This window comes from Callorhinus ursinus, unplaced genomic scaffold (assembly GCF_003265705.2).
Source record: "Callorhinus ursinus isolate GAN/ISIS: 27379988/994484 unplaced genomic scaffold, GSC_fseal_2.0 scaffold1, whole genome shotgun sequence".
In the NCBI taxonomy this organism is placed as follows: Eukaryota; Metazoa; Chordata; class Mammalia; order Carnivora; family Otariidae; genus Callorhinus; species Callorhinus ursinus.
The window spans coordinates 77,370,314-77,514,492 of record NW_027397063.1 but is presented as its reverse complement, the minus strand read 5'-3'; the positions used below and the strand labels follow the sequence as shown (position 1 = coordinate 77,514,492).

The following is a 144,179-nucleotide window of genomic DNA, read 5'->3' as shown; positions in this document are numbered from 1 at the left end:
TTATGTTTTTAAGGTTTCAAGTTTTTAGTTAAATTCTAGTTATTTAACATACAGTGTAATATTAGCTGCAGGAGTAGAATTTAGTGAATCATCACTTACACATAACACCCAGTGCTCAACACAGCAAGTGCCTCCATCACCCATTTTAACTCATCCCCCACCCACCCCCCTCCATCAACCCTCAGTTTGTTCTCTATAGATAAGAGTCTCTTATGGGGGCACCTGGGTGGCTCAGTCAGTTAAGTGTCTGCCTTTGGCTCAGGTCATGATCCCAGGGTCCTGGGATCGAGCCCCATGTCGGGCTCCTTGCTCAGCGGGGGGGCTTCCTTCTCTCTCTCCCTCTGCTGCTCCCCTGGCTTGTTCTCTCTCTCTGTCAAACAAATAAATAAAATCTTTTAAAAAATTTTAAAAAAGAGTCTCTTATGATTTGCCTCCCTCTCTTTCTTTCCTTTCCTCTATATTCATCTGTTTGTTTCTTGAATTCCATGTATGAGTGAAATCATATGGTATCTGTCTTTCTCTGACTTATTTCACTTAGCATAATACACTCTAGCTCCATCCATGTCATTGCAAATGGCCAGATTTCACTCTTTTATGGCTGAGTGTGTACATATACCACCTTTTCTTTATCCATTCATCAGTCAATGGATATTTGGGCTCTTTCCATAATTTGGCTATTGTAAATAATGCTGCTATAAACATCAGGGTGCATATATCCCTTTGAATCAGTATTTTTGTATCCTTTGGGTAAATACCTAGTAGTGCAATTGCTGGGTTGTAGGTCAGTTCTATTTTTAACTTTTTGAGGAATCTCCATACTGTTTTCCATAGTGGCTGCACCAGTTTGCATCCCCACTAAGAGTGTAAAAGGGTCCCCTTTCTCCACATTCTCCCAAGCATCTGTTGTTTCCTGTGTTGTAAATTTTAGCCATTCTGACAGGTGTAAGGTGGTATCTCACTGTAGTTTTGATTTGTATTTCCCTGATGATGAGTGATGTTGGGCATTTTTTCATGTGTCTGTTAGCCATCTGTATGTCTTCTTTGGAAAAATGTCTATTTACGTCTTCTGCCCATTTCTTAACTGGATTACTTCTTTTTGGGGTGTTGAATGTGATAAGTTCTTTATGTGTTTTGGATACTAACCCTTAATCACACATGTCATTTGCAAATATCTTCTCCCATTCTGAAGGTTGCCTTTTGTTTTGTGGATTGTTTCCTTCACTGTGCAAAACTTTTTATTTTGATGATGTCCCAAGTTCATTTTTGCTTTTGTTTCCCTTGCCTCCAGAGACATGTCTAGTAAAAAGTTGCTACGGCTAAGGTCAAAGATGTTGCTGCCTGTGTTCTCCTCTAGGATTTTGATGGTTTCCTGTCTCACATTTAGGCCTTTCATCCATTTTGAATTTATTTTTGTGTATGGTATAAGAAAGTGGTCCAGTTTCATTCTTCTGCATGTGACTGTCCAGGTTTCCCAAGACCATTTGTTAAAGAGACTTTTTCCCACTGGATATTCTTTCCTACCTTGTTAAAGATTAGTAAACTACACAGTTGTGGGTCCATTTCTGGGTTTTCTATGTTTTCCTTTCTGTTCCATTGATCTGTGCGTCTATTTTTGTGCATGTACCATACTGTCTTGATCACTACAGCTTTGTAACATAGCCTGAAGCCGGGAATCATGATGCCTCCAGCTTTACTTTTCTTTTGCAAGATTGCTATTCGGAGTCTTTTGTGATTCCATACAAATTTTAGGATTGTTTGTTCTAGCTCTGTAAAAAATGCTGGTGGTATTTTGATAAGGATTGCATTAAATGTGTAGATTGCTTTGGGTAGTATAGACATTTTAACAATATTTGTTCTTCCAATCCATCAGCATGGAATGTTTTTCCATTTCTTTGTGTCATTTTCAATTTCTTTCCTAAGTGTTCTATAGTTTTCAGCATACAGATCTTTTATCTTTTTGGTTAGGTTTATTCCTAGGTATCTTATGGGTTTGGGTGCAATTGCAAATGGGATCGATTCCTCGATTTCTCTTTCTGCTGCTTCATTATTGGTGTATAGAAATGCAACAGATGTCTGTACATTAATTTTGTATCCTGTGACTTTGGTGAATTCATGTATTAGTTATAGCAATTTTTTGGTGGAGTCTTTCAGGTTTTCTACATAGAGTATCATGTTTGTGGATAGTGAAAGTTTGACTTCTTCCTTGCCAATTTGGATGCCTTTTATTTATTTCTGTTGTCTGATTGTTGAAGCTAGGACTTCCAGTACTATGTTAAATAATAGTGGTGAAGAGTGGACATCCCTTTTTTCTGACCATAGAGGAAAAGCTCTGTTTTTCCCCATTGAGGATGATATTAGCTTGGGTCTTTCGTATTTGGGTTACTGAGGTATGTTCCCTTTATCCCTACTTTGCTGAGGGTTTTTATCAAGAACGGATGCTGTACTTTGTCAAATGCTTTTTCTGCATCTATTGAGAGGATCATGTGGTTCTTATCCTTTATTTTATTAATGTGGTATATCACATTGCTTGATTTGTGAATATTGAGCCACACTTGCAGCCCAAGAATAAATCCCACTTAATTGTGGTGAATGATTCTTTTAATGTACTGTTGGATTTGATTTGCTAGTATTTTGTTGAGAATTTTTGCATCATGTTCATCAGGGATATTGGCCAATAATTCTTTTTAGTGAGGTCTTTATCTGGTTTTGGAATCAAGGTAATGCTGGCTTCGTAGAATGAGTTTGGAAGTTTTCCTTTCAGTTCTATTTTTTGGAACACCTTGAAAAGAATGGGTATTTTCTCTTCTTTAAATGTTTGGTAGAATTCCCCTGGGAAGCCGTCGGCCTGGACTTTTGTTTGTTGGGAGATTTTTGATTACTGATTCAGTTTCTTTGCTGGTTTTCGGTCTGTTCAAATTTTCCTCCTGTTTCAGTTTTGGTAGTTTATATATTTCTAGGAATTTATTCATTTCTTCCAGATTGCCCAATCTATTGGCATATAATTTTTCATAATATTCTCTTATAATTGTTCATATTTCTGTGGTGGTGTGATTTCTTCTCTATTATTCATGATTTTATTTATTTGGATCCCTTCTCTTCACTTTTTGATAAGTCTGGCTAGGGGTTTATAAATTTTATTAATTCAAAGAACCAGCTCCTGGTTTCATTCATTTGTTCTACTGGGGGGTGGTGTATCTATATCATTTATTTCTGCTCTAGTCTTTATTATTTCCCTTCTTCTGCTGACTTCAGGCTTCATTTGTTGTTTTTCCAGCTCCTTCAGGTGTAAGATTAGGTTGTGCATTTGAGACTTTTCTTTCCTTTTAAGAAGGCCTGTACTGCTATATACTTCCCTCTTATGCCCACTTTTGCTGCATCCCAAAGGTTTTGAACTGTCATGTTTTCATTTTCATTTGCTTCTATGTATTTGTTTTATTTATTCTTTAATTTCCTGGTTAACCCATTCATTCTTAATAGGATGTTCTTTACCCTCCATGTATTTGTGGTCTTTCCAAATCTTTTCTTGTTGTCAACTTCAAGTTTCATAGTGTTGTGGTCAGAAAATATGAATGGTGTGATCTCAATCTTTTTGTATTTGTTGAGGCCTGATTTGTGACTCAGTATGTGATCTGTTCTAGAGAATGTCCCATGTGTACTCAAAAAGAATGTGTACTCTGCTGCTTTAGGATGAAATATTCTGAATGTATCTGTTAAGTCCATCTGGTCCGGTGTGTCATTCAAAGCCATTGTTTCCTTGTCGATTTCCTGCTTAGATGATCTATTGATGTAAGTGGATTGTTAATGTCCCCTACTATCATTGTATTATTATCAATGAGTTTATGTTCATTATTAATTGTTTTATATATTTGGCTGCTCCCAAGTTGGGGGCATAAATATTTACAATTCTTAGATCTTCTTGTTGGATAGACCTCTTTACTATGATACAGTGCCCTTCTTCAACCCTTGTTACAATCCTTGGTTTAAAATCTAGTTTTGGGATGCCTGGGTGGCTCAGTTGGGTAAGAGTCTGCCTTTGGCTCAGGTCATGATCCCAGGGTCCTGGGATCGAGTCCCACATCCGGATTCCTTGCTCAGCGGGGAGCCTGCTTCTCCCTCTGCCTGCTGCTCCCCCTGCTTGTGCTCTCTCTCTCTCTGACAAATAAATAAAATCTTTAAAAAAAAATAAAATCTAGTTTGTCTGATAGAAGTATGGCTACTCCAGCTTTCCTTTGATGTCCATTAGCATGACAAATCTTTCTCTATCCTCTCACTTTCAATCTGCAGGTGTCTTTAGGTCTGAAATGAGTCTCTTGTAGGCAGCATATAGATAGGTCTTTTTTTTTTTTAATCCATTTGGATACCTTGTGTCTTTTGATTGGAGCATTATTCCATTTACATTCAGAGTGATAATTGATAGATATGAATTTAGTGTTAAAGTGTTACTTAAGTCACTGTTTCTGGAGATTTTCTCTGTTCCAGTCTAGTCTTTGCTGCTTTTGGTCTTTCTTTCCCACTCAAAGAGTCCCTTTAATATTTCTTGTAGTGTTGGTTTAGTGGTCACAAACTCCTTTAGTTTTTGTTTATTTGGGAAACTCTTTATTTCTCCTTCTATGCTGAATGACAGACAGCCTTGCAGGATAGAGTATTCTTGGTTGCAGATTTTTCCCACTCAGCATGTTGACTATATCATGCCACTACCTTCTGGCCTGCCAAGTTTCTGTGGGAAAATCCGCTGCTAACCTTAGTTGTCTTCCTTTGTTACTTAGGGATTTCTTCTCCCCTGCCAATTTTAGTATTTTTTCCTTAATTCTATATTTTGCAAATTTTACTACAATATATCTTGGTGTTGGCTTGCTTTTGTTCATTTTGATGGGAGTTCTCTGTGCCTCCTGGATTTGGAAGTCTGTTTCCTTCCCTAGATTAAGGATGTTTTTGACTATAATTTGCTCAAATAAACCTTCTGCCCCTCTCCCCTCTGTTCTTCTTCTGGGACCCCTATGATACAAATGTTATTATGCTTTATGGTGTCACTGAGTTCCCTAAGTCTACATTCATGATCCAGTATTTTTCTTTCCGTCTTCTTTTCAGCTCCATTATTTTCCATAATTTTATCTTCTATATCCCTTATTCATTCCTCCACTTCTTCCATCCTTGTGGTCATTACATTCAGTCAGTTTTGCATCTTGGTTATAGCATTTTTTATTTTGGCCTGATTACTTTTTAGGTCTTTTATCTCTGCAGTAAGGGACTCCCTGGTGTCTTCTATGCTTTTCTCAAGCTCAGCTAATATAGTTATGATTGTTAGTTTTAAGTTCTGGATTACACATATTACTTATATCTGTTTTTTGTTAGATCCTTGGCCATGACCTTTTCTTGTTCTTTTTTTTTTAAGATTTTATTGAGTTATTTGAGAGAGAGAGATAAACAGCATGAGAGGGGAAAGGGTCAGAGGGAGAAGCAGGCTCTCCGCTGAGCCAGAAGCCTGATGTGGGACTCGATCCCAGGACAACGGTATCATGACCTGAGGCAAAGGCAATCACTTAACCAACTAAGCCACCCAGGTGCCCCTCTTGTTCTTTCTTTTGGGATGAATTCCTCCACCTTAGCATTTTGTCTAGGTCTCTGTCTTCTGTGTATTAGGAAAGCCTGTTGTGTTTCTTGCTCCTGAGAGTAATGGCTTTATTAAGAAGAAGTCATATACTGTCCAGGGCCTGCCCCTTCAGGAAGTGTCTCTGGTATATGCTGTGTGCACTCTGCCTCTGTGTTTTGGCTGCTCTATCCCTCAGGTCAGTCGGCTGTGAGTTTCTCCTTGCCTGCAGTGGGGAGTGTTTGGACCTTGTCCACTGTGTGGTGAGTTTTAACTAGGTGTGCCCTGACCTGCTTGTCAAAAGAGGCCTGATCCTATTTCCACTAGAGTTGAAGCTTTGCAGCGCTCTATGATCAGTAGACTTGGAGCATGAGGGGAGCTTGTGCTGGTCTTCTGGGGGAAGGGGCCCGCTGCTGCTCTGGCTCTCAGGCACACTTGTGCTACTAAAAAAGAACCTGCAGAGCACAGAAGGGTGGGGCTCAGTGTAAGCAGCTCAGGCCCCTAATGTGAACACTGTACTCTAGCTGAAGTCTGTCTGTGCTGATGGGTGGGGGAGAAAAATGGCACCAGTCTTCTCCCTCCTCCCTAGAGAGGGGAATTCATGCCCACTCTCTGGGAAGCCCTCACAGAAGAGCAAACAATCACTCCTGATTTGTCCCAGGCATCCCTCACATCCCTGCCTTCACCCTGTGTCCAGGCCATCTGCCCACCTGGCAGTGCAGTGCCCCTGTGTTTTATCTCAGGCATGCCAGCTGAGTTTCAAAACTCCAAACATCAGGGGTGTGCTGTGGACCTGTCCTGGTCCTCTGATGGAGGGTCTCTCCACACTCTGGCTGGTGCTGGTTTGTCCCAGAAGAGCAGTTGCACCAACATGCAGGAGCTTATAGTCTAGAGTAAAGTGCCTAAGTCCAGGTTAGCTGTCCTCAGCAGGAGTCTCTGCCCCTATGCCTAAGGGGCAGGGGAGCACAATGGTGCCTGCCAGCTCTTTTGTCTCTGAGAAGGATTGCCACCTCTCCTCGATGCACTCCAAGGGGTAACCATCTCTCTCAGTGTGCCCCCGGGGATCCTCAGATTATGGCTGTCTGCTCCCAGGCCCCTGCCCTCCTTCTCCACAGGAGCACTGCACTGCCTGACAAGCTCAACACCAGCCATGGCATAGACTTCTAAAACTCCAGTCTTTGAGCTCCACTAGTTGTTAAAATTCACGATAATCAGCCCTTCTTGTTTTCCCAGTCCATGGCTTTGGGAAAGCACTTTCCTTGTGCGATCCCCTGTATACTCTCCCCCCACCCTGGCTTTCTCTCCTCTCTCCATGATCAGGGCTCCCTCCCTTCTGTAGCACCCTCAAACCTTTTCTACCCCAAATCATGTCTCCACACCTCCTACCTTCCACAATGTGGTCTCTTCTCTCCCTCTAGTTGTGCAATTTGTTCTGTTTAGTTCTCAGATTGATTTCTTGGATATTCAGAATGATCTGATATTTATCTAGGTGTGTTTGAGGGAGGAGGCAAGCACAGGGTCCTCCTACTATACTCTGCCATCTTAACTCGTCTCCTAAAAATTCTTAAACAAAGGGATTTTACATCTGCAAAAGGCAGAAAAATCAAGACCTGCACTCATTATGATGTTCCTCCTTAAATCTTTTTTCTTTTCTTAATGGCTTTAGTATGTTTCTTGTTCATGTCAGGTTGCTATGGATGCTGATAGTTCTCCACACAGAGAAGGGAGGGCTAGAGAAGCAAGAGCTGGAAATGAAATGCCTCCACCTAGAAGTCACACATGACACTTGTACAGGCATTTTCATGGCCCACACAAGTCATGTGACTCTACCTGACTTCAAACAGGACAGGGAGTATAATCCTCTGTATGCCTGAAAGCAGAGCACCAGAAATTGGATATTGTGCAACAGTAGTAATGCCTTCCACAAACCTAAACAACCAATTCGTTTTCTTCCTAGGAATAACAAATATACCTATTTACTGGGGAAATGCTTCCTTTTCATCATCTATTAATCTCAATCTCCCTTGACACGGCTCAGCCTTCAGATCTTTGCAGGTATATATGTCTAAGTCTAAATCTATCAAACAGATACAACACTTGACCTTCATTCAAAATAAAATCAGTACTCTAGAAAATAAAAAGTGTCATATATGTAGAAATTACTATTAATATTGTAATAAGGAAGTCTAGTTAGATTTTATTCATTCATTCGTTTATTCAGTTAAAGAAAAAATAAAGAATAGCGATTGAAAATTCAGCACTGAGTGAAAAAGTTTGATAGCCAAGCAGGGAACTTGATCCAGAATAGAGTCTAGGTAGACTCTCAGTGATAAGGGTCAAGGAAGGGAAAATGGAGTAAGTCTTTTAAAGCCAAAAGACTCTGTTCCATTTTAAGGAATCATTGTCTGAGTGGGCTGACTAGCTGGCGAGATCTAGATTTGCTGGCTTTGAAAGCACGGGGCTGGCTGCTTGGAGGACCTCTGCTGTCTGAGTAGTTCATAATTATGGAGTGCAGGTGTCTCTGTTGGGGATGTGAGGTCCCTGACTCAAGGCTATGGCATGCGGCTGCCTCATGTCTGAGTCAGTAGTATTTCACTCAGTCGGGTCTGCACTAGTGTTAGCAAGTTAGTGGCCAGGACAGAGTTTACCAATTCATTCAACAAGTTAAATACCTAGACTCTTTACCTGCCTCATCCTCCTTAGACCAAGCTAGGCCACCTGTCATGTGCTCCCATAACACTCTGTATTTACTTTATAAAAGTTTGGTCATTACATTCTAATGCTGTTTAATTGGCTATTTTTCCCACTCTATTATAAGGAGCAGCAAGGCAGGGCTATATCTATCTTGATCACACTGTATCCCCAGTACCCAGTATAGTGCTGGACCCAAGGTACATATGCAGTGAATATTTTATTTTTTTGTCCCCCCTCCCCATACACAGTGATTTTTTTTTTTTTTTGAGAGAGAGAGAGAGAGAGCAGGGGAGAGGGTCAGAGAGAGAGGGAGAAAGAGTCTCAAGCAGACTCCAGGCTGAGCCCCGAGCCCCATGCGGGGCCTGATCTCATGACCCTGAGATCTACAACCCGCACAGAAACCAAGAGTCCGCGCTGAAACCAAGAGTCAGTTGCTTAACCGGCTGCACCATCTAGGCACCCCTGCAGTGAATATTTTATTTAAAAAATTAATGAGAGTCTATACAAGACACTGCTGAGCAGGGACAAGACACTGCTAAGCAGGGAGATGGAGCAGACTGGAATATAATAAAACCACAATTCAAAGTCTGTAAAGAAACAATATAATAAACAGGGGTGAAGACAATTTTTGTGAGGAGGTGAAGCTTATGCAAACTGGGGGAATTAAATTGTTAAGAAAAAGAATACAGAAATACAAAATTTTATTTAAATACAAAATTATACAAAAATATCAAATTATAAATACCTCATCTTGGAAGAGGTTCATAAAATTGAGGGGACTTGAAACTTAAGCTTTGTTTCCTTCACAGTAAATGTATCTCTGGTGATAGGTGGACCAATGTCCTAAATACTGTGGAGTCTCTGAAGAGTGATCAGAGATCTCTGCTGGGGATAATCAAAGATTTCACAGAAGAGAGAAATTGTGAGCTTGATCTTACAGACAGAAGCAAGGTAAAGACATTGCAGGTGGAAAAAACACGCTGAAACACACAGGTGAGAAAGACCTAGAGCCTATCTGTGGAATAGTGAGAAGCACTACTGGCCAGTGTAGGTTTGGGTGGGGAAAGCCTTAGGATAGTGACTTTCAAAGTGTGATCCTGGGCCAACAACATCAGCATCACTCAGCTCCAGCTCAGATTTACCCATTTAGAAACTGGAGCTAGTGCACAGAAATCTATAGTTTGACAAGACCTGTTGGTGATTCTGATGCAGTTAAAGTTTGAAAACCAATGCCTTAAGAAGTTAATTGAGCATCAGATGAAGCTATCCTTACAAATTTAATTTCAGGCTATTATACAAGATGGAGAGAAATGAGAAAAAAAGGATTACGACCGAAAGAGAATGAGTTCTCTTCATCTCACACCCCAAAATAAATTACAGATAAGCTAAAAAGTTAAAGTGAAAAATGCAACCAGATATTGGGTAGAAGAAAAGATTAATTTCACAACAATTTAAAACATTTGTACCATTAATAAAATTGAAAAATAAACAACAAACTAGAAAGAAATATATGCGACATATATCTCAGGTAAAAAGCTAAAAATTTTTAACTTTCCTTTAAAAAGATAAAGAGCCCATAGAAAAGGGGACAAAAGACATAAACTGAAAATTCTCAAGAGAAATACAAGTGGCCAGTAAACACATGAGAAAATATTCAAGTTCACAAAAAACAAATACAAATGAAGATGGAATACTATGTTTTATTTACCAAATTAACAGAACATTTTTTTAAAGATAGAAACAACTTATTCATCCACTATTTAACTGTATGGTTGGTCATTTATAGTGGAATTCCAAGGTGCCATTAACATTAATAGCATAAGGTATATTCATGCTATATTAAATGCGGGGGGGAAAAGCTGCTACAGAATAACATAACACTAGCCAAACTTTTAAAACCAATTCTAAATGGATATAGATTTTTAAAAAATAATGTACAGCCCTTGAGCAAAATGTTACCATTGGTTAGCTCTAGGTTGTAGGATTATGATAACTTTTTCTTTTGCAATTCATACTTTGCTATTGTCTCCATTGTGTGATAAAGATGTATCCCTTTTCTAATCAGGAAAAAATTGAGCTATACTACAAGTGTGATAAAAAGTTGGAGAAAATGATGAAGATTTAATACCCCTTCGGTCAAAATTATATTAGAAGACAGCAAACTCTACAACGCGGTACTCTTTTGAGATTTCAGGGTTTCATCCCCGGAGCCACTATCCTCCGTTAAGAGAAAGGAAAGGAAAAGGGGGACGCAAAAATGAAACTGGAAAACTTACTCCAGCTAATCAAAGAACGTCAAGTAGCCTCTGATTTGTGATTATGCTAAAGGACATGTCAACATTGTGATGCTCTTCGTATTTACTTCTCTGGGTAAGGGAAAATAGTGTGGGTTTGTTTAAGTAATGTGCTGGGCTGGCGCGGGGGGGGGTTGTTTGCTCTCACTACATAATGTTTTGAAATAAAACTTCAGCCTAGAATGTAAAGATTTTGTTTGGCACAAGGCTACGCATGAGCAAAACAGTAACTTAAAATGGTCCCATACCACCCCCTTGTGGCTTCCACTGAGTCACATCGGGAAACAGCCCAACCAGCCGAGAGGACGGAACCATGCCTACCGTTTTCATCAATTCAACAAACACGTGTCCATTCTCTATTCGGTAGCAGGTGCTAACTATACTAGGATTAAAATATACCACTAAATCTCTTCGTACTTTATTCAGGGCATGCCAGCATTCGTAAACATTCACTTATTTGGGCTGAGTACATACACAGAAGTTGAGGTCATTAAAAACTGAGCATCGCAAACGGGTGTCTCTTTAAGCTTTATCTTCTGGCATAAAGGTGAAGGAATGGGAGTAAGGTCTGCGATTATTACTCTTCAGCGTTTGGTTGGTTGGGTAGCATGTGGTAATCAGAAAAAGCACAGTGGATGTGGATGAAAACACATGGACTGCAGCCCTAACTATCCAAGTGACCTTGAGCACGTGATAATCCACATGGGCCCCATTCATCTATTTAACAATTACTTGAACCCGGGTGCTGAGGTTACAAAAATTAGTATGACCTAGTCTTTTAGACCCTCGCTTTTCTAATTTGTAAATTGGGACTGACAACTTCAATTTACTATCAAAAATTAAACATATACTACCCTTGTACAGAGATGTACATTTTTGAAACGTGTTCACAGATTTATTTATGCTTGTTCAATTTAATCCTCTCCACATCTGCTCATAGGAGCTCTAAATCCTTACAGGAATTAAATAATCTAATCCAATACCCTGTAATTTTACATTCAGTCCACCGGGATTTCTTGAATCAAGGAATCCGGCTGAAGCTTAATACCGACTCGCGATCTTCAAGATTCTCACCCTCCTGTCCTGTGAACAGCATCGCAGCCCTGCGCAGTTCTTTGGTGGGGCCTCGGTAAAACCCTGACACGGCCGTCGCCCTTTACGTCCCCAGCAAGCAGCGGCCACTCTGGGGGTTGAAATGCCATTTGCCATGCCTAACTCGTGCAAGACGACTCTTGCACGCCCCCTGGAGGAGCCGGGTGGGAAAGGGGCCGGCTAGCAGCTGGCTGCGCTTCTCCCACTTCTCCGGAGGCGGGAGGAAGGGCCGGGAGCCCGCAGGGGCGGGGGAGGGGGGAAGTTCCCTCGGCGGCCATGCGGGGAGCAATTCTAGGGAGTAGAATCACCCGCTCGGCTCTGGAGAGGCCTTACCCAGCCCGGAAGAAGCCTGCGGCGGCACAGAGGTGCCGGCAGGAGGCGCGGGCCGCCGGGCCACCCCCGGGGCCAAAGGCCGGTGGTCCCTCCCAGGTCCGGTGTGCGGCGTGGTCGCGCCGCCGGATCCCCTGTCGCCCCTCACTCCCCCCGCCCCCGGCACTCTCACCTCGTCACCTCCCCGCCCAGTCGGCGGGTCCCTGAGGTGCGCGGCGCAGGCGCGGAGCGAGGCGGTGAGTGCGGCTGCCGAGCCTGGGCCTGGGGCCTGGCGGGCAGGGCGTGAGGCGCGCGGGAGGGAGAAGGGCCGGCCCCGGGGGAGCGCCCGGAGCGCGAGGGCCACAGCGGCGCCGCCCGCCGGCAGGGCCGCGCGGCCGCTCCGCCAGCACTCGGGCGCCTCGGCTGTCCCCGCCTCGGAGCTGTGCCTGGGCTGGCCGGGCGGGCCCCGGGGTCCGGGTGAGTGTGAGGGAGGAGCGGGCCGGTGGCGTGCGGACGCAGCGTCCCACGGGAGAGGGCAGGGAAGACCCGACGGCCTCCTTTAAAATGAAACCCTGCCTCTGTTTTATGGCGCGATAGCGGCCCCTCCCCCATCCCGGAGGCAGTTCCATCCCCTGCGGAGGACGTCTCGGGCCCCTGCTGCTGTTTTCCTTATGGCGCCTTTGGGGTCGGAGTTTGGGCGTCCCCGCAGGTCCCCTGGCCCTGTTGGGCCTGGCGCGGGCGTGGAGGCTGCTGGGTCCAGGGGTCTGCTGCGCGGCCCCTCTGACCGGCGTGTCCGGTGGCGGCTGGGCTCTCGACGCCCGTCGGTGCCAGGCCGGCCCCCGGCGGTGCGGAGCGGCTTTGGAACCCCCTGGCAGCGCATCCCTTGTTCGCCCGCGAGCCACCGCCGCAGAAGGCAGGCGTCCGTCCTGGCGCTCTCGTCTCCGGCCAGTGGCCTGGGCCCCTCCTTAGGGTGCTCATATGCCCCTTTTGGTTTTTCTTTTTCAGTACAACCTAGGGACGCGAGTAATATGAAGCAGTTTATCTCTTTGCAAAGAGGTAAAAATTTGTACTTGAGCAAAGACTGACACTCAAGTTGGACGTACCGTGGGTTCTAGTTCAAAAACTCTCCTGAAACATTTTTTTTGTGTTTCAATTCTTTTAAAGTCTGGAGAGTATTATACTTATTTGAAATGAGTGAAAAAGAACTTGCTTTTAAAACCTTATTGTAAAAATGGAGCTTTTGATTATACTTGCCTTATTTTTATACCAGTTAGACAATATTTATATTACATGAAAGGCCTTAGATGTTGATCTATTTGATATAGGTACTGATTGCCTGTTATATGGCATTTTGTACAGACATTCTTGTTGAAAAAAATGACAGGTGGAAAGATGCTGATATGTATTTTGTAAGTTGCTTTTTAAAAAAATTTAATGTTTCATGTGGCATGATGTCATTTTTGTAAATGTAAAATATATATGTATACCTTAGCATAGGAGAATGTCTAGATGTCTATATACCAAAATGTTAACAGCGGTTTTTCTGGGTGAATAGATTCAAGGTGATTTAATTAATTTAAATTAATTTCTAACCTTTTTTCTAATTTTCCTGCAGTGATATGTATTACGTTGGTAGTTTGTTAAGTGGGGAAGAGGGAGTGAATGATAAGGTGCATGTGATTCAGAATCGTCCCCATGAGAGGAAGACTAGTTAGCAATGTTCATATGACATCTTTGAGTAAAAAGCCAGACTTCATCAGGGCAGTTATGTATACAAAAAGCACATAAGAATATTTGCTGAAATGAAGGATGGTTGGCATTTCTGGTCTTGAGTAAGCATTTTAGCATCATGCTGAAAGGGTGTCTGATGAATGTTTGGATATTGTTCATCTCTAAGTAGGAGTCAGACCTTTCCTGAGCAAGGTGATCTATTCCTTTCACTGACAGTCTGAATCCAGGCCAGCTTGCAATGTTAATTTTAATGCCATGTACGGTTTCCTTTCCTTACTTTTTGATTCTTCAAGTTGGAAAGAATTTAAAGTATATTCTGAAATAGCAAGAGGCTGCTTTAATGTTTGGCTGATAGTTTCCATTGTTCTCCCTGATAGTTTTAGAACATTTAAAACATGAAGTGTAGTGCTCTGGGCTGTATAAGTTCTGGAAGTGTACAGAAGAGGTATTAGGAATAAGTCTTGAGATTTTAGCTTATTACATAATAAGAAATTTTTGATTTTTGAGTGCACTTGCTTGGGAAGGGTTCAAGGAATGCTATTTGTGTTAGGTAAGGCATTATATAGATACTATTTCTATAAATCTCATTGCTGTTGGTTTCTTTGGATGATTCCCTTCCGTTCCTCCCATTTGGTGACTAAGAACTGGAAGGTGTAACTTGCTGGTAATAGTGAATAGCAATGAAAATTACACAGAATTAGTTGTTCAAAACTCAAGAGTCAGAAGACACGATTTTTCAGCTCTGGTTCTGCCACTTAGTTGAGTTGACTTTCACTGATTGCTTCCTCATCAGTAAAATTGGAGTGAGTTTGGTGGTATCCCCTCTATGTACCTCACAGGACTGTTGTGAAATAAAATAAGAGGAATATGCTCAATAAACTAAAAAGCACTATCTTACTACTGGATAATCACATCACCTGTAGTGCTAATTTATATGTCCAGAACTTAGTGAAGCAGCAAAGACAGTGTGCGCACCTCAGGTGCCTTACCATTAGAAACAAGATGATCTCAGTAATGATACCAAGTTCTACCTGCTATGTATATCACTTTGACAAAAAAGAAAAGTAGCATAGAAAGCTCGTGGAGAAAATGTCCGTTTCTTTTTCTGACTTGCCCACTTCTGCAATGAAAGGACACTAACCTGGGACGCCTGGGTGGCTCAGTTGGTTAAGCGACTGCCTTCAGCCCGGGTCATGATCTCAGGGTCCTGGGATCAATTCCCAGATCGGTCTCCTTGCTCAGCAGGGAGCTTGCTTCTCCCTCTCTCTCCCTCTGCTTGTGCTCTCTCTGTCAAATAAATAAAAAATCTTTATTAAAAAAAAAAAAGAACACTAACCTGAAATGAAAGAGGTGATTCTGATTCTGACACTAATCTGTTACTTCAATTGGGGTGATCACTTTATCTCCCTATTTGTTTCCAAAGCATGTGCTTTAAAATTAGATCTTTATTCAAATTCCAACTCTACCACTTCTTAAGAATTGCCTTGACTTAATTTTACTATGCCTCAGTTTCCTCATCAATAACAAGGGGTAAATAATCATTTTGAGAGAGTGTTGTATATTTTTCATCTTACAGGATTAAATAAGATAAAGCATGTGTACAGCCTGGCACATGATTGGTGTTCAATAAATGGTCGTTGTCCTTTATATTGTTAAATAATCTATAAGGACTTAAACAGTTTGAAGTCTGATTTGGTTTGCTTTCATTGTATTTGTTTTCATTATGGCTGAATAAGATTTATATTCCTGTTTCGGTGTTAAAATATACCTGTAGCTTTAGAAGGTAAATTCATTTCAAAGAAATGACACATGCATATACATATTTATATGTGTATGTATGTATATGTGTATATTATATGTATATTATGTATATATGCATATATAAATGTGTATACATATAAATATACATATATACATAAAATGTAAATTATATACATATAACATACACATAAATGTGTTATTATACATATATAAAGAAATGACATATATATGTATTTTTGTATGTATATATATTTATCGGTTTTTAGTATTTAATACAGTGTATTCAAAGGATTATTTATACTTGAATTAATTCCATATAACTTTGCAGTTAATTAAAGATCTGGTGCCATTGTATTCTTGAGTCTCAGAAGTGAACTACATTTTTGCTTATATGACTTCTGTTGTGTTTTTTCCTACAGGCATTTTTTTACCATCTGTGAAAACTTCCCTGTAATTCATTTCTCCTCACTACAGTATTAAGAATTATACCAAGTAAGTGGAATGTGGTAAAACCAATTAGTCAATTTTATAAGTTGATGGGAATTTAATCATTTAATGATTAAACAAAAGTTGCTACCTGTTTTGTTCTAAATAGAATGTTGAATGTGATCTTGTAAGTAAGAAAAGGATTTTTTCTTGAAAATTATATTCTGAGCTTCTATGTGATGAGTATATTTTTTGGAAGTCAGGATCAATATAGAGTTGTGTAAATATTTTTTTAAGGGAATATATCCACCTTTAGCTTGAAAACTGTACCAAAATATTCCCAGTTGTAAGAAATGTACCTGTCTTAGGGCACCTGGGTGGCTCAGTCAGTTAAGCGGCTGCCTTCCACTCAGGTCATGATCCCAGGGTCCTGGGATCAAGTCCTGCATCGGGCTCCATGCTCAGCAGGGAGCCTGCTTCTCCCTCTCCCTCTGCTTGCCTGTCTGCCTACTTGTGCTCTCTCTCTGTCAAATAAATAAATACAGTCTTTAAAAAAAAAGAAAAAGAAATGTACCTGTCTTATTATTAATATGGTACCATAACAATTTTTTTAATAAAAAGTAATTTAAGAGTATGGTTTATTGTAATTATACCATTCTCAAAATTACATCAACATGTGAAATGGACTTCTCAACATCACCAAGAAAAAAAAAACAGTTATTGGTGTCCTGCCTTTAAATTTGATCAGAAAAATAAATCCAAATATAAATGGAAGCATTGTTTTTTGGGTTTTTTTGTTGTTTTTTTAAAAGATTTTTTTTATTTATTCATTTGAGAGAGAGAGAGAGAGAGCATGAGCAGGGGGAGGTGCAGAGGGAGAGGAAGCAGGCTCTCAGCTGAGCAGGGAGCCGGATGCGGGACTCGATCCCACGACCCTGGGATCATGACCTGAGCTGAAGGCAACCGCTTAACTGACTGAGCCACCCAGGCGCCCCAAATGGAAGCATTGTTTAACACTTCTCTTACAAAGTAGATTTTCAAGTGGCGCACACATTTCTTATTACCAGTAAGTTCTTTGGTTAGAAGGAATTTTTATAAAATATTGATAATCTTTATTTGTGATATTTTTGTTAAATTTTTCCATTTTTAGATTGAAAAGATATGAATGAATATCCTAAAAAAAGAAAAAGGAAGACATTACACCCTTCTCGTTACTCAGGTCAGTGGATTATTTTAAAGTTGGGCCCTGGATTAAGTCCCATGCAATTGTATTCTTATCCATTTTCTCATAAATGATCAGATAACAGTTAAATATCTGGGTCAATTTTTAGGTAAGAGAAAACTTTAAGTTCTCTGAATATTTTCCTCATTGTCTACCATGTGCTAGGCACACATCAGAAGTTTACGGACATTATTTAATACTTACAACTTAAAGGTTGAAAGATATTTAAAATTAGATATCCAAGGTTGCATGCTTATACAGCATAATTGAGATTTGCTTGTCTGATTCTCAAGCTTGTCCTTAAGGCACAACATTAACCTTGGTGGAAGATATTTGGATCATTGGGAAAAAATTTTTTATCCTATACATTATTTTCAGAAATGTAAACTTTATTTTGATTGTGTTATTTTAGGTCCTTTGGTTGAGGTTGGCTCTGCTATCCTGGCAATAAGAGAGGTCTTAAGAGGACTCATGTGGAATTTAAGAAACAAAACAGAGGAGCATAGGGGACAGGAGGGAAAAATAAAACAAGATGAAATCAGAGGAAGACAAACCATAAGAGACTCTTAATCATAGGAAACAAACAGGGTTGCTGGAGGGGAGGGAGGGTGGGAGACGGGTGACTGGGTGATGGACATTAAGGAGGGCACATGATATAATGAGCGCTGGGTGTTATATAAGACTGAAGAATCCCTGAACTCTACCTCTGAAACTAATAATATATTATTTGTTAATTAATTGAATTTAAGTTAAAACAATAATAAAGTATATATTGGTGCAAAAAAAAAGAGGTCTGTGTGGCCACCTGTAACTAATCTCACATATCTATATTTGAGACAGTCTCTGGCATAGCTGCTAGCCCACCCAAGCTACACATTCTTCATATCTGAGGAAATTAAGCCTGATTTACTGCCCCTATCCCCTCCCAGACAAGACTTGAAATGACTATTCAGAAGCCCTAATTGGTTCTCAGACCATTTCCCCTATGCCTTGTGCTTTCTCTTCACTACATGGCAGATCTTCTTGGTAGTTAATGCCTTGTGCTTTCTCTTCACTACATGGCAGATCTTCTTGGTAGTTAATTCATTGTTTTTTGTATTAATAGATTTATCACATATTTATAATTTGTGGAATTCTGACAGTAAGGCAGATCTATCTTTGTGCACTTCAAGTGTTGTATTGTAAATCATGTAATTTGTGGTTCTTTCAAAGCTCAGTGTATTAGATATGAAATATAGAAGTTTTCAGAATTGAAGGAAATATTAATACTTTTTTACAAATATGATTATATATGTTGGATAAAGGGATGGCTGTTATTAAATGTATGTATGCTTACTTGAAATTTTTAAAATTTTGCTCTTATGTTCAGATTCCTCTGGAATAAGCAGAATTGCAGATGGATTCAATGGAATTTTTTCTGATCATTGTTATAGTGTTTGTTCTATGAGACAACCAGACTTAAAATATTTTGACAACAAAGGTATATATCGTATTTTCCAAAATATCCTTTAAGTTGTTTTTGATGTATTTTTATTTCTTACTTGAAAATGTGAGTGAAAGTTATGACTTCTAAATGGGCAAGTATTCGATTTGTTTAAATGTAAGGAAATAAGGTTTTTTGTAAGAAAGCAAGTATGAATTTTTAATTTTTAACATTATTTCAGACCTATAAATAAAAAGCACACTCTCCTAAGTCCATTTTAGGTGGCAAGGAATTGGTAGAAAATCAGGACTGACCCAGAGTTGGGAGCATTTATGATGAAAGGTTAAGATAGTGTTAAACACAGTTCTTCCACTCAGCTGTAGTCTAGAGGGCTAACGGAAGGAAGAAACAGAGGGTGAAGGATTTGGTGTTTTTCAGTCTTGCATCTTTTATTGAGTCTTTTCGAGAGCATTGGGTAAATGATAAAAATTTGCATTTGCTCTCTTTCTTTGCAACCATCAAAACTGCCAATTTCCCTGAGCTCCTATCAGAGGCACAGAAACATAATTTTTTTTAAAAAGCATAAGGAGTTGGAGACATTTTTATGAACTCATGTTTTGCTTAATAGAGACACAGATGGTTACATACAGAGATATTTATAGATATGTCTGTGTATATGTAGCAGTGTACAAACGTTTTTACTCTGTTAGCTGAGAGGGCCTAAAAGAAATGACGCCCCAGTAGAAGTCAGCCCAGATTTTGGTTTCTAAAACCATTCTCCAACAAAAAGAACTAGCACTTGGAGAAATGGCTCATTCTAGTTCTGAGGCGGGAAATACGTAAGATGAGCCTGGAGCATTTTGTAGTGCCAGAAAATAAGGAAATACTCAACACACGCTCACAATACAGGTACTTCAAAGGAACACAGGAGCCGACTAAAAAAGCTCCCAGTAGCCAAAGCTAAAACAATTTGAGGAAAAAAAAAGAATTATAACCCAAAATAGAAAATATTCCTGAGTCCATACTGATGTGATTGAATGAATAAATAAATTAGAAAGAAACTGTATAGAAGAATTCCATATTATTTATGTGGAGGCTCCTCCCTCAAGGAGGTGGAACATAACTTTCCACTCCTTAAATGAGGACTACATACAGGGACTTTGTTGCAAAGCATAAAGTATGGAAAGTAAAAGCGTGACTTTACAACAGAGAAACCTGATTAATACTACTTCAACCAGGTGATCACAGTCAACATCTACAGTAATAAATCGTGTTCATACTATGTACCCTTGATGTGATGTGCCTCTCTAGTCTACCTCTAATAACCCACAATCCCAGTCTAATCATGGGGTGTCCTACAAAATACCTGACCTCTACTCCTCAAAACTGTCATGGTCATCAAAAACGAAGTCTGAGAAACTGCCACAGCTAACAGTATCCTAGAGAGAGATGACAGCTAAATGTGATGTGGAATCTTAGGATCTTGAAACAGAAAAAGGACATTAGGTAAAAACTAAGGAAATCTGCTTAAGTATGGACTTTAGTTAATACCATCTTACCGGTATTGGTGATTAATTGGAACAAATGTATCATATTAAGAGCATGGAGATACTGACATGTAATGTAATGTAAGAGAATGGAGAAACTGAGAAACTGAATGCAGGATATAGGAATTCTTTGTACTGTCTTCTCAAATTTTTTCTGAGAACTTCTAAAAAATAAAGTCTGAAACAACAGTGACATGATGTTGAAGCCCAGTTTTTTCTGCTGACCTGTATTTTAGTTTCCCCATGCTAACTTTAAAACATTGGGTCTGGGCTGAGGGAATAAAGTTTATTCAAACTTCATTAAACTGAAAATTCCTAAGTAACTTTAAAAAGTATATTCTGTCTAGTCCAAATGGGGCACAGATGCAAAAGCAGTTGCTTGTTTGGACAGGTTTTTTTTGGTGTCTGTTGGATAACATCTCTTTTCCTGGCTAAATCTAAGTCCTTTAGCTCCTGTTGGAATTCAAAATTATATTTAAAATGTTTAGTGCTTTGTTTAATAATAATTAATATTTAATGCTTTGATATAAATAATAAGTATTTTTCCAAATCTCTTTTTACAGATGATGATTCTGATACAGAGACATCAAATGACTTGCCAAAATTTACAGATGGAATCAAGGCCAGAAATAGAAATCAGAACTACCTGGTTCCCAGTCCTGTACTTAGAATTCTAGACCATACTGCCTTTTCTACAGGTTAGAGAAACCAGATGATAGCATTTGCTTATTTTATATAGATTAATGAAAAAATTAGGGATAAAATAAATTTTTTGCCAATTATTCAGTAAGTCTTATTTAGTGATAATAGATGTATTATATTTTTCAGAAAAATCTGCTGATATTGAAATTTGTGATGAAGAATGTGACTCACCTGAGTCAGTCAACCAACAAACTCAAGAGGAGAGTCCTATAGAAGTTCACACTGCTGAAGATGTTCCAATTGCTGCAGAAGTGCATGCAATTTCTGAAGATTATGATATAGAGACAGAAAACAATTCCTCAGAAAGTCTCCAAGACCAAACTGATGAGGAGCCACCAGCTAAACTTTGCAAAATTCTTGACAAGAGCCAAGCTTTGAATGTGACTGCCCAACAGAAGTGGCCTTTACTGAGAGCCAATAGCAGTGGCCTCTATAAGTGTGAACTTTGTGAGTTCAACAGCAAATATTTTTCTGATTTAAAGCAGCATATGATCCTGAAGCATAAGCGTACTGATTCAAATGTGTGTCGAGTATGCAAGGAAAGTTTCTCTACCAACATGCTTTTGATCGAACATGCCAAACTGCATGAAGAGGATCCCTACATTTGTAAATATTGTGATTATAAAACAGTGATTTTTGAGAACCTCAGTCAGCACATTGCAGACACCCATTTTAGTGACCACCTCTATTGGTGTGAGCAGTGCGATGTACAGTTCTCCTCAAGCAGTGAACTCTACCTACATTTCCAGGAGCACAGCTGTGATGAACAGTACTTGTGTCAGTTTTGTGAACATGAAACAAATGATCCAGAAGACTTGCATAGCCATGTGGTAAATGAACATGCATGTAAATTAATTGAGTTAAGTGATAAGTATAACAATGGAGAACATGGACAGTACAGCCTCTTAAGCAAAATTACCTTTGACAAATGTAAAAACTTCTTTGTATGTCAAGTATGTGGTTTCCGGAGTAGACTTCATACAAATGTTAACAGGCATGTTGCTATTGAACATACTAAAATTTTTCCTCACGTTTGTGATGACTGTGGGAAAGGCTTTTCAAGTATGCTAGAATATTGCAAACATTTAAATTCACATTTATCTGAAGGGATCTATTTATGTCAATACTGTGAATATTCAACAGGACAAATTGAAGATCTTAAAATTCATCTAGATTTCAAGCATTCAGCTGACTTACCTCATAAATGTAGTGACTGCTTGATGAGGTTTGGAAATGAGAGAGAATTAATAAGTCATCTTCCAGTCCATGAGACAACTTGATTATTTTCTTTAACTGCCGTAATGTTAATGTAAAATAATAAATTTGACTTTTTTGGAGATGTGAAAATGGATGATTTTAAACATAACTTATGAGAATTGCTTTTAACAAGTAAGATTTTTTTAATTGTCCAATTTTCTTGGCATTGCTACATTTTTCAGTAAATAATGGTATCCTAAATGTGGTATTTTCAGTGCATGGTCGTTTTAACCACTCTTGGTATCTGTCGTCTTGTTTCTTACATAAGCTCTGATTTCATGAATTGATGAGAAACAGATGTACTAAAGAAACTAGACCACAGTTTTCCTTCCGTAACTATGGGTGCTATTAAATTTTTTAAACTCAAGACGAACTCAGTTTTTCAGGTATGAAGTCATTAAAGTACTGCATTATCAGAACTTAAATGCAATGTACCATACAATTAAGTCCACTGATAGTCCCATTAATAAGACCCCAAACCCTCCCAGATAATCCCCATCAGGAATTATCCCCAAGACTCAGTGGACTCTTCATCTGTGTAATTCTTTTAACAACACTAGGAGGCAAGTGTTACAGTAGGAAGGGAAGATACAGTTTTGTTGGCAGTCTTTTTTTTTTTAATTCTCATTCAATTTTAGCCCCTATCTCTGAGTTAAATGATTTAAGATGGGAGTGAGGAGGAACTGGTAAGGGATTAGACAATAAAACCAGTTGTAACATTTCATAGCTCAACCTTTTCATAATTCATTTTCAGTTATGCGACAGCAAAGTAAGCCCAAGATGCTGATGTCAAATCATTTATTGACTGCGAAAACCCACTGAGGTATTAATCTAGAATTAGGAAGATGTGGAAGATAAGGGGTTCTGGCTTTCTTGTTGGCTTATAGATGGCCGTTTTCATTCACATGGTGTTCTGTTTGTATGCAAGTCTATTTCTCAAACTTCCCTTTTTTATAAGGTCACCAGTCATACCAGATTAGGGTTAACCCTGATGACCTTATTTTAACCTAGTAAAGATCCTGTCCCCAGACACGGTCATATTTTGAGGTACTGGGGCTCAGGACTTGAACATTTGAATTGGGAGATGGGAGACAGGGACATAACTACAATTCAATAGCAGCTTCTTAAATAGCAGTATCACAAAGATATGATTTGGTCTATCAATGAACTCCAATAAACACTGTTGCTAACAAACGGCAGTGTTCAGGAATATTGCTATAGTTGAAGAGATCAATTTATGATCTATGGTTTTCCCACTACAAGAACCATGGAAATTTATCTTGAGAATGGTGGCAGCAACAAGTTTTTTCAAAGCCAATCATTTTTAACTCTACTATTGTCAGATATGCATAATTGTATTCCTAGAAATTCATCAGGGCTACCTGATAGAAATGTTTCTGAGAAAACTTAATATCAGAGTGGTTTAAACTGGACTAGAATCTTAGAAACCATCTGGTCTAAACCCTCTAGTTCTCTTAAGTTTCTTATAGAAATAGGCCAACGTCACAAAACCAGTTGTAGCAGACAGGAGTGGGATCCAAGTTATTTGGCTTCCAGTCTAATAATGTTTCCGTTACACCATGTTGCATTAAAATACAAGCTTTGTCCTTGGGGTGTTTTTCGTGACTACTTAACCTAGCTGTTCTGCTACCTTCTTGGTAATTCTGTTTTTATGCCTTTTTTATATACATACACCTTCAAGAATTTTATTTTTAGGAAACAAACTAATGCCTTGGTAGGTTTTTTTCAATTTTGTATTTTATTGCTTTACATTTGATCACATTAGTAATCAAATTAATTTTAAGGAAAACTCAAGAGATATTAATCCAAGTTTTAGAACCATATAATTTTGTGCTTTTTGATGAATCTGCATCTTGAGGCCACAACCCGCTGACAGTTTGTCCAATAAAACCTTTTTGCTTTGACTCAGCTTTCAAATAAGTCAATGACCATGATTGGCTTGGGTAGCTGGTTTATATTTTTAGCTTATTAAAGAACTTCTTCAGAAAAACAACCCTAACTAAAAAGATTTTTCTAACTACTTCTGGGTTTTTCCCCCTCAAAAACATTTCCCCCACAAACATTTCCACTGAACTCTTGTGATTTGAAGCACAGTTCAAGTCTGAGAATACATAACTGATAGTGATGTTTATTAGCACCACCGTAGAATTCTTGGCAGTAGTATTGGGTCATGTTTTTTTCTTGCTTTTTTAATCTTCACCTTGCAATGAGTTATTACTTATGAAATTCCAAATTCCCCTGTACTCCAATATTTGAAAACGACTGTGCACTACTCAAAAACCTCTCTTCCTGCTTGTAAATTTGCCAGTTTTACCATTTTAAATCACCTCTCTTAGATTTCCTGAATGTGTGTCATCACACACTAACCAGTTTCTCCATTTCACAGGGTCCACAGCCTGTTGTTAGGTGATTGCTGAGTTGTTAGCAGGTGTAGTATATGTAGGGCTTTTGTTTTGTTTTTTTTTTCAATAGACTAACACTATTCCTAATTTTTAAATCTGACTTGGAAAGCATTGTATTACTTAATTTCTGACACTTTACCATTAACCTTACTTTTGTTTGTTTTGTCAGTATTACTACCTTTTGCAAGACGTTTAATATGTTTCCCAAACGACTATGATTCATTTTTAATGGAATTTTAATGCCTAAAAAGCACTATGACTTACACAAATTTGAAATAGCTAATAAAAATCAAATGGCCACAATCCTCTTGGGAAGCAGATTAGTTTGCCAAAAAATCAATACTCGTTAAGAATTTAAGTGAAAACAAATAGTTACACCAAACATCCCAATGGAGAAGCCAATTTGGTTGGTCAGGTTTACCCTATAATTAACACAGTCTCATTCCTATAAATTAAGATGAAATTTGGGGATATATATATTAGTTTGCCTGTAACTTTCAGTTCTGATGACTGAAGATAGAGTACAAGAATTTTTGTTCAAGGCATTTAGGTTATGGAATTACATATACTCCTAATATTGGTTTAGCTTTCCATAAATTAATCTTTTAAGACAACATTCAAATCTAAGAGAAAGAAATGTGTACATTTATGTTGTAAAATACAAATTCACAAAGCTAAAAGTTGTCATGTAATTTACATATTTATATGAAGTTATATGTTCAATTTGTAAGTTTAAAAACTAAAAATTTTAAGACTGCATTGTTTGAAGCCTACTTCATACTAGCCATTGAAAGTAATTTTCTGGATAAAGACTTCCTGTATTAAAGCATCAGTCATCACAACTTCCTTAAGTTCATTCTCCTTAGTAATCTTGGTGTTAAACTGGTAACTACCCAAACCCAAAATAAATCTCATTTGTGAAAAGTAATTTTTTCATTCTAAAAAGAAACAATTTTGGAGGGCAGCTGCCTCAGGCAGTAGAGCATGAGACTCTTGATCTCAGGGTTGTGAGTTCAAGCCTCATGTTGGGTGTAGGGATTACTTAAAATCCTTTAAAAAAATGAAAATAAAAAAATAATTTTCTCACATTGCTACATAGGAATATTATCTACTAGTAGTATTCCCACATTTAAGAAGGATGATTATTTAGACAGTTTTTTAAAGGAATTTTTGTTATCAAAACCTTTAAAAGTGTGTTATTTTTGGTCTTAAAAGGCAAGTGAATATAACCTGAATAGTCTTTTTCTTGCTAAAAATATTGAGCTAAATGACTTATGCCCTGAGAAATTTAATGAAAAGTATGTTTTGAATGAAAACTCAAAGTTTTCTAGTTTTTAACCCTACCCGGGTAGTGTCCACTACCAAAAAACATTATAGTTGCCTTTCTTTTTAGAATAACCTGAGGGAGTGCCTGGGCGGTTCAGTTGGTTAAGCGACTGCCTTCGGCTCAGGTCATGATCCTGGCCAGAGTCCTGGAATCGAGTCCCGCATCAGGCTCCCTGCTGAGCAAGGAGTCTGCTTCTCCCTCTGACCCTCCCCCCCTCTCATGTACTCTCTCTATCTCATTCTCTCTCTCAAATAAATAAATAAAATATTTAAAAAAATAGAATAACCTGAGAGCAGGAATTGGAATCATACCCATCAAATGTAATTTCTGGTGGGTAATTTTTTTTCTTTATTTAATCCTCTGTGTAAAGGCCATTCACCATTCTGTTCTGAATTTGAATTGACTGAAGTTTGAGAATATTAGATTCTCTTTTCCTGCCTACCCTGTTCATTTTATTTAGGGTTACCTCTTCTTTTAATGGCATTATTCATATTTCTAAAACATATTCCTCAAACAAGGTCTGTGGTTGATTACCTTCATCTTTGCAACTCTTCCGTAACCTCTTTTGAGTCCCCAGAAAGTTTCATAAGATTAGTTTTCCCAATTAGCAGGGTGAGAGTAAATTTGTTTTCTTTAATTCTTCTATACTCCAAACTGTTAAAATAACTTACTTCGCTCACACCATATACCACATCACTGGTTTCTGTAACCTGTAAATATTTTACATATTCCTATCTAACAGCAGTTGGCCGTGCTGAATTTATGAATTACACTGTATCTATCTTGGATTTTAAGAAGGAGAATATCATGGCACAGATCTTAATAAATACTTCTTTATGGCCACAAGATTATGGTTATGTTCCTTATGGCACTGATTCAGTGTTCTTTACTGAATAATTAAAATACTGAGGTATAGGAACTAACCTAGAATGACGAAATGTTTGTCTGGGAGGGACCTCAGAGGTCATCTAATCCAGACTCATAAAGTGTACAACATATAAAAATAATTGTATGTGGTACAAGTTTTATTTTCGTGGTTATAAATTATATGTTAATCACATCAAATCTGATTCATGAGTATTTTTACTTAGGACAAAACTCATTTTTTTAAGAAAAAATTGATTTGAAGAAAAATATGAAGTAAATAATGATACATAGACATGGAAGAAGTTGGGTAGGTGATACATGAAAGATTAAAATTGGAGAATACAAAATTCTGATCTAAGCTTGTTTATAGCTTAGAAAAATGGTTGATATCATTAGTCAAATGCTTTTTTTTTTAAGATTTTATTTATTTTAGAGACGGAGAGTGTGAGGCAGGAGGAGGACCAGAGGCAGAGAAGAGGGAGATAATCTCCAGAAGACTCCATGTTGAGTGCAGAGCCTGAGGCAGGGCTCAAACCCATGACCCTGAGACCGTGACCTGAGCTAAAACCAAGAGTCAGACGCTTAACTGACCGAGCCACCCAGATGCCCCAGTCAAATGCTTTTTAAGCTAGAATAAATGGAACTTCTAATTTCCCCATCACTCTTCAAAAAATTTTCTTTAGATTTCTTTAGATTCTAAAGTTAAGATGTGCCCTATTTTTTTTCACAGAATGTTATACTAGACACCTGAAGAGAGAAAATGACAGATTAGAGAGTACTGGACCAAAACATGAGTGATTTTTAATCCATTTGCTAACTCTAAATCATATGACTATAACCATGAACAGTGGACATAATGTTACTAAATTTTTCTCAAATAGTCCATGGAGTCTCTTCAATTCCTTAAAAACTTCTATTTCACTACTCTTCAATTTAACAAATAACTATGGAATATCTATTATCAAGCCATGTGCTCAGTGATATGAGGATAAAATACTATGGTTCTTTTCCTCAAAGAGATTTACCATATAATGCAGGAAACTCATTTCTCACATTTCTGAAGTCAATTCAGTTACATATCAAACTGAGTGACTTTTGCATTTCTAAGTATTTGTTTTATGTACAAGGCTACCAGAACATTCTTGTATGTGTTGAGGTGTTTTGGGTTTGTTTTGGTTTTCTTTGGGGGTGTGTGGGTGGGTTGAGTTACATATACACATAGTATACTCGTGATTAAATACTTCCAAAATATTATCCAGAATGGCTAAAGTTTATATTCCCACTAGCAAATCGTATTTCCCTACATCCTCACCAAAAATTAGTATCATACCACTTTGTAATTTTCTGTAAATCTGGGGGTCATAAAGTAGTACATTATTGTTTCAATTTGCATTATCAGATTACTAACAAGATTGAAAATATATTAATATACTTATGGGATATTTTGGTTTCTTATTTTATGAACTGCCTCTCCTGGTTGACTTTCGAAAGTTCTTAATTTTAAATATCAGGGACGCCTGGGTAGCTCAGTGGGTTAAGCGTCTGCCTTCGGCTCAGGTCATGATCCCAGGGTCCTGGGATCAAGTCCCACATAGGGCTCCTTGCTGAGCAAAGAGCCTGTTTCTCCCCCTGCCTGCCTCTGTCTCTCTCTCTCTCCGATAAATAAATAAAAATCTTAAAATAAAATAAAAATAAAAAATAAAACTGTGAATATATGTTATATGTAGTGTTTAAAAAAAATAAAAAAATAAATTTTAAATATCAGTCCTTTGTTTCCTATATACACTGCAAAAAAAAAAAAAATCCCAGATTATTATCTATTACTAATGTCTTTTGTTGAACAGAAATCTTTGTTTTTTTTAAGATTTTATTTATTTATTTATTTGACAGAGAGAGGGAGACACAGAGGGAGAGGGAACACAAGCAGGGGGAGTGGAAGAGGGAGAAGCAGGCTTCCCGCCAAGCAGAGAGCCCAATGCGGGGCTTGATCCCAGGACCCTGGGATCATGACCTGAGGGGAAGGCAGACGCTTAACGACTGAACCACCCAGGCGCCCCAAACAGAAATCTTTAACGTAGATAGATCCATTACATTTTCCCTTTACAAGTTGCTTTCTGCATCTTGTTTACAGAATCCTCTTTAACCCCAATGTCATAAAGTTATTTTCCTACATTTTCTCCTAATAGTTTTCTGGTTATACCTTGCATGTCCAGGTCTGAGTTTCTTTGTGTGTTGATATGATCAAGTTGTTTTGTTGTTGTTGTTGTTGTTGTTGTTTTATTCAAATGAGCCAATTTCCCTAATACTATTTGTTAATTAATGCATCTTCCCTCAGTGTCCATACCAGTTTTATCATAGATCAACTGCCCATGGGCATAACTGGCGTATAGGTCTGTGTCTGTACTCATTATATTCCTCTGTTCTAGCAACAGCACTCCAGGCTTCAATAGTTACAGTATGCTTAAAATATTAGGGCTTTGCCATGTGTATTAATAGAGGGTAGTGTGAATTTATTCCCTCTACTCTTTGGGAGAACTGTACAAGTTGTTGGTGGACTTTTTCTTCTTCCATGTAAATTTAGGATTAGTTCCAATTCCATCTGAAATTTTGTTGTAATTGCATTAAAATTTTAAATCATTTTAGAGGGAATTAACATCTTTACAACATTAAAATCTTTCCTTTTGTAAATATCATATATTTCTCCATTTACTCAAGTCTCTTTTCAATGTTCTTTTAAATTTTTTCATGAAGGTCATATGTAGTTTTTGTTAAGTCAATGCCTAGATTCTTTACAGTTTGGATTTCTTTAACATGCTTATTTTCTAATGGGTTATTACAGGTACATAAGAAGGCTTCTGGTTTTATTTTTTTTAAGATTTTATTTATTTATTTGAGAGAGAGAGAATGAGAGATAGCACGAGAGGGAAGAGGGTCAGAGGGAGAAGCAGACTCCCTGCTGAGCAGGGAGCCCGATGTGGGACTCGATCCCGGGACTCCAGGATCATGACCTGAGCCAAAGGCAGTCGCTTAACCAACTGAGCCACCCAGGCGCCCAAGTCTTCTGGTTTTAAACACTGATTTGGGGGCGCCTAGGTGGCTCAGTCGTTAGGCGTCTGCTTTCGGCTCAGGTCATGATCCTGGGGTCCTGGAATTGAGCCCCGCATCAGGCTCCCTGCTCAGGAGGAAGCCTGCTTCTCCCTCACCCGCTCCCCCTGCTTGTGTTCCCCTCTCTCGCTGTGTCTCTCTCTGTCAAATAAATAAATAAAATTTTTAATATATGTATATATAAACATTGATTTTGTATATAGACACCTTTTCAGGTTCTAGTCTTCTTAGTTCTAATAGCCATCTTTGCTCAATTTTTAATGTAAATAATCATATAATCTGCTCTGAATGACATAAACTTAAGGAATTAAATGTCCTTAATAGTTTTTTTCTTATCACAGAATTTGGTTGTAATTTCCACTATTATTAGTAATAAGCACCATTATTAATGAGCAGAACTAACAATAGCAGGCATTCCTTTTTTTGCTTCTAGTCTTAGATATAAGACTCCTAAAGTTTCCCTAGTAAGTTTACTTACTGTAGGTTTTGGTAGGTAGTCTTTATTAGGTTTCTTAGTTTTCTAAGAACTTTTATTTTAAATAGGTATTAAACTTAAGCAATGACTTTTTCTGCACCTATTAAGATAAATATATGGGATTTCTCTTTAGTCTACTAATATAATAAATTACACTGGTTGATTTTCAGATGTTGAATTATCTTTGTATTTCCAGGAAGACCCTGTTTGGACAAAAACTTTTTTCGAATACAATGTTGGATTCAGTCAGCTAATATTTCATAGAGAATGTTTAGCTCTACATTCATAAATGTAATTTTTCTTACTTGTACCTCCTATCCAGTGTGGTATCAAGGTTATTCTACTCTAGTGAGTTGGGTGTTTCCTCTCTTGTTCTGTTCTCAGCAAAAACCTGTATGAGATAAGATTAATCGCTTTTTTTTTTTAAGATTTTATTTATTTGACAGAGAGAGCACAAGCAGAGGGAGAGAGAGGGAGAAGCAGGCTCCCTGCCGAGCAAGGAGCCCGATGTGGGACTCGATCCCAGGACCCTGGGATCATGACCCGGGCCGAAGGCAGCCACCCAACCAACTGAGCCACTCAGGCGTCCCAAAATTAACCGCTTTTTAAAGGATTTGGTAAAAAGTCACCTCTAAAATCATCTAGGCCCCGCTTTTAAATTGGCAATTGCCATTTCAGTTTTTTGAGTGATTATTAACTTATTCAATTTTTCTTAAGATAATTTTGGTATTTGATGGCTTCCCAGAAATTTTACACTTAAGTTTTCAAATTTATTGGCTTTACGGTATATATCTAGAGTTATTTTCCCCTTGATTTGTATCTTCCTTGTTTTTGACATTCTTGAACAGATTTGGCAGTGGTATGTCAAATTTATAAGTTTTTTGAACAATTACATTTCAGTTTTTGTTAATCTGGATTTGTTTTAGTCTTTATACTTTAATTATTTTCTTCTTTACGTTTACTCGGCTGGTTTTTGCCTATGAAGTCTGTTCCATTAAAAGAAAAAAATGGAGGGCGCCTGGGTGGCTCAGTCGTTAAGCATCTGCCTTAAGCTCAGGTCATGATCCCAGGGTCCTGGGATCGAGTCCCATGTCGAGTCCCACGTCGAGTCCCACGTCGGGCTCCCTGCTCGGTGGGAAGCCTGCTTCTCCCTCTCCCACTCCCCCTGCTTGTGTTCCTGCTCTCGCTGTCTCTCTCTGTTAAATAAATAAATAAAATCTTTAAAAATAAATAAATAAATAAAAGAAAAAATGGATTAAATTATGTATTACTTATATTAAAACGTGTTATGTGATTTGTAACTCATTTTTACTTTAAAATACAATAATTATATAAACATGTAATTATTACTTACAGAACTAACAAAGGGACACCGTCATGATTTTAAAAATTCAAACAATATGAATAAAGCAAAAGTTCCTTTTGAGATTCCCTATGCTCAAAACTGATTTGAATAGTTAAGGGTGTCACATAGCTTTTAAGTGGCATAGTTTAGATTTGAACTGAGGTCTTCAGATTTTGAGTTCCACACTTTTACATTAAAAGATTTCTTCTTCAATCTGTGTATTTGTTGAATGAACATATGAATAGATCTTAAAGGTGAATGCTTTCAACCTCCACATGCTGGTTGATGTTTGAAATTCGTCCTTAAAATTTCATTCCTCTTTGGGCGCCTGGGTGGCTCAGATGGTTAAGCATCTGCCTTCGGCTCAGGTCATGATCCCAGGGTCCTGGGATCGAGTCCCGCATCGGGCTCCCTGCTCCTTGGGAGCCTGCTTCTCCCTCTGCCTCTCTCTCTCTCTCTCTCTCTCTCTGTCTCTCATGAATAAATAAATAAAATCTTTAAAAAAAAATTTCATTCCTCTTTGTTTAATGCCTTAACAACATTGTAAATTATAGTGCTTATCAGTCAGAATTGTTAGTAGACATGTATATATTTTATTAAAAATTAAAAATAACAACTATGTTTATATTTTTCTCATTATAGGAATACATGCTTAATATAGAAAATGTGAAAAGAGAACTACAAAGGAAAAAAATCACATGTAATATCATCATCCAGAAATAAAATATATGTGTTGCACGATTTACAAAAATATTTTTATATACTGGTGAATATATCTGTGTCAAGTATTTTTCTAAAACAAACTTTAATGACTACATCATATTCCATACTGTCCACATACCATAATTTATTCAACCCATCTCCTTTGGGGGAACACTTGGATTGTTTACAATTTTTCATGGTTTTAGATAATATTTTACTAAATATTTATTTGTATTTTTAAATATATTTATAATATTTGGTTATATATTTATAGCTAGGTGTCTGTCCACTTGTTTATTTTCCTAGAATTGCTGCGTCAAAAGGTCTTCACATTATAAATTTTGAATAATAGTCCATAACAATGTGATAGTTTAATACTCAGTTATTCAATCAAATACTAATCTATGTGTTTCTGGGAAAGTATTAGTGATTAATATTTACAAGCAGTTGACTTTATGTAAAGAAAATTATTTTGGGATGATGTGGGTAGGCTTGATCCAACCAGTTAAAAGGCTTTAAGACGAGGGTGCCTGGGTGGCTCAGTTGGTTAAGCGACTGCCTTCGGCTCAGGTCATGATCCTGGGGTCCCGGGATCGAGTCCCGCATCAGGCTGCTTTAAGACGAGAATAGAGGTTTTCCTAAAAAGGAATGGTGCCTATGGACTGCAGTATCAGGTCCTACCCAAGGATTTCCATTCTGCCCCTTTAAGAGCCACTGAATTTGCCTCTTAATAAAAAAAAAAGAAAGGAAGGAAGAAGAATTTCCATTCTGCCCTTATTGACAGCTTGCCCTAGAAATTTTGGATTTGCCTAGCCAGCCCTCACCATCACAGAAGACAATTCTTTGTGATAAATTTCTTGCCCTCTGAATCCTGACCGATACACACTGTAACCCTCCCACCGGCATAGTAAGGGACTGCCCGTGGTCATTTACATTGTAATGCTAAGTTTTCTTACATAAACAGATCTTTATCTATCGTAGATCTTTTTTTAAAAATAAGATTTTATTTATTTATTTGAGAGAGGGAGTGAGTGAAAGACCACATGAGCAGGGGGGAGGGGTAGAGGGAGAAGCAGACTCCCTGCTGAGCAGGGAGCCCAACAAAGGGCTGGATCCCAGGACCCTGGGATCATGAACTGAACTGAAGGCAGACACTTAACCAACTGAGCCACCCAGGCGCCCTGAAATAGATCTTTATTGGAAAACAAATTCTGATAGAAGTACAATATCAGGATTCCTAGCTGAATGATTAGCATACTGCTCGTGTGTGTTTGTTTATGGTGTGGAGAGAGGTTGGTGAAACAAGATAAGGGATTAAAAAAGCTTAGAACACTGAAGTCAAATGATTTAAGTTTATTTCTCAATTATGCCTAGGGCTTTAGTATATTACTGATATTAAAAGCCATTTTTATTTTTTTTTTAAGATTTTATTTATTCATTTGAGAGAGAGAATGAGAGAGACAGAGAGCGCACATGAGAGGAGGGAGGGTTAGAGGGAGAAGCAGACTCCCTGCTGAGCAGGGAGCCCGATGCGGGACTCAATCCCAGGACTCCAGGATCATGACCTGAGCCGAAGGCAGTCGCTCAACCAACTGAGCCACCCAGGCGCCCCTTAAAAGCCATTTTTAAATTAAATGCCTCTAATTCCAGCCAATGGGCTGGCCCTTTAATAAACGTTGTGTGGACTCTTGGTAGAATCAAGTACCTACAGGGCAACCAAAGTGACCTTTTAAAATGTAAATCATATCAGTCCCCAAGTTTAAAACAGCTAGCCATTGCACTTACAATAAAATCCAAACTTTTTTTTAAAAGATTTTTTATTTATTTATTTGACAGAGAGATAGAAGCACTAGTAGGCAGAAAGGCACGCAGAGGGAGAAGCAGGCAGAGGGAGAAGCAGGCTCCCTGCTGAGCTGGGAGCCCAATGGGGACTCGATCCCAGGACGCTGGGATCATGACCTGAGCCGAAGGCAGACGCTTAACGACTGAGCCACCCAGGCACCCAAAATCCAAACTTCTGATCTTGGCCTATATGATTCTACGGCTACCTACCTCTCTAAACTTCCCACATTTTTTTCTCCCTCCCTGCATCCTAGATACATTGGCCTTTTCTTTTTCACCCACTTATACCACTCTCCTTCCTATGGGCATTTGGACTTCCTATTCCCACTGTTTGGGGGCACTCTTCCTCTAATATTCCAAGGATTGGCTTCCTGGGAAAAATCAAGGAAATATTATCTCCCCAGAAAGGATCACCCTATGTGGCTCAGTTTTTCTAATTTTTCTTCCGATAGTCTATACCATTGTCATTTTTTTTTTTTTTGGAGTAGGAAGCATATCTGAAATGATCTCATTTATTTCATTTTTTAATTGAACTTCACTTATTCCAATAGAACATTAATATTTTTTTACCCAGTTCTAACTACATACCCAGCAATGTTATTAGCACTTTACATGCTATCGACCCAGTTAATTTTCACAAGCTACAAGGTAGGTATTATTAGTACTCCAGTTTTATAGATGAAGTGCCTGAGGCTCAGAAAGATGAAGTGACTTCACTTGCAAAACTGCATCTCACTTACTAGCTCTGGAAAGAAACCTCCAGACCAACTGTTAAGCCAGGTATAGACCAGGAGCAGCCCCTCTCCAAGGATGTTAGAAATGCACACTCTCAGGCCTCATCTCTGACCCAATAAATTAGAATGTGCAGTTTAACAAGATCACAGGTGATTAAGTATAAAATTTGAAAAACACTCAACAATATATCAATTTCCTGTCTCACCTCTAAAGTAATTACACACACACACTACTGGAGCGGGACACACACACACACGCGCGCGCGCACACACACACACACTCTACTGGAGCGGGTCTATTGGCGCTGCTGCGGCAAGCAGAACTCCCTTTTGTGTGGCAGCCCTAACCCCACCTCATCCCAGTTCAACCCACCTCATTTTTAGATCTCCCCCACTAAAGTGGAAGCTAGCTATGCCTAAACTAGGCAGAGCTTTGGAGACTTTGATGGGAGAAGAGACGGGAAGCCGACACTCGGGGACCGTTCGGGTAGCATTCCCCAGCCTCAACAAGCCCAGCCTTCTGCCCTTAAGAAAAATGGCTGTCGGCGTAGCTCCACTTCCGGCCACGGAGCCAAACAAAATCGGGGCCGAGAAGAAACCGGAAGTGGCCGCCCTTTTGGCACTCCTCCCACCTCCTCTCTTTTTCCCAGCCTCTCCCGGGAGGATGAGGAGGCCTGGGGGCTGAGGCTGGTCTGCGGTTGCCGGGTGACAAGTTGGAGCCGGGACAGTGTGAGTGCTCGCTGCCTCGGCCGCCGGCCCGTTCACTTCGCTCAGGGTGACCTTCGTGCGGCCAGGGACAGGGGGCGGGGAGTCGTGCGCCGGAGCTCTGTGACGAGGCGCCGCCGCCGGTCTGCGGGAAAGGAGCTAGCGAGCGGATTTGCGAGCGGGGCCCTCGGCCGGGTCGAGCCCGCGGAGCCCGCGAGGCCGGAGCCTGGAGCCCGGGGCCTGGGGAGCCGGGGCTGGCGCTCGCGGGTCGGTGGTGAGGTCCGGTCCCTAGCTCTGCGGGCGGGGCTCCGGCGCCGGGTGTGGAAGGCCTTTCCCCAAGGTAGGTGTTCACACCCGGTTGACCCGGGTCGTTGCCCTCACCCCGCTTTTCCCACGCAGCTCCTTCACTAAGTCATTTCCTGACCCTCTGGAAGGCTCGGCCTTTTTTTGTGGCCACTCTGCTCCATTCCACACGCATACATACCAGGAGTAGACTGGCGCGTAATCGTTTTTGTTTGGTGTCTTTTTCATGAGAAGTGGCCAGAAAAGAAAATTTGTTATAACTTCCATTCTTTGAAGTTCTTGGTACTTTGGCTGGAACGTTAATGCTCGCCTTAATCCTTGCCTGCTTATTTGTTGTGATGAGAACAAATTTTTTTTTAAACGTCGGAATTACATTATCATATTGGAATTTTGTTTCCTCACTCTGGTTATCCACCTCCACCCCCTAGAGCTCCAGGTTGAGAAACTTGTTTGCGAACTTGCTTTATCTCACTAACCCTGTCCATAAGAGTCACGTGCAGTCAGTTTTCCACAATTAGTTTCATCTTCACCAAAGGGAAATAAGGTAGAAATTGCAACCAAGATTTTGGCCAATAGAGTTAGTTGTTTTAATGGACTGTCACTGAAAAGTAGTCTTTAATTGCTTGTCTAAAACATTTCTAAAAAATTATCCAGAAGTATTTTAACAGTTTATTTCACTGGGGAGTTAATGTGGTAGGGTGGTGTCATTAATCTGCATGTCTCTATCATATAGTTTAACTTGTAATTTTCTTTTTTCTTTTTAAAGATTGATTTATTTTAGAGCGAGACACAGGGAGAGAGTGGGGGAGGGGAAAAAGGCCGGGAGAGAATCTTAAGCAGAAAGCAAACCCCCCCCCCCCCCCCAGCATGGAGGTTGATGTGGGGCTGGATCTCAGGACCCTGAGATCACAACCTGAGTGGAAACCAAGAGTTGGATGCCCACCCAGGCACCCCTAATTTGTACTTTTCTAACTTTAATTTTCTTCCCCCAGTAACATAATGGCAGAAACTGCTTCTCCACTGAAGCACTTTGTGCTGGCCAAGAGGGCAATTACTGCAATCTTTGACCAGTTACTGGAGTTTGTTACTGAAGGATCCCATTTTGTTGAAGGTTAGTTTCTCTAAGTTTTTAAAATAATATGGTTGAAAGTATATGCAGGTACTTTATCCTTTTACCCTTAGTTACTGAACACCTATACGAGGCATTGCTCTGTATTCTTGGAGAGATGCCCTAACAAATAAAACCCTTTTCTGCCCTCCAAAGGAAGAAGATTAAGTGGTATTGATAACCTAAGATATAAGTGGTTGTATGTATGATACCACTAAGCCCTTTATTATATTAACAATGCATTTAATCCTCATATCAACGCTGGGACAGATTTTAATTGCAATTATTATATTTTATTATTTTTTAAAGATTTTATTTATTTGTCAGAGAGAGAGAGGGCACAAACAGGGGGAACGGCAGGCAGAGGGAGAAGCAGGCTCCCCGCTGAGCAGGGAGCCCAATGTGGGACTCTGTCCCAGGACCCTGGGATCATGACCTGAGCCACGGGCAGACGTTTAACCGACTGAGCCACCCAGGCGCCCCTAATTGCAATTTTAAGAGATGAAGAAACCGAGGCACAGAAAATTTAAGCAACTTGCCCGAGATCACCTCGCTAGTAAATGCCCATACTAAAAATCAGGCAGCCCACATTTAAGCCATATACTTATCTCTTCCCCAAGTCGGCTGTCAGCCTAGATCTCAGACATATCTTCTCAGATGAGGCTGGAATGTGGTGGGGGAAAAGGTCAAAGAAGTTTTCTTAAAGTGAGTGTAACTGTTCAAACAAGGTTGGTGAGGAATGTCTTACTGGGGAATAGTGCTTTGGAGGCAACTGTTGAAATCTTTTCTGGTTCTTAAGATTACTTTTTTTTTTTTTTTTTTGACAAGGGTACAATGAAAAGCGAGGGATTCTATATACTTCACTGACATTGGGGAAACATTTGGTAGGTTGGTAGAGTCAAACTTTTTGAGGATAGCCCCTGTAATTTTTAGTCGTTTTGATATTTTGGGGGCGGGATTCTTAGGACCTGTTGCAACAAGGCATTCACCTTTTATCAGATACTCAGATACTGTGGCATTTTTACTTTTCAAAATGGCCATGTTAATATAGAGCAAAGCCAAAATAGGCAAAATGTGTGCAGATCTTAGGTATTCCCTTGTATAATTAACCCAGTATTCATTTTTGTCACTTTTTCTAACACCATTTCAATTTTGTAGCAACATACAGGAATCCAGAACTTGATCAAATAGCTACTGAGGATGATCTGATAGAAATACAGGGTTATAGAAACAAGCTTTCCATCATTGGTGAGGTGCTGTCCCGGAGACATATGAAAGTGGCATTTTTTGGCAGGTAATCCTTTATTGTTTCTCTCAAGGGTGGTTTCCCGAAATCAGCTTTTCTAAGTCATATCTCCAACTTTGTTTCTGATATTTCAGCAAGTGATATTCCTCCCCCTTTGCCCCACAAAGAGTTTCTCCCTTTGCTAAATGCTAAAGCTATTAGCATGAGAAAGCATTTGTTCATTTTAGCTCTTGGTATAAAATGAAACTTTCTAAAGGTCAGTCGTATTTTTACTTTTTAAGGATGCCAATGTCTAAGAATTAGCTTCTTAGCCAGTCCAAAGAATAGAAATACAGATAAATGATATGCATAACTTTTTTTTTTTTAAGATTTTATTTATTTGACAGACAGAGACACAGCAAGAGAGGGAACACAAGCAGGGGGAGTGGGTGAGGGAGAAGCAGGCCTCCTGCCGAGCAGGGAGCCCGATGCGGGACTCGATCCCAGGACCCTGGGACCATGACCCGAGCTGAAGGCAGACGCCTAACGACTGAGCCACCCAGGCGCCCCATGATATGCATAACTTTTGACTTTCTAAAGTTTCTCTTAATTATCAAGTGTGCCTTCCAAAGGGATTCTCAGCTTCACGATTCCCAGAGGGAGAATAGGAAACGCCATTTGTTAACATAACTATCTGGAGTGAGAGCCATCTCTGACACAGCTCATGTTCATTTAAGAATCATTTGTTAAGGGCGCCTGGGTGGCTCAGTCGTTAAACGTCTGCCTTCGGCTCGGGTCATGATCCCAGGGTCCTGGGATCGTGTCCCGCAACAGGCTCCCTGCTCAGCAGGAAGCCTGCTTCTCCCTCTCCCACTCCCCCTGCTTGTGTTCCTGCTCTCTCTGTGTCTCTCTGTCAAATAAATAAATAAAATCTTTAAAAAAAAAAAGAATCATTTGTTAACTTCCTGTGTACTGTGCACTCTGTTAAGCACTAGGGATGCAAAGACAGATGAGTAGGCCCATATAATGTGCTGAGTATCAGCAGAAACATTTACTCACTAACTTCTAAGCCCATCTTAGGGCTTTTTTAGCACTTGTGATTTCCTATGCTTAGAATTCCCTTTGCCTTGTTTTATCTATGTCTGGTTCTTTCTCACTCTTCTGATCTCATCGTAAATGTTATAACCTCAGAAACCTTCCCTGACCGTTCTAAAGTATTCCTTCTCATTTATTCTCTTCTAAAGTGCCCTGTTTATGCCCTTTAAACCTTTTCCACAAAGCTGTGCTGGATTTTTGTGTGTGTTTTTTTGTGTTTGTTTGTTTTTGTCTGCTTCTGCTTGACCTTACTCTCAGGGCCTTACAGAGTGTAGTATGAGGTACTACATAAATAGGCCCTAACTCAGATTAGGGTGGGGTGGGAATGGGAAGGAAGAGGCCTCCTGGTGAGGTGATGACTTGTCTATTTGAGAAGGAGAAACAGGTAATAGCTTTGGATGTGAAAAAGATCCAGCCCACATTTAAGGAGATGGGGACTTTAGACCACAGCTTGTGATGGGAAGAATTTGGGGTTGTGATTTCAGATTGTCACAAGAAGCAAGAAAGATAAAGGCAAGGATAGCTATATGGGAAAGGTGGGATTTGTGTTCTTCTATTTTTCTGATATGTACATTCCTAATATCTGTGTAGATCAGGTTGGCAACTTTTTTGTAAAAAATGCAATCTGATGAAATTTCTACAAAGTTTGAATTCTAAAAAGGTTGGCCTTAGACCCAATGAAAGAATAAAGATTTTACTGTTATGTTTTATTTTCATGATTTTATATATTCTTCAGGACAAGCAGTGGGAAGAGCTCTGTTATCAATGCAATGTTGTGGGATAAAGTCCTCCCTAGTGGGATTGGCCATACAACCAATTGCTTCCTGAGTGTTGAAGGAACTGATGGAGATAAAGCCTATCTTATGACAGAGGGATCAGATGAAAAAAAGAGTGTGAAGGTATAATATTTGACTATTAGCAACAAAATGTACCTGAAATAATGTCCTTGTTCTTTAAAAAAAAAAAAAAGATGTCTACATTGCTGGAGATAGAAGAACCATTAATGTTTCTATTTGTAGCTTTAAAGCCATCACTAATATTTTGAATTCTCTAAAATTTTTTTGCCTCAGAGCTAAATCATTAGAAGAATATATCTTACAGCATACCTTGTTAGAAGAATAAAACTTGTCCTTAAAATAAATTAGTTAAGAGTTTATTATATTTTATTTTATTTTATTTTTTTTTAAAGATTTTATTTATTTGAGAGAGAGAGAATGAGAGACAGAGAGCATGAGAGCAAAGAGGGTCAGAGGGAGAAGCAGACTCCCTGCTGAGCAGGGAGCCCGATGCGGGACTCGATCCAGGGACTCCAGGATCATGACCTGAGCTGAAGGCAGTCGCTTAACCAACTGAGCCACCCAGGCACCCAGAGTTTATTATATTTTAAAATAATGTTCCCAGTGAAAACAACATTATTGAAGTGTATTGTTGCTGTTTAATCTCAAATCTAATTTCATCTTTTGAAAGAAAACTTTGTTTAAAAATTGGGCTCTGGAATGTTTTTGATGCATATCTGTGCCTTTCGAAACTTTTATCTTTGGTGCGTTTATGAGCACATTCATGAATAAATGTATAATAGTTTTATCAGATAAGGGCCAATGGCAGTTCCCTACCCTTCATAAATTTCTTAAGGAACCCAGTGCCACTAGGTTCCTTTAGCCAAAAGAAGGGAAAAAAGTGTTTCTCAGTATCATCACTTTCTCTTGTCTTCCCTCCCCCCCACTTTCTCTTAAGATCTCTCCCACAAATGCGGTAGTTTAATGTTTAAAATCCATGCCATACTAGTGTTTGCAAAACTGAGTTGAATTCACTGGTCTAATTAATTGTTCTGTGAGTTTGCTGTTTGATTTAGCTCAGGTAACTCAATCTGTGTAATACCCTCCAGATTAGCTACGAGGAATAAAGGAGGCGATGTTTAAGAAAATATTTTCAAACTTTTAACCCATACAAATGAAGGAATCACTTATTTCTTATCAGGATTTTTACCAAATCAGAATTCAAACTGGCTTTATATCCTTAAAGTAAAATGTATATATTTTCAAGTAATCGTCTCCTTTTTCTTGGTCTTTGCTCTCTACTTCCAATCCACTTCCTTCATGCTCTCTTGCTCCTCTCCCCTACTCCAAAATTTAAATTTGTTTACCTCAAGTGTGGCCTGCTTTAAGGTACAGACTTTGAGTCTTGTGCTGTAGTAGTTTACTTAGTAAAAGAAATGCAGTATTAACAGCTAATAAGCTTACTAAGTACCAGACAGTATTCTGAGTACCTGCAGTAACTCAAACTTCACCACAACTCTGTTAGGTGCTTTTATTATCTTAATTTTATAGACCAGGCATCAAGATTTTAGTACAAGTTTATAATTCTATCAAAAAATTTATGAAAGCAAGCAAAAATAAAACCTAGCTAACATTGTCACTATGGAGATTCACCTCAACCCTGATCAGGACTATTGTGCCAATTTGAAAATAGATGTTTCCCTTTAAAAATGGATACCCCTACAGTTCATTTGTATGTGTGCTGGTGTCCTTTCTTTGAATATTAACTTTATATTAAGCCCTTTGTATCTATTGTATATTTAACACATACATGAACGGTATTAAAGTAACACATTAATAAATTAGCATATGTCAGAAATCATCTTGAGAAATAGAAATATTTTAGTGAATTCAGATGGAAAGAGAAGGCATAGTCATTGATGTCAAGCAGGCTTATGTGAGTAAATAACTGCCTGCTGAGAAAAATCCTTTATTAAAAGAATATGTCTTGAGAGCTTCTCTTGTATTGTTTTAGTCTTATTACTCTGGTGTTTTTAAACCTATCTTAATAATGTTTCTTCTATTTTCACCCCTTACTACTGAGCAGTACATTTTAGAAGAGACAGAAAATACAAATGGGCAAAAAGAAACTCCAGAAGTCACATGCTTTCTAAAGCCAGTGGAAACTTCCCTGTGGTATAGAGTTAAACATGTGTTTGTATTTTGTAAACAAAATGGTTTCATCTGTGCTATTTTGACTTGCCTTTTTTCTCTTAATATATTGTAAATTTGTTTTCGTACATATAATATCAATTTCAGGTGTTACATAGGATTCCATTGCCAGAATTCACCTATTGGGCATTTAGAGTGTTACCAGCTCTGCTTATTTTTGCAGAGTGGATGAGTAGACTTTTAAGGATATCTCCCCCATCCCCTTGGTAATTCTAAAACTCAGTTTCTCAAGATTGCTGAGATGGTTTTATTTCAGATTAAAGTTCTGTTTTTGTATATGTTTTGCAAAAATAAATATACCAAATCATAGTGTTTTTAATTTTTGCTGAGTTTTATTACAAGCAGAGTTTTGTTTTTTCTTTCCCTTCCACTTCAGACAGTTAATCAGCTGGCCCATGCCCTTCATATGGACAAAGACTTGAAAGCTGGCTGTCTTGTACATGTATTTTGGCCAAAGGCAAAATGTGCTCTCTTGAGAGATGACCTGGTTTTAGTGGACAGGTAAAATTACATATGAACTGCATTTTCTCCTTGTAAAAGTTTATTTAATAGAATAGTATTGCTTGCACTGTGAATTGTGTAAGACTGATGAATCACAGACCTGTATCCCTGAAACAAATAATACATTATATGTTAATAAAAAAATTAAAAAAAATAGCATTGCTGGCTTTAGCATATAATACATAAAAATTTAAATGTTGTTGCTTTATTCTCATTTGTTAGATTGTTAAGGAGCAGATAAGGTGTTGGTTTATGTTTTTTACTGGTTACATAAAGTGCCAGTTTCTTAGTCTAATTCTATTAGAAGAAATTTCAAGGATAGCCACTTTTTTTCCCTAGATTGTAGTTGGCTAAGTAGCTGGGCCTTAGAGATTATCTAATTCTAGATAACTAGGTAGGTAACTCTGATTAGGTAAATTTTTTTAACTAGTAATACTTTTTTTTTTAAGAATTGAGAGAACAAACCCATGCAGTGGGGGGGCGGTGGCAGAGAGAGAGCATCTCAAGCACACTTGGCACTGAGTTTGGAGTCTGATACATGGCTTGGTCTCCCCACCCTGAGATCACAACCTGAGTTGAAACCAAGAGTCCAACGCTTAACTGACTGAGCCATCCAGGCACCCTACTAATAAATTTATGCTTGAGACCCGTTTCCCAAAATAACTTACTAGAGAGTTTACATAGCTTTTCATTGTTCAAGAATTAATTGAATACTTCTGGAATTTTGTTTTGACTCTTCTGATGAGTCTTCATTTATTATGTGTTCTTTGACTACATTGGTGCTAAGTAAAATGATAATGCACATCTGCTAAGCAATGTCCTTAACTAAAAAAGGTAGTTAAATGATTTTTCAAAATTTTGGTATGCTCTTTTGTTTTCTTCGGTTAAAATTTCAGTGTTGTATGGAAACCATCTTGGTTTTGGTGATGGGCTTTTAATTTTGCTTTATTTCATGGCCAGACTATGTCCATGACCCCAGCCTCTCATCTTGCCACATTGTCACATGGTACATCAAGCCAGTGTGTAGATAGTTGCACTATAATTTTTATAGTATAGATAGTATATTAAACTTAGGTCTTAGCAGAGGGTGTTTTATTTATGCTAATGAGCACGTAAATATTTTCTGAGCTGTACTGGACACAGCTGCTTGCACCTTTGATTTTGGTTACATATTAGTCTCTTTGTTTTTTGGTTTTGTTTTATTAGTACTTTTCATCCGTCCAAAGAATAAGGATTTAAAAGATTAAAATATTGACCATGTTACTTACTTTGTCAAAAATCACAAGGTTATTTATTTTATTTTATTTTTTTTAAGATTTTTATTTAGTTATTTGACAGAGAAAGATACAGCAAGAGAGGGAACACAAGCAGGGGGAGTGGGAAGAGAAGCAGGCTTCCTGCCGAGCAGGGAGCCTGATGCGGGGCTCGATCCCAGGACCCTGGGATTATGACCTGAGCCAAAGGCAGACGCTTAATGACTGAGCCACCAGACGCCCCTATTTGTTTTTATTTTAAAGATTTTATTTATTAGAGCACAAGCCGGGGTGCGGGAGGGCCGGAGGGAGAGGGAAAAGCAGGCTTCCCACTGAGCAGGGATCTGATGACATGGTGCTTCATCCCAGGACCCTGGGATCATGACCTGAGCTGAAGGTAGACCTTAACTGACTGAGCCACACAGGCGCCCAAGTTTATTTCTTTTTAGTAAATAAACTTTTTTTTTTTTTTTTAAGCATTTGTTACGTTGTCAATTGGATAGGCTCTGGGATTTGTCAGCAGAATAAATATTGAAGTTTATAAAACAGACTCAGCTTGCCACAAGTGCTCTCTTATAGGTGAAAAAGTAAATCTCTTAGGCTTTGTGCTGAAAACTGGTAGAAATCTTGTCCTTTAGACTTCAATTTATAAAAGTTTAAAAAAATGTCTTTCTATAATCAAATTTTCTTTTTAAAAAATATTATAAAATACAGTATTATCTTGCTCCCATTAGTCCAGGTACAGATGTCACTACAGAGCTGGATAGCTGGATTGATAAGTTCTGCTTAGATGCTGATGTCTTCGTTTTGGTTGCAAACTCTGAATCAACACTAATGAACACGGTAGGATTTAATCACATTACTATGTTTGAGTGGTAGGAAATGAGATAGTGTCTATTCTGAAAAGTAAGGGAAATCCAAATCATGGATCAGAAAGAATCAAGGGTGAAAAAAGGAGTTTGTATTTCCATGGGACCAGAAAAGCTGATGCTGGTTTTCTTGAGTGTTCCCATTGGGAATCTAGGGTTTGATGGCTCTAGCTTCTAGTGAATCTTTAAGTTCAAGGTGTGATACGTGTGTGGTGTTGACATTGATTGTGGTTATTTGCCAGTTTCGGAAGGAATGGGCACCAGAATTGTTAGGGTGATGATTTAAGTCTTTTGAATAAAGTTTAATACTCCCACCTCACACCCTCATCCCAGTCCTCACATCGGGCAGGCAAGGCTTTTCATACTTCTAGTCACCCTTTCCCAGCTTTACATGTATACACTTCAGGTTCCAGCTTACCTGTGTACGTTCTACGCCGCTGTCAAACCTCATAGAAAAGATTATTTATCCAGGATGTCTAGAGCCAGACTCATCCCAGATAAACTCCAGAGTTTATAGATATCTAATGTCCAAAACTGTGGTATGATTTTTTAAAACTGTTATTCCTCAAAAGCATATTAGTGGCCAAACACCATTATAGCCTAGATGTTACCAGCAAAGACCTCTGTTTTGCCACTGTTACTTGTTTTTGTATAACCTGATCTATATCACGTGGACCAGGCTGCTGTGACAACATGGACGGTTGTTTATAATCCAGTGATATGAGAAACTGATAAATGTTTAAAATCTTTGTTAGAACAGCCTCATTATTTGGATATTGATAAACAAGTTTTGATGTACATTCTGACTTCTTTGTCTTTGTTTATGCTATTCTTTGCCCATATTTCTTCCCCCACTCCCAGCTTATTTTTCAGAAAGCCATTATCAGTACTTTTAAGCACATCTTTATCACCATTCCCTTCTTTATGGAATTTTTCCTAATTCCAATTAGATATGGTGTCTCTTTCCTTTGAATAAGCATAGCATGTGTTTATAGCATTTAAGGCACATAACCTTTCTTTCTCTATTGCTTATTATGTACATAGGTCTTACATTGTTATTAATTTACTTAGTCTAAATCTTTGGAAAGATTTGAGGTAGCTTTTTGAAAATATGGACTATAATATCCAGCAATATCTGTTGTGTTCTGCACAATAGTAGAGACATAAATATTTGTTAAATTGAATTCAGAAAAGACTCATGGCAGGAGCAGGAAAATCTTCACTTTTGCCTTCTTATAATTTAATTTTCTCATCTTTGAGAAGTGTAATCTTCAGTGCTTTGGGATCCTTTATCAATCACTGTTGTCTAAATGGTTCAGACTTTTAGATTAGAGCTTCAACTATAAATGTAAATATAAAATAGCTGTTAAAAGTGAACATACTCTGGGGTATTTGATGTTTTTTAGGAAAAACAGTTTTTTCACAAAGTAAATGAGCGACTTTCCAAGCCTAATATTTTCATTTTGAATAATCGTTGGGATGCCTCTGCATCAGAGCCAGAATATATGGAAGACGTAAGTTATTTTTTCTTTTAAGTTGTGAAATATAGTCATGTACATTGTTATCTGAGAAAACAGTATACCTTATAGAAGAGAACATTCTAAGTAGCTGTTCTATTACTTGAGAAAAGGCTTATGTGATAGAGACCAGAATATTAAGCTACTTTGGAGGAAAATTGTTATAGAAGTACTATATAATCATTTTAGATATTGAAACTCTGTTTTGTTAATAGTTTTTTATTGAAGTATAACATAACAGAAAAGTGTGCAGATCCTAAGTGTCCAGCTCAGTGAATTTTACAAATTGAACACACCTGTGTCAGGATCCAGCTCAAGAAGCAGAACATTCCCAGCACCCTCTTCCAATCTCTGTCCTCCCTCACAAGAATAAGCACTTACCATGACTTCTAACACCTTTGATTAATTGTTTTGGTTGTTCAACTTTATGTAGTGGAATCATACAGTATCTACTTCTGTGTCACGTTTCTTTTACTCAGCATTACATTTGTGATATGCATCCATACTCTTGTGCAGAGTTGAAGTGCATTGTCATTACTGTATAATATTTCAGCCTTTGAATAACTACATTTGATTTATTCTGCTAGTGATGGGCATTTGGTAAATTTCCTATATTTAGCTGTTAGGAGTAGTGCTGCTGTACATATTCTTACATATGTCTCTTTGATGCACATAGTATATGTTTCTGTTGGGTATATCCAGTGGTTCTCAACCTGAGGGGTTGGGCAGTTTTGATCTCCAGGGAATATTTGGCCATGTCTGAAGATATTTTTGATAGTCACAGCTCTTGGAGTATGCTACTGACATCTGTTGGGTAGAAGCTAAGAGCTGTTAAAAGTCTCAGAACAGCCCTCCCAACCAGAGATTTATCTGACTCAAAATGTCAGTACTGCAGAGATCAGTAATCTGTGAGTATATATCTAGGAGTAGGATTGCTGGATTATAGGTAGAGAATATACTGTTTCAGTAAACACAGCCCAAGAGTTTTCTAAAGTGCTTGTACCAGTTTATACACCCAAGCAGATTAAGAGTTCCAAGTGATTTATATATCCTCACCAACACTTGGATTTTGGTTGTTTTAAATTTTAGTCATGCTGGTGGTTTTAGAAACTTTTTTTTTTTAAGATTTTATTTATTTGTCAGAGAGAGAGGGAGAGCGAGAGCAAATACAAGCAGAGGGAGTGACAGGCAGAGGGAGAAGCGGGCTCCTGCCGAGCAGGGAGCCCGATGTGGGACTTGATCCCAAGGATTCTGGGAACATGATCTGAGCCGAAGGCAGAAGCTTAACCATCTGAGCCACCCAGGCGTCCCTAGCAATTTCTTTTTAAAAAGAATAGAGTAGGGCACCTGGGTGCCTCAGTCGGTTAAGCGTATGCCTTCGGCTTAGGTCATGATCCCAGGGTCCTGGGATCGAGCCCCGCATTGGGCTCCATGCTCCGTGGGAAGCCTGCTTCTCCCTCTCCCATTCCCCCTGCTTGTATTCCCTCTCTCGCTGTCTCTCTCTCTCTCTCTCTGTCAAATAAATAAATAAATCTTTTAAAAAAAAATTGAGAAGAATAATCTGGAATTTGGTCTGTGATCTATAAAAAATATTTAATTTGCCTGATAATTTCTTTTTCTGATTTTGATCATAGTTTGTGTTTCTTTACAAAAAAAAATCAAAATTTACACTGTCCTATCACTGTTTACATGTTATTTGCATTCATTCTTCCCCCCATCCCCAAAATTGGAATTTTGTTTAATATGAAGTTTTATATCCTGAAGTCTTAAGATAGAGATCTGTTATTGTAGCCACAATCCTAGAGGCTAGTACTAAACCCTAACTAGTTTCACCCTTAGTCCTATTTTTTTTTAATTTTTATATTTTTAAAGTTTGAAGTAATCTCTACACCCTACATGGGGCTCAAACTCACAACCCCAAGATTGAGTCATATACTGTACTGACTGAGCCAGCCAGGTGCCCCTCTTAGTTCTGATTTTAATACCTAACTGTTAATCTTAAATATAACATTGCAACCCTAATCCCTAGCTAATGCATTCTCCCCAACTTTAATTCTCAGTGCTTTAAGAAAAATAGACTATTTATGTTCTGATTTCACAATAAAAATAGCTTCATTGTAGCAAATTAATTGTAGCACTTATTTTTTGATATCAAAGATATTAATAGCTTCATTGTAAGAAAATTTGGAAAATAAGCATAAGAAATAAAAATGCCACCTGGTTTGTGGTTGTTGCCTGCATGCCACCTGTTAATTTTCACAGATACATATACACATTTTTTTTTTGTAGTATAGTCATGTATGTCAATAACACAGAAATAAGAACCTTTTCCAAAGGCAGTAAGTACTAATATTTGTCTACAATATGTTGGAAAATGGCTGCAGAGTATGTGGTGGCCCATCAGAATTTTAAATGGTCAAAGAAGGATCATTACTTTAAGAGAAAGTATTCTATTTATTAGAATTTTTGGATTTGTTAAGTAATATGGGAGCTATTACTTATTATAATATCACTATAAATGGAGTTTAGTATAGGCCGATGGCTGTCAGTTACATTTGTTTAATTACTAGAATTATTTCAGTACCCTGTTTTCTCTAGGTACGCAGACAGCACATGGAAAGATGTCTACATTTCTTGGTGGAGGAGCTTAAAGTTGTGGATCCTTTAGAGGCACAGAATCGTATTTTCTTTGTTTCTGCAAAGGAAGTTCTTAGTGCTAGAAAGCACAAAGCACAGGGGATGCCAGAAGGTGGTATGTATTATTATAGATTGTCTTTTGAAATACAAGTATAGTTATAGAAATAACATGCTGGAAATCTTACCTTGCTGTATTCTAGGTTTTAAACTCTTCATGTAAATATTATAGGTGGGGCACTTGCTGAAGGATTCCAGGCAAGATTACAGGAGTTTCAGAATTTTGAACAAATCTTCGAGGTAGGAATTTTGTGAATGTATTCACTAATATAAAACCCTAACACTGGTTGGAGAATGATCATAATCTTCTGTTTTCACTATTTATCTTTTTCAAATAACCTTTGCTTGCTGTTATTTAGTATAGTTACTGCTACAGCAAGTGAAGCAAGTTTGAAGAAAGGAAGTCCCTGCAAAATGGATGATCCGTAAGAATTGAGAATTAAAGATTGTAATTTCTTATTTTTTCTTATGTAGTTGTATTTAAATGGGAAACTTTTTCTGATATTGCATGTGTTGTGCAATGAGTGAAATTCTCTTTATTCAGTAATTTGAGGCAATATTAAATGTAATTGCTGTTGGAATGGGTAATGGAGCAAAGTGAAGATTATCTTTTTTTGTACCATACTGTTGATAGATAAAGAATATAGTTAATGTCATTTGACAGAAGTTTATTACATTTTAAACTGTGTTGTCACCTGTTTATTCTCCACATTTTAGGTCAGATGTCCTAAATGAAAGAATACAAAAATAATTATGATATAGGGTATCCTATAGTTTAGGAATCTGGTAGGAACTACTGGCGCACATGAATAGCTAATGTATTTGCAGCATTGGGAAGGAAGGACACTTCCTTGTATTTTGGTGTAGGCATTTTATTCAGAGACATTAAAACATCCTACATTTGAGTGAAGAGTTCTTTAGATGTTAATTTCCAAACTCTTATTTAGCCCTATTTAATCTAGCTCTGCTTAGATTTATATCCCCTTTTCACCCATGAATGAACACGAAAACTTCAGAACTTAAAAAAACTTCTTTCTGTAATTATTCTTCCTTTAAGTCGTAACAGCTTTAATAGTAAGGACATGAATGTTGAATGTACTTGGCAGAATTTTTTGAATTAAATATTTGCTATCTCCCATCTTTAATTTGGTGAGTTGGAGATAGACTATTATGTAGATGAAAAACAAAGTATTTAAAGAAGGAAAGCCCACTAGTGGCTATCTTGGTAAGATCTCTCTAAAGTCAGAGGCCCCTGGGATATTAGCATATGTTGTCCCAAGCTAAACCATAGATTACATGACGTCCCAGTCACTCAGAGATCATTGTTTATATTCTTTCCTTTTTGCTTTCACAAGATTCAGTGCTCTCCTTACTCTTTTTCAATTATTTCATCCATGGGGAAAATATTGGGGAGAGGATGTATTGTTCTGTCTCCCTTTGTCTTATTTATTGACCTTTTCTTTCTTTCCTTCTTTCTTTGTGTGTTAGATATTTGCCATTGATTTCTCCTACCAAATCATATTGTTTTCTTAATGCATTTATAACCTCTTTCATATTGGTTCCTGCTACCCAGACAGAATATCTCCTTGAAGAAGTGGGAATGAGAAGAGCAAAGCTGTGCTGTAGAGCACTGGTTCCTAAACCTTGACTGATCATAAGAATCACATGAGGTGCTTTAGAGAACTGCAGACTCCTGAATTATCCCAGAGACCGATCGAGTGGGGCTGGGATGGACCTAGGAATCCGCATATATTCAAAGCTCCCCAAGTGATGGCAATAATCAGGCAGACCTAGGAATTACCGTTTTTTAATGTTTTTAGAAGAAACTTGGCAGTTTTTTATTGTAATAATTCATTTGGGAATCTAAAAATTATGTATGGAAAAAACTATGTGCAAGAGCTTTTACATAAAGTGGAGAATGTCGACCTTAGAGTTTGAAATATTTGTTCAGTTAAAAGTATGATAGATTTAATATGAGAATCAGCTAGAAATTATTCGAACTTACCTAAAGAAATAATCAGATGGGCAAAAAGTCTTGTCTTGGTGGCCAAAGCATTTTTTGATGATTACATTGACAACTCTTCAACTTTTTTTCCAGAGTAAAATGTGTTACTTCTTAAATCAATTTTGGTAATTTAAGATTTCATATAAATTGGGATATTTTAAGAATTTATAATTAAGTAGGATAAAATTGTTCATTTTTAAAAACTTCTGTATTCTTTCTCATTTCTATATAGACATACGTACATATTTGTGAACACGTGTATATATGCTAACCTTAATTGGATTTGCCAGTGATTTAATTACTCTGCTTTATCCTCCAAAGACCTAGTCCCAGCCTTTGGTTTATTTTTCCATTCATAAATAGCATTTTTTGGTTTTTATTCATTAAATTCTATGTTAATCTTTAAACATAGTTTCTTCTGCCTTTTTTATACCTCTTTTTAAGTGGAATTGTCTTGGCTCCATAGCTCAGGGGTTAGAGCACTGGTCTTGTAAGTGGAATTGTCTTTTGCTTTTTATTCTTTAGGAAAGAATTTAAGTCTGTGAATTTGTGATGTAACTTTGGACATATACTGTAGGTTTCGGTATCCAGTTTAGTTTTCATTATCTTTAATAGTTTTTAATTGTAGTTGTTGACATTTTCTATTCAATACAGGAGTTGTTAAGAATCCGATGTTTTTGGGGCACCTGGGTGGCTCAGCTGGCTAAGCGGCTGCCTTTGGCTCAGGTCATGATCCCAGAGTGCTGGGATCGAGCCCCGCGTCGGGCTCCCTGCTCAGCAAGAACCTGCTTCTCCCTCTCCCTCTGCCTGCCTCTCTGCCTACTTGTGCTCTCTCTCTCTCTCTCTGTCTCTCTGTCAAATAAATAAAAAAATCTTAAAAAGTAAAAAAAGTAAAAAAAATCAGATGTTTTGATTCTTTTCATCCAACTTTTGGTTATTTATTTCTTGGTTTCTTTGCATTGTGATCACAGAATGTGTCCTTATATACATTTTCTCTTTGTTTTTAGAATTCACTTTTTTTTTTGGAGTCTTAGAAAATAATTTTTGTGAAAAGAAAGTACCAAGTTTATCATTTTTAGCGGTCTGATCTTTGCCATAGACTTTTTGGGTTTCATTTGGTTCTTATGAGCAAAACACTACAGGAACATTTGGAGTACCAAGTTTAAATAATGCTTGAAAATTAAATCTGTTAAAATCAATCAAGAAAATCAGTATTAATTCTGTCAATATGTTTCTTACTGTTTTAAACCTGTGTTTGAACAAGTGTGTATTCTAAAGATAATTTAGAAATCTAAATATCTTTGCTCAAATATTTGGCCATTAACTGTTCTTAATTTGATTATAAGATGGAAAACAGGTACAAAATAATTCTACTCTAAAATGTCAGTGAATTTGTTGTAAAGGACATTCTGGACAACTGGTGAAATTTGAAAATGGACTGTGTGTTAGGTTAATAGTACTGCCCCAGTGAATGCAGTAATTGTTTCTTGGTTGTATAGGAAAATGATCCCATTCCTAGGGACACGTTAATATATTTAGTAGTAAAGTTGTGGTGGCTGCAAAGAACTATCAAATTGTTCAGCAGGAAAAAATATCTATAAAAATATATGTGTATCTCTCTATATAGATATATCTGTATGGAGAGGGAAAAGGAAAGGAAAACAAATTAGAAAGGTATATCGTATATTAGTATTTTTTCTTGCACTGCCCTCTCAATTTAAAATCTTTAAAAATACTAAGTTGAGAGTGATGAATAGCATGTTATTGGATGTTTGGGGTCTGTTAAGAGGATTTGACAATGTCATTTTATGTCTTAATTATACATAAATATTAATATCTACAAATCTATAATTAACAGCTGGCTTCTTTAGATATTATTAGAAAGTTAGAAAACTGTCTTCACTGAGATGTGATTATTGTTTTGGCTCTAAATCCTTAGTAAGTTTTAAGATAGTCTATAGGATAATTGGACAAGATGGCATTTAAAATGGTTTGGTGTAGTTTTTTAACCTTCTCCTTGGAAAATTAGAGTTCCTGATAAAGTAAGTCTGGAAACTGCTGCTCACTATGTATGTTCTCTGTGGGGATTCATAAGCATATTAGTGTAGTGAGGGTTCTGAGAAAAAATTCAATTTAAAAAAACCTGTATTTAAATTAACATTTCCCACAACTCAGAATAGAGTATTTCTTTTGCAGGTTGACTTGGTATTTTTGTGATCAGTGGGAACATCAGTGTGGGATACTTCCTAAGTAGAAGAAGATTGCTTATTCTCTTTATATTTATTCATGACATGATTGTATATTTTTAAATAAGGAATGACTTTTATATTGCCTAATAACTTTTGAAAATATTTTCTTTCTGGTCTAGCTCTAATACTGTGCTGTTATCTATAAATTTTGGGTCTTCATTGCTGATACCTAGATCTGCTTCATCGAGGAACATAGAATTTCTTTTAACCTTTTTTTCTTTTAAATTTTCATGGTTTTATTATCATTTTTATGGAGGTTAATTTGTCAGTTTATGAGATATAGTTAAAGAGAATCAAAGCTTTTGTTTTGGTTGTTAAAAATAAGCAGCTTATACTTTTAGGGCCCCTGGGTGGCTCAGTTGGTAAAGCGACTGCCTTTGGCTCAGGTCATGATCCTGGAGTCCCGGGATTGAGTCCCACATCGGGCTCCCTGCTCAGCGGGGAGTCTGCTTCTGCCTCTGACCCTCTTCCCTCTCGTGCTCTCTATCTTTCATTCTCTCTCTCAAATAAATAAATAAAATCTTTAAAAAAAAAGATGATTTAAATAAGCAGCTTATACTTTTAACTGTTTAATATTGTGTAGTTATCGGTTGTTTTTCTGTAGGCACAAATAGAACGGGGAATACAGTAACTTCCTACAACTAATCTCTTCAGGATTAGTGATGTTGAGTGATGTATAAATAAGTTTAACCATGAACAAAGTTAGGCTATACAGTGAAAGAAAGTAATGGGCTGGAGTTAAGGCTTTATAAATTGTTAAATAAATGAATTACCCTCATGTGTCCTATAGCTAAGGAAGTGAATCTCTTTTATTTTTCATACCTCAAAGTACTGAAGAGGATAGCTAAAATGTCAAAAGAAATTTTAAAAGTTTTTTCTGTCTTAGTGAATTGAATAGGTAATCATTTTAGAGATGTGAAGGCTCTAGGTTATAAATAGTATATTGAATGAATGTAACATACTAATGATTTTCAGTATAACAAATACTATAGTATTAAGTGAATACTTTAAAGCTTGAAAGCCATTTATTGTGGCAAAGGATAGTTACCACAATTTATACTGGTTACAGTAAAAAAGAGGTTCAAGAAGATAAATTCATGGAAATCATGGAGAGTTGGGGTATATCCCTAATTTTTAAAAATTCATCACGGGGCGCCTGGGTGGCTCAGATGGTTAAGCATCTGCCTTCGGCTCAGGTCATGATCCCGGGGTCCTGAGATCGAGCCCCACATCGGGCTCCTGGCTCAGTGGGGAGCCTGCTGCTTCTCCTGCCTCTGCCTCTCTCCCTGCTCATACTCTCTCTCTGTATCCCTGTGTCTCAAATGAATAAATAAAATCTTTAAAAAAAAATAATAAAAATTAATCACAGTGAATAGATGTGGCTTCCTACCAAACACCTATTGTAGTTATTGCTGCTTTGACCCAGACAAGTATTTCTTGATCGAAGACCAGATGGCCCTCTTTTAGATGTTATGTCAGTGCAGAATTTAACTTTCTATGAAGTAAGAATGAAAGGACAGTTTTAACGTAATAATTTTGTGAGCTTTCAATGATGAATTCACAGTAAATATTTTAAATAACAAGTAGTATGCACATGTATTGAAATTGAAACAAATTTTATAGTATAAATGTATCCATTACTATATGTGATGCATTCTAATATATTCTATTTAAAAAAAAAACAGGGGCGCCTGGGTGGCTCAGTTGGTTAAGCGACTGCCTTCGGCTCAGGTCATGATCCTGGAGTCCCGGGATCGAGTCCCGCATCGGACTCCCTGCTCAGCAGGGAGTCTGCTTCTCCCTCTGACCCTCTGACCCTCTTCCCTCTTCCCTCTCGTGCTCTCTATCTCTCACTCTCTCTCTCAAATAAATAAAAAAAGAAAAATCTTAAAAAAAAAACAAAACTGGTTGTGAAACCTGATTTGTATAGCTGTGAATGGTTTATGAGCTATAATTAGCTTGAAGGTGAAACAAATGAGATAGGGCATCATTCGAACTGTATGCACACACTATAGATAGCAAGGACGATCACAGGATTATCTTTGAAATAGCTGTAGATATTTTTCTAAACAAAATATCCTATGGGTTGCTAAAGAGTATTTTTCAAGTTGTTCAGATATTAATGACTTTATGTGAATCCTGTCAACTAATTTCTTAAATTGTGGAATTCTAATTCATAAGTCAATTAAGAACTTTATTAGGTATTGTAAGCATGAGAAAAATCAAGACAGACTAAGAGTAGATTAAAGGCAATCCCGATAAAATTGGTAATTTTAATGGAGAAAGCTTTAACATTGACAATAGTACCCTGCTTATTCATTCATTTATTTTTAAAAATATAGTCAAAAAACCATTGCACATTACTGTGTAAAATTACACAAAGATATGAACTTGCTGTTAATGTCCTTTTTACTTTTGATTTCTTGTAGGTTTTTTAACCTTTGTTATTTTAAGTTCTGTTTATCGTGCATTTATTTTCTGCTCTTATTTATGTTTTGGTTATCATTACAAACAGCAAGTTTTTGTGTTTAAATTCCTGAAAATCTTGGGATGGAATTACAGTAATGTGTTATGGCTTGGGCCCTCGCAGGAGTGTATCTCGCAGTCAGCAGTGAAAACAAAGTTTGAACAGCACACTATCAGAGCTAAACAGATACTAGATACTGTGAAAAACATAATGGATTCAGTAAACGTGGCAGCAGCAGAGAAAAGGTATGAATTCATTTTATTGCAAAATAAAAATGTCAGTTCGTGTCAGTATAAATTCCTTAGACTAAGGTCTTAAATTGTTATATTTTAAATACGCACTAAAGTCAACAACCTGCTTGCATGTTTTTAAATGAATATTTGAAATTATAAATATTCTGCAACCTTAAATACATCATTTACATTTCCCGGAACTCAGTATTCTCATGAGCTATGATTTTAACATGCTTCATAGTTTTAAAATATCTTTAAAGCAGTGGAAGGACTTTCTCTTCAAGTGGAATTTTTTGAAGAAGTCCATAAAGGAGGTGGCCCTCTTTTTTGTTACATTCAACCTATGACCCATTTTTCATATATTTATACATTGATACCTTGAAATCTCTTTTGCCAGTTGTGGGTTTTTATCAACTGGTAAGCAAACAAGGTGATACTACCTGCCAGCCAGAAAGTCAATTTGGTAAAGCACTACCCTATATGTCATTGTACTGCGCTGTTACTCCATTTATTACCTTACAAAGATGAAAGTAAATACATGAAATTGCTAACATTGAATAAAAGGATAGTCTCACAAACTTGGTGCACATAAAGTTGTGGATATTATTAGATGTGACACACGTAATGATGTTAAGCCTTAATTGAACTATTAGTGGGCTTAAGCCAATCAAGGGAAAGATACAAAGCATCAGAGATTGAGGACATTAAATTGGGAATTTTAAATGCATTTGCTCTTACAGGGAACAAATACATCTAAATCTATTGCCTAATTTTGACACTTTTGCTGGAATGCATCACGTATAAAATTAGAGAATTTGTAATATGTAAAACAGGAGTGAGAACTCAATCTGATCTCAGGCCCTGTGCACTGTTTCTGTATGAGATTGTGTTGTCATTTATACCTCTTCCAGCTCAGTTGCTTTATCATAGTAGTCAAAGTATTTGGTCCACTGGTTGACCTTAATATTACTGATTTGAAAAATACAGGACATTGAACTAAACATAGCACAAAGAAGATGTGACTTGATGGTTTGTATAATCATGTCTTGGGAACTCTCTTAGCTAAAGATAATTTAAAAGAATCTCAGGTCTTTGTTTTCCTGTATCCTGTAGTGGTTGACAAATTTTCTGTAAAAGCTAGATGGTAAATACTTTAGGTTTTGTGGGTTGTACTTTCTCTTTTGCAACTACTCTGTTTTAGGGCAAAGACAGCCAGCCATACAGATGATAGGCGTATGAATGGTCATGGAAACTGTAACAAAAAATAACAGCTGGCTGGATTTGGCTTTCAGGATGCCATTTGCTGACCCCTGTTTATTAAATGAAGTCAGTATTTTATTGTGACTGTTCGTATCTGTGTTTGGAGAATCCTTATTCTTTGTGGGATTCAGATGCCACATGCGCAGAGAGACAAAGTAGTTTATATAGTCATCTAGGACATATTTTATAAATGAAATATTATTTGAATCCTTTTAGATGTTGAAATACAAGATTCATTTTCCCCCTGCGTATCATGCTAATAGCTGGTTCATTACATAAGTGAATGCCCTAGCTTAATTGCTTTGGGACTTTAATGTATCCTGAGAATTAATTACTCTGCATACTACAATAGGGTTTATTCAATGGAAGAGAGGGAAGATCAAATTGATAGACTGGACTTTATCCGAAACCAGATGAACCTTTTAACACTGGATGTTAAGAAAAAAATCAGGGCTGTTACAGAAGAGGTGGCAAACAAGGTGGGTTGGTGACTTTATGATTAAAATCTCTGGGAATGGAGAGACTGGCTCAGTAGAGCATGCCACTCTTGATCTTGGGGTTGTGAGTTCGAGCCCTATATTGGGTGTAGGATTACTTAAAAATAAAATCTTTAAATAAATTAAATTTCTGGAAATGAAAATATTTTTGATAATCCTAAAAATGTTATCCCTGTTACCCTAAAGGCACATTTTGTTAAGTTTTTTCAATTTGGTTGAGTAGGTGATAATCATGTTTAATTTTTTTAACTTCATATTTTTAGGTTTCTTGTGCAATGACAGATGAAATTTGTCGACTGTCTGTTTTGGTTGATGAATTTTGTTCTGAGTTTCATCCTACTCCAAGTGTATTGAAAGTATATAAAAATGTAAGTTAAATTGTTGTTAAAGAGAGTGACTCAGTTTTTCTCACCTTATTCTACATTTTTATTTAGTGGATTAGCCATTTTAGTGTCTTCATGGCAATCAATACATGATTGAACTCTTATATCTCCTGTGCACTCTTGTAATAAATGTAAACTATCTTGTATATAAAGTACACAACAACGTTATCCTCTTAGAATAAGATCATTTACCATAATTTTTAAGCTTTTGTAAAATTTGTACATGTTCTAGAGAAAAAAATAATGGGCCCATGTACCATGTTAACAGGAGTTAAATAAGCACATTGAAGATGGTATGGGAAGAAATTTGGCTGATCGGTGCACCAATGAAGTCAATGCTTCAATGCTTCAGTCCCAGCAGGAGATTATTGGTAATGTTTATGTCTACAAGTTCATGTGTGGTGGTTTTATTTATTTCATTGGGAAAGGATTTATTTTCCTTTAGGTGTTTTATAAAATGTATAACATTATTTACTGTTGTTTCTTAAATATAATTTTGTTTTGTTTAGAAAATTTGAAGCCATTACTTCCAACTGGTATACAAAATAAACTTCATACACTGATTCCTTGCAAGAAATTTGATCTCAGCTATGACCTAAATTGCCACAAGTTATGTTCAGATTTTCAAGAGGATATTGTATTTCGTTTTTCCCTGGGCTGGTCTTCCCTTGTGCATCGTTTCTTGGGCCCAGTGAATGCTCAGAGGGTGCTACTAGGATTATCAGAACCCATCTTCCAGGTATCTTTTTTTTTTTTTTGAGTAAGCTTTTTATTTTGTTATTGCTCCTACTACACAATTATGTATCTTTGATTCTACCAGTTGAGATTCTTTTTTATTTTGCTTATGTGATTTCTCTAATAGACCTAGTTGTGTCCAATTTGTATATTTATGAGCTAATATCTATCACATAGAACCATTTCTGAATTAGGTATACAATACAAAGGGAAAGGCAGTTCCAGCGTTTTCATTCAGTACTGTTGGAGGTTGTTGTACATTCATTTTGAAATGGTTTTTATTCCTTAAAAGTTTTTGTTTTCAAATAGAATTGAAGTTTTGACTTCAACTAAATTAGAATAAATGCAAACATTTAGAAAAAACTTGAATTTATCAATTCAGTACTTTTTCAGAAAATCTATGGAGTTGTAAAAACATCACCACAATCCAGTTTTAGAACCTGTCACCCCAGGGCACCTGGGTGGCTCAGTCGTTAAGCGTCTGCCTTCGGCTCAGGTCATGATCCCAGGGTCCTCGGATCTAGTCCCACATCGGGCTCCCTGCTTGGTGGGAAGTCTGCTTCTCCCACTCCCCCTACTTGCATTCCCTCTCTCGCTGTCTCTCTCTCTCTGTCGAAAAAGAAAAATAAAATCTTAAAAAAAAAAAGAACCTATCACCCCAAAATGGTACCCTTGTGCCCATTTGCAGGTAATCATCATTCCCACCTCCAGTCCTATTGCTGCTAGTCCGCTTCCTGTAACTATCATATTTTGCCCTTTCTGGACATTTCCTATAAATGGAATAATAAAAAATATGGCCATCTGTGACTGGGGCATCTTTCATTTAGCATAGTATTTTCAAGGTTCATCACCATGGTACATGAATGTTGTAGCATATATCAGTACTCCATTTTTTATAGGTGAATAATATTCCATTATAGATATCACACATTTTATTCAGTTGATGGACCCTTGAGTTGTTTGTACTTTTTGAATAATGCTGCTATGAACACTCATGTCCTGTTTTTATGTGGACATCTGTTTTCATTTCTCTTGAGTATATATCTAGGAATGAAATTGCTGGGCCATGCGGTAACTCCATGTTTAACTTTCTGAGGAACTGCCAAACTTTTCCAAAGCAGCTATACCATTTTACATTCTCACCAGCAGTATATTAAGGTTCTGTTTCTCAACATTCTCATCAAGACTTGTTATTGTCTTTTTTATTTAGTGGATGTGAAGGGATATCTCATATAGTTTCAGTTTGTGTTTCCCTAACGACTAATGATTTTGAACATCTTTTCATGTGCTTGTATTGGCCATTCTTATATCTTGTGAAATGTCTATTCGGGATCATTTGCCCATTTTTAATTGTATTATTTGGCTTCTTATTGTAAGAGTTCTTTATATATTCTCTAGATACAAGTCCTTTGTCAGATACATGATTTCCAGGTCTGTTTTTCTAGTCTGTGGCTTATCTTTTAATTTTTACATAGTGTATTTTGAAGTGTAGAAGATTTTAATTTCTAAGTAATTTAAAAAAATACATTTTTTTAAGGTTATGTCTTTGGTGTGAGAATTTTAAAATACAGCTTTAATTCCTCTTGAGAGTTGAGGGCCTACTGTTATAGGTAGAATCATATAGTATGAAAATTCATAATATCATTGGTTCAGTATTGATCATAGAAAATAATTTTCAGACCATTTTTATTTTCTTCATATATTTATGGTAAACTTATTATTGGAGTCATTCTCTTTATAGATTTACTACTGTAATTATACAAGAAATACAATAAAACTTTGTAAATGTAACTATTCCATTTGTAGTTGTTTAGTTGTAATAATCCTTTTTTCCTCAACCTTATCAGCTCCCCAGATCTTTAGCCTCTACTCCCACTGCTCCAACCAATCCAGCAACGCCAGACAGTGCATCACAGGAAGAACTCATGGTTACCTTAATAACAGGATTGGCTTCTCTCACATCTAGAACTTCTATGGGCATCATCGTTGTTGGAGGAGTGGTAAGAAGTCCATTTTAGTATAATTAAAATTGGAATTTTTGCAAAGCTGTCTGCTAGATCACAAAAAGAAAGGTATATTTACTTTTATTTCCAGGATACTCAATAAAATGACATGAAAAGTTGTTGGTTAAAATTAGTGAGTAAAGATGAGTTTCACAGGTCTAATCTTAAGTTTTTAAAAATACAAATTTATTTATTTTAAAATTGAAATATAACAACATAACATTGTATTCTAGGCATATAAGATAATGACTTGATATACATATATTGCAGAGTGATTACCACAGTATACATTTTTTTTTCAATTTTTTTATTGTTATGTTAATCACCATATAATACATCATTAGTTTTTGATGCAGTGTTCCATGATTCATTGTTTGTTCATAACACCCAGTGCTCCATGCAGAACGTGCCCTCCTCAATACCCATCACCAGGATAACCCATCCCCCTCCCCCCCTCCCCTCTAGAACCCTCAGTTTGTTTTTCAGAGTCCATCATCTCTCATGGTTCGTCTCCCCCTCTGACATACTCCCCTTTTCTTCCTCTCCTGTTATCTTCTTCTTTTCCTTTTTTCTTAAAATATGTTGCGTTATTTGTTTCAGAAGTACAGATCACCACAGTATACATTTTTAACAAATACTTTCTCCTCTACTTTTTTGTTTTTATTATGCACTACATTAATACACTGCATAACCTTCTAGAAGGGGTAGATGAGTATGACTGTTATTTTTCATCAATCAGGAAAATGCTTCCTTAATCGATATTCTCCAAACCCTTTGACACATAGTAACGATTAACTCCAGAGACCCACCTATCTCTTTGCATCAAACTCCACTGATACGGGTAATAGGCAACCCTTTTTTCTTTGCCCCCGTTACTGAACCTGTGGATGTGCGCTGTGCCTGTGCCGGGGATGACCAAGCACACGGCCATGACGCCAATCCCGGGCAGGATCTCGAACCACATCACAGCACGGTTGCCAGAGCCCAACAAATATTTCTTTAGGGAAAAAAAATACCACCAACTATCTAGTCCTTAAAACAATTGCTTCCTGTTTTCACTTCACAGCACATAAAGATACGATATTTGTACTTTGGAGTAACAAGAATGATTCAGATCCCTTATGAATACCAAAGGGATCTGCCTTAAAGTAGTAAAGATTATTTTTTAGTAGTTCTTTTTAACTGTTAAAGTTTTTTTTTCACATCATTAACAACATAGGCCTTAACTTGTTTTAGTTTTTAAAATCTCTGACCTAAAAAAAATACACATCCCTTTTTGAGATACATTATATCAACTTAGCAAATGTCTGGTACCTTGTAAAAGTTCTTGCCTGATAGTTATGTACTGCTCCTTTTTCATCTTGATTGATTTCCACTTCAGATTTTCTCACAGAGAAGGAAATACATTTTTTTAAAATATGGATTTGAATCAAAGATCTGTAGGGAGCTGAAGAGTTTGTTAAAATGCCTTAACGTACAATCTCCCTAGTGGTGATAGTCTTTCTCTAAGTAACCTGTGAATTTATCCTACAGATTTGGAAAACTGTAGGGTGGAAACTCATATCTGTTTCATTAAGTATGTATGGAGCTTTGTATCTTTACGAGAGGCTGACGTGGACCACGCGTGCCAAGGAGAGAGCCTTTAAAGAGCAGTTTGTGAACTATGCAACTGAAAAACTGCAGATGATTGTTAGCTTCACCAGTGCAAACTGTAGCCATCAAGTACAACAGTAAGTTGAAAGATGTGTCTTTGTTTTTTGTTTTTAAGGATTACTGATGTATGACGTGTAAACAAGAATGCATAAACAAGAGTATAGCTCAAAAGAATTATCACAGTGTGAACACATTTTGTAATCACCATCAAGGTGAAAAAACAGAATGATATCAAACAAGTGGGCTCAAAAATGTGTGATGGTAAATGTAATTTATTTTTACTGTCACAGCCCAGATTTACAAGTTTAAATTTTGTTGTTGTTGTTTGAGAGAGAAAGCTTGCGAGCAGGAGCCAGGGGTGGGGCAGAGGAAGAGGGAGAAGCAGACTCCCCACTGAGCAGGGAGCCCGACACGGGGCTCAATCCACGGGGCTCAATCCCGGGACCCTGGGATCATGACCTGAGCCACCCAGGTGCCCCACCGGATTTACAAGTTAAAAGGCATAATTCTTTTAGAACTCAAGAGAATTTTATAATATACTGGGGTCTGTTAGTTTCTTTTATATATCTTAAAATTTGTTTCATTGATTTGATAAGAATATATAGAACTCCAGTTAAGTCAATGCATAATACTCTGTATTTGGATGCTACTGAGAGCTGAATTAAAATGTTTTCTGAGCTGAAGATGATTGTGATTTAATGGAAGAAATACCATGTACATAGTTACAATAAAAGTTGAAAAGGGTTAAGTAATGTAAGTGGTAAGTAAGCCTCATAATATGAGGCTCTAGAATTTTATTTTTTTATTTTTTTTAAAGATTTTATTTATTTATTTGACAGAGAGAGAGACACAGCAAGAGAGGGAAGACAAGCAGGGGGAGTGGGAGAGGGAGAAGCAGGCTTCCCGCAGAGCAGGGAGCCCCATGCGGGGCTCGATCCCAGGACCCTGGGATCATGACCTGAGCTGAAGGCAGACGCTTAACAACTGAGCCACCCAGGTGCCCTGAGGCTCTAGAATTTTAAATCATAAAGGATAGTGGGTTAAAAAAGATTTCCCACAAGGAAGAGTAGCCTAATGAGTTTTAAATGTGTGGAATGGGAAGATGTAGGCAGAGGAAACACCCCAAACCAAAATAAAGTAGTGGGGAGAGAAATGTGTTCGGAAGCATGAGAAAATTTCAGTGTGGTAGATGTGTATATGAGGGGGTACATTTGAAAATAAGGCTAATACTAGGACAGGAGCTTGGATATTTGGGAATCCTGGGAGTGATGTCTTTGACATTTAGCTCTACAACAAATAACTGCAGTGGTGTGGTGTATTGAATGGTTTAGGCTAAGGAGACAAGAATTGCAGGGAGATTAAACTTTCAGACACAAGATCAAAGCCTGTACTAACATAGTTAGAGCTACAGAGAATGGAAACAATGAGGGCACAGGTTGGAGGATATTTGCCAAATATTTATTGAGCTCCTGTCTTACACAGTAGGTTTTATTTATATTAAGGAAGATCTTTTCTCTAGCGGAGGTACCTAGACCTCCAAAAGAAATTAGCTGAGGTTACATATGTAAAAACAAAGTTAATGAAGCTTTTCATTCACTTGATCATTTGTTAATTGCCTAGCGTGTGCTAAACTATGCTAGAGGTGGTTGTAGGAAAATAGATAACTAGATCTCTTTCTTAGAAGTCTTTACATCCACATGGAGGCAGCCATGAATAATTACTCAGTATTAAAATAATACTAGCTAAATGTTGATTTAATGAAATATGAAAATAATGAAAGATACTTAATTTGTCTAGTATTGATATATGGTGGAATGGGTTGAGAATGGAGAGGAAAAAAGACCATGGGAAATATGAATATACACAGGAGAATAGTTGCAGAGAAAAATAAGTCAGTTAATCATATTCCAGAGGTACACACATACTAGGCATGCTCCCAGTTGCAAAAATAACATGTTTGCTAAGGCTACCATATTAACTGGCACACAAATTAAATATAACACTTTGGTTGTAGAAACATGGTTCAGTATTGCTATGATTTAAAGTATTTTTTTGTCTAAGTCACATAAGCTCATGAAATTTTCTTGCCTGTTCTCAGTAATTGTTATTTCTATAGACAAGGGACGAGTGAGGCTTATTGTGCTTCTGAAGAAATACACCCATCTCATGCGTTTTTATAGCTTATTTATACTCACAACCATATATTAGAGGTTGATACTGCCTGTTGAGCATTTGTCTTGAGGCCAGATGAAATTAAGCCTCATAACATTCTTTTTTTTTTTTTAAGTTTCCAGTTTTCTTTTTTTTTTTTTTTAAAGATTTTATTTATTTATTTGAGAGAGAGAATGAGATAGAGATGGAGAGCACATGACAGGGGGGAGGGTCAGAGAGAGAAGCAGACTCCCTGCGGAGCAGGGAGCCCGATGCGGGACTCACTCCCGGGACTCCAGGATCATGACCTGAGCCGAAGGCAGTCGCTTAACCAACTGAGCCACCCAGGCGCCCCAAGCCTCATAACATTCTTAACAGTGTTCTTTGATATCTTATGTTTTAGGTATATTGTAAACTTGCAGTCTTTCTATATAAGCTTTAAATTAAAGCTTTATTCATTTTACTTACTTATTTTTTAAGATTTATTTATTTATTTGGTGGAGAGATAGAGAGAACAAGTAGGCAGAGAGGCAGGCAGAGGGAGAGGGAGAAGCAGGCTCCCCGCCGAGCAGGAAGCCCGATGTGGGGCTCGACCCCAGGACCCTGGGACCATGACCTGAGCCGAAGGCAGCCGTTTAACGACTGAGCCACCCAGGCGCCCCAAAAGCTTCATTCATTTTAAAAGACATTCATGACTGCTGAAAAAATCATTTTTTATTTTAAGGGAAATGGCAACCACTTTTGCTCGCCTATGCCAACAAGTTGATATTACACAAAGACATCTGGAAGAAGAAATTGCTAGATTATCCAAAGAAATAGATCAGCTGGAGAAAATACAAAACAATTCAAAGTTCTTAAGGTATTTGAACCTTTTTTCCCAATAATATGAATATTTATTGGTCTAATTACCTGAATAATGTAAAATTACTAGTGAATTTGTATTAAAACTTTCTACATTGGCTTAAATTATTTTCCATATTCCATATGTTTTCCATTTTCAGTGAAACCTAATTTCAACAAGAAAAAGCAAATCTAAAAAGATTAAAAGGAATTTTTTAGATCTTTATCTAAAACTTGAAGCCATACTAGTCCCTGTTCAGAGCAGAAGTTTTGTAATTAAAAGTGCAAGGGTTTTTTTGATTTGTTTTAAGATTTATTTTAGAGAGTGGGTGCGTGCTTGCACATTTGTACCACCTGTGTGAGTTGTGGGGCAGGGCGGAGAGAAAGAATCTTCAAGCAGACTCTCTGCTGAGCCAGGAGCCTGATGCGAGGCTGAGTCCCAGGACCCATGAGCTCATGACCTGAGCCAAAACCAAGAGCTGGACACTCAACTGACCGAACCACCCAGGCGCCCCCAAAATGCGAGTTTTTAGTCCTCTGTATTCAAGACCCTTAACTTCCATTTTCATTGGGGTACTGTTGGGTGTGCTTAAATTTGAAGCAACAAAAGTAAACAAGATATCCTAATATGTGCAGTTCTTATCATGGATTCTGTGGGGTCTGATTAAAGTGTGCCTTCGGGGACCTGAGCAGGAGTGTCACCATGAGGTGACTACTTCTTGGTAGTTCCTAACTTTCAGCTTTTATCCATTAGCTGGCTCACCAAGTATCAGTAAGCATCAGTTAATTCCTGCTGCCGTTTACCAGGGCGTGTGCTACATACAGTTGGCGCATGTAAGAGCAGCTTGCAGTGTCTCCAAATTGAGCTAAATTTTGGGACATACATCTAAAACACGTGCAGTCGAGTCTATCCACGGTGTCTTAATCTGATCCGCAATGAAATTGTCATCGCTCAATTTCATAATCTCTGGAAAAGACAACTGCCTGTCACTTAGACCCCAACCTCCTTATACATACAAACACACCCAAGTGAATTTCATTATTCCGTTTCGCCTGTTTTAAGCTAGATCATCTCAAGTACAGTCTTTCAAATTTAGTATAATTTTTTTTTTACTTAGGTAAGTTTTTTTTAGTAGTATTTCATCTTGTTACAGTAAAATGTAAATGATACTATTGGCACTTACTGTAGCTTTTTGATTTTGACAGGACTGACTTGGGTAAGTATGAATAGTTTTGATCTGCTAATCCTTTTCCTAACAGGAAAGTTTAAAATAACAAATACCATAATGTTTAGAATCTCCATTGTTACTAGATTAGGCTTAGCGATTCAGATAAAACTTACCTCATGCTTCAGGAGAGTTGCCTGAAGAAACATACAGTGGAGTCCATCTGTACATTAACTCATATGACCTTGACCATATGCTCCCAGCAATAGTGCAAGACCAAGAGAAAAGAGAGCAGCTCATTCAAGTATGTCCGTGCCCTGGCATAGTATGAGAATGGGAGACACAATCTGTGTTCCTCTGTCAATGTTAGTTCCTATTTTCCTCTTGTTAGGGTATTTGGCTGCATCAGGTATGATTCTAGTATTAAAAAAACTTTTGGTATACCATGGTCCTTTGACATCTGACAGCTACTTTATGTATACAGAAAATCAGTTATTCTAGACTATGTGCTTAACTTAAAGGGAATTCAAGGACAGTTATGACTGTGACTTAGAATATAATTCCCATGTAAGGTAACAGGACTCCGTTATCTCTTACGCTTTTCATTCTTAAGTTTTTGGTTTTTACCTCAGTGTACCTTTTTAAAGTTCTGGACATTGGATTCTGTGTTTACAGCAAAGCTATAGTAGCATATATACATACTCTTAAAAGGTTGATAATAGTTTAATCTGAGTTCAGATAAATGTAGCAGCACCTGACTAGTGGTTTTTTTAAGATTGGATGGAATGCATTTTTTTCTCATTGGCTTTTATGATAATTAGATTGGTGTTTTATTCATTTTTTTAAATTAGAAATAAAGCTCTTCAACTTGAAAATGAGCTGGAGAATTTTACTAAGCAGTTTCTACATTCAAGCAAAGAAGAAGAATCTTAACAGATTGCTTTGGTGATCATCATAGGAGAAAATGGAACTTGGAAGACTGGGACAGTTGTTTATGGAATGACCTTAAATATGAATTATACTAACTGTACCTAAATTGCAAATCCTTGTGTAGATTCTGGTAATGATCTATCTCAGGGTGTTTGCATTTCTGAAGAGTGTTATGATGTTTTAGTTTTAATTTTGGGTACAGAAAAGGCTAAATTGTGTTAAAAATAATGAATTAGTTAAAAGCAACAACCAACTATGTGACCCCTGAGGGGTGGGGCCTTGTTCTTAATTAGGGCTCTCTTTGTTTTTGATTCTGAAAAACTCTGCTTCCTGGCATCCAGGAGTTAGAGAATGCTTTCATCTTTTCTCAAAACTAATTTTTGATGCCTACCTTAATGGGAATAGTCATTTGTTTTTTGTTGTTTTATAAACTGTATTGCTCTATCAAGGAGGAGTGTGTGGAATGTTCTTGAGTATATCGTTTATGCAAGTTACAATCACTTTTGCCGTCCTGGCAGGTATGTAAACCACTAATATTACTGTTTTTACTCCCTCTTTTTTCCCATTAAAACTGATGTAAAATAGTATACAGGTTTATGATAAAGTCTCTCATAAAAGTATCTGGGTCTGAATAGTTTCTAAAGAAACATTTTCCGCTTCAACTAGGATTATGGCAAGGAAACCATTCTATCTCAGTTTTAGGAATACTTTGATAAAAATAGCCAAAGATACGGGAGCTCTGAATTTTCAGTGGTTATGGTCATGTACAAATGTTACTCTTCAGAAGGTATTCGCCAAGGATACTGCTGGACTGTCCCCCTGGGGGGCCTTTATTTTTATTGTATGAATTTGCCAGGGCACTGTTGATACTATTTTAATTTTTAACAATGAAATGTTCATGAGTTCAAGTACTGTGTCTGTTTCTGTGTAAAAATTAATAGAAACTTATTTGGAAACATAAAAAATGGCATTCTAGGGCTTTGCTACGCAAAATGTAGTCTGAGGATCAAAGCAGCAGCATCTAGATTCTTGTTAGATGCATGACGACAGTGCATTTGGCCAGGAATGGTTTCTGCTTCTCCACAGAGCAATAAGATGTTAGGCTCTTTTATATCCATAATACTCAGTATTTCCTTTCTTGTGCCTTTAAGGCTCCTGGATGCTCCTCAGTCTTTTCATAGCAGGTGCAGCACTATTTTCCAGGATATTTTAAGGAGAAAATTACATTACTTATGTCACAGAAGCCTTTCAAAAATATATTTTTATGTAGATCAGATACTAGGATGCAGTATTAAAATCCAAATACTAGTTTATAGCTTTTGTTGCTGCTTTATAACCAAAAAATAGTACAAGCTACCAACAAATGGAATTAGGTAGCAACTGCCACGTGAAAAACTGATGTCTAAAACTGGGTACAGTGAATTTAGGTTACAAGTTTAAGACCTTAATCTTTATGTGAAAGTACTTGAACTTTTTGAAATAGCATAGTGGTTTGGTATCACCTCCTTAGTAGTACAGTGGCTGTCAAAGTTTGGTCCCTGGATTAACTGTACATCACTTGTGAACTTCTGAGAAGTGCATACTGCAGGGTCTCCCCCTGACCTACTGAATCCAGTAGTGTTGCAGCCTGTGTTAACAAGCTGTCCAGGTGATCCACTGAGGCACACTCAAGTTTGAGAACTACTGGAGTAGTGGTTCTGGTATAGTGAAGCTACAGTAAGCAGTTTGAATGCAGTTCCACCTGATCAAGTTTGAAAATGCATGAATGTTGGAAATGTGACACTAAAATAATGAAACCCACCCTTTATGCCTGGAGATCTTTGCACCTCTGACTAAGCCCATGAATTATACAGGAATTATGTAATTCACAGCTGTAGTTCCAAGTTGTTGCAAATACTTGATGGTTTACCGTATATGTTTGCAGGATTATTTATAACTTTGTATAACCGTAAACTTTATACAGAACTACATTTTTATAAGTATGCACGTGAAAATAAAACTTGTTTGCCTGATAGTTGATAAATGTAGCGTTTATAGTGGCAGTGAGTTTTAATCTTCATGTTTGCAGTAGGCATGTACAGTGTCTTGGGTAGACTGGCTCATGCACCTGGCCAAGTAAGGAAGTTCCCTCATTCATTCTCCAAGGATGTGGTACTGAAAGCAGTAACTAACTCTGTAGCCTTTTAACAGTAGGTAGCATTCATAGTGGTAAGGAGTGTAGGTTAAGGAAAGGAAAAAGGCTTGGAGTTTACTTCTGAGGCTTAATTTTTAGTGTTGATTAAGATTTTATTTATTCATTTCGGGGGGGAGGAAGTAGAAGGAGAGGAAGCAGCAGGCTCCTCACTGAGCAGGGAGTCTGAGCAATGCGGGACTCAATCCCAGAACCCTGGGATCATGATCTGAGCTGAAAGCAGATGCTTAACCAACTGAGCCATCCAGGCGCCCATTTTTAGTGTGATTTTTAAAATTAAAACACACTACATGAAATCTGGTTAAAAGCACTTTATTGATTACAATATCAATTCACAGCAACATTTCACAGAGCTACTGTACAAATAAAGGAATGAATCACTGTGCAAGAAAGATCCAATACTATTAAATCATGGTACAAGTCCATAGTTTGGCTTAAAGCTTTTATGAGCTTTAATCTACGTTCACCTTGCCCATAGTCCTACTACTGACATCAAAGTCAATTGGCTACAAGTTTGTAGAAACCACTGTAGGTGAAGAAAAACATTTTAATCAGCTTTAAAAACCCACTTCTGTGTGGATGGCTTTGGATAAGAATATGCGAATCCAAGTGTTCAGATGCTTTGAAAACAATAGAGCACCATTGTGTAAAAGACAAAAGGCTTGAAATATCTACCAAGTATCACTGAAGTTCAATTAAAAAATAAATACTATATGATGTAAGATTTTGTCGGGAACACTTAACACCAGCTGAAACACATAACCAGGTTTTTCATGATGCTGCATTATAACTATTTTATAGGATCAGTAATTGGATTTAAGAAAAAAGACTTAGGAAATTTTATCAACATGCAAACAAATCTGCTAAATACAAGGTGTACCATCAATCTGTGACTAATAAACTTTTAAAAGATGCACTCCTAGCTTAGACATTCAACTACAAACCATTTTAATGAGTACCTATTGTAACCAGTTTTTAGATATACCACAGAATTTAAGGCAACTCAAAATGAGCAGGAGGAAAAATGAGTAAATACAAAACATAATACACCTAAACTTAATCTAATTTAAAACCTTTTTTTTTTCATTGTGCTACTCTTTCTCACAAGAAAGGTGGTCTAACCTTGAGGGTGTTTTAAAAAATTCTAAAAGTGTAAAATTTTGCTTTCCACAATGGCAAAAGGGAAATTTGAAGCTGAACTTAGTACTTGATTTAAAAGCAAAAATTTTTAAGCATGACTTATACCCTAAAGATTCTAGAGAGAATATTGTGAAAATGATAGACCCATTTAGAAGAAGGCCCATTTAGAAGATTGTTTAATCAGTTTCTTTAAGTTTAAACATCAACAGGTAAGCCACAAGTATTCACTTGCCTTGTAATTTAAAATGTGAAACATTCAACAGTAACCAAAGCATAAATTTCCCTGAATGTTTTCACTTTTAAAAAGGTTAGAATTATTAAGTCTAAAACCTCAATACTGTTGGAAAAGGTCAGTTATAGTGTTGGCACAGTATATTTTAGCAATAAAAATTTCATTGTCACCTGGAGAAGGCAAGATCCATTTCTCTTTAAAATTGCTTAACACGTTCCAGAAGCACCTACATCCATATGTCTAGGATACCAGTTTACTATCATCATGCAGTATCAGAGTTCAGCTGAGTCTACATTAAAATAAGGAGAATGGCCTATTAGACTCTTAAATTGAAATACTAAACCCAAATTTTTGCCTCTGTGAAGATGAACTCAGTGTGGTGCATGGGACCATGGGATCCCAACTAGAAAAATCTGAGCGAGGGAGGGACCTTGGATATTCAGTTTAAACCTCTAATACAGCTGCCAAAAATGAGGCCTGCCTGCCCATCAAGGTGGAGAGGTCTTTGCTATCAGCTTTTGGGACGTCTGCTGATTCACAGGGCAATCACTATCACTCGTTTTGGAAAAGAATACGTTCTCTTAAACTATTCTTGCCAGATCTGAAAAAGCCACTCTTTAGGAAATGATTAATGAATCTATAAACATGCTGAGGCATATTATGTTTAATGTTTCTTATAAGGTAAAAGAAAACACGCACCAGATAAATGCAACAATCCTGATGCGAATTCTTTAAAACTGTATAGTAGTACTATATTACTCTTCATGGTTACAAGTCTTAGGCACAACACTTAAGACTATCAGCTGAACTCAAACTGCAAGTAAATAAATATATTTAGCAATTGGAACCTATATTACTAGAGAGCAAAGGTTTAGATAGTAAGTAAATGTGGTAATGAGGTCACCATTTGGTCATATGTATATAGCCACAACAGTGGTTGGGTCTTAGTTGCCTAGTACACATTTAACTATGGGAACTGCTTTTAAGCTTATCTACAAAGACTAACTCATTCTATCAACATGCTTAAGACCACGGATTTCTTGTAGTCTGTGCCTCTCTGAAAAAATTATCTTGTTATTAGAATAACTTTCAAAGAGGAAGAGAAACTCTCATATATACATTATGTGGCTATTTTGCACATGGCAGAAGTGCTTTCTTGAACAGGGTTTTGGAATGAATTGCTGAACTACATGGCAAACCCACACCTTCTTGGGAAATGATTATGTTCCTTTAAAATATTCTTGTCTTACCTCAAAGAGCTATTCTTTATGAAATGACAGTCCACAAACATTAACTGCAAAAAAAGTTCATAGAAATCTTGTGTGTGTTTATAAATACACATTCATGCCTGCCATCTACAATAGTTTATTTTTGGTCCTATATCTTAATCTTTACCCATTTTCTTTTTATTATCAGCTATCTTAAAACTGATACAGACTTCAGTATAGTTGATGCACTTACTTAGCACATTCACAATATAAAAATGAAAATTCACAAGTAAAATTTGGGGAGTATTTAGATTAGAATTACATGTGATCATTAAGTTGAGACCTATCTCAATAGTAATGGACATGGTTCACTAAATTACAAAAATAATGCACTTCTATATATGAGAATAGTCCATGACTTCACCATCAAGCAAGACTAAATCTACTGTCAATTATTTAGCTTTAGTTATAGGGGAAAAGTATCTTTGTTTAAATTGGGGGGGGCATTCTAGTAATAGACACATTATGTCATTGACAAACAGGAATTGCTTAGTACTTTCCTCTGACTCCTTTAAAGACTGCTCTTGGAATTTTTCTTTTGGCTGTAAAGTGGAGTCACTTGGATCTAAGCATTCTTTTTGGCGAAATCACTTAGAAACCATTATTTTGTGCCAAGAGAAGAATTACAGAAGAGCAAAAAGTCTGAATATTTCCTTTTTTAAATTTAAGTCACAGATAATATAAAATCTGAATTAATATAAACTATTTGAACATAAATTCATAAAGCTACCTTGCTACACAATTATAACTAATCAAGTCTAGTGACTGGTTAGATACTAACACTTTTTTTTTCAACAACATAATGCCATCACATATTTCCCATCTACATGTATATCAACGGAGAACACGGGAAAATTCTTCAGATGCAAGGACAATCCAAACGTTAATCTGAAATAATGAGTGTGCCCTACAAACTAAGTTCTAGAATATGAAATCACTAGGAAAGCCCAACTATTTAGAGGGCTACTCAAAGTGTCATTTGATCAGAACCAGATTTTTTAAATGTCAAGAACCGTTTTTATGTAATTACTGCTATTAATATGAGTTTACGTATGTCTAAAATTGCAGAATGAAATCTCGATTCCCTGGCCTTCAGATTATCTCCCCCTCCAAGGACTGAAAATGAGCACTTACTTAAATTCATAGGATGGCAAAGGATGCACCAGAAACCACTGATATTCAACAGGGACTGCCCTCAGAGGTACCTAGTGAGCATTCTTAAATTAAGCAACCAGGAGCTCTTTGAGATTAAAAAGGAAGGTCAGAAATCAAGGAGACCTTCTTCAAACATAAGTACACATACATATGGGATCACTTCCATCTATTACTGTGCCTACTTCCTCCATTACAAAACTCAAAAATGTGGTATTATGTATAAAGTTAAAAATGTAGGTCTTAAAAAATGCAAACACAATCAAACATGATGAACGGCTATAATGTGTACATTCTGTCCTACACAAAATAATTTGAGTACAAGCAAAAATTCATCAAGGTTAAATTAGCTCAACTCAAGTTAATGCACTGGTCCTTTTGATCTCAGCAAGCACCCTTGCCTTTTTTTTTCCCCCACTTGTTTTGTAGTTTACTGAAATCTTTTTGTATATAATAATCTCAATAGAAAAATCTTCACTTGCAAATATAAGGTAGAATTTTCTTCTCACAGCGATAGGCTGTAGCACTGATTTCTCCAGATCGCAATGGAGAACAGAAAACCTGTACGCACTATTAATTCCAGATTCTGAGAAAACTGTCCCAGGAGCCTGTTGCTACAGCCATGCCATCATCTGTTACACCTAAACAGCTGACACGGTTATCATGACCAGCAAGAACACCTGAAAAACAAAAATTCAGTAAAAAGTTAACAACAGGCAACCTTCAGAATTAAACAAGTATATGCATAAAAGATCTAGAAGGGTATTTAAAACCTAAACAGGGAGCCTGGGCGCCAGGGGTAAGCTAGATATGTGAGCAAAATACAGTTCTTTGCATTACATGAATTTTTGACACGTACATCGGCCTTATGCTTATCACTTTTGAAATATTTTATAGTCATGCTTGGTTATATCTAGGGAAAGAGATGTATACTTTATTCTGCATCTCTAATTAAAGTTCATGATCTGACAGACGTTGCCACTGCTGTTTTCAAAACGAAATTTCAAATGCAGTTCAGTGAAGCAGTCTTTCACCACAGTAACAGTAAGGATGTTAAGAATGAAGTTGCCTGACATCACCACTTCCAAAAATACCAAATTAGTTTATGTACTTTGTTCTGTTAAACAGCTAACACTGCAATGTTTTGATTATAACTTTGGTTATAACCAACTCATCTAGTTTTAGTTTTGTATGTTAAATTTAAATTCATTTGATATTCAGATCACCACACGGGGTAAAATGAATATTCCCAAATAACTGCAAGGAAAATGAGAAATGTGAGATCGATAAGAAAAACTGGAATATATCAAATTCAAGAATTTTTTTCTTTAATAAACTGTGTTTGAGTTTGCAGTATCTCTAGATAATGAAGCAAAATCATTTTCACCCAACTTCAGGAACATAATCTTGTCTCAATATTCTCTGTAGTACATCCGGCACAGCAATGTTTGGCAATGGGCAAATGTACAATTACAGGTTGAAATAACAAAAAATGAGCACTGTGACTAAATTCATAGTCACATTGGAAAGGAAAATGAATTAGCAACTCACAAGTCGCCATTCAATTTTACTGTGAACGTATCCAGTTGAGCCAACTTGAAAACAAGCAGCTGTACGCAAAGCAAAACTAACTCAAGCATATGCTAAGTTATGGAAAACACACACATTCTAATTGTGTTACGGATACTAATTGATTCAATCCAGGCAAAACACCTAATATCTCTTTAAATAAAAGTCCTAATTGTGTAAACACTGACTGACATTCTCAATAAAATCCACTCTACATGGGAAACATTAGAAGATAGGAAGGATGTGGCTGTGGTGGGAGGAGAGATGTTAAAGCTGAACCCTTGGGGGCGCCTGGGTGGCTCAGTTGGTTAAGCGACTGCCTTCGGCTCAGGTCATGATCCTGGAGTCCCGGGAGCGAGTCCCGCATCAGGCTCCCTGCTCAGCGGGGAGTCTGCTTCTCCCTCTGACCCTCCCCCCTCTCATGTGCTCTCTCTCTCTCTCTTTCTCGCTCTCCCAAATAAATCAATCTTTAAAAAAAAAAAAAGCTGAACCCTCAACAGAGAACACCAAGAAGTTAAAAAAAAAATCAATGACTCATTTGAATTGTTGTTTTAAAACTTCCAGACATGTCTTTTGAGGGTCCAGCTTTAACACCACTCTCCCACTGCTCCCCAGTGTGGATACTAATAAACCACGTTGGGAGTGCGCATGCGTGCACACGCACACAAATCAAGTAATAACAAGAGAGGCATGTTACTTAAAGATCTGGAAGTAAATACTTAGGAGCTACCTTTGGGAACAGGATATAGGGGCTGTGGCCAGAGGACTGCTGTTTTGGTAACAAGCCATGTAGCTGTGTGATTCCATATGCATAATATTGATTCTAAAAAATACTTAAAAATCACTCTGTGGAAGCTGTTATTCTTGACAGTCTCCAGGGTGACCTGCTACACTCGCTAGTCTTCTGGCAGCTATGGGGGACAGCTCAGGGCTGAGGGGAAAGGGGGCTGTGTCCTGTCCCAGACAGGATCCACTCCGAAGGAAGAGGATTCACAGCCGTTACAGTGCTTCCTGTCAGGTCAGAAGAAACTCCACGCTGAATTAGACTCACTATTCATCTTTAGAGCAAAACTTACCAAACAAGAAGATATTCTAGAACCGGATGTCACTGCTCTTTACAAGATGGGAACATCACTATGGACCACGGATGAGAACTGCCAGCGTGCCCTTCCCCGCGGCTGTGAGGCGTCCAGGGAAGCTGCCCGTGTTTCCTGACAAAATCCAAACCTACCGTGACTTCTTTACCAACCTGCACGATCTCCTTTTAGCGTGTCCCACACATTACAGTTGAAGTCATCATAACCAGCTAACAGGAGGCGCCCGCTTTTTGAGAAAGCCACGGAAGTGATCCCACAGATGATGTTGTCGTGCGAGTACAGCAGTAACTCCTGGTCTGCGCGGAGGTCGAAGAGCCGGCAGGTGGCGTCATCAGAGCCCGTGGCAAAGGCATAGCCACTTGGGAAAAACTAAAAGCAAAGGAACACACATTTATTCCACAGAAGTCTACAAAATCCACGTGAGACAGTGTGATAAGACTCTGGGTGAGACAGACCTAGATTTGAACTCCAACCTGGCTTCTTCCCAGGTGAGAAACGTTGAGCCCCGAAAATTCTTCAACACTTTGGGCCTGAGTTTCAGAGTGTTGGTGAGGATGGAATGATCTAACATGCAAGGTCCATGGTTCAGCACAGAGCAAGTACTCACTAATCCTGGCTCTCTTCCTCCATTCAGCTTATTAAAAGATTCGAATCAAACATTACTGTTTACAGAATTTATATATGTGTTGTTTTAAACATGCCAAAATCCCATCATGAGAAATAAATAGGAAAGATTTGACAGAAGAGAATACAAATCATCCCAGTTAGGCTAGGTATAAAGTCAAGCTAGGAGTAAACTATGCATTATTAGTTTGTGAATCCCCTTTTCTCAGAACCTAGCACTACTCAACATTTTTTTTTTTTAAACACAGACTTTTTTTTTTTCATGTATCTTTTGGTCATCTGTATTACTTTTCTGAACTGATTCTTCACGACCTTTGCTTATTTTCTACTATGCTGTTAGTACTTGATTTGTAGGAATAACATGAATACAAACTTTATTTTTTTACAGATTTTAGTTTATAGTTTTTTATTTATTTTTCTTAAAGATTGTTTATTCATTTATTTGACAGAGAGCGGGAGACACAGTGAGAGAGGGAACACAAGCAGGGGGAGTGGGAGAGGGAGAAGCAGGCTTCCCGCCGAGCAGGGAGCCCGATGCGGGGCTCGATCCCAGGGCTGGGATCATGACCTGAGCCGAAGGCAGACGCTTAACGACTGAGCCACCCAGGCGCCCCTATAGTTTTCTTTTTTAAAACTATAAAGCAATATTTCATTTTTATGTAATCAAATTTATCTTTCCATTTGAGATTTCTTCCATTGTTTTTATGAGTAAAGTCCTTTCTGAACAGGCTTATTAGCTGATGTTCAATTACATCTTTTTCTATTTTTTTTTAAGATTTTATTTATTTGAGAGAGAGAGCATGAGCGCAAACACGAGTTGAGGGGAGGGGCTGAGGGAGAAGCAGACCCCCTGCTGAGCAGGGAGCCCGATGGGACTCAGATGGGACTCAATCCCCGGACTCCAGGATCATGACCTGAGCAAAAGGCAGACACTCAACCGACTGAGACACCCAGGTACCCCTCTTTTTCCAATTTTTTTTAAAGTAATTTCATTTTTTCACATCTTTTTATCTATCCAGGATTTATTTGATATACAGCATTCACTATAAGGATCTAACTTAATTTTCCTAATAGTCAAGTCATTGTCCCAGCTGTTGATTAAATAATCATTTTACTGATTTTGTTACATCTTTTATTCACTGAAGTAATATACACAAAAATTTTAAAGTTTTGTCTATCCTTTCTTGTACCTGTACCACACTTTGTAAAAATCCTGATAGTAAATTTTTCTATCTGGCATGGCAAAATACTCATGGTACTCTGATTCAAATCAGTCTGTTTTCTCCTCCCCCCACCCACTTCAATTTCACAGACATTTGATCAAGTTTCTTTTCTCCATATCCCTGACTCATCTCCAAAAAAAAAAAAAAAATCCACTTGGGTTTTTTTTGAGGGAGAGGGAGAGAATCCCGGCAGACTCTCCCTGGACGTAGGGCTCCATCTCATGACCCTGAGATCATAACCTGAGCTGAAACCAAGAGTTGGACACAACGGACTGCACCACCCAGCCACCGCCCCCCCATGTGCGTTTTATTTCAAATTTGTATTAAGCCTAAAAATTAGTTTGAGGGATAAATGATTAGCTTATAATATGCAGTCTTCTCATTCAGGAAGACAGTATTTTTTAAAAGATTTTATTTATTTTTTAATTTAGAGAAAACGAGTGCAAGAGTTGGTGCGGGGAGGGAGGGAATCTTAAGCAGGCTCTGAGGTGGGGTTCCATCTCATGACCCAAGCTGAAATCAAGAGCTGACGCTTACCTAAGCCACCCAGGCACCCCAGGATTATTTTTAAGTCATCTCCATACCCAACAAAGGGCTTGAACTCACAAGCCCGAGATCAAGAGTCACATGCTCCACTGACTGAGCCAGCCAGGTGCCCCAGGAATATTGATTAAAAAAAAAAAAAAAAGGAATGTTTCCACAAAATAAAGATTCTACACATTTCTTGCTAAATGTATGCCTCTTTCCTAATTTCTGTTGCTATTCCAGTAGGATTTTCTTCCTTTCTGTTTTCTACCTGGTTATTATTGGGGTTTGTATATAAGACAGTTACTGACTTTAAAAAAACAGTTTCTGTCGCCCAGAAAATACACCAAACTCTCTGTGATATCTAGATAGCCAGACTCTATCACCTGCAAATAATGATATTTTTTCTACTTTCTAATTCAGCTTTTATTTCAGTTTTGGGTCCAACTATACCAGCTGGAAGTTTCCGAACAATTGAAACAATGGTGATGGTATTATTGTACTGTTACTTAATACAGTGAGAATGCCTCCAGGGTTTTCACTGTTAAGAAGCCCCCCCACACACTCAGGATGATGGTGGAGGACGGCAGTGCTAACAGGGTAACAGGTTCTCAGAAATCCAAGTACTTTTTATTTTAATGATTTTAGGATGGTTCAAGCCTGGTCCCAGTGGAGATGGTTTTCCCACATCAAAAACAAGGAACTGCTTTTCCTTTTCAAATTCCCAAAAGGCTAAGGAACCTCTAGCCATCATTTCCTCTATCTACCAAGGATCCAATCATTAGTCCTCCCAGGCCACAGTGAAGTTTAGAAAGAAGGCCCTCTAGCAAGCGAAAAAGCTTCACCAGACCCTTACTGCTGCTCCCTAGAGGCTATGATTTTGACCACTTTCTTCCACTATAACAGCCAGCAAGATACTCTACATTGTTCCTTTGCAGGAAGTCCAACAACACCATTTACATACATTTAACAGCAGGTTAAACCTGTTCTCTACCATGGACAGATGAAAAACTATACTCAGTAAAGGCCAGCTAGTGCAGAACACCCAATCACAAAGCTCACCCCTTTTGGTTCAGTGTATGGGGCACAGCTTGCCAACAGTCTATGTTCAAGACAGGATGACCAGACATCCCGTTTTGTACAGGACCGTCCCCATTTAGCCTTTCTCCTGGGCAAAATTGGTAACAGCATTCTTTTACACTCAAAATTACACATTTCCTAGTTTGGATGATACATGATCACTTTACCAATACAATGAACTAGTTTTAATTTCCTGGGCGCTTAGGATGGCCCTAAGAGCTAGAGGGACTACTTTATAAAGTCTGCCAGATGCATTTAAAGAAAAGTGTGTGTGATGTTGGCTGTTCATTTATGTTGGGTTTGTTTGTTTTTTAAGATTTTATTTATTTGACAGAGAGAGAGAGACAGAGAGAGAGAGAGAGCAGGAACACAAGCAGGGGGAGTGGGAAAGGGAGAAGCAGGCTTCCTGCCGAGCAGGGAGCCTATGCGGGGCTCGATCCCAGGACCCTGGGATCATGACCTGAGCCGAAGGCAGATGCTTAACAACTGAGCCACCCAGGCACCCCTGTTTGTTTTTAATGATAGAGAAGAGCTTTCTAGTACTGAGTTTTTTGTTTTTTTTAAAAATGGGTGTTTGCTTTCTATCAGATACCTTTTGGTATCCAAAATACTGACAAAATGATTTGGTAAATTTTATCAATAGATTTCCTAATATTAAGTCATTCTTACATTCTTAGAATTTTTACTTGATAATTTTTTTTTTACCTTGACACATTGTTGGATTTGATTTGCTATATTTTTCCTAAGATGCTTTTATCTAGTTTTAAGGGAGACCCTTTTCTCGTGTTGTGATATAAGGGTTATGCTAGTTTGACACAATGAACTGGGAAACTTTTAGTCTTTTTCTGTGTTCAGGAACAGTTTTAATAGTGCTGAAACTCTGTTCCTTCAAAGTATGGATTATTTGCCAATAAACTACATGGGTCTGAACATTTTAATAAAAAGTAGTTTTAAACGATCAAGTTTTCATTTATTGAGTCAATTTTGGAAAACTGACTTAGAATTACCATAAGTTATATATTTTATGATTTTTAAAATCTTTAAAAAATAAAATAAAATATTTTATATGTAATATAACCTTTACTATTCTTAATTTTATGTATCTGCAATATTTATCCTTAAGTTTACCAGAGATTTAGGGAGTCAAATCTTAAAGAGTATTTGAATTTTTTAATTTTCTAATAGTTTTCTAGAAATTATAAAATTTTCTAAATATTTGTTCATTCAACAAGTATTCACTAAGCACCTACTGTATCATGCACAGTTCTAAATGCTGGTCTGGTGATAAATGGAAGTCAACAAAACTGACAAAAATCTTTGTCTCCATGGAGCTTACATTCTTGTGAAGCAGACCATAAACATGAAAAGCAAATAAAAAATAAGCATGTTAGATCATGGTAATATTAAGGAGGGGAAAAAAAAAAAGGCCAGGAAAAGAGCAAGGGCGCATGGGCAAAAGCTTAGAGTGTCCAGGGAAGACACTACTGAGAAGTAGTATTTACTGAAGAATCCTCCCCGACCCCCACCCTGCAGGAGGTGAAGTGATGGGATTCTGTTGGGAAGATCAGAGACATAGGGGTAGAAAATGTGCCAGGGGCGGGGGGCAGCGGTGGCAAGGAGCCCAGTGTGACTGAGGCAGAGGGACGACTGGGCAGTTCAGACAGAGAGGAAAGCAGTGTAGGTCATGGGTGACCACAGGTCCACAATCCCTAAGAGGCTGATATGAACCCCTCAGGATGGCTGTTTTTCAGAACTTAAAGAGTTTTTCGGATTTTAGAAGAGGAATATGCTGTGTATTAAGAACAACTCCACTGGGCCCGAAGTAGCATGCTGTAATGAACACAACAGTGTGTCCAGTGACAGATACAGTCATCCTAAGTGGGGTAAGTAAAGACTATAAACTGCTCCTTGTTGCTCTGGTCAGGTTCTGCCACACAGTAAGTCTGCACTAAACCGAGCAGAGGAAACGTTTTTCACAACTCTGGACATCAGACTTGCTGCTCAAGGCTGGACGGACCACAGCGAAGGGGCAGAGGGTAGATGGTGGAAGACCTGCTGGTTCAGGTAGAGGTTCTCAGTTCAATCTGCATTTTTTCCTTTTCTCCTTAACCAGCTCCTTTCCCTCCCTCTCCTAGTGTGAACTGTTTTTCCGAAGTCCTGAGCTATTCACTTCAGATTATTTCTTTAGTGGCCTACTATGCGATTGGGTCTTATGTTTAAGAACATCTGCCCAGTGTAGGGTGCAAGGTTTACTCAGTCAACATTATTAAACTACATTATTCAAATCCTTCATCCTTTTTCTTGTCTATCTAGGATATCAGGATCCCAAGGTTGTATATGAAAGTCTCCTACACAATGGTGTTTTGGATTCATTTCTCCTTGCATTTCTAATGGCTTTGGCTTTCTGCGCATTTCAATGTGACAGCTTCACCACGGACCATTTCTTGTTAAGATAAAACGTCTCGTCTTATAGTTTGTATTTCAATTTTACTTTGTATAAAAGAAATATAGTAATATTACTACAGATTTATTTTAGTTTATCATTTGCCCACTCTTTCATTTTTACCGTGAGCTTTCCTGGGCCATTTTGTTTTAGATGTAGCTCTTGAAACAACATAGAGTTTGACTTACAATGTACCTTTTAATAGTGGCAACCATTTATGTGTATTGCCTTGAGTTATTATATGTGGTCTTCATTTCTTATCCTAGGTTATATTTACTGGAATTTTTCTCCCATATCATAAAATAAGGCCTCTGATACTTAAAATTCCTGGGTCACAGTATTTCTCCCTCAACACTCAGCAGATATTGTTCAAAAGCCTTCCAGCCCTGTCTATTATGGAAAAGTGTGAGGCTAGCCTTTTTTTTTTTCCATCTTTCGTATCCAGGTAATCTACTTTTTCATTTTGAATATTTCTAGAATTTTTCTGTCCTTATGTTTTGGTATCTTAATTTTGTCCTTATGTTTTGATATCTTAAGTCTATGTTGGTCTTTTTAAATGACTTTCAAATACTGGGCAAGCCCCTTTAAATAGTTAACTTTTTAAAAATGAGCTGAAGAAAGAATTATACTTCTGCTTTCAGCCCAAATGGAGTTAACAGTGATTACATTTACCCCCATGCTGAAAAAAATAAATAAATAAAATTGACAAAATATATGAAACCTGGTTCTAAAGACACTGGCTATCAGTCAACAAAGGAGAGTGGTCCCTGAGAGAGAGGACACACATGAGGTAAGCCCCGTAACTGCCCCAACTTCCTGCCTGGAGAAAGTTTACAGGTCATGGTGCTGGGAAGGGGATCCCAAATGGAGCCCACTGGTGTCCCAGAGTTGAGGAGACAGAGCTGGAAGTCCAGGGAGTCCAAGGCAGCTAGAGTTCACAGGCCAGAAACCAGAGAGGAAAACCTCTCTTCTCCTGACAGAAAGCCAGGAGATGCTAAGGGGCCCCTCAAGTATTCAGCTGAGTACTGATCACAGGTATGTGAGGAAACTACTGAAGCAGAGGAGACACCCATAAAGATAACAGGAAACAAGCCAATGCTCACCCAGGCCCAGGAATAATGTCTGTCCCTCCTAGAAAGAGGGAAAACCTCACAATTCACTGGGAAGAGAAATCATAAAGTTTTCCCCTCACTGGTGGGACAAACTTAAGCATACACAAAGTGTTGCTCTGGTCCCACCTAACAAAACTGAAATGTAAGACCCGAAAGGATCAAATTATTTCCAAATAACTATTCCCTAGGACAAAGCTAAATAGTATTTATATAAATACAAAATTATCCAGCACCCAACAAGGTAAAATTTACAATGTCTGGCATCACATCTAATGAAAATCAAACATGCAAAAGTGAGAAAATATGACCCGTAATTAGGAGGGAAAAAAAAACCATTCCGCTGACACAAACCCCAAAAATATCAGATGACAGAATTAACAGACAAGGACAAAAGCAATGTCTGAGATTAAAAAGGACACTGTATGGGTTTAATGGCAAATGAGACATTGCAGAAGAAGTGTACTGAGCTGGAAGACACAGCAACAGCAACTATCCAGAGTGAAATACAGCAAGGAACAAGACTGCAAAATAAAATGAACACAGTATGAGTGAACTGCGGGAACACTTCAGGTGTCTTAATATATGTGTATTTGGAGTCCCCAGAGGAGAAGAGACAGAAATATATTTTAATGATAATGGCTGAAAAGTTTCCAAATTTGATGAATAATCCACAGATCCAGACACAAGAAATATGAAGAAAATTATATAAAGACATATCATAATCAAGTTGCTTAAAAACAAAGAGAAAGGGCACCTGGGTGTCTCAGTCAGTTCAGCCATTAACTCTTGGTTTCAGCTCAGGTCATGGTCTTGGGGTTGTGGGATCAAGGCCTGCATCAGGCTCTGCGCCCAGTGCAGAGTCTCCTTGAGATTCTCTCTCCCCCCTCTCCCTGTGCCCCTTTACCATGCCCCAGCTCAACTTGTTCTCTCTCTGAAATAAATGGATAAAATCTTTAAGGAAAAAAAAATGTATATATTAAAAGCAGCCAGAGAAAAACAAAGGACACACTGTGTAGAGACCAAATATAAGCATGATAGCACATCTCACATCAGTACCAACATAAACCAAAAGACAGTGGAATAACATCTTCAGACTATCAACAGAAGGGGGAAAAAAAAAGTGAAAATATTTTTCAAAAATGAAAGCAAAATAAAAAATATTTTATTATTTTATTTTTTTAAAGATTTTATTTATTTATTTGAGAGACAGAGAGAATGAGAAAGAAAGCACATGAGACAGGGGGAGGGTCAGAGGGAGAAGCAGACTCCCTGGTGAGCAGGGAGCCCGATGCGGGACTCGATCCCGGGACTCCAGGATCATGACCTGAGCCAAAGGCAGTCGCTTAACCAACTGAGCCACTCAGGCGCCCAAAAATATTTTAGATATACAAAAGCTGACTGACTTAACAGATTTACACTGTAAGAAACATTAAAGGAAGCCTTTCAAGAAGAAAAACAGATGAAAACCTGAATCCATAAACAAAAGAATGAGGAGCACAGAAAATGGTAACTATGTTAATAAATGTAAAGACTGTTAAATCTCCCTAAAGGAGCATCAGCTCTTGAAAGCGACAATAATATCAATGTACTGCTGGGTTTAAGACCTATAAAAGTAAAATCTATGACAACAACTGCACAAAGGCTGGGAGCGAAGAAGTGGGAGAACCCAGGTAAAAGGTGCTTATCTATGTGTAAAAGTGGTATAAGAGCACTTAAGGGTAGACTGCCATCAATAGAAATGTATACCACAGATTTTCTCAGCAACTACAACCAAAACCACAAAAACCAAAAACCAACAAAAATATTGCTAAAAAGCCAAGAAAGGAAATTTAGAAATTCAAAAATTTTTAAAAACTCAAAAGAAGAGAGAAAAAGAACAAAGAATAGACAGGACAAAAGGCAAAGAGCAAGATGGCGGATTTAAACCTAATCATGTCAATACAAGAATCACATAAAATGTAAATGGTCTAAACAATAAAAGGCAGAAATAGGATTTTTTTTTTTTTAAAGATTTGAGCACGTGAGAAAGCATGAGCAGGGGAGGGGAACGGGCAGAGGGAGAGGGAGAAGCAGATTCCCCACTGAGCAGGGAGCCCGACGCAGGACTCGATCCCGGGACCCTGGGATCATGACCTGAGCCGAAGGCAGACGCTTACCGACTGAGCCACCCACGAGCCCCAAAATAGGACTCTTTAGACCCAACTATTGCCCTATAAGAAAATCACTTTGAATATAAAAATACAAATAGCAAGTAAAAGCAAGGCAAAAGATACGCCCATGCTAAGACTAATCAAGAGAAAGCTGGGGTAGTTCTATTAATATCAGACAAAAATTTCAGAGTAAATAATATTACCAGGGATAAAGGACATTTCATAATGATAAAGAAATCAACTGACCAGAAGAACACAATAATCCTAAAGGTTTATGCTTTGAAATACTCACTGAAGCAAAAACTAATAAAATGCAAAGAAAAATGGACAAATACATGATTAGAGATTTCAATAGCCCTCTCTCAATAATAAATAGAAAGAACTGACAAGTATCAGTAAGGACACATAAGACCTGAATAATACTATTAACCAACTTGAGATAATTATTATCTGTGGAACTCTCCACCCAGTAACGGAATAGAGATTCTTTTCAAGTGCAGAACAATGACCAGGTCAGACTGTATTCTAGACCATAAAACAAATCTCAAGAAGTTTAGAATCCTATAAATCATGCAAAGTGTTTTCTTGGACCATAATGCAATTAAAAACTAACAAAAATAAAGATACCTAGAAATCTCAAATATTTGAAAACTATGTAACATACTTCTAAAAAACTCATGGGTCAAAGAGGTCAAAATTATAAAGAATTTTTAACTAAGTGAAAATGAAAACACAGCACATCCAAATCTGTGGAATGCACCAAAAGCAATGTTTAGAAATTTACCACTTTAAGCTTCAATATTAAGAAAGAAAAAAAAGTTTCAAATCAATGGTATCAACTTCTACATTACACACCTAGAAAAAGAAAATGAAACCCAACTACACAGCAAAGAAATAATCAGAAAAATTAATAAAGCAGAAAAATAGAGCAAACTGTTCAAACCAAAAGATGGTTCTTTGAGAAGATAAAGAAAACAGATAAACCTCTACCAAATGTATTCATTTGCTAGGGCAGCTGCGTAACAAAGCGCCACAACCTGGGTGGCTTCACAGCAGAAATTTAAGGTCTCACAGTCCGTGTCTAAGGGCCGTAGACAGCAGTCTTTTCCCTGTCAGTCTTCACACTGTTTACCTTCTCTGCTTGTTGGTCTGGAGCTTTCCCCTTTTTCTAAGGATACCGCTTATCTCAGATTAAATGACCTCCAATCCGGTATGACTCAGCTAATCATATCTGCAACAACCCTATTTTTCAAATAAGGTCACATCCTGAGGTAGTGGGGGTTAGGACTCAATGGATAAATGGATAACCTCAACAGGCCTATATCCAAATAAGACATTAAATTTGTAGTTAAATCTCTTCTCACAAAGAAAATTCTCCTAGGGAACTTTCACAGGGAAATTAAACCAAACATTTAAAGAAGAAATAAGACCAATTCTACACAATCTGTCCCAGACAACTGAAGTGGAGGGAATGGTCCCCAACTCTGCCTACAAGGCCAGCATTAGTCTCATACCAAACCAGAAAAAACATTTGAAGAAAGGAAAAATAGAACTTTTATGAATATGGCTGTAAAACTTTATAAAAACTTTTATAAATCAAATGCATTAATATATTAAAAAAGTTATGCATGATGACCAAGTGTGGTTTGTCCCAGAATTACAGGGTTGGGTTAATATTTGGGGGGTGGGGGTGAATCAGCGTGAATTCACCATTTAACAGACTGAAAAAACAAAAACCACATGATCATCTCAACAGATAAAGACAAAGCATTTACTAAACTCCATTCATCCCTGACAAAATCTAAGCAAATTAGGAAAAGAGAATACCATCAACCTGATAGAGGTGACAGGATGAGAGATGGAGAAGACTAGGTTTACCTGCTCTAAAATTCTATTTTTCTAACCAGGTTGGCCTACTAATAGAGGGTGGGGGTAACAAAGCATTTACTTTCTCAGATGTTCAACAAAATTATAAAAAATGGCTTTCAATATTTCCCCAAATACATCTTCTTACAAAATTAGGAGTGTCTTATACACATAAGCATTTGTATTCACAGTACTTCTGGAAATCCTAGTCATTTCCACACAGTTTAGCATTTGACCTACACACAGGACAATAATAACCACATATGACTACTTCATTTTCATATACAAGAATACTTACCTGGCTTAATCTATTTGTGGTTACCTCACTGGAGTTTTTGTTGTTAAAATCATGTTATAGATTTCAACAGTTTATAGGCACAATGCATTTCTTTAGAAATGCTATTTACTTACACTGACAGCATTAATATCTGACACATGTCCAGTGAAAGACTGTCTGCACATTCCATCTCGAATATCCCACAATTTTGAAGAGGCATCACAAGCACCAGAAACAAAAGTCCTCATGTCAGGACTCAGAGAAAGACTCATCACATCTCCAGAATGCCCAGTGAATGTGGTGGTCTGCTGGGCAGTTTCGATGTCCCACAAAGCGCTATGATTAAACATAAATTAAAATAATGACTCTTAGATCTTTCCTTATGTTAGTTCCCGCTACCACCCTCAACCCCCAAATCAGTGTTCTCCTGGGCCACACTTACCAAGTTGTGTCTCCTGAGCTTGTAACAATTTGGCTGTCATCTAAAAACCGACAGCAGGACAAGTAGCCTGCAGCAGAGAGAGCAATACATCTCAGGTTATCGCTGACGGAGTGACTCAGTTACCATGTGAAGTAGTAACACATTCTTTTTAAAACCCAATACGTGGGCAACAAATGTTTGTTAGTATAATCTATAGTTCTACTTTTAGTTACCTCAAGTTCCATGCTGTCTGCAACTCAATTTTATCAACAAACTCTCAAGTATTTACTATGTCGATGGCGCGCCTTGTTGGACACTCTGAAAATGACAAACTTAGGACACAGTCCCTTCTGCCTACTATGATTACCAAAGACAGAGAAATTCCTTTACACAAATCTCTATCATCTATGGAAGACTAAGTTAGGTACACTGGGAAATCCTTTAATATTACTGTGAGAAATTACGACAACCTCAGTGAAGGCTTCATGGAAAAGGGTCACCTGAATGAGAATTCACCAGTGTTTCCAAATATGGAATTGGCAGGAAAATGATATTAGAGATTTTTGTAAAAAGCATCATCAAATAGTACTACCAAGAATTCAGAGAGGCAGAAGCCTGATGAATGGCAATAAATTCCTTATTAATACTGCAAACCAAATGCTATAGTATGGTGTACACTCTATGGTGTGCATACTGGCAAATCAAGCAATGCACTACCACATCCATGAAGTATTTTTCACTGTGTATCTAATACACACTTTCAATTACATAACTAAGTACAGATGCCAAAATCCCTTAACTGTTATATGGTTGCAGAGAAAAGAGAAAATTCTATTTGCTCCCCCCCACTGTAGGCTCCCAACACAGGGCTTGAACTCACGACCCTGAGATCATGACCTGAGCCGAAATCAAGAGTCACTTAACTGACTGACCACCCAAGTGCCCCTGTATTTGCTTTTTCTTTTCTTTTACTGTTTGAATATTTTACAATCAATCTGTCATTTTTATAAAATTGACTGTTTTTGAAAGAAAAATAAAGTTACAGTCATCATTTGTAGAACTATAAACTCGGTCCTTTGCTGATTCATACTCCTTTCTCCTCTCACTTGATTAACACTCCATCTTCAGCAGCTGACCACAGTTTGTCACTAGTTCTCGTTGTTCGGCTCCCTTAGGAATCCTCATATTTGGTAGGAAAGGACACTATTTAGTGGAGCTCACCTGTGTGACCCGGTAACTCTCGGCTCACTCTCACGTTCCCCTCTCTGGTTTTTAAGTTATATATAGAGCAGATGTTGTCCAGCCCTCCACACGCGACATAATTACCAGAGGGAGCGTAGGCACAGGTCATCACCCAGGAAGACCTCAAAGGAATAGCATGCATCTGTACAACAAATGTAACACACAAAAGCTATTACTAAGATTACAAAAACAGTCCATTTTTGAAACCGATGTACAATGAAGCAAATATTACTAAAAATTAAATGCATCTAACTAAAAATAAGCCAAATTAAAAATGCAATGGTTTAAGAGAACAATGAAAAATAAAATACTAATACAGAAAAAGTAATAGGCATGTTAGCATTTATCACCAATTCATTCGGATTTAAGTGTTCTTTTTCAGAAATTATTTTAAGAGGATGTAGAATGTTTCAATGCTAATATACCCATTCAAAATATGAAGTGCAAAATGTTAAAGAACTGAATAAAATTCTTTGTTTTCACAGTAACAGTCAAAAGAGGAATTTCCTCCAATATAACACTGAACAATGCAAGTATCAGAGCCAATTAAAATGGTTCTTCCATAAAAATTAAAAAAATAAATGGTTCTCCCATAAGGGCGCCTGGGTGTCTCAGTCGGTTAAGCATCTGCCTTTGGCTCAGGTCATGATCCCAGGGTCCTGGGCTCGAGCCCCACATGGGGCTCCCTGCTCAGCGGGGAGTCTGCTTCTCCCTCTCCCCTCTGCCTCTCCCCCTGGCTTGTGCACTCTCTCTCTCTCTCTCAAATAAATAAATCTTAAAAGAGAGAGAGATGGCACTGTGTCCTAATAGTAGGATATATACTCTGCACCCAAATTTAAAAAATGTCAATTGTTTGCACTGATCTGCCCACACCACTCTGGTGCCTTATTACCCAATACCAATCATTTCAAGAAGGCGGCAAAATTTAAGGTATACGGGAATAAGCAAGGCTAAACGGTGATTACTATTATGCTCTCACTTAAACCTAAAATATTTTAAAAACTATTTTTGTTCTAGGAAAATATAGTTGAAAGACATGCTGGGTGGGCCAATTAATATAGAAAAACTGTTATAAATCTGTCTTAGTTAGCTTTAAAATCTCAACCAGGCTGAAGTTATTATTTACTTCACAAAACAGGACTTTTAAATCTTTAATAAAAATAGTGATAGAAGTACACACAGAATCTAAAAGGTATTTCATGTGTGTAAGTTTTCTTGAAGCTTTTCTGCTACCACTCAACCCCTTTACATCAAGGATTCCTTCCAGTGGACACATTAGGAGGACCCACTGGGTTCCGCCAAGAGATGGGAAAAAGTTGTAATTTGCCTCCAAGCTACTGCATCTTCTGAGCAATCCAGAAACACAAATCAATGGCTAGAGTGGACCCAAGGAAAGCCTCACACTAGCATTCTGGCTTACCCACAACTAGAAATAAAAATCTCAGGGTCGCTGCCCATTAGGAAATGGGTAAGTTAAAAAAAAAAAAAAAATCATTTATAGGGGCACCTGGCTGGCTCAGTCAGAAGAGCGTTGTGACTCCTGATCTCAAGGTCGTGAGTTTGAGCCCCATGTTGAATCTAGAGATTACTTAAATAAATAAAGCTTTAAAAAAAATAAATCATCCATATGTAAAACTGATGTACATCCTTTTCTAATATTAAAATACAAAGTAGGAGAATCAAGTAAAATACACTGAATGATAGTCTTACCACTGTCCTTGGGAACATAAAAGGGCTTAATATTAAAAGCAAACACTAACCCCAAAGAGAGGATCTAGATTAAAATAAATGGAATAAATTTATCTTTGAAGGAAATTAAAGTTTGAAGTAATTGAATAAAGGAAAGAACTGTTGGACACCAGAACAAATAAAAGGTTAAAGAAAATGACTAAGAAATCCTACCTTATTTGTTGTATAGCTATCCCAAATAATTAATTTTCCATCTTGGGAAGCACTGACTAGTAGCCTAGAGGAACAAACACAAAAATAATTTGACACTTAGAGGAAAAAGTAGTTTAAGTTAGTCATGCATTGCATTACTGTAGGGCAGTTCAGAAAAAAATATTATTCTAATTAAAATCTTGATACCAGGAAATATATTCCCAACTTAAAAAAATAAAATTTATTTTGCATGCCAAAAGTTTTCAATAGGACATAGATTTTAGCAAAATTTAAACACTTTGGGGCGCCTGAGTGGCTCAGTCGGTTAAGCGTCTGCCTTCAGCTCAGGTCATGTTTGGGATCGAGCCCCGCATCGGGCTCCCTGCTCAGCGGGAAGCCTGCTTCTCCCTCTCCCACTCCTCCTGCTTGTGTTCCCTCTCTCACTGTCTCTCTCTCTGTCAAATAAATAAATAAAATCTTAAAAAAAAAATTTAAACATTTTACTAAAAATGCCTCTGGTTAAAATTCAAAAAAATGATGCAACTTTTTATGGTGACAACATTCTAGTTCTTATTCAAGATTCTGGTAGTAGCTGAGTGGTTCATTATTTACTGACTTAAATTTAATGACATATAAGCCTAACAAACCATTATTTCACTCCACCTAATAATGTTAACTGAGAGCCTGTGAAGGCAAGGCAGCGTTATGGGTATGATACAGGATGTGCCTCCTGCCTTTTGAGGCCTCTACCATCTGGCAGAGAGAAGGTATTTACACACGTTTACAATAAATTAAGTAAAAAATGGTTAGAGGGGTGGTATAAAATCAATGCTATAGGAAAGTAAAAGGGGGATAAATACCTCTGCTTGTTGAGTCTTGCGAAAAAGAATGCATACTGAAAAACGGAATTCTGTAAGCTAAAGGCAGAAGTCTCTATGCTGTGAGGAGGGTATGTTCATTGACAAGAGGAGGAAAAATACAGCAAGTGTTTCAGGAATTGTGAATTTTCCAGTTGCACAGAGTGTGTGAGAAATGGGCATTACAGCTGAGAAAAGTGGACAGGGCCGGAGCAGCACAACTTTGTCTGCTGGCTAAATATGAACTCTTAACTATTAGTTACTGCACTTTTTTGTTTTGCTTTGGACATTTTCATTAGAGTATAAAATTCAAAAGATACCAAAAAAAGCTACCCTACCCAGTGAGGGGGGGAAGTCACCTTCCTAATCCCTGTCACCAAGGCACCTGGATCCCTTCCCTACAGGTAAATAACATTAGTGGACTTTATGTAGCGGCTGCCAGAAATTTTTTATGAAAGGGAAGTTAACAGTAGGATACGGGGCAGAACCTGAATTTTTTTTTTTTTTTTTTTAAGTAAGCTCCATGCCCACCTTGAACTCTCAACCCTGAGATCAAGACCTGAGCTGAGATCAAGAGTTGGACGCTTAACCAACTGAGCCACCCAGGCACCCCAAAATTAAATTCTTTAAAAATCAATTGGCGGGGAGCCTGGGTGGCTCAGTCGGTAGTTAAGTGATTGCCTTCACTCAGGTCATGATCCCAGGGTCCTGGGATCGAGCCAGGCCTTGGGCTCCCTGCTCAGTGTGGAGTCTGCTTGAGATTCTCTCTCCTCTCTCCTCCTTTCTCCTGCCCCTCTCTCTCCCCATCTCTTTAAAAAAGGGGGGGGGGCAGGTACAAACCTTGAATCATATCCCCAGTGCATAGCATAGATCTTAGCTAGGTGACCCCTCAACGTACGTCTCGTTCGCATTTGTATTCGGCCCACAGAATCCATATTTGATGTGATCTTTAGAAAACACCAAGAATGTTATTTTTTACATCTTAGACATAGCTCAGACAATAAAGTAGAAATAACAGGCATAAGACAAATTTATAGCAATTCCAGAGCCATTATATGATCAGTAAGTTGAAGAAAAAGTATGACTTAAAATGATCCTATTTGCACATCTTCCAGTGTTAAGAATAGATAAATCTCCCAACTTTAGTTAAAAAAAAAAAAGCCACAAATAAAAATCAAATAGATGATCAAAGAGTAAAACACATATAATTTTAACTGTCAATAAGAAAGCAAGCTTTAGTAAAGTATTTCCTTAATAAAAATTACCAATATTAAACTAATGAAACCTTCCTGAGTTGATGTAAGGAAAAAAAAGTATAATAGCGCATATCAAAAATAATCAGAAGTTACCTAAAAAAATACATATGAATCTATGTATTTTTAGAGTGTTTGTTTTTCCACAGGCTTCTATTTTAACAAGTATGCTTTAAAAAGCACATGTACATTATTTGACAAATTACAGATTACAGTTTTTAATAAAAATACAGATCTCACTTTTTTCAATTAAATACAATAAAAACCATATGAATGTCATTTGCAACCGTATCAAGCTCTTTCATGTGAATTACTAAAATGGAGGGAAAAAAAAGAACAATTTTACCTGAATAAGCGTTGCATCATTACATGCTTTCCTAGCATCCTAAAGAAAGAGGATTATAATACATTTAAACATGGAAATCTCTGGATAGGACTTAAAATACTATTTTCATTGAAAATGTAGACTGACAAATACACCTTTCACTGTACCACATATTCTTTATTTAAAATTCAGTGGTTACTATCTTCACAACTTTGTGCAACCACCACTAATTCCAGAACATTTACCATTAAAAAAAAAGAAAAAACAAAGAAACAAAAAAAATCCCTATACCTCCCAATTCACTCATTCCCTGGTAATCACTAGTTTACTTTCTATCTCTATAGATTTGCCCATTCTGGACATTTCCTACAAATGGAATCCTGTAATATGACCTTTTGTGTCTGGTTTCTTTCACTTAATGTAGGTTTTCAGGGCCCATCCATGTTGTAGCAAATGTCAGTACTCCATTTCTTTTTATGGCTGAGTAATTGTCTGCTGTAGGGATGGATCACACTGTTTATCCATTAACTGATGGACATTTAAGTTCTTTCCACGTTTTGGCTTTTGTGAATAATGAGGCTGTGAACATTCATGCACAAGTTGCGTATACGTGTTTTCAGTTCTCTCGTGTATATACCTAGGAGTGGTGGAGGATGTGGTAACTCTACGATTAACTCTTTAATCAAGTGTCAAATAGTTTTCTTCACAGCAGCTGCACCATTTTACATTCCCACCAGGAACGTACTATGAGCTTTCCAATTTCATCACATCTCACCCACAGTTGTCCTTTGTATTATTATTATTATTGGCCATTTTCATGGTTGTGAAGTGGTATCTCACTGTAGTTTTGATTTGCATTTTCCTAATGATTAGCGATGGGGAGCATCTTTTTCATCTATCTGTACATATGCTTACTGGCCATCTGTAGATCTTCTTTGGAGAAATGTCTATTCAAATTCTTTGCCCATTTTTAAATTGCATTACTGTTGAACTGTAAGAGCTCTTTATATATTCTGGAGACTAGATCCTTATCAGATGTATGATTTGCAAATATTTTCTCCCATTCTGTAGGCTGTCTCTTCATTTTCTTGAGTAGTGCCCTTACAGAAGTTTTTACTTCTGTTGCTTGGGTTTTCAGTGTCATATTAAACTGCTGCTGAATCCAAGCTCACAAAGATTAACAGCTTATGTTTAGTTCTAAAATTTTTATTCTTTTTTTTAAAGATTTTATTTATTTGAGAGAGAAAGAGACAGCACGAGTGGGAGGGGCAGAGAGAGAGAGAATCTCAAGCAGACTCCGCAGACTCCACCCTGAGCAAGGAGCCTGATGTGGGGCTCCATCCCAGAACCCTGAGATCATGACCCGAGCCAAAACCAGGAGTTGGATGCTTAACTGACTGTGCCACCCAGGCGCCCCTAAATTTTTACTTTTAGCATTTATATTTAGGTACTATTTTCAGTTAATTTTTATAAATGGTATGAGGTAGGAGTCCAAATTCATTCTTTTGCATGTGGATATCCAGTTGTCCAAGCACCATCTGTTGAAAAGACTGTTCTTTCCCTCTCAAATGGTCTTGTTATCCTCGTTGAAAAAAAAAAAATCAATCAGCCTTAGATACATGGGTTCATTTAGGGACTCTCAATTCTATTCCATTGTGCAAATATACTTCTGGTTTATGATTAAAAGATTTTAAATTGCATCCCCATGAGTAAAAATGAACTAGGTTGATTTAATAAGCCCATAGTATTCAGAGTTATATTTGTTACTAAGCTTCAGCCAAAAGCTTCAGAGTTCCCTTTTGGTTTGTTCTGGCATCTAGAAGTTGAGGTGATAGGAAGGGTTAGCATACTCAGGTCATTTCAGAAATATTTTTATAAATGTATAAGCACTTCTTTAAAATGCTTAGTATCTGTATACAGTGTACTTGCAATCAGAAATAAAATATTTTAGATCCAATGAGGAAAAGATAGGATACATCAGGAAAACAATTTATGTAATAGGTAACAGCGCTGAGTCACATCTATACATTAATAGCAAGGTCCTTACATGTAAGCAGGTGTTTATGTTTAAGCATTACAGGATAGCCTTTCAAAGAGACCTTAAATTTTTCCACAAGCTGAAGGGAATTATCAAAAGAAGATAATAGTGAAACAGAAATCGATAGAACAAAATAACATTTCATAAGCAACAAGAGGTTTTAAACCGGGGTTCTCAATAAATTGAGAGGATTCACATAACATGGGAAAATCAAAAGCACAGTTCTTCCTACTAGGCTTGAAACAATTTTTCCCCCTCTCAAAAATCACTCAGTCCCCCTCTTCAACTCTTTTTCCCCACTGCGCTTCGCATACTCCTGCCGCAAAGAGGAAGCACACAGTTGTTGAATAAGCACCCCAGTGGCCCAAATGGACAACTTGTCCCGTCAGCCGAGGGGAAAATGCCTGCCTCCGCCTGCGGCCAAGACTACATGGAATACACGCTCTTTTTTAGCTGCCCTTTCAACCTATTTATAACACTTACAATATTTCTATGTAAGGCTGTTCATAAGTAGTGACACAAACATGATGTGATTCTCTCATTCTTAGTCAAACGGTGGGCTGAGAGACCTCATTTGGCAAGGAATAATTCGGTCCAGTTTCCTACAATGAAAGGAATTTCCAAAAACGACAGCGATGGCCTGACCCGCATTCTAAAAACAGGGTTTTCTGATGTTAAGCTTTGTGAAAGTGAACTATCATTGTTTAGGTCATCTTTCTTGATTCAGTTATTCAATTAAAAAAAAAACACAACCCACAATCTGTGTCAGGTTCTGTTCTGGGCACAGCAGTTATCGCAGCAAACCAGAAAGGCCAGCCCTCGGAGGGCTTGTAATATTAACAGTACAATTACACTGTAAGTGAAAACTACTGAACAGTGCAAAGCGGTAAAAATTAAAACGCTAGAATATAAGCATTCTACAAATAGCAGTTACTTGCAAATCATGAAAAGATTCTATTCACATGGAGAAGAATTTACTCGTATGAACACTCATCCATTATAAAACTGAATATAAAATTATTCCCAATTAAAGGCTGAAGTCCATATTGTCCACCATAATCTAAGACATCTTTGTGCAAGAGAAAAGTGGTATTTTTCACTCCAAATAACAATTACGAAAGAAAAGTCTGTTTCCTCTACTTGTTTTTTTAATTTAAAATAATATTTTAAAATACTGTGTAAGATTCCATACATTTCTATTATGTCAGGTGTTGACACACAGTGAAGTATACAGTTAGATTATATTTTAGAAGTGAGGGGGAAAGCGAGGAAGGGTCTTTAAATATAGCATGACATGATTAAACTGAGAAATAAAGTACATGGCACCTTATATACATGTGGTTACTTGCAATCATGGGAGAGGAATGTGAGCACTTGCACCCATGCAATTTTGTTTGGGATGCTGGTGAGCTATGAAGAATGATTAGGACACAGAATTTTCCATCCAAGTACAAGTAGCAGAGGCAAATGCGCACAAGGAACCACAACACAAGGCCAGCTGTGATCAACCCTGTAACACAAATCCACAAGTGATGTATGAGTAAGGAGCTACCATTTACTGGTAAGTCCTATGCACATCATTTCACGTGATCTTCACAAACCTACATAGTGGGCACTGGTATTCTCACTTTACAGGAAAGATATCAAGAATCACAGAAGTTAAACTTGCTCATGGCCACAAAATAATGAAAAGCTGAAGCCCATGCACTTTCCACCATGCCATGCTGCCTGCCTTCCAATAAAAGGAGAATAAATCCAAGTACAGGACTCTGGTGAGGCTTTTCAGAGGACTGGGACTCAATGAAGAGGAGTCTTGGGAGAAACAGTGGAGCCACGGTAGTATAATCCTAGGCAAAGGAAACCATCTGTAAAAGGGCGATGAAGGGCGATGACCTAAACAACGCACGATCAGGAAACAGCCACCAGACTACAACACAGGCTGCAGGGCTGGGAGGGCACGGGATATGGTGTCAAAATATACCTGGCCGGAGGGGCGCCTGGGTGGCTCAGTCAGGTGAGCATCTGCCTTTGGCTCAGGCCAAGATCTCAGGGTCCTGGGATCGAGCCCTGAGTCCAGCTCCCTGCTTGGTGGGTCTGCTTCTCCCTCTCCCTCTGCCTCTCCCCATAGCTTGTGTGCACACACATGCTCTCTCTCTCTCACATAAATAAATAAAATAAAATCTTTAAAATATATATATGCAGGGCGCCTGGGTGGCTCAGTTGGTTAAGCGACTGCCTTCGGCTCAGGTCATGATCCTGGAGTCCCGGGATCGAGTCCCACATCGGGCTCCCTGCTCGGCAGGGAGTCTGCTTCTCCCTCTGACCCTCTTCCCTCTCGTGCTCTCTGTCTCTCATTCTCTCTCTCTCAAATAAATAAATAAAAATAAAAAGATAAAAAATAAAAATATTTAAAATATATATATACATATACCTGGCCTGAATCCTGGAGCTACCACTTTGTAGTTACGTTACCTTGTCAAGTTATTTCATCTAAGGATCAGTTTCCTCATCTGTGAAACAAAGCAACACCATCTACCTCACAGGGTTGCTCAAAGGATTAATGAGATTAGCATGGGACCTTGTGTTTGGCCAATCATTCCAGGCAAGGACACCACAAGGAAATTACAGACCAGTATCCCTGATGAACACAGATGTAAAAATCCTCAACAAGCTGGCAGCAAAACAAATTCAATGATACATTAAAACAATCACACCAGAGGGGTGCCTGGGTGGCTCAGTCGGTTAAGCGGCTGCCTTCAGCTCGGGTCATGATCCTGGGGTCCTGGGATGGAGTCCCGCCATCGGGCTCCCTGCTCAGCGGGGAGTCTGCTTCTCCCTCTCTGCCTGCCTCTCTGCTTACTTGTGTTCTCTCTCTACCTGTCAAATAAATAAAATAAAATCTTTAAAAAAAAAAAAAAAAACAATCACACCAGAATCAAGTGAGACTTATTTCAGGGATGCAAGGATGGCTCAACATCACAAATCAATGATACAGGACATTAACAAAATGAAAAATAAAAACTGTATGCTCATCTCAAAAGATGCAGAAAGGCATGTGACAAAATTCAACATCCATTTATGAGAAAAACTCTCAAAAAAGTGGGTATAGAGAAAGTGTACCTCAACATAATAAAGGTCCTATATGACAAGCCCACAGCTAACATCACACTCAACAATGAAAAGCTGAAAGCTTATCCTCTAACATTAGGAACAAGACAAGGATGCCCACTCTCCCCACTTTAATTCAACATGTTACTGGAAGTCCTCACCAGAGCAATTAGGCAAGAAAAAGAATAAAGGCATCCAAATTGGAAAGAAAGAAATAAAGCTATTAGCTGGTGACATATTATATACAGGAAATCCTAAAGACTCCACAAAGAAAACCATTAGAAATAAATTCAGTAAACCTGCAAGATATCCAAAATACATACAAGATACACAAAAATCTATCATTTCTATACACTAAAAACTATCAGAAAGAAATCAAGGAAACAATCCTATTTACAAGTGCATCAAAAAGAATAAAACATCTAGGGATAAATTTAACCAAGGAGGTGAAAGACCTGTATACTGAAAACTATTAAGACACAGATGAAAGAAACTGAAGACACAAATCAATAGAAAGCTATTCTATGCTCATGGATTGGAAGAATACTGTTAAAATGTCCATACTACCCAAAGCAAGCTACAGATGCAATGCAATCCCTATCAAAATTCAAATGGCATTTTTCACAAAAATACAATTTTACATCCTAAAATCTGTATGAAACTGCAAAAGATCCTGAGTAGCCAAAGAAATTTTGAGACAAAAGAACAAAACGGGAGGCGTCATGCTCTCCGATCTCAAACTCCATTACAAAGTCACAGTAATCAAACAGTATGGTATTAGCATAAAAATGGACATATGGATCAATGGAACAGAGAGCCCAGAAACACACCTATGCACGTATGGTCAATTAACTTGGGACAACAGGGGAAAGACTCTAATAAATGGTGTTGGGAGAACTGGACAGCCACAAGCAAAAGAATGAAACTGTACCACTATCTTACACCATACACAAAAATAAACTCAAGATGGACTAAACACTTGAATTTTAACATCTGAAACCATAACACTCCTAGAAGAAAACATAGGTGGTACCTCCACATGCACAGGAATATTATTCAGCCATAAAAAGAAAATGAGATCTTGCCATTTCCAACAACATGGGTGGATCCTGTGAGCATTAAGTGAAAAAAGTCAAACACCATATGATCTCATTTATATGCAATCCAAAAAAAATAAATATCCAAGTTTATATATACAGAGAACACTTTTTAAATGACACGGTCATGTGACCATGTGCTCAGCCAGTCAGTCCGTCCTGTTCAGCTTCTGGGGCAAGTGACACAAAGCAGAGGTGGCAGAGAATCCATTCTGGTGTTGGCAACAACATCTACTTCAGAGATTATTCTGTGAAGCCTTCCCTCATCATCCCAGGCAAAATAAATCCCTCCTTTGTTTTGACAGCTTTGTCAGACACCTAAACTACCAAACTCAAGAGTTCTTATTCACATCTAAATCATCCACTTCCTTGAATTCCTGGCAGTGAGATTTGGTTAGGATTTCAAGCCAATCAGATTCAACGTTTTCTTGGTGAGTGCTCTTCAGCCATCCTTTGTTCTTTCCGCTCCTTTCCTCTCTTTTCTTGTAATTTCCTTGTAGAGATCCTGTGCTCAATCCTTTCTTCTCATTCTTCACTCATCAAATCAGAGGAGTTCTTCTGAAACAGTTCTTGCAGAAGGTTCATGGGTGGGGCTGAGGGGGGAGCCGGCAGTGTTCCGAGCCATTAGGGATTCTTCTGGCTTTGTGCTCAAGTTCTTCATGTGTATCCCTTACTGTTTCACAACCCTTGCTTTTTCTGCAGTAAGTAGGCAGAGCCAGGCTACAATTCAGTCTCTTTCCTCTACCCTGCTCACCAAGAGGCTTCCTAAACATGAAGGGATAAAGACATGCCATCTTTTAGCTCTATCTTCCTTGATAATCCCCTGTTCATCTGTTTCCACTGTTCCAGAGGATTACTGCTGTTTTTGCTGAGGGAGTACTACCCACTTTGCAGAAACCCTCCCTCTGAGCCTTCCCACACCCTGATGCATCACTGTTTGATTCTTAAAGTGAAGTTCTAAATGTCTTTTAATTTTGTTGTCAGACGGAACTTGTTATTTAAGTTCTTTGCTGTTTTGAGTTGATTTCCAACAGTAAAAGAGGACACATTATTATGCCACTAATAATTTTTAATGTTTTTCTGCAATCTAATATTTTAGAGATTCAGATTTTTCTAGTGTATTACAATGTGATAACATCTGCCTCATCATATTGCACCAAAAACCAAACTACGATTCCAGGTGTGTGACTAAGAGAATTATGTTTGTCTTGCAGCAGGAATTACATATAGAATATTAACTTCTTAGGGACACAGAGGTCATTAAGTCCACACAGATATTTGTCAGGAATGATTTTTAGAGAGTACTTTAGAGGTATGATAAAAACAAATTGACCACTTCAAGACTGATACATTTAATATATGTAGACTGATCCAAAAATGAACACATCTTATTCATTGCTGGTACTAAATAAAAATGTTAAAATTCCAAAATGAGAAACTTTGTTCTTACCTGGATCTGATTCCGAAGCTGTTCAGCTTCCTGCCTCAACTGCTCCAGTTCACTCATCCTTTCACTTGTTTGCCTCAGAAATTAGCAAGTGAAAGCAACTGTCAAAAAAAACCAAACACCAGAGCGAGCTGGATTCAGTTCTCCATTTACATATTAATCTACTTTCTAAACTACTGACATATAACTTCTTTTTGATCCTTCTGAAACTCAAGTGAGCTAGCAATTCCAAGTTCCAGAAACAACCGACTTAGTAAATATAGATCTAGGTTACTCACTAACAGGGTCTGATGGAGAAGGTGATCAGAGGATGGAAGAGAAATCCTGAGTTGTAATATTCAAGACTAAATTACAGACCGTTAGTACTAGAATACAGCCCAGTGGGAAATACTTGACAAAACTGCAGAGAGCAGCCATATCTATTTATCCCCATTTAGATGTCTAATGGGCACCACAGAGTTCACACGTCAAAACTGAACCCCACTCCACCCCCAGATCTTCCCTGTCTCAGTAAATGGAAATTCAGTCCTGTCAACCCTTTAAGCTGAACACCTGGGAGTCATCCTTATTTCTTTCACACCCTACATGTAATCCATCAGCAAAGCCTGCCAGTTCTTCCTTCCGAAAAATATCTAGGATCTGACCAACCCCGATAATCCCACCCTGCCTACCTTGGTCTAAGCCACCACCATCTCTCACCTGGTCTCCTTTCTACTGCCCTCCACCACGCCCCAGTCTATCCTAAATATGGCAACTGAGTCATCCGTTGTTAAAACACCAGTCTTTTTTTTTTTTTTTAAGATTTTATTTATTTGACAGAGAGAGACACAGCGAGAGAGGGAACACAAGCAGGGGGAGTGGGAGAGGGAGAAGCAGGCTTCCCGCTGAGCAGGGAGCCCAATGTGGGGCTCGATCCCAGGACCCTGGGATCATGACCTGACCAAAGGCAGACGCTTAATGACTGAGCCACCCAGGCGCCCCAAAACACCAGTTTTTCTTCTCCTTTAAATCCTACAAGGTTTTCCACTCCCAATCAGAGGAAAACCTAACTCTACCTTGACCTACGGAGCCTTACCCAATCTCTTACACATAACCCTCTGACCTTGTCGATCACACTGTCCATCTCACTCTGCTCCACCCACTCCAAAGACTTCTTGATGTCCTTTGAACACACTAAGTAGGGTCTAGTCTCAATGTCTTTATACTTGCTCTTCCCTCCGCCTGAAATGCTCTTACCCCTGATATTTTCATTGCTTGCTGACTTGTTCAAATGCTACCTCCTCAGAGGGACCTTTGCTGATAGCCCATATGCACCTGCCTTACCCTGTAAGGCCACTTGATGACTCAACACCATCTAGCATGTATTTGCTTATTTGTTGTTTGTTTCCTCCTGGTAGAATGTAAGCTCCTTGACTGGGACTTTGTTTGCTTTTGTTTTTTTGCTACATCCCTAGCGTCTAAGACACTTCTCCAGTAAATAAACTAACCTGAAATAGCTTAATAAATAAAGTAAAAAAAAATTTTAAAGGATTTAGGATGAATCACAGAACCCAAAGGCAGGAATAGTACAACCTCAGGAAGAAACTGAAGCTGAAAACTGATAGTATTCTTTCTCTACCTGTCCCGTTTTTCTCTTCCTATTTGTTTTTCTTCTTTACAAAATAACCTTTTCTGCTTCTCCAAGCACAAGACCCAGTTTGTATTTACTCAGGTCAAAATTAGAGACCCAAATGACCACCCCATCTCCAAATTCCCATGAGAGAGACTCTGATTCCCATAAGGGAAAATCTGGGGGCGCCTGGGTGGCTCAGTCGTTAAATGTCTGCCTTCTGCTCGGGTCATGATCCCAGGGTCTTGGGATCGACCCCTGCATCGGGCTCCCTGCTCTGCGGGAAGTCGGCTTCTCCCTCTCCCACTCCCCCTGCTCATGTTCCCTCTCTTGCTGTCTATCAAAAAATAAATAAAATCTTTAGAAAAAAAGAAAATCTGTTTCTGGTGTCATCCTGCATTCACTTCAACCTGTAGTACAAGTATCTGTTTATTAGGGTTAACTTTATTTTGTCAAATTAACAAGTTAATCTATTAGGATTGCTTGGAATAGCATTTTTTAAACTGTAAGTAAGAACTGACACCCTTCTAATATTCCATGTCCAATTTACTACTATAATATAGCTCTCCGTTTATCTAAATTTCCAGCAAATTTTTGATCATTGTAAGGCTTAACCATTTCTTGATGAAGTTCTGTTTAACAATTTAGTATGTTCCTCAGAGAGTACCAGGCTGGTTAGATTACAGCCAATCTGGAAGATCATTCTGCCTAACTGAAGATAAATGGCATTCAGGTTCTCTACATTCACAACCTTAATTACCCTTGCTGGACCATACTGAGGTCCAGCCTAATCCTAAAAACTGGTTCTGATGCTTCTTTATTTTCTGAGTTCCAAAAAAATCCTGGGCATGCAAAGCTGATGTAAAGCTCTTACTGAGTTGCTAATGTACCTAATAAGGAGTATTAAGGGGCCATCACAGGTCTCATCAGTTCCAGGGTGTTCAAAACCACCACTTACTCATCCACTACTGCCTTCCCACCCCAACAGCCACCCACATACAACTGACTAAAGTGGAGCTTATCTGCAACGGTAAGCAGAAAGAGTTAGGGGTCCCCGAAGAAAGGCCAATAGACCTAGCTTTCTTGAGAAGTCATTTCGGGCCCCCAGACATCTTGGGAAAGAATGGGAGAACAAACAGCCACTATCAGGCCAGGAGACTGACCTGACCCACACTCTTGAGTTATCTCTGCAGGATCTAAATCCCTCTGAGCACTCAGATACCAGTCCCACCCAAGCCACAGAATTGATGATCTGGCCTCTGCTTTTGCAGCTCCCTGGGCTTTGACCTGGACTCTGTCACCTTAGGACGAGTTCTGCCCCACCGCCCAAGGCCTTTCATGACTGAGCTTCAAAGGTCCCCGACTTTGTCCTTCCGGGAGACACTGCTTTCCGGTGGGGGGGTACCCACGGTTCTCCTTTACTTACTGCAAGTAAAACCCTTCCTTTTCCTTTTCTTTGGCTTGGTTGTGTCTTTTGGCTCAACTCTCACCAAGAGGCAAATTCAGTTTCAGGTAACACGGCTAGCAAGAGCTACTCAGGATATACTAAGATCTGTACCAAATGGACATTTTTCAGCATGGGTGCTGAAACGGATGGAGTACCATGAACAGAAACGGCACACAGAAAGCAGTTCCCTCACCACCACCACTGGATGGGTTACTTTTGGGAGAGGCCATGGGTCCTGAACACCCCTATACACTTTTCCTGGGCCTGCCAAAATATAAGGCCCTCATCACGCTCACCTGGGCCGTTTCTCAGGGTTGTATTTGGAGCAAGCAAATGGCAATGTCTCCCCGCCAAGACAGAGCAAAGCTTGCTTCCACTTACTATAAAAGTGGTACATTCCCCAAGCTGTTTCTGGGCTGTGACACAAATCCAATGTATGTGTGGCATCTATCTAGGCCCACCTGTGTTAACCCCATAGGAATTGAGGAACATGGGGGAATGAACAAACCAACACCAGGATAGGCTATTTGCTGGGCTGACCAAGGAGTCTCACGTCATCTGCTAGCGTCCATGAAACAGTAACAGGCTAATTTACTAGCTAGTAAGTAATTAAAATCCCAGACACTTTGAAGTCCTTGAAGGAGAAGGTTCATAAGAGAGATGAGGAGTTCAATGTGAAATATCATGAGTTTGTGGTACCTCTCCTCTTTTTTATGGAGATATAATAACCTATAACATTGTGTAAGTTATTGTATAAGTTTTAGTTATAGGATGTGATTTGGAAATTTATATATTGCAATATGATTACCAAAGAGTTAACTATCCCATCACACAATTACCATCTCTTCTTGGTAGAGAGAACATTTAAGATCTAGTCTTTTAGCAACTTAGAGGCACACACTACAGTGTGCTTGACTATAAGCACTACAAGGTGCAGATCTCTAGAATTCATTCATCCTCTAGCTGCAAGCTGCACCTCCCTTCTTAAACAGGTTAGATTCCAGGTCCAGCACTTCACCCACAATTTTGCCAGCACCCTAGTTTCCCAGCCCTTTTATGTTGTCACACTCAACAAACAAAAGCCACAACCTTGTATGAATCCAACTACCTACCTTTTGGCCAAGTACTCAAGTGACCAAACACTGATCAAAAAAGTCAAACAGGGCATATTAGTTATACTACAAATTCATTTCACCCATCTCAACTGAGCCCTCAAAACCACCCGGCAACCCTACACAGCTTTTTACTCATCACTTCCACTCTTACTATCAACTGTCAGTTCTTTGAACTCTTAAGTTTCTGACCTTCCACAACCCCTCTTACAGATGACCTTGCCTTCTACACCACAGAGAAAGCAGAAGCCATCAGATAGGAACTCTTTCAATTTTCTACCACTATATATAAAACTATACAAACATAACCGACTCATCACATTCTCCTTTCCCTCTATTCAAAACAGAGGAAGTGACTTTTCTGTCATTTGGTCCAATTCCTCCACTTACGATTTAAATCCCATCTACCGCCTTTTCAGTAATCTTACACTTCTAATTATCTCTTCTAGAACATTCAAGCTCTCATTTTTCCTTCGTTGTTTTAGTCTTTTAGGAAAAATTTCAAACAGAAATGTAGAGAAATCAGTATAATGGACACCCATAATATCCACCATGTGATTTACAAATTGTTATTGTTGTATTTGCTTGTTTTTGCTCAAGTATTTTTTTTTTAAAAGATTTTATTTGAGAGAGTACGAGCACGAGCAGGGGGGAGGGGCAGAGGAGAGAGGGAGAAGCAGGGAGCCCAACAATCCAGGGCTCCATCCCAGGACCCTGAGATCCTGACCTGAAGGCAGACGCTTAACCGTCTGAGCCACCCAGGAGCCCCCATTTGCTTAAGTATTTTATTTTATTTTATTTAAGATTTTATTTATTTGACAGAGACACAGTGAGAGAGGGAACATAAACAGGGGGATTGGGAGAAGGAGAAGCAGGCTTCCCGCAGAGCAGGGAGCCTGATGTGGGGCTCTATCTCAGGAGCCTGGGACCATGACCTGAGCCGAAGGCAGACGCTTAATGACTGAGCCACCCAGGCGCCCCCTGAAGTATTTTAAAGTCAATCACAGACATCAAGATATTCCACTCTGAAATATGTCAGCACACATCTCCAAAAGTATTAAGACACTTATCTTTTAAACCATAATACCATTAATAAATCTACCAAAATTAACAGTAATTATTCAAGAGCTAATACACCTAGTCCATTTTCAAATTTCCCCAATTACTCTACCAATGTCTTTTTACATCTGATTTATTCAAATTAGGATCCAATTACAGACTACATAATACACTTGGTTATGTCTCCTAAGTCTCTCCATCTAGAAGTATCCACAGCCTGCTTTATTACCCCTAGAATACTGACCTACTGGACAGAATGAGCCACTTGTCCTACATTCTGTTTACTTCCTTATGGTATCGTTTAACTTGTTTATCCACTACACTGCCAATAAACCGTAAGTTAAATCTACAGGTTAGATGATATTCAAGTTCAATGTGTGTAGCAGGAATACTTCTAGATAACACGGCAGCCTTAGCAGTGTCATAAATCAGAACAAACTTAATCTCTGTTTATGCGCTATTTGTAAAGCTAAGGTTGGTCAGGGTATTCAGGTGTTAACGGACTGTAAAGTTGTAAATCCTCATTTTCATCTAGCAAACCACCTTTCACTTTCAACTGGATTCTATCAGGGTTAAACATGCCGACACACACACACACACACATCCTTGATTCCACATTTCTCTATCATGGACCCTCCTTTTTCTATCCTTCATTATGACCTCTCAAACAGGGCTGCCTATACATGACCGCATTTCTTCCCATGGAATTCTGAATCCCCAAGCCTCACTCCTGTCCAGCCACCATCAGCTAAGCTGAAGCAGGCACCATGGAAAAGGAAGGGCTGTCAGAAGGCATGGCTCTGAGAAAGGTTTCTAGGGGCAAAACCAGAGCCCTTGTGATGCTGTACCAAAGAAAAGGTAGAATAGGCCACCCCAAATACGGCTTAAGAATGTGGCATAGGATTATTCAGAGAAACAGGAGAGACTGAAAACAAGAGAAGTTTACCTCTGAAATGGAAATTTACACTTACAAAGAAAATCCATTCTAGGAAGGAAAGGACTCTAAATCACCAGAGAATCTTTTTTTTTTTTAAGATTTTAATTATTTATTTGAGAGAGAGAGAATGAGAGATAGAGAGCACGAGAGGGAAGAGGGTCAGAGGGAGAAGAAGACTCCCTGCTGAGCAGGGAGCCCGATGTGGGACTCGATCCCGGGACTCAAAGATCATGACCTGAGCAGAAGGTAGTCGCTTAACCAACTGAGCCACCCAGGCACCCTAGACCACCAGAGCATCTTAACCAATGGAGAATGTAGTGATTTAAATCTGCACAACAAACCTTACCTTTGTTTACCCTCGCCTTTCCTGATAACCTCCCAGGACTGGCCCCTCCCCTACCCACCCCTGTTCCCAGAGGCACACTTTCTTCTTTCTTTAGCTTAAGACAGTTTTTTTTAAGCTGGTGCCTTGGGGTACACCTCAGGGGTTACACATTTTCCCCCCTGGGAATCTCTCACGTGTACCTGAGGAATACATACATGTTCACAAATTTGTTTCTCTATCTTTTATTGCAGGGGGTCTCCGCCAAGAACTCACAAGAGTGAAGGGAAAAATCACCTTTCCTCCCCTACAGAGACAACCGCAAACTTTCTCTGCATGCCTGAAAAGAAATGTTAAAGCTGGGGGCGCCTGGGTGGCTCAGTTGTTGAGCGTCTGCCTTCGGCTCAGGTCATGATTCCAAGATCCTGGGATGGAGCCCCGCGTCGGGCTCCCTGCTCTGCGGGAGGCCTGCTTCTCCCTCTGCCACTCCCCCTGCTTGTGTTCCCTCTCTCGCTGTGTCTCTCTGTCAAATAAATAAATAAAATCTTTAAAAAAAAAAAAGAAAAATAAATGTTAAAGCTGCCTTCCCCGACCTTCCATTATCTACTGCTGAAAGGAGGAACTAGTTTTTGACTCTTTAAGGAAAACTTACTGGTTCTGTTACTAAGGAGAAAGAATATTTTGATTACACACTTTCTGTTGCTCTTTTCTTCCCACCTGACAATTGCTGGATTGCAACAAGGAGCACTCTAGCATAGACTAAATTATAAATGACTTCCGTACAAGCCTAGAGGTTGACTAGGGTAAAATGAAGCCACAAGATACCCCCAGGTGAAACCTAGTAAGATAAATCCTAATAAATTGTGTTTTGAAGGTCTAAAGAAGGATCTAAAAAAGTGGCCAGTCTATGGATTGACATGGTCTATGGAGTAATATGGTAATGAAAGCTCTGAATTCTTGAGAATGATATTGTTGCATGAGGTACAGTTTAGTAAGTCGCTCCCTCGAACCATAGATCTAAAGCATGCTCCAATTCAGAGGAGTGAGGGCCTCTGGGGCACGTATTGGACTAGAGCAACAAAGTTCCAACGACTTGCCCTCCTGCAGGTCCTTTACATAGGCAGTTAATAAAGAACAAAAACAGGGGAAATGGCAAAATAGTTCATAAAACTCTGTGAATTCAATGTGTGTGCGTGGGTGGAGGGAACATATGACAAGTAATGGCAGGAGAAAGAAAACGAGTAAGATAGGCACCCACCACTAAAGAAATTCTCCACTGGGGACAGCCAGGTGAACTGCTGCCTAAATTAACTCCAAATCTTCCTTCAAGTTTAAGATAATTAAGAACCCAACCTGAGAAGAGAGTAAACCAAAACATACTCTCTCACTGATCAGACTACCTGAATTAATGACCAAAAAAGGAAGCAATGATAGGCAGAAATTAAGGTTTCCATCTACACTGGTCATAGGCCTAACAGAAAATGGAGTAGGACTTCGAGGACTCAGACATAGTGAACAGCCTCAAAGCTGAAGGCAAAGAGGCGTCAATTATGCTATTTTTTTTTAAAGATTTTATTTGACAGAGAGAGAGCAAGCGAGAGAGGGAACACAAGCAGGGGGAGTGGGAGAGGGAGAGAAGCAGGCTTCCCGCGGGGCAGGGAGCCCGATGCGGGGCTCAATCCCAGGACCCTGGGACCATGACCTGAGCCGAAGGGAGACGCTTTACCATCTGAGCCACCCAGGCGCCCCCCCCCTTTTTTTAAGAGCTTCCAACATATGGGAGCAGAATTAACCTCAAGGTGTACTAAATAGCCCAATGGTCTGCTGCACTCCCCCAACACAACTGTTGACAATGATACTTACAATTATCCCTCTATACAAGAAGTCTAAGAAGAGAAAAAGTCAGCTAGAAGGGCTAGCTAGCAGCTTCAGGTGTGCAAGGACAGTGTATTCCTGAGAAGAGTTTCTCTTCTATGGGGGGGAGGGGGAACCAAGCCACAGATTGGGAAAAGGTTGTTACAAGCTAAAATTAAGATAAAGGATTAGTATCTAGAGTTTAAAAGCAATTCCTCCAAACTAATAAAGACCAATGATCTAACTGAAAAATGTGCAAGGATATGAGTCAGCAAACCACAGCAGGAAAAACTGTGGAAGCCAATATACAAATGTAAAGATATCCAACCTCAGTAATCAGAGCAATGCAAACAATTTCATACCTATCAGATTGATCAAATTGTATCTCAACCAAGAATTAACAAGGTTGGGGTGCCTGGCTGGCTCAGCTGGGGTAAAATGTGTGACTCGATCTCCAGGTCACGAGTTCAAGCCCCACACTGGGTGTAGAGATTACTTAAATTTAAAAAGGGAAAAAAAAAAGAATTGGCAAGGTTGAAGGAAAATGGTAACTCATTCTGGTAGGAAAGCTCTTGGAAAGCAACTTGGCCAATATGTAACGAAGGTGATGATACCTCTATCATAAAACTCTAGCATAAAACTGCAACTGCTTTAGTTATGCAGTCCCGACTTGAATCCACGCTGGCAAAGGAGTTCTGGGCCCTGAGAGGGGCTTCTTGATGGTGGTGGCTGCCCTAGATTTCTGCAGCCTCAGGCCTGGGCCTCTGTAAGACAAGGCCCCCTGGGGTGGTGGCAGCCTGGGGACTGGGAAGACCTCTGCTCTCAGCAGGCCTGGGTCTCGGCCTTGGCTGGCAAGGAGACATTCCTAATGAATCTAGATCATCTAAACCTTGCAACCTTCAAGGTTCTGAGTAGGTGGGAACTGCCAAAAACTTTATCTTTTTTCCTTTTATTACTTCTTCAAAGCCCCTTCCCCAGCTCCCCACGCCCCTGAAGGAGAGGAGGCACCAACCCAATCTGCAGCCCTGAGCTCTGGCCTTGGATGCATGCTATAGGCAGACAGAGGGGGCGGACAGGCACCTTCCTATGGGGATGACATGGAAAGAGGGCTCACGCTGGCCAACGTAGGAGAAAGGAAAGGGTTAGGAAGAAGTCAGGAGACCAAAGGAAAAAATAAAAACTCAACAACAAAAGAAAACAAAAACCCTACCACACACCACAACAATTTTCCATACCCCAAATGCTAGACTTGGAAGGACACCAAGAAATGGACAATTCCATTTCTGGGGGCACCTGGTTGGCTCAGTTGGTAGGACATGCCACTCTTGATCTCAGAGTCGTGAGTTCAAGTTCCACTTGGGGTGTACGGATTACTTAAAATTTTTTTTAAAGTTTATTAAAAAAAATTTTAATTCCATTTCTGGGTATATAAGCCCTAAAGGAAACTCAAGCACTCATGTGCTCGAGTTGGGTTCATATAGTACTACTTGTAAGAGCAAGAAACTAAAAACACTAATTGCCCACCAACAGGAGAATGGATAATTGTAGTGTTTTCATGTTGATTATTATATCACAATGAAAACAAATGAACTACAGGTATAGACAATGTAGATTAATATGAGCAATACCGGGGGTGGTGGAGCAAGCTCCAGAAAACACATACCACATAATACTCTTTTTATAAAATTCAAAAACAACTAAGACTATTTAGGAATGCACACATATGTAATAAAATGTTTTCGAAGGGAATGATAAAACAGTACAAGGAAGAAGCACACAAGTACAACAGCTGCAAGCAATTGTTAATTTTCGAATTCCTGAGTTGGGTATTTGCTTTACAGGTGTTTAGGTTACCAATAAGCAAATATAAATATATAAAAGTGAGTCATATGTGGATCCACAATAAATATATTTATAGTTAATCTGACTCTTGCACTAAATTAAACAAGGAGACCATTAGACAGAGGTGGTTCTAATATCTTAGCAAACTATGTAAGCAAACCCAAACCTAAGCCTGTAAAACCCAAGGACAACCAATCACAGCCAACTAGGTTTTCCAAATAAGGCAACCACACAGTTAATAGCTAATCAGGTAATTTCCTTGCTTTGCTTCCTTCTCTATGAAAATCTTGCCCCTGTGTATACCCAATCCAAATCGATTTTTGCTATAAAACAACTTAAAATGTTTAATACGGGGGCACCTGGGTGGCTCAGTCGTTAAGCGTCTGCCTTCGGCTCAGGTCATGATCCCAAGGTCCTGGGATCGAGTCCCGCATCCGGCTGAGCAGAGAGCCTGCTTCTCCCTCTCCCACTCCCCCTGCTTGTGTTCCCTCTCTCGCTGTGTCTCTGTCAAATAAATAAATAAAATCTTTAAAAAAATATATTTAATATGCCTCAGTTTATCTCTTAACATACCTGAAGTCCACTGGGAACCATAAAATAAGTAGAATGAGATAAAAATGAAGACAAAAAGAAACTGAGGCTCAGACAGGTTAAATGACTTGCCTGAGATTAGAAGCACAGTTGGGAACTGAATCCCAGCGTGTGTGTGACTCTGGAACCCAGGAGGTCTCCACCCTGCCACACTGCCTTTTTTCAAAAGGCAGCTCGTTAGACTTCTCGGCTGAATCTGACTAATGATATTCCCTCCATATTCCCTTTACTACACTACTATGGCTTTCATGACTCCAACTTCCTAGATCCTCCTTGTACTTCACTGTTGTTTCTGGGTTTGTTTGTGTTTTTTGCGTCTCCCCCCACCCCCATTCCCAGGATCCGTCTTCAGCCAGCTAGTTAAGAAACTTTCCTCCTGGGAGAAGGGAAAGATAAAGGAATAGGAGATACATATGAGCCATCTCTACATTCCATTACAAAAAACAAAACAAAACAAAACAAAACAAAACCCACAACCACCACAGGGGTGCCTGGCCGGCTCAGTTGGTGGACTGTGCGACTCTTGATCTTACGGTCATGAGTTCAAGCCCCACATTGGGTGTATAGACAGCTTAAAAATCTTAAAAAATTTTTTAATTATACAAAAAACACAACTAAGAACAAAACACACAAACAAAAAACATCAGAAGGGTACAGTGTAATTGTCAAGAAATTTCACCAATGGTGATTTTTACTCTAGGTCAAACTGGAGCTATTCATCACAATCTCTGAAGTGGTACTGAAATTGTAGATGAAAGCAATTTTAAACTAATAATTTAATAGAAATTAGTTTAATATCAGCACAGTGTTTTTCAGTTACCTTAACTTCTTAAGTTCTTTTTCAACATGAATAATTCATTTAACATAATCGAAATTACTCTATTATATAATGAAAGCATTGTAAGTTGAGAAGCAGCATATTAGTTATCTTTTTAAAAGTTCAGCTGTGCCAGTTACACATATAAAAAAACCAATGAGCCACTGTATCCACACCAATTAAAAAAATAATACAGTTGCATAATTCAGCCCTCTCTCTCCAAAGCAAGGCATTATGTAGCCTGTACAATTATAGTGCTGTTAGTGAACAGCCATTTTCATCTATATGCGACAAGGACAAGGAAATATGAATATTTCTCAGCTACTCAATAATTTTCATACTGATCATGAAAGCTCGCAAAGCATGAAAGAATATTTTAAGTTGTAAATTCAGGCATAAAACTACTTTCGCTTACTAAGTCTATTCATCAGAAAAATTCAAGTTTGTTATTATAATCCCTAATGTTGTTTCTCTTTGCAATGTGTTAATTCCTATACTTTGTAAAATTAAAAAAAAACAACTGCAAACCCATAATGAATTAGATATTTAAAGCTTTTATGATCATTCTTAGCATGGAATTTAAAAGCACACTTGCCTATCCACCCCAAGTATTCCAGATACAGATATTCCCATGGGGCTTTCACAAGAAGTTAGCTAAAAATCTAGGGCTGCAGGGGGCCGATGGATAAGACAGAAAAACAGAAGTTAGAGCTGCTGAAACTGGAGCATCGGCATTCAGCGTTTTTTTTTTTTTTATTATTATTTCTCATCCCATTGAACACTTAAATGTCCCCAAAGTAAAAATTTCTGCCTCTTGTGAACTGCAGGCAGTCTGTGTTGTCTGTGTTCCAGAAAATAAATAAGGTGCTATTCTTCAGTCTGTTTCCCTTCACCCAACTGGTATGTTGTGGCATGGTTCATTACTTTTTTTTTTAGATTTTATTTATTTATTTGACAAAGACACAGAGAGAGGGAACACGAGCAGGGGGAGTGGGAGAGGGAGTAGCAGGCTTCACTCGGGGCTTGATCCCAGGACCCTGGGATCATGACCTGAGACGAAGGCAGAACTTACCGACTGAGCCACCCAGGCACCGTGGCATGGTGCATTCTTTCACCATTTACCGAATGCCTATCATGTGCTAAGTCCTGAGGCTACACATGAATACGACAGGCCCAGCTCCCCCAGGAGTTCATAGTTCAGTAGGAAAACAGACATTTAAGTGCATACTCACATAGGTCCATAATCCCATTATCCGAAGCCCTAGCACCAGGTGTGGCTCAGATTTGGGAAGTTTTCAGATTTTATAAAGGTGTGGACCCTGGGGCATCACCCCATATAATCAAGGAGTATTTCTGTAGCAAAACATAAGCACATTCACCACTAGGTGGGGAAAAACAGACTAGCAGGTTTCAAGTTAGATCCGGCCAGGTTGTGGCATGAAATGAGTCCAAATCACATAAGGTTTTGCCACTAAGTGATATAGGAAAAAAACCTGCCATTTTCATAGCATTTTGGATCTCCAATTTGTGGATAAGAGATTATTGACCTGCAATGCCTAAGAGGAAGATAACGTGGCACAAAGTCAGGACAAGCCCAGAACTGAGGCATTAGTAGGAGTTAGCCAACCAGGAGACAGCATTCATTGAGCACTTTTGTGCCATGCACTATTCAAAACTCTCCACAGTAACTCATTTAATGGCCTCAAATCAACCTCAGAAGGGAGGGGCTGGGGTGCCTGGGTGGCTCAGCTGGTTAAGCGACTGCCTTCGGCTCAGGTCATGATCCTGGAGTCCCGGGATCAAGTCCCACATTGGGCTCCCTGCTCAGCAGGGAGTCTGCTTCTCCCTCTGACCCTCCCTCCTCTCATTCTCAAGCTCATTCTCTCTCTCAAATAAATTTTTTAAAAAGAAAAGGGGGGGCTAATATCATCCCCATCCCTATCCCACAGAGGATGAAACTACAAGTTATGGAGGTTAACTGTGCTTACCTGAGTTCATATAACCTAATAGCTTGCTGGCTCACTGGAAGTATCCTTACTGTGTGATCCCAGAAATTGCTCATCTGCTCTGACTCTCAATTCCCTCATCAGTAGAGTGGAGATACCCCATGGGATTGGTTGGGGAATTAAATATACACATTTCACAAAATGTCCTTGGAACTTTAAGTGAGGGCTAATTTGGCCCAGCAAGGGAAATATACAAAGACACTACAACCAGAAACACTACTCAGGCCATTATCTGTATCTGGATCAGTAGATATAATGCAAAATACTTTAAACAAAAAAGAAAAATATAATTATTACCAGAAAGAAACTTTTTCATGGCCTCAGCATCCCAGTTATGCTGCCCTATAACCCCTTTATTCTCTCCATAATTCCTTGAGAAGCACTGAAGATCCCTCCCTGGGAACTCTGGAGACCTCTGTTTGCAGGGAGAGGACTCTATCCCTATGCCCTATTATATACACCAGGACTCTCTAGTGAATGGGGAGGAGAGAAGAGAGATTCAAAAGGGGAAAGAGGGTAGGAGAAAATATCCAATTATGTGAAGACCTTTCTCAAACTATACCCACCTCGTGAAGACAGCAGTACCTGGCCCACCCCCACTCCAATGCCTTGACTCCTAGATTGAAGCACTGTTAATTACTGTTATACCCTTCAGGTGTGTAAGGGAAGAAGCATGGCTGATAACCACCGATTCAACTAAACAACCTCATCAGTGGTTCTCAACGTGTGGGGACCACCACCAGCAGCAGCAGCATCACTGAGGAACTTGCTAGAAACGCACACTTTTAGGCCCTTTCCCAGGTCTAAACAACAAACTCAGGGTGGAGCCCAGCGATCAGTGCTTAACATACACCCTGATTCTGGTGCCTCCTACAGTCTGAGAAACACAGGTCTAAACTCGTTTACATAGGAAACAAATCTAAAACCATTTGACTGAGGGAAGGTTCAAGAATGTGTGTTCATTTAGGGGCAGGCGCCTGGGGGGCTCAGTCGGTTAAGCATCCAACTCTTGATTTTGGCTCAGGTCATGATCTTGGGGTTGTGGGATCGGGGCTCTGTGCTCAGCACGGAGTCTGCTTGAGGGTCTCTCCCTCTGCCCCTGCCCCTCCCCCCACTCTCTCTAAAATAAATAAATGAATCTTAAAAAAAAATTCTGGGGCACCTGGTGGCTCAGCTGGTTGAGCATCTGCCTTGGGCTCAGGTCATGATCCCAGGGTCCTGGGATCGAGCCCCACATCGGGCTCCCTGCTCAGTGGGAAGCCTGCTTCTCCCTCTCCCACTCCCCCTGCTTGGGTTCCCTCTCTCACGCTCTCTCTCAAATAAAATCTTAAAAAAAGTTCCTAAAAAAACCTAAATGGCATTTATATTATCTTCCTGGTCAAACAAAACATCTAAATACTTTAAAAAAATAAAGATAGTACTTGGAATACATGATTATAGAAAAAAATCATTCCCATTTTTATCAGTTTAAATAGGGCAGAATTATTTCCCACATCTGAATTGTGAAAATTTTTTGAATTTTTTTTCTTGAAGAATGCCTTCAGAATGGGAAGAGAGGAAAAAAAAAGACTCTCCCCATATAAATTTCCTATTTCTCAAACATTCACAACTTAAAAATGTTTTTACAAAGAAATCATTAACAATTTCTTGACATATTTCAGGTGGTATCTTCCCTTTCCTCAAGGGAACAATACATCTGGCAAAAACTTGAATTTTTTTGGCAGCCAGCACCTTCTTTAAAATAATCTGTATTTGGTCTTGCTTTTATTCTTTAAGGATATAAGAATGAAATAAACTCAAGAGTTGAAAGGGTAGCTTAGGAACCAGCTATCTTCTATCAGGAAATACCCAGGACACCTGAAAAGAGAGATACTTAAGGTTTTTAATTAAAGCTTAAACGCATTAATCTTTGCTAAAGTAGTGAAGTGTGTGAGAAAATAGCTGCCAATAGTGTTTCATGTATCTCTGGAATTAAGAAAGGGACTTTAGATTCTCAACTGCCAAAAGTAGCTCTTAATACATTTTTCTTTAAAAAAAAAATCTTGTGATTTAGTTTTCTTAACAAGTCACAACATGATCAGTCCACACAGTCAGAAATCAACCAACAAGAAAACAAGCTCTTTATCCAGGTATCATAAACAGATCCATTGGGGGTGAATGCTTTGGATAAGAATTAGGGGGTCTCGGGGCACCTGGGTGGCTCAGTTGGTAAGCATCTGCCTTCGGCTCAGATCATGATCCCAGGGTCTGAGATCTAGCCCCGCATCGGGCTCCCTGCTCAGCGGGAAGCCTGCTTCTCCCTCTCCCACTCCCCCTACTTATGTTCCCTCTCTCGCTGTGTCTGTCTCTGTCAAATACATAAAAATCTTTAAAGAAAAAAAAGACTTAGGGGGTCTCTCATTGAACAGGATTTGTCATCTTGGCAGAAATCTAAACTGAGGTGGTAAATTCCACGGCCCAATAAAATGTCATGCATAAAAGTAAAAAAAATGGACAGGTATTCATGGAATTAAAAGCAAATGGATTTTGTTGTTTCATTCCAACACATTTTTACATTTGCGTGTTATAAACAGAACGTGTGTGACAACTGTAGTGTTTTAAACTATTTGCCATTTATAAAAGCTGAGCGTTTCATCATAAATTCTTTAGGTTTAATTTTTAAATTATGAATTACAAAAGTATCCTTTAAATCAAGGAAAAGAAGGGAAGACCTCTTTGAGGCAAAGGTAGTAAGAAAACCTAAAATTATAGTAATATCAGGTACTACATAAAAACCTGATGCACAGTGCATCTTTTAAATGTAGAGTGCACGTGTCTCCATTCTTTTAGTGTATCCTGCCTACAGAAGAAATGAACACTATCCCGACCTACTGTCAATCCAAATCGTCATGTGATTCATTCTTCCACTCAACAAATGTGTTTAACACCCACCCTGCACTAGGCACCCACACACACCAACCCACCCCAACCAGAAAAGTTCATCTTCTCACGAGAAACTAATAATAATTATATCAGGATGGAAGGGCTGCAATAGAGCACATATTTAAAATGTTATGTCACCAAAACCAAATGTTTCATGAGAATATGACTGAACTTACCATACTAAGGATTTCCCTTAAACTGAAACTGTTTCTAGTATGCTTATATTTTTAGCTGCACTACCTCTTAAAGCAACACGTTCTATGAATTCACTGGCAGCTATATAAAATGGCAGGGAATTTCCTTTTAGTTAGTCCTAAAACTACCTTCTCTAAGTTGAGAAGCCTCTAATTTTAGTATTTCTAAGGCTCTGTGACTCAGACATTAGGAAAATGAATTATGAGTATGTAAATTACAAATCAACCTTCTCAGACTGTATTTTCTCAGATGACTTCACTCAAGTATTATTACCTCTTGGATTTTTTTTGATAGGACCATGTATGGTTCACCTCTGTATCACTAAGTCACAGTCTTAGGTCACTTCAAAGTCACATAATTTGTTTTTTTAACCAAAAACAATACCTTAAATTTACCAGAATTGATTACATATTACTCTTGATTATATCTAAAAAATATTTAAATGAATCCCACCGCTAAAGGATGAAAATATGACAACAGTGACCATCAGAATTTCAGCCAACAAATGTTTGTAAGTGCCCATCCAATAAATGTTTGTAAGTTTATAAATGTTTATAAGGCGTCATGATCTAGCCTATTTGCTAATTTGGCTTCACAGGACAAAATGTGACATGCAATTAACATATTCACGGAAAGGCAGCTAGCTACAACTCCATGTGTTCACAGCTTTAATAAAAGTAAAATATCTTTTTTTTAAAAGTAAAATTATCTTAAAGTTACCAATAGTAACTAGAAATACAGTACATCACTTGGTGTCTTTCAGTACAGATCTCATTCTTTCTAACATAAAGCCATTAATATTGAGGCAGAAGGTAAAACTTTGGAGGTTTTACTAATTAAAAAGCAAATGCACCTATGTGATATTGGTATGAGATGAACAGATAGCCACCAATGCTACTCCAGGATCACACTTTATTTACCAAAATATCATACGATTGCTTTCTTGGGTTTAGACTAACAGCTAATAACCCACACTAGCTATCTGTGATTCCACTCCATGCTCAACTCCCTCCCCACCACTAAGGTTCTCAAAAGCCATCAATCCAAGGGGTCTTCTCTCTCCCAGGTGGCTTGAACTGTGTTTTAGCAGCACTCACCCTCACATACACCAATATTGCTCTTCAGCATTGCTGAAGAAACATACATTACACTCCTGATGCTTCACTAGCCCTTCATGATGTGTGAGACCACATCATCTCTAAAAACTTTGGGAAGATGTTTCCTCACTGAAAATTAGCACACAGCCATGCGTGAAATTTACATAGCAACATTTCTCTCCTTCTTTATACCCTAAGTCACAGAGGAGTATTTCTGTATGTGTTTTTAAGTATTTTTCCCCCAAAAGCTTCCCTAGTGGCACATAAATAATGAAATAATGAAATCCCTTGATAAGTTTTAATTCCCATAAACGTTAACATATAGGGGTGCCTGGGTGGCTCAGTCATTAAGTGTCTGCCTTTGGCTCAGGTCATGATCCCAGGGTCCTGGGATCAAGCCCAGCATCGGGCTCCCTGCTCAGCGGGAAGCCTGCTTCTCCCTCTCCCACTCCCCCTGCTTGTGTTCCCTCTCTCGCTGTGTCTCTCTCTGTCAAAGAAATAAAATCTTTAAAAACAATAAAAAAGTTAACATATAACCATGAAAACTAATATCTAAGTTAAAAAAATTTTTTTTAATAAGTAGGCTACTGCTTAATTTTTTTTTTTAAGATTTTATTTATAGGGGCGCCTGAGTGGCTCAGTCGGTTAAGCGACTGCCTTCGGCTCAGGTCATGATCCTGGAGTCCCAGGATCGACTCCCGCATCGGGGTCCCTGCTCGGCAGGGAGTCTGCTTCTCCCTCTGACCCTCCCCCCCTCTCATGCGCGCTCTGTCTCTCATTCTCTCTCTCAAATAAATAAAATCTTAAAAAAAAAAAGATTTTATTTATATATTTGACAGAGTGACAAATTTGACACAGTGAGAGAGGGAACACAAGCAGAGGGAGTGGGAGAGGGAGAAGCAGGCTTCTAGCAGAGCAGGGAGCCCAATGCGGGGCTTAATCCCAGGACCCTAGGATCATGACCTGAGCCGAAGGCAGACGCTTAACCGGCTGAGCCACCAGCCCCCCTAAGTTTAAAAAAATTTTTAAATACCAACTGCTTTGGTTTTTATATCATGTGACAAGACCACATTTTTCTTTTTTTCTTAAATGTTTGTATTTAAGTAATCTCTACACCCAACGTGGGGCTCAAACCCACGACCCCAAGATCAAGAGTCTCATATTCTTCCGACCAAGCCAACCAGATGCCCTAAAACCACATTTTTCAAAAAGTTTATTCCTACTCCCACAACAGCTTCCCCAGAGACCCATTTCATAAGTAATGCACATAATGAAGATCCCTTGTTGACAAATTTCAATTGCCTTAAATAATTAGCTGTCCTCCATTTTTCTAATAAGTACATAATTTAATTTACAGAAGTCTAGAAAATAAAAAAATGTTCAAATTATTTCCTTATAAAAACATGGTCACTATAAGCCTTGTTAACTATCCTAAATACAATGTATAATCTATGTTGCATGCCAGTTAGACAACAAAGTCTCATTCAGCTTAAGGTGTTATTACTGGGTTTTTAATTTTACATTACTAAACAGTTAAAGCCCAAATTTCACTCTTTAAACAATTCCACGGTAAGGGTGTGTAGGTGGGGAACTCATAAAAACTGAAGGGGAAAAGAAAAATGAGTCAGCCATTGCTACATGTTACCATAACAAAAATATCAAAAATCCCTCCACACAAACCCAGGGACCATCGTCCTCACCTTTGACTATTCCAAAGCAGTGTTCTCTCTCTACAGTACAGATTCTACCAATTTCTCCATAGCTAAAAATGTATTATAAGTTAGAAGATGAAGAAGAAACAGTAAGACTTCTAAAAACATAGTATTTTTGCATAAATAAGAATGAACATTTAAGGACTGTCACTCTTCAGTTGTTTATATAACAAAAAAATTACAAACATAAATCAACAGGAGAGCAAATATGGTAAATCCATACAATGAAATACTACATAACTGTTAGGATGAGAACCTCAGAGCTCTAAATACTTGCAAAGATGCCAGCACTGACACCCCCCGAGCAAATGCTCCCTTTTGGGGTTCCAACTGTAAGGTAAGCATTTTGGTGGGAGTATGCCCTTACCCAGCAAGGTATATACTAAGCTTCCTTGGTAATAACCAAACAACGCAGGAAACAACCCTGCTAAAGCCAAAACTGGGTAGGAGAAGAGGGGATATTTAAGCTATGTACTGCCTTCAATATTAAAGATGGACACTAAGAGAAACTTTAAATTTACGTTACTTTAGCAAGTCAGCAGTATGAGAGTGTTAAAATCATTTAATGTGATTGCTACTGCAAAACAAATTAAATAAGATATAACTTTGAGGGGCGCCTGGGTGGCTCAGTTGGTTAAGCGACTGCCTTCGGCTCAGGTCATGATCCTGGAGTCCGGGATCGAGTCCCACATCGGGCTCCCTGCTCAGTGGGGAGTCAGCTTCTCCCTCTGCCTCTGCCCCTCCCCCTGCTTGTGTTCTGTCTCTCTCTCTCTCAAATAAATAAATAAAATCTTTAAAAAATATTTTAAAAGAAAGAAGTATATTTAAGCAGGAATTATTTTAAATAGTCAAAACATTTTGGAGCTAGTTTTTTTTTTTTTACATTCTAAACCAGATCTCTCTTTAAATAGTGTCCTTTTTCTTGTCATTCTTTCCAATATTAATATGGTTAATTTAGAGGCTTACCAAAACTTAAAATTTTTTAATCTTTGTAATTTAAAAATTATCCAGTTTGTGGTCAAGATTTTTCCCTTTTTGTTTCTTCCTAGTGATGTACTGTACTTGTCTGGCTGCTTATCAGGATTACATCCACCAGAGGGCAGACAAAAGCAAGATGAAGCTGGGAAACAAAATTAACAACTTGTTAGCTTCCAGAGAAGCTTTAGCAGTTATCACCAAGAAACTTTACATTATACGATTCTCTGAGACAATCTTCTCCATTTGAAACAGTATTAGTTAAAATACAGCAAAAAAGCTGGAATATATTAATTCATGCATTTACTCATTCATTCAACAAATATCTGAGTTCTGACCACGTGCCAGACACATTCCAGGCTCTAGGGATTCAGCAGTAAACAAAACAAACAAAAGGCTCTGTTGTCATGGAGCTTTATTCTATATCTGTCTAGGAGACAGATAATAAAGCACATAAATAAACAACAATTTCAAGTACAGATAAGTACTATGCAGGAGAAAAAAACCTGCAAGAAGTCAGCGACAAGGAAGGCTATTTTTAAATAAATTAATCTGTAAAGCCTGAATGAAATGATCGAATCAGTCATGCCTTAAATGGGAGAAGAGCATTCCAGGAAGAATAAACAGTAAATGCAAAGGTCCTGAGGCAGAAACTAACCTGGCAAGCTGAATCAACAGAGAGGATTGTGAGGCTGGAGGGGAGTGAGCAAAGCAGAAAAGATTACAGGGGGTGGGCAGGAGACCAACCATGTAATCATGTCGGCCTCCTCACCACAGTAAAAACTTCAGATTTTATCTCATAGTAATGGGTTCTGCTGCCTGAGATTGGAAGCTGAAAGACCAGTTAGGAGCTACTGTTGCAGTCCAGGCCCCAGAAGATGGTGGTTTGACACAAGGGTAGTGGCAGCAAAAACAATAAAAAATAGCCAAATTTGAAATAATAATAATAAGTTAGAACCCATTAGAGTTGCCAGTGGGGGAATAGATGTAGGATGAGTGAAACAGGAGAATTAAAGATTATTCTTAGAATTGTTAGCCTAAGCAACTGGGTGGATGATAACACCATTTTCTGAGGAGAGTAAGAAGCTATCGCCAGTGGAGCAGGATGAAAATCAAAGTCCATGTTCCAGAAGCCAAGGGAAAATTGCTTCAGCAGGAAGGAGTTCTCCATTACCCGTGTGAAAGGTGGCCGAGAGATCTAACGTGGCAAGACCGATGTCACTGGTGACCCTGAGAAGAATGGTTTTTTCACAGCACAGGAAGGATAAAGTCACTCTGGAGTGGATTTAGAAGAGGGGAGCCAGGGAGCTGAGGAGTAGATACAGCCTACATGGAATCCTTCAGAGATTTTTTGTTGTTGTTTTTGGACACAAAGTAGCTTTATTATTTTTTGAAGTTTTATTTTTAACATTTCATTTTTTTTTAAATTTCAAACAAAGCTGAAAAAGGTAGTATGGTGAGTAAGTACTCTTAGACCTTTCACTTAGGTTCACTAATTGTTAATATTTGCCATGTTTGCTTTATCATTCTCTCTTCATATGTAATAATTATTGCTTGTCCATTTTGAGATTAAATTGAAGATATTTTGACCATTTACTTCTAATAAATCACTGTGTATCTTCTAAGAACAAGGACGTTGTCTTATATAACCACAGTACAATGACCAAATTCAGGAAACTTAATATTGATGCAATACTATTTTTTTTAAAGATTTTATTTATTTATTTGACAGAGAGAGACACAGCGAGAGAAGGAACACAAGCAGGGGGAGTGGGAGAGGGAGAAGCAGGCTTCCCGCTGAGCAGGGAGCCCAATGCGAGGCTCAATCCCAGGACCCTGGGACCATGACCTGAGCCGAAGGCAGATGCTTAACGACTGAGCCACCGAGGTGCCCTGCAATACTATTATTTAATATTCAGTACTTACTCAAATTCTGCCAATGTCCTGATGTCAGTTAGATTTTCCAATCCAAGATCCAATCTAGGATTATGCATTGTACTTTGTCAGGTCTCTTAAACTATCTTCCTTTATTTATTTTTTTTTTCGCATTCTTTCCTTTTTTTTTAAGATTTTATTTATTTGAGCAAAAGAGCGCACACACAAGAAAGAGAGAGAGCGCGCGGGTGCACAAGCAGGGGTAGAGGAGAGGGAGAAGAAGATTCCCTGCTGAGCAGGGAGGTCGACGGGACTCAATCCCAGGACCCTGGGATCACGACCTGAGCTGAAGGCAGACACTTAACTGAGTCACCCAGGCACCCCAAGAGGAACCTGTTTATCCCGCTAATAGAGATGTTAACTTTCATCACTTGATTGAGGTGGTGTCTTCCTGATTTCTGCACTGTGAAGTATTCATTTTCCCCTTGGTCATTAATCTCTGGAGAGACCACTGGAAACCGTATTAGTACCCTTTTCCCCATCCAATTTTCTCCGTTAGTGACACTCATGTGAATCAACTGACCATGATGGTGGTAAACCAGTCACTCTTCTAATTCTATTGCTCTTTCTACATTTTTACTGGCAGTCAAGTGAAAATGCTTTCTCCTTTTCCTTTATTTATTATAAACTTGTGGATTCTTATTTTATTCAATGGGTTATAATCTGTTACTATCATTATTCATTTTCAGGCTCAAATTTTCCCAGATTTGGCTGTTCAAGCTAGTTCCTATGTCCTTTTGATGTGCTACCACCATTTGGGGGAATACTTCCTACCTTGTGTTCTAGGTTCTTCTACTTTCCCTGCCCCAGCCCTAAAATCAGCCATTTAGATATGGGCACTACTTGTGCTCACTGCTACTAGGGTGTCATTGCTTCTAGACCTTTCCATCAGACAGAGCTAGGAAATATGTAACTCTAAATCCAATCCAACACCAAAGAGTGCTTCACTGCCTTCTTCCATTTCATATCTTTATTTCCCTTCTCCCACAGTGAAAACCCTACCTCAAAATATATCAATGAATTTGGGATGCCTGGGTGCCTCAGTCGGTTAAGTGTCTGGCTTCAGCTCAGGTCATGATCTCAGGGTCCTGGGATCGAGCCCCACATCAGGCTCCTTGCTCAGCAGAGAGCCTGCTTCTCCTCCCTCTGCCTGCCTCTCCCCCTGCTTGTGCTCTCTCTGTAAAATAAATAAAATCTTTTTAAAAAAATCTATGAATTTACTCATTTGCTCATTTCTATGATACATACAAAATAGTCCAAGACTTGCTATATCTCTACCACTATAAAAAACCAGTTTACTACTCAGGACTCAAGATTTTTTTTTTTTTTTTTGGCAGTCCTTTCTATCTTTAGATTAAAGGTAGATAGTCAAAGTGGTGTGTTAAAAACTTACCTGGATTTTTCTTTTCTTCAGAGAATTCACGTTATTCATTGAAATATAGTTGGTTCCTTTGTTCCTATTTGTATTAAATTTTGGAGGAGTTTTCTTTCAAACTTGTTAATTTTATTTTTGAACATATAAAACATAAACAAGTTTCCAAAACTATACAAAAAGATAAAATCACAGCAGTGCTGTTCCCTCCATTATGCCTTCTACTCAGTTCCTACCCACCACCCCCTGTAGGTAACTAATTACTTTCTGGTTATCCTCTCCTGTATTTATTTTTATTCTCTCAAAAAATTACATTTTCTAAAAAAAAAAAAAAAATGATGCTTTCTCAATGTGGAGCCAGAGACACGGGGCAGAATAATAGGTCAAGAAAAGAATTTTAAGATGGGAGACACAGGAGCGCCTGGGTGGCTCATCCCATCTGCCTTCGGCTCAGGTCAGGGTCCTGGGATCGAGCCCGAATTGTCCTCCCTGCTCAGCAGGGAGCCTGCTTCTCCCTCTCCCTCTACCTGCCATTCCTCCCTGCTTGTGTCCTCTCTCTCCCTAATAAATAAATAAAATCTTTAAAAGAAATATCTTCTGGTTTAATTTGAGGAATATCAGAGGGTTCCCATATTTCAAAAGAGACTGTCATACTGTTTATAACCTTCCAAAATAGTTGTATCTATGGCTCTAGAAAACCCACATTAAAATGGGGTTATTATTTTGGAAGGATAATCAAGTTTTCATTACCTATTAATGTCAACAGGAGAAAATCTGCCCTCACAAGAGGGAGGTCTTGAACTTTGAGTGAGCCAGACATTGAACCAGGAACAGAGAGGTGAGAGAATGGTTGACATGAGGATCTGCACAATAACACAGACGGATAGTAACAACCATGCTGGAAAAACAAATCCACATCTCTGGCATGTCTTGGAAAATTTACAAATATGCTAACGAGTAACTGAGGGTCATTCCTCATGTCCTGGCACGAAGTCAATGTGGCACAGAGGAAAGAACGTGGACTTCAGATTCAGAGAGGTCTGGCCTTGAATCCCAGTTGAGTGACTAAACAGCTACATGACCACAGGCAAGTTATTTTAGATTTCAGGGGCATAGTTTCCTTACCTGTAGAACTGGAGAATGCCTCCTTTGCCAAGTTCATGTCAGATATAAACAGAATAATGTATAGCATCACCCCTGGCCCAGAACAAATGTCTAATAATTAGTCCCTACAACAAATCCAGGTTAAACCAGTCAGCAAGGTAAAGAAACTATTAACAAAGTGTACTTTAGTAACATGCCTGAAAAACTCGAGAAATCACACCATCTCAGGCAGTACTTGGTAAGGGCAGAAAAATGTCCGATTCTTTGTTCCAATTCTCAATTTTCAAAATGTCCCAGAATCTATTTTTAAAGTGTAAAAATATGTGCCGACATACTAAAGGGCCAATGACTTAAAAGAAACAATTCTGGGGAGATGTTATCAAATGGTACAAACTTCCAGTTATAAGAGTACGCTCTGGGAATATAAGGTACAGCATGGTTACTACTGTTAACAACACTGTATTCTGTACTTGAAAGTTGCTAAACACAGCCACAGGCACACACAGGTGATGAATGTGTTAACCAATCTTACTATGGTGATCATTTTGCAATATATATGAATATAAAGTCATCACGTTGTTTACTTTAAACTTATACCATGTTATATGTCAACTGTATCTCAATAAAGCTGGAAAAAATAATACAAGAAGCAATTCTACAGGTTAACAAAGACCAATGACTCAGAATAACCCCCTAAACAATGCTTATGGCTCACAGAGATGAACCTGAATGTATTGCAAACCACGGTAACCAATTTTATAATTTAATAAATGTGTATACACAAGATAGTTAACCACGTTCAATAAAATATTTTAAAAGCTTCTATTTCAGTTTCAAATTCATCTACAAACAAAAATGCAACACGGAAAATCTTAAAATGATCTTTAGCCAAATACTGAAATATACAATAAACTTTCAGAGCCGCCAAAAGCTCCACACTAAAGAGTCTTAAAATGTACAATGGCAAAGAGACTCAAAGCATACAATTTTATGTATCCAAACCGTCCTTTTCCTCCACGACTAGAAAAGACTTCCCTTTCATCTTAAATAAGCAGTGTGTGCTCTGTGTTCTAGAAGATGTACTCAAAGGTCACAATCTCAGTTTGCAACACTAAGAAGGAACGATAATAAAGCGTTCTGATCAACAATTAAATTTCAAATGTCTTAAGAAAACTTCCCAGCAGGGTGCTAATCTACACGCCGAGCTATTCTGCCAGTGGCCGAAAGAGAAAAAGATGTATCCACATCCTCTACCAAAAGAGAAGGGGAAGGAATGGGAGAAAAGGGAAGAGACACCGAAAGAGAGACAGAGAGAGCGAGATGCAAAATAACAAAGCATCGTTTCTATAAACAAATGAAAGTCTGTTTTTAAACTTTTGGAAATTCAGTCTTCCCTTACCGTATAGCAATAAATATCAAAGTAGAAGGCAATCATTTGTGTTCTGAAGCAGAAAAAGAATGTGGAGAGAAAAGGAAAACATTTTATCATGTACAGAATTTACAAGAATTCATATTCCATTACCCCGCGCCCCAATACTGGACATATCATTTCCAAAACAAATTTAACACGAAACCACTAGTCTCATTTTTAGCACTCAGCGGAAAACTTTTATGAGCTACCCAATAACCCTTCTGGGCAGTCCCGAATAACCGCTATTTTCAGGGCAACCACGAGCTCGCGCTGAGTCGCCCGGCGAGGCCTCGGGGCGTAGGGACCGACCTGGGGGGTCTGGAGGCCGAGAGACTATAGGCCGCCCCCTCGCTTCCCAGAGCAAGCGGTCCAGCGAGCCGCCCAGGAAGTGCCCGAGGCGGCGGCCGAGGGGCTGGCCCCCGCGCGGGAGCACAGCTCGACCAAGGCGCGCCCGTCCCGTCCCTGCCGGGCAGGCTCCGCCGCCCAGAGCGCCCGAGCCGGCCAGCCCCACGCCACCACCGGGCGGGGTTCCGCGGGGGCGGCCCCGAGGCGCCCCACGCCCCCTGCGGGAAGCCCGGGATCCCCCCGGGGGGCGCTCAGACGATCCGCGGCGCGTGCGATCACCGCCTACCTGGAGGGAGCTCGAGTCCGCGTCGACCGGCCGCTGCCTGAGTCCGCGGGGAGCTCAGCAGCCCCTCGAGCGCGGAGCCGGCGTGCAGAGCACAGCGCACAGCCGAGACCAGCGCCGCTGAGATCCGCCGGCCACACCCAGTCCCGCGCCGCCCAGCAGCCAACTCCGCGGCGCGCCGGGCCCGGGGCGGGGACGTGGCTCAAGGCGCGAGGCGCGAGGCACGAGGCGCGCGGGCCCGCTGGGGCGCGCCGCGGGCACGCGCGCGCCCTGGAGCGCGCGTCGCCGGGGCGGGGGCCGGGGGGCGAAGGCAGCGGGCACAGCGCGCAGCTTCTGCTTCCTATTTTCTCTCTCGTTTCCTGCTAGAAGAAGAAAAACATTAATTCCCAGGCAGTTTCGTTTTCTTGTCCTTGTGGCGCCTGGACGCCGGAGCACACTTCTGAGTTGCGCCCAAGTGGTGTGGCCGATTTCCTTCCTGGCACCTCAGAAGCCTCAGTTTGCTCGTGGGCAGGATGGGGGGCTGACGTAGAGGACCCCAAGGTCCCGTTTAGGTTTAACAGTCTGGAATTTTATGCTTAAGAAAGTAAACTGGAGCCCAGAGTCACACTAAATTGCGTTGGAATCCCAGCTCTACCATCGCTGGGTGACCGTGTACGAGACGTCTCAGGGACTCAGCTCGGTCATGGGCAAAATAGGGATGATACCTGCCTCATAAAGGTGCTAAAATATTAAATGAGATACCGTTTGCACAGAGCCTGCCTCTAAATAAATGACCAATCCTTGGAAGTTATTGTTACTGAGGAAACGAGGCCTTTCCGATAACCCTGGCAAGTCGCTCATCACTGCATGAGTTAAACATCATATGCATCTCAACCGACTTTTTTTTTCACATTTCTCCGGGTGTTTTATGTTTAAAATGTCAGAAAATGAATGCAACTACCCAATTTGCTTCCTCTGAAGTCAGTACCGCCCGGGAGCAGTTTTCCTCTCCCCACCCCCATCTTTCTTCTGAGTTAATTCCAGTTTGACAGTCTGTTGCTATAGCATTCCTTCTCTGACGTCAAACAATTTAAAGAAACCGCCCTGGGTAACGAATACTGCCGAGGAGTTCTTTGTGGAGTTTCTGTGCTGGAGAAAGGTTTGAACAATGTGAGAGAACTTTAACACCTCCGCAGCTTTGCATTCCTTCCTCGTCGGCAGCTTCCCACTATCACCTGGAATAAATCTCTTAGTACCTTAAAAGAGATGATGCCATGCGAAGCACAGTCTCGTGGCGACTGTGCAGAAAATGTGGCCGTTTTGTATAAAAGCCAGACCATGACAAAAATGGAAACTGTTGTAGTGCTAGGATGATGAAATTATAGGTGTTTTTCCCCAAATTTTTCATTTTCCCTGATGTGGGGTGCTTTTTCCATGAAGAAGGAAGGAGAAATGTCAAATATTCTACATATCAAAGTGTCGAAAAGTTGATTGAGACTTGAATGGTTTGCATCTGTCACTGTTTTAATGATTAAATCCTGAGCTTTAGTACTGTCATTTTTAAAAGGAAGCAAAGGGAAATTATTATTTAGAGAATTCCTGTTATATACCTGGCTCTCTGCTTTCTTGTACTGTGCTTAGTTCTCATACTGACCTTACAATGTGCACTTTATCCCCATTTTACAGATAAGAAAGATATTTTCTGTCTTGTTCTTGTGCCCTGGAACTTAATAGATATTATAGGCCTTTGAGAGGTAATCGGGTTAAGTTTATTCACTGAAAAACAAGTTGCTGGTATTTAGGAAAACCTGGTGGAAATTACCGAAATATCTATTCCAGAAAAGAATGGGGGGAATATAAATCAACAGCTCCTTACTACAAAAAATCTGAGAAGATATAACAAGAATCTTACTGACCTTTGTTTGAAGATTTGAGAATAAATTACACAAAATGATGACTTCGACCTTTGTGAAAATCTGGATGGGGACAGAGAGATTACTAGAAGAATAAAATCCAAATACGAAAGCTTAATTGTTATCCAAACTAGCCCACTTCCAAGAATATTATATTTCTGTTTTGCCACATCTGCTGCATATTTTTCTGAAAAGAACACTTACTTGTTAAAGGACAAGCCTGTATTGCAAATCTGAAAGTGGAACTGATGAAAAGAATTTCATTACCAGGAATAATTTCCTCAGAGCACAGTAATGCATCTAAGTGATCCAGCAATTAGTAATATTGCAAATGATAATGTAATCCATGTCAGAAGAAAACGAGAGAGAGTGAAAGAAAGAAAGAAAGAAATGAAGAAAGAAAGAAAGAAAGAAAGAGAAAGAGAGAGAAAGGTTTGTGTTAATATTTTTGAAGCCTGCTGATTTTTGTAGACAATTGTAGTGATGTATCCTGCTTCTAATGCTTAAACCCGGTGTTCTTGTGTTTGGGTGCCATTGGCTGATACTCAGATTTCTAACTCATTAGGCTCTTGTTCTCAAATCTTACGCTATTAAAAGAGGAGGATGGGGTCCAGGCTAAAGAATCTTTGAAGATAAAACTCCTGTTTCATCCTTGTGTTCCAAGTAGTGTTTAACAGAAGACCATGCACATAGTAGATACTCAGTGAACAAATGGATTAATGAAGGAACTTGGCCACTTTGGTTTTCTCAAATAACTTTCATAGCTAACCCTACCCCCATGCCCTACTCAGAATCATAGAAAGGGAGAGAGTGATCATTATTTTTCTGGGAGTCTGCTTGTGGTTGCTTCTGCAGGGTGTTTTGTACTCCTACGATCAAGTTGGGAGAAGCTCTGCTCTTGGTCCTATGTTGAGTGAATCTGAGAATCTGGTTCTCAGGGAGCTACCCTAAAATTCACAGTGCCCTGGCTTTATAACCTCTGCTTTTAAATTATACCCTAGAAATCGTATATTTTTTTCTAAGCCTGCTTTTCTCTCAATGACAAGTGCATTATGAAGAACAGAACCGTCAAAGTATACAAGACACCATTACTGCTCTGTTGAATGTGTTGTATGCATTCCAATTCTATTGTATTCAGGATGAGGCCAAATTTTATATGTATACAATATACTTTGTAGAACTAAAGTAACAGGTTTTCTTCCAACAACAAAATAAGTTATTTTTAAAAGATTTATTTATTTATTTTAGAGTTGGGGGCAGGGAAGAAGGAAGAGAAAGAATCCCAAGCCGACTCCCTGCTGAGCATGGAGTCCCTCGTGGGGCAGGATCCCACAACCCTGAGATCGTGACCTGAGCAGAAATCAAGAATTGGATGCTCAACTGACTGAGCCACCCAGGCGCCCCACAAAATAAGTTTTAAAATATGAAATAGAAATTGTCTAAGAGCATCTACAACATATTTCCTCAAGGATGTGGAAAGTGATTCCTTAGTCAATTCTGTAAGAAGCTCATGTGTCGTTTCAGACATCCTTGATCCCAAGTGGTTATGTCTAAATACTTTCCTTTTTCTCATGCACGATGCACTTCCATATTAGATCATTTTACAGCTTATGTTTTGAGATTGCCTTTGCTGTATTCTTCTGACACTCCTGATACAAATCAGTTATAGCTCTTGCATTTTTCTACTCAGTTTCTCTAGTGGCAATTTGGGTCTATAATCTCCATGCTCATCAGTGACTTTAAGAAAGCACTGTACTTAACTAACGATGTCTGTCACAGGCATGAGAGGGGTAAGAAGCACCCGGCATATATTTATTGCCCCAGACCCTGTGGTTCAGGTCTCTGGAATCTGTTACTGGAAATGGACAGGCAGAGTGAAAAGAACACTAAACTGCACGTCAGAAGACTTGATTCGGAGTTTTGGCTCTGGTACAAAATATCTGTGTGATCTTGAGCAGATCACAACTGCACCCTGTCTCTTATTCAAATATAAAATGAGAGTGCTGGATCCGACAGGACAGGTGACTAGCACTGATGCTTTTTTTCATTCTCACCAGCAATGTATGGGAGTTCCAGATGCTCTTGAGTCCTTGCTAGCACTTGATATTGTCAGTTTTGTATTTTTAAAAATTTTGCTACTCAAATAAGTGTGTAGTGGCAGTCCTCTGCCCAGTGTACCACCTCACTGCTCAGTCATGTGTTCTTTTGCCCTAAACTCATCCCATCCCAGGAATGCTAGGAAGGTCTCATCTGTTGGTGCTAAGGAGTTAAAACATTCTATTAGCTACCTATTGCTGTGTAAAAACCCACCCCAAAACTTAGTAGATTAGAACAACAACAATCATTTACCTTGCTCATGAGTAGCCAACTTAGCCAGGACTTGGCTGACACACTCTGCTCTAGGCAGTTCACCTAGTTTGATTTTACTTTCAAGGTGGCTTTTATGTGGTTGGCAAGTTGGTGCTGGCTATTGGTTGGAAGATGAGCCAAGGCTGTGTGGACAAAGACCTCCGTTCCTCTTCACATAAGCCTTTCCATGGGCTACTTGGAAGTCTTCACGATACACTAACTGGGTTCTAAGAGTGAGTGTTTTAAGGGAACAAGGAGGAAGCACATAGCATTTTTATGACAGCCTCAGGAAGCACATACTGCTGCTTTCACCATACTCCCTTGGTGTATGCAATCTCAAATTCAAGTGGTACGGACACAGACCTCTTGATGGAGGAGTAGCAAGATAGGCTGACACATAATGTTGCAGCCATTTTTAGAAATACAGGCTGCCACAAACAAGAGTATTCGCTAACCCTGGGTTAATCTATGAGCCTCACAATCTAAGAATCTGTTTTTCCATTCCTTCCTCCCATTTACCATTCACTTTGCTTATTTATGCTAATGTGCTCTACCCAATAGATATTTCAAACAAGGGAAAATATCTTGCTTTCCTTGTTAATTTGTTTGTTTGGCTTTGCTTTCTTTTTTTAATTTTTAAAATTAACATACTGTAAAATTGACCTCTTTCTCTTTGTATATGGTTCTATGATTTTAAACACTAGTACAGATTCATGGAACCACCTCTACAATGAATATACAAAATAGTACCATCACCCCCAAAGAACTTCCTCATGCTATCCCGTTATTGTTGTTGTTGTTGTTACTAGCTCACCTCCCTCCCCTATCTCCCCTAACAATCATTGATCTGTCCTCCATCTCTATAGTTTTGTTTTTTCAAGAGTATTATGTAAGTGGAATCATACCATGTGAAAACTTTTGAGACTGACTTCTTTCATTCATCATAATGTCTTGTTCCTTCTTGTTACTGAGCAGTATTCCATGGTATGAAAATTGACGGTTTGTTTATTCATTCACCTACTCAAGGATATTCAGGATGCTTTCCAGTCTGGGGATTCATAATTCATAATTACGAATAGTTTCTATAAACACTCATGTACAGGCTTTTATATTAACATATGTTTTCATTTCTCTAGGGTAGATAACCATGAGTGGGATTGTTGGATTATATGGTAAGTAACCTTATGAGAAATTGCAAAATCATTTTCCCGAATGGATGGTTCATTTTTCATTCTCACCAGCAATGTATGGGAGTTCCAGATGCTCTTGAGTCCTTGCTAGCACTTGATATTGTCAGTTTTGTATTTTTAAAAATTTTGCCACTCAAATAAGTGTGTAGTGGTATCTCACAACAGTGCTTTCTTTTGGAGTCTTCTTCAGCATTGCATCTGCATGTTATCTCCTGCCTTTTCCTGCCCAGATCCATTCCACGCATTTCTGTCAAGTTAATTTTCCTGAAACAGCACTGATTGGATCCCTTTTTGGCTCAAAGAACGTACAGTGGTTTCCAATTATTTACTGAATTGAATATATCTTCCTTGCCCTGGCATGCAAGGCTTTACTTAATCTGGCTCCAACCTACCTCTCCAGGCCCATCTTTTACTACTTTGCTCTATTTTTCACTCCACTCAGTCCTTTTGCTCTTCAGAGACTGGTTCTTTGCTTTTTTATCTTTCTCAATGCTGTTCCCAAAACTGGCCCTTCCATTCTTCCTTCTGTATCTTTCAAGACCCAAGAATTATAAAGGGACTGTCCTGGCCCTTTTGTGCCTGGAATACCACTATGCAATGCTATGCAATCTCTCTCAGACACTCTCCCAGGCTCTTAGAGGACCCTCCTGGACAGGCGAGCAAATCCAGGACTGAGCAGGTATCCAGCTGGGGAATGGGTCTCCTTTGCTTATAGAGACCAACAACTTTCCAAGCGGTTCTATTAGACACCCCTCCCTTGGAGAGGGGAGAGAAACTGAGACAGGGGGTTAATCTCTCTTCCTGATGCTGCATTCGCCTTAGGACATTTCTTTCCCCAAACTCATCCCCCCTTTAACAGATGTCTGAACACTAGAAGGCAAAAGAGTGAATATATAGTAATGATATTATGTCTGTCTTATTTTTTTTTTAAGATTTTATTTATTTATTTGACAGAGAGAGACACAGCGAGAGAGGGAACACAAGCAGGGGGAGTGAGAGAGGGAGAAGCAGACTTCCCGCCAAGCAGGGAGCCGGATGCGGGGCTCGATCCCAGGACCCTGGGATCATGACCTGAGCTGAAGGCAGATGCTTAACGACTGAACCACCCAGGTGCCCTGATATTATGTCTTAGAAGTTCTCAGATTTTTGAAACATTTTTGAGATTTGAGTCTAATGATATGGTAATTTTTCAAGTAACTTTCCAGTAAAGCATGAAGAGTTCTGATAGCTGTCAACAATATGTCATTTCCCTTTAGCACTGGAAGCTGAGAAAGAATAATTTAATAACATTAATAATTTTCTGTTGGAAACAGTGGTTTTTGTCTGATACCAAGTCATTTTGTCTGGACTTCAGACTTTGCTTAGGAGGTAAAAAAAAAAAAAAAAAAAAGGCTACGTAAATCAATTTCTGTTCTAAACATTTTTATTTGGTGGTAGAAACATCACTAATGACAAACATTAATGAACCTGTTCTTTATTTTTTTTTTTAAAGATTTTATTTATTTATTTGAGAGAGAGAGAATGAGAGATAGAGAGCACGAGAGGGAAGAGGGTCAGAGGGAGAAGCAGACTCCCCGCTGAGCAGGGAGCCCGATGTGGGACTCGATCCTGGGACTCCAGGATCATGACCTGAGCTGAAGGCAGTCGCTTAACCAACTGAGCCACCCAGGCACCCAATGAACCTGTTCTTTAGAACAAACCTCTAAGATTAAAGGAATGACTTTGAACTTGCTCTGCTTAAAATGGAGTTATGAGTTCCAACTTCCTTAGCCATCTTCTCTAAGTAGACCAGAATATTCAAATGATGTTTCCACCAGCCCATATAAATTCTAAAGAAATCAAGTGAAATTGTTAATGATAGCAAATTCAGTTCAGGTCAAGTGTATGATGTATTCGAGTTACATTTACATACCTTCCTCCTTGTACAATTATCATGCTCATAATTACAGCATCTAGAGCATAATATATTCTTTTGTATGATCTAGAAGTTTGCAATTGCATGACTATTTTATGCCAAAATCTCGCTCCTGGAGGACTCCTATCTTATCACTATATCCATGTTAGCACAGCACCTGCACATAGTGGGGACCCATTAATGTTTGATCAATGAATGAAGGAATGAATGAGAGCTCTAAGACGAAGTCACTGGGAGCATCATCCATTCATTTGTAAGTATTTAATGAGTTCTCAGATGAAAAGCTATCTTCAGCAGGGATGTCCACTATTTCCACTGCTATTCAACATAGTACTAGAAATCCTAGCCTCAGCAATTAGACAACAAAAAGAAATAAAAGGGCACCTGGGTGGCTCAGTTGGTTGGGTGACTGCCTTCAGCTCAGGTCATGATCCCGGGGTCCTGGGATCGAGCCCCGGATCGGGCTCCCTGCTTGGCCAGAATCCTGCTTCTCCCTCTCCCACTCCCCCTGCTTGTGTTTCCTCTCTCACTTTCTCTCTCTCTTTCTCTGTCAAATAAATAAATAAATAAATAAATAAATCTTTAAAAAAAAGAAAAGAAATAAAAGACATCTGAATTGGCAAAAAAGAATTCAAACTCTCATTCTTTGGAGATGACATGATACTCTGTGTGAAAAACCCAAAAGACTCCACCCCAAAATTGCTAGAACTCATATAGGAATTCAGCAAAGTGGAAGGATATAAAATCAATGCACAGAAATCAATTGCATTTCCAGCAAAGGAAACAATCAACAAAACCAAAGACAACCAACAGAATGGGAGAAGATATTTGCAAATGACATATCAGATAAAGGGCTAGTATCCAAAATCTATAAAGAACTTCTCAAACTCAACACCCAAAGAACAAATAATCCAATCAAGAAATGGGCAGAAGACATGAACAGACATTTTTGCAAAAAAGACATCCAAATGGCCAACAGACACATGAAAAAGTGCTCAACATTGCCCAGCATCGGGGAAATCCAAGTCAAAACCTCAGTGAGATACCACCTCACACCAGTCGGAATGGCTAAAATTAACAAGTCAGGAAACGACAGATGTTGATGAGGAGATGTTGGTGGAGAAAGGGGAACCTTCCTACACTGTTGGTGGGAATGCAAGCTGGTGCAGCCACTCTGGGAAACAGGATGGAGGTTCCTCAAAAAGTTGAAAATAGAGCTATCCTACGACCCAGCAATTGGACTACTGGGTATTTACCCCAAAGATACAAATGTAGTGATCTGAAGGGGCACATGCACCCCAATGTTTATAGCAGCAATGTCCACAATAGCCAAACTATGGAAAGAGCCCAGATGTCCATCGACAGATAAATGGATAAAGAAGATGTGGTATTTATATCTATAATGGAATACTACTCAGCCCATCAAAAATAATGAAATCTTGGGTGCCTGGGTGGCTCAGTTGGTTCCGCGACTGCCTTAGGCTCAGGTCATGATCCTGGAGTCCCAGGATTGAGTCCCGCATTGGGCTCCCTGCTCAGCTGGGACATTCCTCCCCCTCATGCTCTCTGTCTCTCATTCTCTCTCTCTCAAATAAATAAATAAAATCTTAAAAAACCAAAAAACCAAAAAAAAAACCTCATCACTTCCTAATCATTTTAAAAAAAAATAGTGAAATCTTGCCATTTGTAATGATGTGGATGGAACTAGAGGATATTATGCTAAGCAAAATAAGTCAATCAGAGAAAGACAATTATCATATGATCTCACTCATATGTGGAATTTAGGAAACAAAACAGAGGATCATAGGGGAAGGGAGGAAAAATAAAACAAGACGAAATCAGAGAGGGAGACAAACCATAAGAGACTCTTAACCATAGGAAACAAACTGAGGGTTGCTGGAGGGGAGGTGGGTGGGGGGAAGGGGTAATCTGGGGATGGGCATCGAGGAGGGCATGGGATGTAATGAGCCCTGGGTGTTAAATGCAACTGATGAATCACTGACCTCTACCTCTGAAATTAAGAATACCTTATATGTTAATTAATTGAATTTTATTTAAATAAAAATAAATTAAGAAAAAACAAAAGATATCTTCACAGCTATTTAGGAATGGATAGAATCAGGCTAACCAAATGCTTGATTGGACATGAATCCTTCTAGGAGCTGGAGTCTTCTGACCAGTGAGATGGTCAAGCTGGGGTGGAAGTAAGGCACAAGTTCTAGGGCTTAGAACACTTCTTCCAGTTTTCCTTCACTCTGAGGTCACATATGAGCACTAAGCTACCCTCGCAGCTTACATGTCTCTTTGCTGTTATTTTGGTTCATCAGGTGACATGGGGAGGGGCAAGAGGGCTGCTCTAACGCGTTGCCATCCAAATGGCAGCGGATAATAAGGGCTTCTGGAGCAATTCATCCTCCTCAGGGACCAAGCATGGGAGAAAACTACTGGGCAGGAGCCAGCTTCTGTTCTCATAGCCTGTGCTGAGTGCACTAATGGGTGTGATATCATCACCTGTTTTTAAGTGCTCTGTGGGAAAGCCCAGCCTTTTGATTTGAGCCAGAATATTAGCAGGGTATTGATGGTTTAAGTGAAACTGCTTTTCTCCTCTTTAAAGTAACTTTCAGGGGGAAAAAATCAACAACTGGAACAAAGTATTGAAAATAAATCTCAGGGCGCCTGGGTGGCTCAGTCGTTAAGCGTCTGCCTTCGGCTCAGGTCATGATCCCAGGGTCCTGGGATCAAGCCCCGCAACGAGCTCCCTGCTCGGCGGGAAGTCTGCTTCTCCCTCTCCCACTCTCCCTGCTTGTGTTCCTTCTCTCACTGTGTCTCTGTCAAATAAATAAATAAAATCTTAAAAAAAAATAAATAAATCTCTAAAATGCTTTAGGAACAAGGCAGGGTAAAGACTTTACCTAATAGAAACAATTGTCTTTGGAACAGATATCATAATACAGTATTTCCCCTTTGATAACTTTTAGGTTTATATACATTTATTGAGTATTCAGGAGCCTGCATTTCACATTATTTACCTCATTGACTATGGACGACTGATTTATGAGGAAGTATTGTTATTCTCATTGTGCAAAGGAGGCTCAGAGAGAGTAGAATCTTGCTGAAGGTCCTGAGAGGTTGGGTACGCTTCTTATCCCTCCTTCAACCCCATCTCCAACAGCCCTAAAAGCTACCCCAGGAACTGTGCAATCTAAAACAAAAGGTTTATGCAGATGTTATACAAATGAAGCTTCTAACCATGCCCCTCCTTCTGCAATATCTTAGCCCCTGAGACCCTCCTATATCCAAACATCCAATAAATGGCGGGGCTGACATATGGAGCCAGAACTTTCTGGCTTAATACTTGGGTATGTTCCTGTCCCTGCTTTTAGGAGCCTACTCTCCAAGCAGTAACACAACTGCTTTCACTTAGGTTTCATTTTGAATATTCTATTTCCTTCTAAATAAATCAGGGCAAAACCTCCTCCTAATGAATGCCTCAGAAGTTTTTCTCTCTCTTCAGTTGTAGCACATAAATAAAAACCTGGCAGGGAGAATTTAACCATTCCACCCTCCATCCAACTTGCCCCAACACTTACCCAAACCCCAGAGACTTCACAAATTCTTTTGATTTGGGAATATCAACTTCTTCGCTACTCCTTTTTGGCCCTCCCTTATCAGGATTAGCTCCTTATTGCTCTTCCTGTTTTGCTTTAACTGAAATAAACTTGAGCTCTTATCCCTTCTGTCAGATAGATTTCCTAGCTTAAAAGCTTTGAATAAGAATGACATTAATCCTACCTTTTCTGCAAAGTGGCATTATTGCTCATTATGGATATTTATACTGCTCCATCTTGCTTTCTGAGAATTTCATGGACTTTCTTGTTGCAAATGAGTACATGTTTTGGAACTTGCATCTTCTCAAGTAACACGATTGATTGCCTCATTTTTTAAATCTCATTTTTTCAAAGAAAATTATAGTCCAACTTACTAATTTTTTTAAAAATCTGACTTCATTACAATCAAACCCAGAATTCAAATAACTAGACTTTACATTATTAGCTTTGCACAAAGGTAAGTATATTTTTGGTAGAGACTGACTGTGGGGCAGCTGCACATGTCTCTGCAAGAAGGTTCCTCTTCTTTGGTGACAATGAGTCAGATTTGTATTAACTCAGAAATGAATTTAAGGAGAAAAAAAGAACTTTGTCATCTAATGAGTAACTGTTTCATCTTGGTTTAGTTGATAAAGCAGTAGCTCTAAAAATAAAACTTACTGTAGATTTTTTCTTTTATGTTAAAAACCAAACTCTTAACTTTGCCTTTTTGCATACCTAAATAATATATAATTTTTAAAAATGACTTTTTTTTTTTAGAGTATCAGTGTTTGAAAGATTGTTTGGTTTGGGGATGGTGTGCTAATTGTTCGGGTCCACATGTGAGCTGAAATATAAATGTCAAGGAAGTTTAAATGCCCCCAGTTGAAATGTTTTCCATGAAATCAGACCTCGTTTTTTGTTGTGTGTTTTTTTAAACCTCATTGACAATGATTGTCAAAAAAAAATCTATCCTAGACTAACTAAAAATGTAATAGCTTTCCAGATCTTCTTCTTCCTCAACCTACAACTACCATGGCACTTTGTACATTTCAATGACAGTTATTAAATTCTGCCTCTTATTGAAGCTATTTGTGTAATTGTGTAAAAAGTGATTGTGTAAGAAGAGTCTTAAAGATATAAACCAAGTCTGAACCATCTTTGCATCCTTCATGGCACCAAACAGAGCTTTCTGACTCCAATCCATCCCAATATATCCAATTCACCCAATATACTACTAAATTTATTTTCCTAAAGCTCAGCTCTGCTTAAGTAACTTCTTGGATAAGAATCTACAACAATTTCAGGTTGTTTACTGAATTATACACTCTTGCCTCACCTGGTATGTGTAACCTTCCATTATCTGGCCCAAACCTGTCCTTTAGAGCTTTATCTCTGTGGTATTTTCCATTGAAACTCTCCTCTTCCCACTTCTGAGAAGAGGTTCTGGGATTTCCCATTTTTCTCGTGCTTTCTCATCAACTGGAGTGCCTCACCTCACACAGAGACCCATCCACAGAGCCCCACTTGATCCTACCAATTGAAAAAAAATCTTTCCTTGTTTCTGATCTTTTCAGCACCTGGTTTACACCACTCTTGTGTACTTACATCACTACTACTCACTTTGGCTTAAATTATAATAATCTGTGAGCTTCCCTTATCTCTCTGATTTGAGAGTAAGCATGGCATGTTTGAAAGAACACGAGCTATGCATGAGGTTAGAAAACTCAAAGTTCGGATAGTGCCTCTCACTTATGAGCTGCGTGACTTTGGACAAGTAACCTATCTTTCTGAGCTTTTTTTTTTTTTTTAAATCTATGTAAAAGTAATTGATTCACTTCCCCTCTCTTCTGCATTGAGTTATTGTAAGTAAAAAGAAGATTCCTTCTACCTAACCCAATCCCACTTGTATATACTGAAAAAAGTGATCAAGATGGAATGGAATAAAGATAGCCAATGAAATGAAAAGAGATAGAGAGCTTTTAATGGAAAAGTCTAAAGTTTGCAGAAAAATGATGAGTTAAAAGTGACTGAGAAAAGAGCAGAAGAATAGGGATTTTTTTCCTTTTTTTTTTTAAGATTTTCTTCATTTATTTGAGAGAGCAAGTGTGCAAGTGAGAGAGCACAAGCAGGGGATGAGGCAGAGGGAGAGGGAGAAGCTGACTCCTCACTGAGCAGGGAGACCAATGTGGGGCTCGATCCCAGGACCCTGAGATCATGACCTGAGCCAAAGGCAGATGCTTAACCGACTAAGCCACCCAGGAGCCTTTTTTTTTTCCAATTTCTTTAAGGAGTTTTATTAGTGGATAGTACATTCACTGTAGTCATTTAAAGCAACAAAGCCCCTGGAAATCAAATAGAAGTCAAACTCACTTCTCTCTCAATCTGTCCATCCTGTACTGTCTTTCAGAAATAAGACATTGAAAAGAAACAGTGTTATCCAGGGGCACCTGGGTGGCTCAGTCATGAAGCATCTGCCTTCCGCTCAGGTCACGATCCCAGGGTCCTGGGATCGAGCGCCACATCGAGCCCCACATCGGGATCCCCACTCAGCAGGAAGCCTGCTTCTCCCTCTCCCACCCCCCCCGCTTGTGTTCCCTCTCTCTGTGTGTCTCTCTCTGTCAAATAAATGAATAAAATATTAAAAATAAATAAATAGAGTGCATGGGTGGCTCAGTTGGTTAAGTGACTGCCTTCGGCTCAGGTCATGATCCCGGTGTCCTAGGATCGAGTGCCACAATGGGCTCCCTGCTCAGCGGGGAGTCTGCTTCTCCCTCTGACCCTCTCTCCTCTCATGTTTTCACTCTCTCTCTCTCTCAAATAAATTTAAAAAAAACTTAAATAAATAAATATTTTATTTATTCATTTGTCAGAGAGAGAGCACAAGCAGGGGGAGCAGCAGGCAGAGGGAGAAAAAGCTTCCCCACTGAGCAAGGAGCCCGATGGGGGACTCGATCCCAAAACCCTGGGATCATGACCTGAGCTGAAGGCAGATGCTTAGCTGACTAAGCCACCCAGACATCCCTGTAAAAGACAATTTCCTGAAATAAATTTGCCATTGCTTCTGCAGGAGAGGAAAAGAATTAATGCACACATGAGTAATATCAGTGAAAATAACAACCTTAGCCATTTGTCATGTGTTTATTATAAGCCTAAATAATTGATACCCAAACGTGTTATCTTTCTTTCTTTCTTTCTTTTTAAGACTGTATTTATTTAAGAGAAAGAGAGTGAATGGAGAGGAGTAGCAGTGGGGAAGGAGAGGGAGAGGAAAAGAATCTCAAGCAGACTCTACGCTGAGTGCCAAGCCCAACATGGGGCTCAATCCCAAGACCCTGAGATCATGACCTGAGCTGAAACCAAGAGTCTATCGCTTAACCAACGGAACCACCCAGGTGCCCCAAATCTTTCTTAATAGTCAAATAACTGCTACTCAGAGTGGTCCATGGAGTTTGTTACACATTCAGAATTGTAGTTCTTGCCCCTCAACCTACAAAATAGAATCTGTTTTTAAAACATTTTAAAAAGATACCTAGATGGGGTGCCTGGCTGGCTCAGTCAGAAGAGCATACGACTCTTGATCTCGGGGTTGTGAGTTCAAACCCCACATTGAGTGTAGAGATTACTTAAAAAAATAAAGTCTTAAAAAATAAAAGAAAAGACTGCAAATATAAAAATTTAAGAAAAGTTATGTAGGAAATCATCAACAGAATGAAAAGGCAACTTACTGAATAGTAGAAAATATTTGCAAATTATATATCTGATAGGGGGTTAATATACGAAATCATACAACTCAATAGCAAAAAAACTCCAAACTATCTGATTGGAAAATGAGCAGCAGATCTGAATACACATTTTTCCACAGAAGATGTACAAATGGCCAACAGATATATGAAAATGTGTTCGACATCATTAATCATCAGGGAAATGCAAATCAAAACCACAGTAAGAAATTACCTCACATCTGTTAGAATGACTACTATCAAAAAGACAAGAAATAATAAGTGTTGGCGAGGATGTGGAGAAAAGGAAACACTTGTGTGCTGTTGGTGGGAATGTAAATTGGTACAACCACAGTGTAAAACAGTATGGAGGTTCCTCAAAAAATTAAAAATAGAACTATAAGCAATTCTACTTCTGGGTATTTATTGGCAGAAAATAAAAACACTAACTCAAAAAGATATATGCACCTCCATGTTTATTGAAGGATTATTTATAATAACCAAGATATGGAAACAACCTAAGTATCCATCAGTAGATGAATGGGTAAAGAAGGTGTGGTATATATACACAAAGGAATATTATTCAGCCGTAAAAAAAGTGTGAGATCTTGCCATTTCTAACAACATGAATGGAACTTGAGGGCCTTATGCTAAGTGAAATAAGTCAGGCAAAGAAAAACAAATACTTTATAATCTCATTCATATGTAGAATCTTTAGAGACAGACAAGCAAACAAACCAAGCTCATAGATAGAGCAAATTGGCAGAGATGGGGGGAGGGAGTTGGCGAAATGGGTGAAAAGATACAAACGTCCAGTTATAAAATAAGTAAATCATGCAGATATAATGTACAGCATGGTAACTATAGTCATAATACTATGTGGCATATTTGAAAGTTGTTAGGAGAGTAGATCTTAAAAGTTCTCATCACGGGGCACCTGGGTGGCTCAGTCAGTTAAGCGACTGCCTTCGGCTCAGGTCATGATCCCAGGGTCCTGGGATCGAGCCCCACATTGGGCTCCCTGCTCCGCCAGAAGCCTGCTTCTCTCTCTCCCACTCCCCCTGCTTGTGTTCCCTCTCACGCTGTCTCTCTCTCTCTCTCTCTCTCTGTCAATTAAATAAATAAATAAAATATTAAAAAAAAAAGTTCTCATCACAAGAAAAAATTCTCTACCTATGGTGACAGATGATAACAAAACTTACTGTGGTGGTCATTTCACAATATGTACAAATATTGAATCATTATGTTGTACACCAGAAACTAAT

The 144,179-nt window shown here is 38.7% G+C and overlaps 3 protein-coding genes and 1 pseudogene across 12 annotated transcripts; 2 read left to right on the top strand and 2 right to left on the bottom strand.

The window, feature by feature from the left end:
- The first annotated feature begins 11,919 nt into the window (after nt 1-11,919).
- ZNF639 (zinc finger protein 639) lies at nt 11,920-26,914 on the top strand. 3 transcript variants are annotated; one of them, XM_025878432.2, is made up of 6 exons: nt 11,920-12,233; nt 15,888-15,960; nt 17,045-17,113; nt 18,486-18,596; nt 20,650-20,784; nt 20,915-26,914. In XM_025878432.2, the coding sequence occupies exons 3-6, from the start codon at nt 17,056-17,058 to the stop codon at nt 22,066-22,068; spliced, it is 1,458 nt and encodes a 485-aa protein (XP_025734217.1). In that variant the 5' UTR covers nt 11,920-12,233; nt 15,888-15,960; nt 17,045-17,055; the 3' UTR covers nt 22,069-26,914. The 3 variants fall into 3 exon arrangements, with proteins under 3 accessions (XP_025734217.1, XP_025734226.1, XP_073753052.1); XM_025878441.2 differs by lacking the exon at nt 11,920-12,233 and adding an exon at nt 12,253-12,453; XM_073896951.1 differs by lacking the exon at nt 11,920-12,233 and adding an exon at nt 13,188-13,385.
- Nucleotides 26,915-35,467: 8,553 nt separating this feature from the next.
- On the top strand, nt 35,468-68,602 carry MFN1 (mitofusin 1). Of its 4 annotated transcripts, none has more exons than XM_025878367.2 (18): nt 35,468-35,594; nt 36,866-36,984; nt 38,140-38,275; nt 40,038-40,200; nt 42,665-42,789; nt 44,777-44,885; nt 46,318-46,425; nt 49,027-49,180; nt 49,295-49,362; nt 55,967-56,088; nt 57,689-57,815; nt 58,097-58,201; nt 58,485-58,587; nt 58,726-58,955; nt 60,799-60,951; nt 62,488-62,684; nt 65,483-65,617; nt 67,616-68,602. In XM_025878367.2, exons 2-18 carry the CDS (start codon nt 36,873-36,875, stop codon nt 67,695-67,697), a joined length of 2,229 nt encoding a protein of 742 aa, XP_025734152.1. In that variant the 5' UTR covers nt 35,468-35,594; nt 36,866-36,872; the 3' UTR covers nt 67,698-68,602. The 4 variants fall into 4 exon arrangements, with proteins under 4 accessions (XP_025734152.1, XP_073752972.1, XP_025734161.1 ...); XM_025878376.2 differs by having other exon boundaries at nt 35,483-35,910; XM_073896871.1 differs by lacking the exon at nt 46,318-46,425 and having other exon boundaries at nt 35,482-35,910.
- On the bottom strand, nt 61,616-61,918 carry LOC112829074 (NADH dehydrogenase [ubiquinone] 1 alpha subcomplex subunit 1 pseudogene; annotated as a pseudogene).
- Nucleotides 68,603-70,181: 1,579 nt separating the features above from the next.
- Nucleotides 70,182-128,435, bottom strand: GNB4 (G protein subunit beta 4). Of its 5 annotated transcripts, none has more exons than XM_025878405.2 (11): nt 128,263-128,435; nt 127,620-127,662; nt 101,316-101,413; nt 93,644-93,682; nt 92,885-92,991; nt 91,209-91,272; nt 89,286-89,448; nt 88,086-88,152; nt 87,778-87,979; nt 76,496-76,712; nt 70,182-74,357 (listed from the first exon to the last, which is right to left on the bottom strand). In XM_025878405.2, the coding sequence occupies exons 3-11, from the start codon at nt 101,370-101,372 to the stop codon at nt 74,251-74,253; spliced, it is 1,023 nt and encodes a 340-aa protein (XP_025734190.1). In that variant the 5' UTR covers nt 101,373-101,413; nt 127,620-127,662; nt 128,263-128,435; the 3' UTR covers nt 70,182-74,250. The 5 variants fall into 5 exon arrangements, with proteins under 5 accessions (XP_025734190.1, XP_073752983.1, XP_025734181.1 ...); XM_073896882.1 differs by lacking the exon at nt 128,263-128,435 and adding an exon at nt 127,941-128,080; XM_025878396.2 differs by lacking the exon at nt 127,620-127,662.
- Nucleotides 128,436-144,179: the final 15,744 nt, after the last annotated feature.

What these genes read in the sequence shown, in the direction of transcription:
- GNB4 (XM_025878405.2), bottom strand. Translation starts at nt 101,372, where the DNA reads ATGAGTGAACTGGAGCAGTTGAGGCAGGAAGCTGAACAGCTTCGGAAT. An exon ending in ATGATGCAACGCTTATTCAG is followed by an intron (nt 92,992 to 93,643) that starts GTAAAATTGTTC and finishes TGTTTTCTAAAG; the next exon opens with ATCACATCAAATATGGATTC. An exon ending in CAGATATTAATGCTGTCAGT is followed by an intron (nt 76,713 to 87,777) that starts GTAAGTAAATAG and finishes CTTTGCTTTTAG; the next exon opens with TTTTTCCCAAGTGGCTATGC.
- ZNF639 (XM_025878432.2), top strand. Translation starts at nt 17,056, where the DNA reads ATGAATGAATATCCTAAAAAAAGAAAAAGGAAGACATTACACCCTTCT. An exon ending in ACACCCTTCTCGTTACTCAG is followed by an intron (nt 17,114 to 18,485) that starts GTCAGTGGATTA and finishes TCTTATGTTCAG; the next exon opens with ATTCCTCTGGAATAAGCAGA. An exon ending in CCATACTGCCTTTTCTACAG is followed by an intron (nt 20,785 to 20,914) that starts GTTAGAGAAACC and finishes TATATTTTTCAG; the next exon opens with AAAAATCTGCTGATATTGAA.
- MFN1 (XM_025878367.2), top strand. Translation starts at nt 36,873, where the DNA reads ATGGCAGAAACTGCTTCTCCACTGAAGCACTTTGTGCTGGCCAAGAGG. An exon ending in ACAGGGGATGCCAGAAGGTG is followed by an intron (nt 49,181 to 49,294) that starts GTATGTATTATT and finishes TAAATATTATAG; the next exon opens with GTGGGGCACTTGCTGAAGGA. An exon ending in TGTAGCCATCAAGTACAACA is followed by an intron (nt 62,685 to 65,482) that starts GTAAGTTGAAAG and finishes TTTTATTTTAAG; the next exon opens with GGAAATGGCAACCACTTTTG.